The following is a 141,721-nucleotide window of genomic DNA, read 5'->3' as shown; positions in this document are numbered from 1 at the left end:
CTGGTTATTTTACTCTGTAGGAACCAGTTTTACAGCATGTCATCCTGCTTTTGTGCTTCTATGTTGTCCCTTCTTTCCTCATCATTGTGCCCTTACAGTAGCCCTGGTTCCCTAAACATCTCCCAAACCCATGTCTGTCTGGTGGGGGTTGGCCATAGCTCAGCGTTCCCCAGCATCTCCTTTTCCTCATCCTGCCATAAACCCCAGCCTGCGTCTGCTGCCTCTGTGCTGCCCGCAGTAGGAATATGTTCATTGCTCCAAAGTAAGTTTTAGGTTAAAGCTGAGCTGGTGATGATCAATAGAGCTCCACTGCCCTCAAATTATGGGGTCTGAAAGGGTGATCAGAGGAATTAAATCCAGTCTCCTGCTATTTCCTCTACCTCCTTTCAGACTGCCCAAACTTTAGCTGAAAACCAGCTGAGCTGCTGGCTTTCCCTACTCCATATATACTTTCTATATACACACAATATATAGAGATGAGGAGGGTGTGAAGAGAGAATACCTAAACCATGCAACATGGTTAGAAGAAACTTGGCACTACTTGGAGCTTAATAGAAGAGAGTTCAGAGAAAAGCAATGTGGATGGCAGAGGGACCAGCTCACAAGGGAAGGTTTAAAGAGCTCAGTTGGACATGCAACAAGAAACCAATAAGATAAGCAATAAGATAAGATGCTCTGTGTTTATCTGAGAAGCATAGGGATTGAGGTTTAAAAAAAAGCTGATTATGGTAGTCACAACACTCCCTAATAACTTCAGAGTTTCTTTCATCTCCTGTTGTACCTGCTATTACGCATCACTGAGGGCAGGTGACTGGGTTGGAGGAACCATTAATCTCATCCAGTTATGGCAGAACCTGTGTGACAGGAAAAATTTAGACTCATCAGCAAAATAATTTACTTAATAGTAAAGCAGTTTTTAAAAATGTACAGGCAAATTTTGAGGGTTTTTTTAATTAATTTTCTGAAATTTCTAAGTGTTTTGACACTTTTAAGAGTTAATCACAATGTCTGATGCTTGAAGGATTCCAGCTAACTCTACAGCTCAAGCATTCAACAAAAAATGCCCCTTTTTGTCAAAAAAAACCCCCAAACCATTACATTGGAAATCTGAATTCTGAAGATCTTGAGTGGACCTTTTCAGTGAGCTCCAAAATCTTGATCCTGGGAGGCTGCGAAAACTTCCTGCCTTGAAACACCTAAAACCCATGAGGACTAAATGATCGGCTGGATGTAGACACTGAATGCACCCCTCTCTGTCTTCCCAGGAAGGGTTATCATTTTGAGGAGCTGTGAAAATTCTTATCCCCTTAAGGAATTCATGCTGGCCACTGAGTAGCTGTGAAAAAAAACATGGGTAAAAAGTAAACCCAGATGGTAAGATTACAGAAGGCTGGAAATGAAGGGCTAAACAAAAGTCCTTTTCAATAAGTTGTGCCATCCTACTGCAGAATTTAAAACAGGACGATCCTGAAGTTGGGTGGATGCACACATGCACTCTTAATGTTAAAGGAAGTCATTGTTCATGTGTTCTATTTTTGGCCATGCAAATAATATTCATACCAAACCAAAGTCCTGGGCCTGGGAGCCAGAAGCTTTTGTAAACCAAGTCTTGATTCTGCTGCCGAAATGGGTACAATGGAGATGATGACGTTTACTTAACTATCTTCCAGCTGGGCAGGTGGCTTTCATCAGTGAAAGCTGGGAAAATCTGAAAGCTGCTTAATAAATTAGTTCTTTTATAACTAGTGCTACTAGTTTCTGAGGTGGAGTTAGAGCCTTGTTCCTGTAGCTGGCTTAACAGCAATTGAAATAAAACTTCTGTTTGAGCACAAGTTGTCCTTGAGACAGGAGTAGAATCTCTTCTGTTTGTAGTTTAAAGGATTCAAGATTAAAACCCATATTATTGTTCTAAAATATCCTTTCATGCACTAATGACACTTGAAGTTTCTGAGTCAGAAGAATATTTTAATATAATTGACACTTTGTAAGTGATCAGCTTCATTTACTTTCTGCTCTTTTCTCAATTACAAAACCAGCCTTCACAATTTTATACATTTATAGCAATTTTCCATTTTTCACTCTAACCCACTGATAGCGTGACTGCGAACATTATGCAAAGCAAAAGAACAATGACAAAATACTTCCTTAGCTTCAATGACTTCACTGTATAGAAAGATTTCTTTTGACTTTGCAAATAAGAACTGTAGCCTCCATGCAGTCCATTTGAAATAACATGGACCTGCCCAATGGCCGATTTTTAGCAGTCAGCCCAAAAGGCAGGTCACCTTCAAGAAATAAAAGAAATGGGATTATCTTGTTTGCAACTAAGAATCATAGATGGTTTGGGTTGGAAGGTATCTTGAAAAATCAGCTAGTCCAACCCCCCTGCAATGAGCAGGGACATCTTCAACTAGATCAGGTTGCTCAGAGCCCCGTCCAACCTGGCCTTGAATGTTTCCAGGGATGGGGCATCTACCACCTCTCTGGGCAACCTGTTCCAGTGTTTCACCACCCTCATTATAAAAAACTTTCTTCCTTATTTTTAGTCTGAATCTACCCTCTTTTAGTTTAAAACCATTAGTCCTTGTCCTATTGCAACAGGCCCTGCTAAAAAGTCTGTCCCCATCTGGAACAGGCTGCCTAGAGAAGCACTTGAATCACCATCCCTGGAGGTGTATAGATGTGGTGCTTAGGGACATGGTTTAGTGGTGGACTCAGCAGCATTCGGTTTACTGTTGGACTCAATGATCTTAAAGGTCTTTTCCAGCCTAAATCATTCTATGACTTTATGATCTTTCGTATAAGTCTCCTTTACACATTGAAAGGCCGCAATAAGGTCTCCGTGGAGCCTTCTCTTCTCCAGGTGGAACAACCCCAACTATCTCAGCCTTTCTTCAAAGGATAGGTGTTCCAGCCCTCTGATCATTTTCATGGCCCTTCTCTGGACCTGCTCCAACAGGTCCATGTCTGTCTCGTACTGTGGTTCCCTGAGATAAACACAGTACTCCAGGTGGGGTCTCACAAGAGCAGAGTAGAGGGGGAGAATCCCCTCCCTCGACCTGCCCCATAGCCACCCTCCATCCTCCCGGCCGGCGGCGGGACAACTGCTCTGCTTGCACAGGTTGGCATATGGATACAGCAGATTGTCAGATGCCCTTTTGGAAATGGATGACCTGAAGGCCACTTCCCCAGCGGGGATTTTCTCAGACAACTCTGATTCTTCCAGCTTCGGTATAACTGGCGTGGGAAAGGGTGGGGGGGGTCTCAGCCTTCCCTTTGCTGGTCTGCAGCTGTGTTACTGATCCCCACAGCAATGGGCAGGTTTTTCTCCGGTGTAAACCAAAATGCCAACCAAAACTAGATTGTGGGAATCATTCTCTGGCTGCCCCTTTCCTGTTCCGCTGGCTGAGCCAAGCCCCCTTCCAGTTGCACACTACAGATGGCTAATTAGGATCATGGAGAGAGGTAATCTGCTCTGTGGCCCTCTGTGCTGGGAATGGGCTCTTCATTATGCAGATGAGATCCATTGCTGTGTAATTCTGCCTTTACAGCATGCAAATACAGGCAAACAGAGGGAGCCTGCACATTGCAGCCAGAGGACAGCGCAGCACCTGAGGCTACGAAACAGTCCTGCCCTCAAAGATGGAGGATCTGGTTTTGGGCACAGATAAAGCAGAGAAATGGGGCATGCAAAAGAAGGTAGCGAGGCTTGGGAGCAGGAAAGGTGGGCTTCCAGGTTCTTTTCATTACCACTGATCTCTTCTTTGAACCCTCCCCATATACACCTAAAAAATATTGTTAGTGCTATTTAACTTCAAGGCACTGTCATTACCTCTCACCCTCAAAATTTCCTTTTGCTGCTTGACTATGCTAATTACAATGTGGTAATTACCTCTCAGTATATATCCACCCAATTCCTTTGACTCTATGAGTCCTTAACTGACCAAGTCTCTGTGGCTAACAGAAGGATCTGCAGATCTGAGAGCCACGAGGAACTGTGCTAGGTACTCTGTGCCACATACGGGCTATGAAATCTCCCTCTGAAATTTCTGATGCAGGGAGAAGTACTTGTATTTCCTTCTTCCATCACAGAGGCTTGAAAATAAATTATCACATAGGATTTCAGACATATATTGTTCTTTGTGTTCTGTATGCTTGCTGAACAAAGCCTGGTCTTCATCTCAGCGCAGAATCAATTTAAAAGGGCAACACAGATATTTTTTAAAATGTACAATTGTATTTCCGTTTGTATTTCCCTGTAAACCTTTGGGTATTTTGTAGAAATGCTTAAAAAATGTTAACATTTCATTTACATGAAGAAAAATTCTTTTTTCTCTGGATAAAGAAGTCATCTTTCTTGCTAAGAACATTTTTACAGAAAAAAAGAAGCTACTAAAGCAATTATCATCTCATGAAATGATTACTTTGGCAAATGATCTTTCATTTTTTGGGAGCCTATCCTTAAAAACTCTAAATAAAACCTGCACTTGCGATGGCCTTGGCCAGAGCTAGGTGATTAATCCAAACAGGGTCCTCAATCATTTTGCTACTTTCAATTTAATTTTGGCTATGTCTGCACACCACTTGCCTTTGTTTACTTTGCAACATTTTTGCCTGATGCTTGGGAAAATGGATAGTTGTGTCTGTGGCCAAGATCCTCTATTTAATCAAGAAACAAGATCACAGAATTGCAGAAAGGTTGAAGTTGGAAGGGAACTCTGGAGGTCATCTGGTCCAGCCCCCTGCTCAAGCAGGACCGCCTAGAGCCAGCTGCCCAGCTGTGTCTAGACAGCTTTTGAGTATCTCCAAGGATGGAGACTCCACAACCTCCCTGGGCAACCTGTGCCAGTGCTCAGTCATCCTCACAGTAAAAAAGCATTTCCTGATGTTCAGAGGGAACCTCCTGTGTTTCAGTTTGTGCCTGTTGCCTCTGCTCCTGTCATTGGGCACCACCACAAAGAGCCTGGTTCCATCCTCTTTGCACCCTCCCTTCAGGTGTCAACATATACCGATAAGATTCCCTGGAGCTTTCTCTTCTCCAGGCTGAACCTCCCCAGCTCTCCCCGCCTTTCCTCATAGGAGAGATGCTCCAGACAATCTTCATGGTCTTTCACTGGACTCTCTCCAATATGTCCATGTCTCTCTTGTACTGGAGAGCCCAGAACTTGTCAAAGTACTTCAGGTGGGGTCTCACAAGAGCAGAGTAGGATCACCTCCCTCAATCTGATGGTAATACTTTATCTAATGTAGCCCAGGATACCATCGGCCTTCTTTGCTGTGAGGGCACTGCGCTGGCTCATGTTCAACTTGGTGTCCACCAAGGTCCTGTTTTGCCAAGCTGCTTTCCAGCTGGGTGGCCCCCAGCATATACTGGTGCATGGGGTTATTCCTCCCTATGTGCAGAACTTTGCACTTCTCCTTGTTGAACTGCATGAGGTTCCTGCTGGCCCATTTCTCCAGCCTGTCGAGGTCTGGATGGCAGTATGATCCTTTGGCATATCAGCTACTCCTCCCACTTTGGTGTCATCCAGTTTATGACTGCATAAAATCCATCTCAAGTAGAAGTGGGTGCCTTAACAAACTTCATTCGAGTCCAGGAACCACACAATCAACTGTCAGATCGACAGGCTCAGGTCTGACAACAAAAGTTGGGTACTGACTGCCTGACCCGAATCAGTGTGGGCAGCTGGTAGAGGGGGCTGCCCTTCAACATTGTGCTGCTTTCCTGCCCACAAATGCAATACAGGTGATTTCTGACCAACAGGCCGAAATACGTGTGAGTAGTGATGCAATGCACTTGTTTAATGTTTGCTCACAGCGCCTGAGCTAAACACAGATGGTAGGGCTTGCTACTGCCTCTGCACCAGGGCTCTGCAGGCATTTCACTGCCTCAGCTCCTTGCTGAACCCTCACAGGCGATGATCCAAAGTCATCACTGTAATATCCTTAAAGCTAATTATCCAGAACTTCAGGCAGCGGGAATGGTAACCCAGCTACAGAAGTTTTAACAGAGGTTTGTCGTTTTTACAGACATTCGGAAATTTTCCTAAGCACAGATGGCACCTCACCATAATGCACTGAGTCCTCTCTCAGCTGAGCCAGCAAGATGGTCTGTGATGGAGCTATTGACATTTAACCTCCGTACAGCTTCCACACTTCAGGTTTCATTTGTTTGATCAAGTCTTTAAATGTCTTTTTTTTTTTTTTTTTTTACTTCCCAACGCCACAACAGGCACATACACAGCTCGCAGGTGCAGCTTTCCACTGCTTGACTTGCCAGGGTCGGTTTTGCTGGCTGCAGCTGGCTGCCTGATTAAGCAGGCAGGAATTCCCATCTCAGTGCCCACAATGCATCTAACAGCTGTCTTGCTCCCGTGGACTGCTCTGATTTTGATGAAAATGGTTTTAAATAGTTGCTTCCCCCTCACACCCACCCTTCAACTTCATGGCGATATAATCAGGTCATGATAAACCACAGCATGGGTGTGTTTGACTCTACCTTCAAGAATAAATATTTGGCAAGAACAGAAGTCACGGGCACCTTCAGGGTGTTTCAGGCTTGGAAAATCTGGCCATTTAATTCACATGACTCAAATGTGAAATTAACAGCCAAATTTAAGGAGCAACTTTGAAAGTCTTATTGCAGCAGATTGTCTTCTGAAGATGGGAGGCAACAGCAATCCAGAGTGTGATTTAGGTGTGAAAGAGTTGAGTCAAGCAGTTGTAGGGTTGTTTAAGGCTGGATGAAGGAGTCAGTACTGCTGTGGTTAAAACTCCTGGTTTCCAGAGGCATGTGAAAATGCCAGAATTGCAGATTCCACTTCAAAAATATGTCTCTGAGCCCTTGAGCTTGTAAAAGAGAGTCTGAAGACTTACCCTGCGAGTATTCAGTAATGTACTCACATGTGCCTATGGCCCTGAACAGCTTTTAGCAGAGAGAAGACAGCAAGTGCCCTTTAGCAGGGAGGGATCAGATCCTTCGCCACCGCACAGCACCACGCTATCAGGCCAGTGTCCCATGCTGCAACCCTCTTCTGCTCTGCACCCCCTATAGCAGACACAGAGGATCACCCCATCGGTGTGTGTTCAGTTTTTGGGCCCCTCACTACAAAAAGGACATTGAATTACTCGAGCGTGTCCAGAGAAGGGCAACGAAGCTGGTGCAGGGTCTGGAGCACATGTCGTATGAGGAGCGGCTGAGGGAACTGGGGTTGTTTAGTCTGGGGAAGAGGAGGCTGAGGGGAGACCTCATCGCCCTCTACAGCTACCTGAAAGGAGGTTGCAGAGAGCTGGGGATGAGTCTCTTTAACCAAGTAATAAGTTATAGGACAAGAGGGAATGGCCTCAAGTTGTGCCAGGGAAGGTTTAGACTAGATATTAGGAAGCATTTCTTTACAGAACGGGTTGTTAGGCATTGGAATGGGCTGCCCAGGGAGGTGGTGGAGTCCCCATCCCTGGAGGTGTTTAAGAGTAGGGTCGATACAGCGCTGAGAGATATGGTGTAGTTGGAAACTGTCAGTGTTACGTTAACGGTTGGACTAGATGATCTTCAAGGTCCTTTCCAACCTAGATGATTCTGTGATTCTGTGATTCTGTGTCCCACCGGATCTAGCTGCACCGAGCACAGGCGACTGCAGTGGAGAGGAGCAACAGAGGCTGCTGGGCTCCACAGGGGACCAATACAACACATCTCCTATGCCCAAAGGCACCTCATCCTGCTGCTCTGACACTCTGAAGCTGATGATGCCCAAAGAGAGAGGGCAGGCACAGGCAGGGACTATTAAAAAGGTAGATTTTAGCAAATAAAAAAGATGCCAAATTTGGCCAGTCTGAAAGCCACTCAGTGCCACTCTCCTGCTCTTGCCCCCCTCCTCCAGGGTATTATTTAATTTGGGATACCTACCAATTTCACAGCTGCATTTTGAGACCCATGGCAATTTCCCAAGTGGCAGAAATCCCTCAGTGGAAAGACTGGGGGGAAGCATTGTCCGTGTTTCCGACACAGATCCGGATCTCTGTCCCGGGACCAACCACACTGTTGGGAGTTCTTGGCTCAGCTCATCACACATCCCGCCTCCAGTACTCCCTACAAGAGATGGCTTCACCTACACACACTAGCTACAGGCACAGAAAGGGAGGTCAGATCCCAGCCTGTGTCCTTTTGGCAGCACCCTCCTTTATGGCTCACTTGCCAGCAACAGTAATCAGTGTTCCACAACTTCCTTCTCTGCCACTAGCTCTATTGTAGGCAGACAAAAGGCTTTCTCTTGGCATGTGACGTTGGGAGACAGAAGGCACCTCTTTTGCCAGAGTCTATGAAATGGTGGTCTCAGCAGTAGGGAAAAAATAGCTTTTCAGGCTGCTGAGTTTCCTGGCATCAGCAAATGTCAATTTACAGAATGAGACAGCTTCAGAACACTGTGGGCTGATGGCAGCTATTTCTGTGTCAGTTAATCAGGTGCAGGAGTCCCACCTGGTACACAAAACACTTCCACTCCCATGTTTTGTCCAGAGCAAACATTTTACTTCCTAATTTTAAAACTGCTACTTAAGCATGGCTGAGACTTGAGTGCCTTTCCCTCTATATAATTTTGCATAGGAACCCCCACCAAGCCATGGGACGATGGAAATTGTTGGGCTCTGCTGAGCTCATTTGACTCATGGCAATTGTGAGTCTGTCCTTATGTGCACACCTGGCTCCACGGTCACCCCACAGGCAAATAAGTCATAGCTGAGCAGACAAAAGGTCTTGATCCAGGATCTAGATATCTCTCTATATATTTCCTTGGTCACAAGGAGAACTCTGGTACTTTGCAAACTTTAGGCAACACAATGTAATCCGTTGCTTTGCCAACAAAATACAAATTTGTGTATTTTGTACATAGTTTTATACTTCACTGCAAAATGATATGGCAGCTTTGGATAGGAAATGCAGAATATCTTATCCAGATGTACCTGGGAGGAAAATGGAGGTAGGCAGGAAGGTTTCAAGTAAGGTGTGTTTGGCCACATCCCCAGAGTTAATGCTCTGCTCTTTCATGAAGTGCTAGAAAGTGTTAACAAGGTGGAAGGGATGAGGAACGTGGACTTAACTTCTGCGACAGAGCACAACTGAAAGACAAGTAACATTAAGACTAAAGCAGGTCCTTTGGTCATTACTGATGCAGAAGGAACAATTCCTCTCCCAAGTTATTTACCATCATGAAGACTGAATTACATGGTTTGGCTGTTAATGAATTTCTACCCAACTCCCTACAAAACGTGGCTATTAGAAATATTGTCATGGGTTTGTGCTGCCATTTTCACGGAGGAGGTGAGCAGCAGAGTGCTCACATGGTAGCTGGTTGAGCACCATCTTGGGGCTTTCTTTGGCACAACACCTCCAGAACTGGCATGACCACCAGCATACAGCTTGCTGCGAAATGGAGATCTCAGCTCTGAGAACCAGCTACCTCATCTGAAGGTGGAGGAAGATCTCATCAGGAAGATGGCCGAATTAATAACTGATAATTAGTGAATAAAGAGAAAAAACCTGGTGCCTCTTGGTGGTTCTAGCTCTCACTTTGTTTTTCTTGAGACTACCTAGAAATGAAAGTTTTGTGTTACATGAAAGATTGCTTTCATAGTCCCTTTCTCAGAGAGAAGAAAACTGCATTTTTAAGTTCTTTTCAGTTCAATATGGTTATGATCTTTTCTAGGCCCGGGTAAGCTTGGGAGATCTGAAAAGACTAGAAGACAGCAGAAGACCCCTAACTGGAAAAACAGTCTTAAGGAGATATCAATTGCTGGGCTACAAATAAATTCAATGAAACCAACTGACAAATGAGTTGTTGCTCATGTCAACAGAATTACATCCACAGAGACTATAGTTTCAAGGGTCTGGATTTTCTGATGGCCTACGATAATGTAACTCCTGACATCTGTGAACTTCCTCTCCCATCTGTGAGACCAGAGTGTTGTCCCTATGAATTGCACTGGTGGGCAGATGGATTCAAGCCCTCCAATTAGCTAAGAATAAGCCAACTGGTTTGTAGTAAAAATATAGTGCATTAGTGTAAAATCTATTGAGAGTCTTTACCTGCTCATCAGAGCATTTCAACCAGATTAATTTTCATGTAGTTCTTTTTTAAAGCAGATGTACCCAAATAACTTACAAATATATATATATACATAGTTATCCATCCATCTATCTGTCTACCCATTTCTGTGACAGGAAATGCTGAAAATTCACTGCAAAACCAAACAAGAGAGGCTCAATCCAGTGACCTCAACACATGTATTCACAGCCATTTCAAATTCTCTCGGCTGAGACACCCAGTGTGGGCAGATATGACACAGGAGCTCCAGGAGATGCATATCCTTCCAGCCCAGCTGTGAGTCACACAGGGCATCCTAGGGCATCCCAAATGGCCCTAAAAATGTGAACTTTCAGGCATTTATTAATGTGTAACATATTAGAAGTTTGCTTTTTACCTTTTTTACCATTGCATTTAACCAACTGTGATCTAAGTCCTTTTTCTACTGGCATTTGATGTGGCACTGAGCTACAGAAATAACAGCATATTTCAAGAGCTTCCAATGCATGAACTAGCTTCTTTCCCAAGTATTGCATCTTGTTTCATTTTGCTCCTCCAGCTAGTAGAAAGTAGGTCTCACTTTTTCCAGGATGGGTCAAGTTACCAGAAGGTTTCTTCCTGCCATTAAGAGATCTGCTGCCAGTCAAGGCTGAAGATGCTCAGGACTCAGTATGTCATAAACTGTCCTGCTGCTACCCACACCTTTCATGGTATGAGGGTGCCTGGGCAGCACAATCCAAGATGGAAGAGGGCACATTCCTTTCTGTGGGGCTGGAAGGGATTCTGATCACTCCCATGGGGAGACAGGGGCTTTTTGAGGTAGAAACACAACGAACAAGCCCTCTGCTTTCCTTTTATGAGTCGTACCATGGCCCTCTGATGATCTTCCTGCACCTTCATTTTCTGTACTTAAAAGTAAGCTCACAGGCTCTACTTGTATACATGTCAAATAATTCCTTTAAATGATCAGAATGTCCCGGAGTAGTGGGATTTTCTGGTTGTGTTGCCATCCATTGTATAAATCCCCGATTGCAACGGATTTGAAGAACGCCAAAACAAGAATTAGAGAGTTGAGGGCTCAAATTCTATTGAAATCCTCTGAAAACTTCAGTTTATCAGAGTAAAATGAGGTGGCAGAGCCCTCGGATACCGATCGATTTTGGCAAAGTGTAATACACCAAGGTGGGAAGAGATATATTTAGAACAGGTCTAAAGAGCTTAAGTTTTTATTTATAAGAGCTTGAAGTGTAATAGGCTGCGTATTTGTGGCAAACTGCTACAAAGACAACAAGCAAAGGAAAATGCAGGCTTGTTCAAGAATTATTCCCAAACAGCAAAAATCTATGGATTAGGGAATAATCCCCACAAACGAACACGTACGTACGTTTATGTCATACTGACTCTTCCATCCATTATAAAATTACAGGTGCAAGGTGAAACACTTTAATTCTGTCCTTTGTGACCTGCATTCAGATTTTTGAAAAACACGTTCTCAGACTTTTTTCCAGTATTCTGCCTTATTCAGTAACATGTCATGAATGGACAGGGTTATCCACAGGGACCCTGCCTCCTTCCTTCACTGCTAAGATGAAAGGCAAGAGCCTTCCAGGAAGGCCAAGGAGCTGCCTGAGGAAGTTGCAGCCAGTGCCAGATACCTCCGTAGGAGATTATAAGGTGATGTGATTTCTGGCTGCTGCTGATCAGTGTTAGCAGCTAGTGATTAGAGTGTGCCTTCTGCTGGTCAGTGCTCTCCTTGCCCCGCCTGGACCTAGGTTATGGCACTCCCATACTGCTGATGGCACTGCAGACAGACCCCCTTCCTAACCCTGATAGCATAATGACACCTGAAAACACACCCAAAAAGCAAAAAACATGATTTTTGTTAAACTTCAGTTTTCTGATAGACTGCATTGGGAAACAGTCACACATTGTGTTTTGTCGGGAGATCTCACATATCAGCAACCATTAGCAGACTGGGAATGCATCATTGGAAACCCCCTCCAACTCCCAGCCTAAATCTTAGCAGAGCTTGGATGCAGCTTGTGCAACGTGGCCAGAGAGATTTAAAGCTGCCTCACATCAATATATCTTGTGCTTGTAAATTACAAACTCTACTGGTGTCAGGCATGCTTAAAATCAACAGGGAACCTAATCTCCGCTCCAGTTGGGTATTGATTTAACTACATCGACTTAAATTCAAATACGGTAAATCAATAGAGCTCACTAGCATTCACATAAAAATTCAAGTTAAAGGTACTTCTATCAGTGTAGCTTGTCCTACGAAAAATAATTTTAGCAGGATTTTTTTTTTTTCCCCAGGTTTCCCTCTGCATATAGGTGAACAGTCACAAGCAGTCTGGTTAGTTCCTTAAGACATATAAGAGGCAACAGCATCACTGAAAGGAAGAAACCTCCAGGAGAGGCTGGAAAACCAGAAGGCAGTACAGGCTGCTGCGTCCTGCAAAGCTCAGCTGTCCCTGTTTGCATATGCCCATGTGCATAAATGGGCATGTGAATTCTGCCAGTTTTCTGCCAGACTAGAATGAAGTAACTGAAGCCACTTACACCAGCAGTCTGAGGTTAAATTAAACCATCATGGGACCTGGAGAGGACTTGATTCTGTGCCAGCTTGTAGTGGAAATTTCTTACTGGGTCTGAGGCAAAGAATATTAATAAGAAAATCAGAAGAGTGGATGCATACAAATGGTAGCAATGCATAGTAAGAGGCAGGTTGTTTCCTAGCAACACAGGCTTTAGGCTGGTTAGCTTTGGTTAGCATTTTCTGACTAATTGCTGTAATTTTTATCTGTACTGCTGCTCACTTGCCTACCTGTGCTGAAAGAGAGGGAAAAAGCAATAGAGGACGTAGGATAGGACCCATCTGTGCTAGACTACATGTCTGAAGGTGAGATCTCTGCATGTGAGGGACTTGCCAGCACTCCGAAAAGCAATGGGCTGAAAGTGCCTCTTGAGATGCCCATTTCTGCCACATGTGAACTAGCTCAGACCTGGACTGTGTGCTTCAGGCAGCTAAGCCAGGGTACACGTTTCACTTCCACTGTGTTTTGGCACTTCCCTCCTTCCCTATCTCCATTCCATAGTACCGTGTGCTCCAGGAATACCCCACAGCTAATTCTGCTCTCAGTATCATCAGCAAGAGACCCTTGACTTCATTGGTAATAGGGCAGAGCCCTTTTATTTATTTATGGATTTTGTCTGTGGCTTTATTTACACCATGTCCTCAGAGAATAATGTAGGAAACCAGCTTCTGTGTGTGTGTGTGTGTCCATGTGTGCATATGTATAGGTCTTGGCATACTGGGACCTCTGCTTACCTATTGCAAGGTAAATAATTAATGATTGTAAGTCTGAAGTTGTTTGGAAAATGCCTTGCACTTCTAGGGTGCTACAAAAGCAATTCCTAAGAAAAACCCCAACCATCCCTTTAGACAGTATCCGTGACCGATATAGGCTTGATCCGGTGGTTTCCGCACGTACACTTTGGGACCAGCTCCTCAATCAGGCTCACAAGCTCTGCTTTCTTCATACAGACCCTGTTCACTTCTTCCCAGCCAGACAGTACTTCCAGAGCTCAGCCTCTCTCATCCTCCTGGAGAGCTCCATATATTTTAAGTCCAGTTTCCTTTCTGCAAGAGGAAAGAATGTGAGAGATGCTTTAGAGAGCACGTAAGTTTTCACGTTGTCCTTAACTCCTCTGTGCTGCCGGAGAGGAAAAAATCACCCAGTTCATGCAAATGCTGCGGAGTGATTGCTGTAACACAGGGGGTGGCAGAGTCATGGAGAGCAGCTGCTACACCCCAAATGACATGGGCTTGCAGTCCCATGCCCTCCAGTGATCTGCCTGCAGCTCCAAGTGTTTTAAGCCAAAGACCAGGGCTTTGCCAGTCCATGACATTTCTAGAGGTGATGGCACCAGCTTCTCTGTCTCACTTCTTTCCCCATAGTTCGGGATCTCCACAGCCTTCCCCTCCGCAAGAGAAAGCTGTAGAATAAATCTTACTAGACACTAGAGAAATCACACAGAAGAATGAATCACAAGCGGTGCCCAGTCATGAGAAAAGCTTATGCTAACCCTTGCACTTTACTAGGACAAAAGCAGCAGGTCCACAAGACATGAAGCCACTGGAAATGAGGCTTCATTCAGTCCATGGGACTTGCTGTTTCTGTCCTACATTCAGTTTTTATTTGCCATGAAAAACTGTCTGGGTAAGAGGAAAGCAAGCAGGTTTTTGATGTACAAAGAAAGCAAAGCCTGATTAACTGAAGAGGGAAAAGAGATTTCATTTATTTGGGTTATTTAAAACTCTGCAGTCTTTGTTAACAGCTGCTCAACTTGAACAAGCAACCTCTCTCTGAAGGAGTCAGCACCGCTCCTCCTTCACTGCAGAGCTGGGAGAGTGCCCATCCGCATGTGTGAGTCATCCGGACAGGCCTCCAACAAAGACTGCTCTGGCTAGGAGGGAAGCATCAGCCCCAAACTCTCTACTTTTCCTGGACTAAGCTGTAAGTAGACAAGAAGAGGCGGGGAAGGGCATACAGAACTATTTATTTCCCTTTCTGCTTAGGTTTAGAAAAGCTAAAGAACAGAAAGAGGACCCAGAGGGATAAACAAATGCGACTAGACAATGAGATCCCAAAGCCCAGCAATTTACTTTAAAACCTCAACCTACCTTATCTGAGCTCACTAAGATGAATATCTGCTGCCTTAAACTTTTCACAAATTTTTGGCAGGGGCACATGAGCACCCACTGTGCAACTGACTTCAGCAACAATTTTTGTGGGTATGTTACTGGTGGCTCCACAGTAACAGAACTGAAAAACACAGGACAGGGAGTTAATGCCAAGACAAAAGATGCTGCAAAGTGGGGAATGCTTTCACACTCCTAGAAGCTCGTGGAAGCAGAAAGCACCCAAAAGTCAGGGACGTTGACTGCCACAAGACACTTGCTAAGATCATGGGACTCTCTCTTCCTTGGGGTAAAACACATAGCAAAGTGGAGGGCACAGTGGTGCCAGACCTGCTCATAAAGAATGTTGATAATGTGCAAATAATGGATTTTCAAGGTGATACTGAATGATGTTATTACTATCTGCCAATGTTTTCATTTTGTACCTATAATAAATCCTGAAGGTAAGCCTTGGATTGTGTCACTCTGTTACATGAGTAAACATAATGAATGTACAATTAAATGAATTAATGACTAAGGTGATACACCAGTGAAGCACTCCTCTTCATGGTAGAATGCATCCCATTGAAAGCAGTGGGGTTTTCCTACTAGATTTACAGCATCGAGAAGGCAAATAGACCACCTGGGGTTCTAAACCAAGGATGAGAACCTTCCACCTCTACCCATCTAATCTGTCCCACCAGGACCCATGGTGGATAAGCACTCTTCAGCATAGGGGGAGGAGGCTGATCCGCTGAAGCCTCTGAGTATTTTCTGGCCAGGCTGATTCACTGTTTCTCTGCACCCCGGGGAATTCCTGTTGGTTTGGCTCATTTCTTCACTTTTCACTTTTATGATGATTGTAAGTTCTTCAAGCAGATCTTGTCTTTTTGCTCTGTGGTTGAACAGCACTCATAGGAATAACCTCTGGGCATGAGAACAGGCCAGGAAAATCCCCAAATGATAACCTGGGAAAATCCAGAGCTGAAAATCCAGCGTATGCCTTTCTTCAAAGCGTAGGCCCATGGAAGAGATAGGTGCTGCAGATGTGTCTGCCGAAGTTGGTCTAAAACTGCTTCTTGGTGGAGTGGTGCTTGTCCCTTGTGAACTACCAGCAAGCAGTGTGTCTTCCACAGCAGCTCTTCTGTGAAGACCTCAGGGATTCCCCTCCTGCTTCTAAAGAAGTGAGGAGTCCCTGCAGCACAGCTGATTAACATCAGAGCGTGGAAAGATGTTACAACACAAACTGCCTGATTGCACAAAGCTCCTGTGGTAGGATCCATCGATATCATGTGTCCCAACTGCCTGGACACCAGGTCTGCCCTGAACGAGATGTCTTTCAGCCTCCATACACACGTGTAGCTTTCCACAGAAGTGACAGCTATTCTTTTAGAGGCAGCTATCTGGACCCAAGTCATTAAAACCAGAACATCACATGGTAAAAAATACTGGGTGCCTGAAAAACCTCCAAAGCCCTGAAGTTGTCACTGAGGGAGACCAGTGTGCCTGTCTGTTCATCAGCAGCGCAGCCTCCCTCCTCTGCACCCCTGGCCTTTCCCAGTTTCAGTCTGGAAAGGTGGAAGGGGATTTCAGTGTATCTATTCAGTCATCAGCTGATGAGCTGCCAACAACTATGTTAATTTTCCCTTGTTGTAATAGGTCATTTAGGGCCCCAGCCAATGACCAGGGAAGCTGCTGGAAAGAGTCCCACTGATTTCACTGGCTGTCCAACAATATGCAGCCATATATGCTGAAAATTAAACACAGATCCTCCAAATTCGCTTCACACAGGCCACAGGACTGTCCTCTGTTACTCATAATTAACATTATTATTGTCATTACTGGATTTGAATTAATGCCCGTGAGTGCAGATGGACAGAGATTTTTATCAAACACAAATTCTGTCATTTAAGTAGGACTTTCTCAGAACTTAAAACAAAGGAGAATGGTTCCAGATGCTGTTCTTTTCCCTTTGCATCCCCACAGCTGCTGACCAGCTATGGTGTCCACAGCAAAATTTGAATTTCTTTTAAGTGAATTGTAAAATCTGTCCAAAAATTCTCTACATAATGCAACAAGAAAATAAAAACCTTAAGCTGAACAGCAGAAACTGGTAAAGCTGCCAAAGGAATGTTAACAAGTTAGCTAAAGACAGGGATCATTAACACTTAAAAAAAAAAAAAAAGAAAAAAAGACTGCTCTGTAGTTTAAAAAAAGAACTCTAATTTCATCTTTTAGCTTTATAGATAACAGTAGGTTTGTGGGAAAGGAAATATTCTGTCAGCTCTGCATGTATCCCATTAACACTTTTTTAATAAAAGAAGCTCAGAATCTATCACCACTTTGATCTCAGTTCAATAAAGCTAATCTTTGTGTTGGTTTTAACATGGACATTTAATTGTGTTTAATCACCTTCTGCAAAAATCAATTTAGTTGACACGATACTGACCAGGACTGGTCAGCAGAGATAAGGAAGAGCTATGTTCTAGCTACTCCATCCTATTACACTCGGCTCTAAGCAGGCAACTAATTAATGTGGTTATCCTCATAACACCCTTGGGAAAAAGGGAAAATGCTACTCTTGGTTGAGTTTTTTTTCAGATGAACTCAAGAAACAGTAAAATTAAATGACTTCCTCAAGGTCACATAGTAAATCCCTGACAGTGCACAGAATGAACTTCTTGTTTCAAGCTTGCACTCTCATGCCTAAATCCCTAAGACATCACTAACTAACCTGATGCTGATCATGCCCTATTTTGGTAGTCAGCTCTTCTTAAACTGCTGGTTTAAACATCGCTCAGTTTCATATTGAACTTGCCCTGCAGAGTATAAACTTCATGCCAGTGCTCAATGAACACAAGGTTCATTGTCCCAGAGCACAAAAGTGAATTTCAGGCATATTTTACCATGGAGCTTGCTTGGAAAGCTCTGGGATTGCCTCATGGCACTCTTTGTAATTCATGTCATAACTTAGATCTGCATTATTAACCATAATATTTTATATTTACAGAGCATCCTCCAGCCAAGGATCTCAGTACACTTCCTATCTATTATTAAAACCTTTCAACATTCCTGCAAAGTGAATTTGACATCATTTAGGAGATGGAAAAACTGGGACATGGAGAGGAAAAGGACAAAAATTTAAAAATAAATTATTTGAAGGTTTTTCTATTCTTTTTCTTGGGAAGAAAAAAATAATTTGCATGTATGTTTAAAAGTTCTCAGACATGACAAGTAATAAAGTTGTTCAGCCAACCATGACCATCACAGATGTGCCTAGAGGTGATAGTGCCTGACACAGTCTACAGCAATTCTCAAAATAGCAATGACTATATTACATATTTCTTGTTTTATTAGCACAGACTGTATGGGCAATTACCTGTGGCACACGCTTATTCTTACTGTAAAGAAAATCATACAGCTTTGATTTTCATAATAGCCAACAAAGTCTTGTCAAAGGTGACTTGTGCTAATTCTCTGTTCTAGCTATGAAGTGTGTTTGCTGTGTTTAATTAGCCTTCAGTGCCTCCTTACTCCTGTCAAGAATAATCCACAATTGGCTGAATGGCAGCAGAGAAGAACTGTACCAGAGTAACCTGGAAGAGGTTCGTATCTTCAAGACAATGTTGCTTTCAGACAAACTGCCCCAGCTGGAGTCATTGGTCGACTCCCTCAGGGTGAGTCAAAGCTCATCCAGTGAACACTGATCAATGCCCCAGGTACAGGCTGGAGGCTTGCTTGTTTCAGGTTGGAAGAAAACCAGATTTTTCCTACTTTGTGACTCAAGTTTGTGATGTGCAGTGCCATAAAGGATGGTTTATTTTGCAGGCACTCAACGGTTTTTCAAGAAAAAAGAGAGAAAACTAACATTCTTGACGTACTAGCAAAACCAAATAGACATCTAATATGCTTTATGTCATTTAAAATATTAAAAACAAATCTTGCAATATTCTCTAATAAGCACTCTGGTATAAGTAAAAGAAAAAATCTGGCTTCAACTTTACTACAAACCTACTCAGCTGCCAAACAGACTAAATGTGGCAGAGGAGTTGTAGCATTGCAATTTCATGCTGCATTTATGCCACCTACAGGCATTAACACCAGCTTTTCAACAGGTTTGCCTGCCAAGCTTTCTATGTACTTCATCTTTTTTGGACTGCTGTGAGAAGACTTCATAGCAGTCAGCCCTGACTCTCAACCCATAAAAACATTAGGCTCAGCTTATTAAAAATTAACACAAATATTTAATTAATCTGATCCACTAACTGAACTCGCCTCTTCCCTGTCACTTCGATACTGTGACCATGAAGCAATGAAGATACTGAAATTAACTTTATCAAATGCCTTTTGTAATGAGTGGCAAGTGTTATAGTAAACCCAGAAATAGCCTACAGCCTTCATCTAAACCAGCAGCTTTGGGGGTGATATACAGACAGACCTCCCAAGAGCATGTATTCCTGGGCCATGCAATTATTTGGGGGATTTAGGTAATGAATTTGAGGAGCCTTTTCTTATGGAAACAAAAAAAAAATCTCATGGATCACTGAATCACAGAATCACAGAATCATTCAGGTTGTAAAAGACCCTCGGGATCATCGAGTCCAACCATCAGCCCTACTCTACAAAGTTCTCCCCTACACCATATCCCCCAGCATCTCATCCAAACGACCCTTAAACACATCCAGGGATGGTGACTCCACCCCCTCCCTGGGCAGCCTATTCCACTGTCTGACCACTCTTTCTGGGAAAAATTTTTTCCTAATGTCCAGTCTAAACCTCCCCTGGATGCTTTCATGAAGGCAAAGCGATGGGGATGGAAGTTTTCAGTAGGACATCAGCACCTCCAGCAGGACTGCACAGTCTCACGCTGTCTTGGGGAAGAGGCTGTTCTCAAAGCCAGGGGGGAAGTCCCACCTGGAGGACCACTGTCCAGGGCTCCCCACAGCTGAGCTGTCCCACAGCTCTCCTGAGAATCGACTCAGATTCCCAGGCTGGACGTATCACAGGCCAGAGTCTTGCAGCTGCCATCTCTAGCCTCCTTGAAGCTTAATCTCCCGAGAATTAAGTCAGAACATGCACAGGATAATTAAAAGAAGTTCTCTCATCCCTTTTTCCTCACCCCAAGGGACATTTTAGACTATATACTATCTACCAGCCGCAAAACAGTCTGTTGTCCAATAGAGACACTTGCTTCCACTTTAAATAACTCGGCAGATGTTACTGCCTTTTTCCCATAATCTCTGTGATTTTCCTACAGTCAGACAGCTATGGACAGTGCTGGGGGGTCCATTTTTGCATTCAAGCCTCTCAGGCTGCCTGCAAGCTCTTGGTACAGGAGCTTAGGCAAGCTCACCTCGTACTGTGCTAACAGCTGGTCTGACGGTGGCTGGTCTGGTTTTTGGATGGCTGAGAGATGTGCCACAGACTGGGAGAGAAGGGGCAGCTCTGATGCTGTGAAGGTTTGTGCCACTGGTTTGTCAGTTGGGAAATAATACTAAGAGATTTCAGCAGAATACCCGGCTAAATCAGAGGTGAATTTGCTGCAGGGGGAGCATGGTGGGCTTGTTTGTTTGGTGTAGGTAGCTGGAGATGTGCAGGACTCCAGCCAGACTGGGGCTGGATTTCTCTCCTCCTTCTGACTCAGAGGGATAGCTCTCCCGGAGGTGTGAAAGATTAAATTCTCTTGCGTCCTGAAACCAGACTGCTGCTCAGACCAGTGTTCGCCTCCCCAGCTTCACCTTTAATGAACGAGAAGCATATTAAGGCTTTCACTTACTTACATAACTGCCATAGCAAGCAGGGCAGCCTCTTCCACTTGAATTTAGAAGTGGGTTGTTCACCCCATCTCTCAGCTCCCTCAAGCTCAGTGCAACCGCAGAGCTTCCCATTAGCTAAGGACACTACCTGAAAAAATAGGAAGGACACAAAAAAGGGCTTTTCACTCCTCAAACACTACTGGCCACCACAAACCTCTGCCAAGGCATTTCTTGTCTGCTTCCACTCAGGTTTGCTTACACCTGGGAAGAACATTAACTGCTTTAGTTAAGATAAGCAGAACTTCTGTGTGTCCATCCTGATGTGTCCATGGCATAACAACAACTGGAAAATAACCATGGATGTGCTTAGTTGTGTAGGAGATGTTAGCAGTGTGGCCACAAGCACTTTTTGATGCACAGATTACACATACTGGTTTAGGTTCTAATTACCAGCACATTGCCACAAATGGTGCAACTGGTATTAGGATTTGGGGGAAAGCACGGGAAAAATATTCTTGGTTTCTGTACTAGGGGCTTCTGTTCTCCTTTACCCTCCTATCTTCAGTGTCTCTTCACAGACTCCCTCCACCTTTGCTTTTGCCAAAAGCATCACTTCTATCATTGCTTTCTTCTACAACACCTTTCTCCAGTCCCCACAGGTCTCTCCTGTTCAGCTCTGCCCTTCTCTTTTCACTCCTCTGTTTACAAGAGGAGACAGAAAGGAGCTGCAAGTTGGACAAACTTCAAAGGTATTGTTTTCAGTTGGACAAGTTTTGCCTTTATCAACACTGTGATCATCTCCCGAGCACGGACTGCTGACAATCTGAGCTCCAGCCTTTGATCAGACTCCAGCAAGCTTGATTACTGAAAGGAAGATTGTCCCGTGACTTAAGAAGCCCAGGATCACTTTTGGGATGCGAAATCCCTTTGCAACTCCAGGTAGCTCCTTACACCTCTATGTGATCTTGATTCATTCCTTTAACGTTCAACATACCATATATAAAGCAGGATAAGGGCAATCTTTACTTCAGAATGATGCAGAGATGGTACTACAGGGCACTTAAACTCCGCAGGGAAACGAGAGGCAGATGAGCACCCAAATCTACAGAAGCGCTGCCATCTTTGCAGTGAGAGGTCGCACATATGGGGTGATCTGCTCCCCCTTAACTTTGCTGTGCCCATTACAGGGTTATATGAAATCTGAGGAGCCTTCAACATGATGACAGCTCTGGCCAGGATGAAATGAATTCTGTGTGAGTGATGCTAAATTCCCCCAGGATTGATTAGAAATTATTTCCTCCCCCTGGTGATGCCAAGATGGATTTCTCCACTAGAAGTGCAACATAACCAGACAGAGCTTTGCTTCCAGACTTTGGTCATGCCTGCTTAGATTATGCAAAATCAGCACTTCAGCTTGACAGCTTCGCTAATACCTACAGCACTTGGATTAAAAAAAAATGTTTATACCGTCTCCATATGCTTCATTGCCTGCGATTAAACCACGAGAGATGCCGCTGACATAAAACACACGCCCCAGCACACGCACAAAATAGCTGCGTTTGCTTTTCCCCATTTTAATCTCTTTTCTCAACAGTTGGGTCTTCCGGGGTTAAATAAACCGGAGCCGGAGCGGGCCCCGCGCTCCGCCCCACCAACTCCCCTCAGCGGCCGCGTACCGCCTCACTTCCCGCGCCTCGCGCACAGAGCCTGCCCCGTTGCCATGCGTGATGACGTCACCCGCTCGTTTTTTTCACATTGGCTGCTCCGCCGATGACGGCACTTCCAAGTGCGCCTCCCCGCGATTGGTTTGCGAGAGAGGGCGGTGCGGGCTTTGATTGGCGGCCGGGGAGCAGAGGGCAGCGGGATTGGTTGGGAGCTGGGGGCGCGCGGTGTATTGTGGGGCGGCGGGTGTTCGCGCGTGGAGCCGGAGGGGCTCATGGCGGCCATCGGTGTCCACCTGGGTGCTACCTGTGCCTGCGCCGCCGTCTATAAGGTGAGGGGCCGCTCCCCGCGCCGCGCCCGGGCGGGCCGGGCCGGAGGCGCCGTGGCTGCTCGGGGGTCCCTGGCGGGAGGAGGGGGTGGGCCGCGGCCGTCTCTGTCCCCTGACGGGGTCACGCCGCCAGTAGAGCCCTGAGGGGTGCGGGGTGCCCCGAGGACGGCTCATGGGCGGTGCCTCTGTCCGCAGGATGGCCGCGCAGACGTGGTCGCCAACGACGCCGGGGACAGGGTCACTCCTGCGGTGGTGGCTTTTTCAGAAAGCGAGGAGGTGAGGCTTCTCTTCCGAGGTTGGGGTTCGGAGAGGAGGGCAGCTCTGTTGCTTACTTTGCTTTTTTTATTTATTTTTCATTCAGGTTGTTGGTTTGGCTGCAAAGCAAAGTAGAATAAGAAATATTTCAAATACTGTAGTGAAAGTAAAGCAGATCCTTGGGCGAAGGTAAGAGAGCAAGTGTGAAAGGGAAGGTGAGAAGTTTACTTTTCCCCATTACAGCTGGTCAGTGGAACATAGTCTTAGCACTGATAATGAAGGTGTTTTAATCTAGTGTGATACTGGTTAAGCTGGCATTGATAGGAGAATATGTTATATCTTATGAACTTCTTATTCTACACTTCATTCCAGGAGCAGACAGGCATAGTATTTCATATCTGAATTTGTCTGCAAAAATCAAATTTTGAAATTTAGTAGCAAGTTGCATGTATGCTTTTGACACGTACTCAAGTTTCTTAACTAAAATGTGTTCTTGTTACCTAGGTGTTTTCCTGTGGCTGAAATCCACTGTGGTTTTATTTGCATGAAACTTTGTATTGCTTTTATTATGATTGTGAAATACATTGACATAATGTCAGTTGTGATTCCTCAGGTAGTGGAGATGTGGAGATTTGCACTGGCAGTTAACAGCGGTACGAGAGCAAAACTTGTTGGTTTAAGTTTAACATCAGAGATGTGACAAAACTTTTCAGTGATAACCTGGCTGTGTGTTACAGCCCTTTCTTTGAAAGGAGTTGACAAGATGATGTCCATTCTGATGTATTTCTCATCACTTTTTAGATGCATAACTTTACATGGTTAGTAAAGGATTAAGGATAGTCAGCTTACTGCTGTCATGTTATTTCAGCCAATGCAACAAAGGTGCCACTGAAATCTTTTATGAATATTGGGGATACCAGGTTAAAACAATGTGTTCATTTTTTTTTTCCCTTTTCACTAAATAGTAAGTACTTTTTCAATCATTAGTTTGGGGAAAGGAGACTGAAAGATACCAGTAGTCAGAACCCAAAACAGCTGGGTTTTCTTCTCCTGTGTAACTGTATCTGTAGAGTGGAAATGGGAATTTTGGTTGAAGTATAGCTTCGTATGCTGTAGACATTATAAGGAATATCAGCAAGATGAATTTGTGCAATTACCCTTGAGCATATGATTTATTTTGCTATTTTGAATTTGTCTGGACAGCTCTGGTGACCCACAGGCAGAGAAATATATTGCAGAAAGCAAATGTTCAGTGAGTATGATGTAGTTTTCTGTTGTTTCCCAAATAATTTATATCATTTTATACTTTTCTTTTTGGAACTGTTTGTGCCGCCCCATGTTTGTGTTCTGTAGTGATCAGCTCTCATTGTATGAGGTCCAATTGTTGCTATATAGAATGTTTCTCTTTTTGTAAAGTAGAGAACTTACCCGTGTTCTGAGATCTGGCATCATACTATAGACCAGCAGAAAAATTTTATGTATCTCTTGGCCATTCTCAAAAGGGAAGATTCTTAATATATTTGGGTAATAGTGTTGTGGAGCTTCTTAGTGCTGGTAGAAGATGCTCAGGTTACAGCATCTTGTGATTAAAAATGCTTAACCACTTGATTTAATCTTAGTATTTAATTTGGATAATACTGTGCTTGTTACTAGAAACGATTTTGCAAAACAAGAGAAAAATTGTCCTGGAAAATACATCCCTAAAGAAGGAATGAGTTTTTCCTGTTTTTTCTGTTCATATTGTTATGCTTATATAAATAGTTGTTATTTTTTCTTATGGAAGACAAGCAGGCAAGTACTTTTGTTCTAAATGTTGCTTTTGTACTAAAGCAAGCTTTTTAATAGAAAAAGTCTTGAGTTTTTAAGTCCATATTAATGTCACTGTCAGGGCTGTTGTATCATACAAGGTTTTCTTGTCATCTTTGATGAGCATCTTGGAAGCATTTATTTTCTTATAGTAGAGTGCTAACGCAGAAAGTATTTACACAGTCCAGTGCTTTCTACTTCGAGCAGAAACTAAATTAAACATTACTTTATGTTAATACCCAAATTATGTATCTAACAAAGGTATGTTGGTTTTGCTTACAGATAATTGAGAAGAATGGAAAACTTCAGTATGAAATAGATAATAAACTTATTAACCCAGAAGATGTGGCAAAACTAATTTTCAGTAAAATGAAAGGTATATAATTAGTAAAATCATAACATGATTTAGTTTTTTAATCTGTCCTCATACTTTTAAGTTGTGGTATATTGTTTTTTTGCTTTTAATCAACATGTTCTGCCTATGTTTATAAACAGAAACTGCTCAGTCTGCATTGGGTTCAGATGTAAATGACGTTGTTATCACTGTACCATTTGATTTTGGAGAGAATCAGAAAAATGCCCTTGGGTAAGAGGATTAAGATTTTTCTGTTATTTAACGTGCCTAAAGCAGACCGGCTGGCAGATCAGCAATGGGAATTCTCCTGCTGGACTTCAGCTTGCAACTATCAGTCAAGACATTGGGATGTTACTTGAATTGTGAAAATGTGAAAGCAGGAGACTAAATCCTGACTTTAGAAACTTTTCATGGAATTCGCTGTTGTAACCTAAATGAAATTCTGAATCAACTGAAGTGAGAGGGAATTTTTGTATCATCAAGGATAGAATGTCATTTCAGATGCGGATCTTCAGTGTCCCCTTTGAAATGCAAATAGTTTCTTAGCCCTCCTCCATAATTTCCCATCCCTTCATACAATAATACTCACCAAACCAAGTAGCGTTATGTGATGTTATTGAGGACTGTTTTGTCAGAGAGCAGATACGGAATACACACCAGTATTCTACCTGGAAGTTCTGTTTGGAAAATTTCTACTGTAAAAGTTTCTCCATATGAAAACATAAGTAGACTTAAAGGTGTATGTACTTGGCAGCATCTGTTTCTACTTTCTGATATGTAGAAGCCCTTATGTTTGACTGTCATGAAATACTTAAAACACACTTAAAGTTGGTCATGAAAAACTAGTGGGCGGGGTAGTTGCAGTAAGTATAATGAAGCATTCTATTGCTTTGGTATCCAAGTTTCAAAATAACTTCAAAGTGGGGGAAACAACTTGCAGGGCAGTCTTAGGGTTACTGAAGCTTCAAGAAAACATGTAAAGAAACTGTTAGAAGTGAGATGTGGTAACTTGATTTGGAAGTAACATCAATTTTCCTAGCATGATATCCATTGGAATAACATACCAAGAACTTCTGATGCCACACTTGAAGATAAGTTACCAAGCTTGATTGAGGGTCGGGTTTTTCATCTTGTAGTTGAGGGGGTGTCTGCTGTTTTTTGTGGGGTATGTAGACTGATACATCCGTGTTTTCTTTGACGATGAGCGCACAGCAGATCCAGGTACCTGAAGAACACAGTAGCAACTGAACTTCTTCATACCTTTCTTTTCCAGTCACTTTGTTAATACCATGCTGTAACGAAGTTCTGAGTTGGTGACATACGTAGTTCAGATGAAATCTTAATAGCATGCATGACTATAGTGAAATCATTAAAGTAAAATGAAATGCTGTTATGCCTTACCACAGGGAAGCAGCTGCAGCTGCTGGATTTAATGTTATGAGATTAATTCATGAACCATCTGCAGCTCTCCTGGCTTACGGAATTGGCCAAGATTCACCCACTGGGAAAAGGTAAAATCCTGATATTTGACTTCTTAAATTTAAGCTGCTGTACTTAAATCCTGAGAAATCTTAAGATGAGGGAATGCTGTGTTGCCTTAGCAGCCAAGACAAAATTAATGATTTAAGGCTTGTTTTTCTTGTCTTAATAAAGCCAACAACAATTTAGAAGTCTGTAGGGGTTTAAATCCTTTATTTTGGTTTTTATTTGTTTAGAATGGTCTTTAAAGATCTGTCCTCAGATTCTGCCCTGGTCTTTAATGAACTGATTGGCTTGAAGAAAAATGCATCCCTTCTTAAAGAAATTTTGGCATAGCTGTTTTCTAATCGTGGGAGATGGGGTCACTTTACAGATGCCAGAAGAACTAAAGCAGAGTTCCTGTGTTCAGTAGGTGTGTTGGGTTTCCCTTATGAATATTCAGATAATTCACAAGATTTTCAAAATAACAAAGACTGCTGTCAGTGCAAACAGATGGGTTTTTTCTTGTTTGGTATTTTTACCCGTCTCATATAATTCCTGCCTATAATCTCAAATGTAGTGTTTAATTCTCAATTGTAGGAAAAACGTTGGCTACTCTCACTGTATGAAATAAACTAATTTTGTTCTTTATGGGACATTGTCAAGTAGTCAGTAGTACAAACACCCCAAATCAAATTCTCTTGGTAAAACTCATTGAAACCTGCAATACATTATATGGTGGTAATCCTTTTAGACAGTGTGTCAAAGTTAACATAATTTCAGTTTGCTTATTAATGCTATTTTTGATTTTTTTTTTTTTTTTTAACATGGCAGCAATGTGTTGGTTTATAAACTTGGTGGAACATCACTTTCTATCACAGTCATAGAAGTAAACAGTGGAATATATCGTGTGCTTGCTACAAACACAGATGATAGCATTGGTGGAGTTTGCTTCACAGAAGCTCTAGCACAACACTTAGCTTCTGAATTTCAGAGGTAGGTTTGGAATTCCAAGCATGTTGCTGTTAGGACAGGCACTTCGTTGTCATACGCTTGGTCTCAAAAAAACCAAACACATCTAGGTTGTCAGATCGAGCAGCCTGTGTGCAAGTGAAATGGCTCAAAGATATTAAAGGAACAGTCAGTTGTTGAGGGCCAAGGAGGAAGAGTGGGAAATACTTTGTTTTTGCTAGATGCTCCCTGAAGACAGTGTTGAACTATAAGGGTTCAGCTATGAACTGTTCTATGTTTCAAGTAATGTATGTGACTACAGGCCGCTTACATCCTTTCAGTCACAAGCTTTTGGGCTGGCAGGGAATTCACCTGTGTGGGTTTTGTTTGCTTTTCTTGTTAGCATGAAGGACTGTGGAGAGGCTTAGGTCATCAGACTGAAATCATCCTATGATGGACAAAAATGAACAAATGCATTGCCATTAGCTCTAGTGATCTTGAGTTGTGTACTATTGCAGGAGACTTTTTGGGTGAAACATACTGTTTTGTTGATGTGTCTAATGTTCTGTGTTCTATTTCTTCTTAATCTGTGGTTAAAACTGGTTAACTTGCAGACCTCTTCTTTCTGTTCCTTGCAGTCACTTACAGGTTTTGTTCAGAAAGACTTAAATCTATATGATAAACACTAATGCTGGAGTTCAGGGTGCCTCCACACAGTGTTCTTGAGGTGAAACTGAAATAGAAACTTTTATTCTTTGCAAGCTTTCAACAGTGACATTGTAGATAATGCTAAAATGTGTACAGGAAAAAAAAGTTCAATAGCTTTAACCTGTTTTTCCTTTCAGAAAGTTAGCTTTATCACTCAAATACCTGCCTTTCTAAACTGGTATCTCTTCTTTTTTTTTTTAAATGTAGGTCTTGTAAACATGATATTAGAGGAAATCCCAGAGCCATGATGAAGTTAATGAACAGCGCTGATATTGCAAAGCACTCTTTATCAACCCTGGGAAGTGCAAACTGTTTTGTAGATTCATTGTACGATGGATTGGATTTTGATTGTAATGTGTCCAGGTAAACCAAATCTCGAAGCTACTGCTTTGATATAAAAGTGTGCTTGAAATCTTTCTAGGTGGTACTTAGCATGTTTAACAAGCTTTCATTTTTGGTGGCATTAATTTTGGAAATGGAAGTAAGATAGAACACCAGCTTGCTTTGTTTTATATTGATGGTTCTTCTATGATGCGATCTGTAGTGGTTAGGGTAGTAACACTAACAATGTTGCCCTAATGGGTAGAAAATAAAGTGCAAAAAGGAGACCCCATCTTTGGAGTCTGGTTGTTGATGAAAGAGGAATAGATACTGTAATTACTCAAGGTGGTCCCCTCATTTTTGTTTTAGTTGTTGGATTTTCCTTAAAGAAAAGAAGACTTTTGGACTCTTTCATCTAAATGAGCTCCGGAATGATAAGGGCCATGGAAGTCTTCATGTTGCCTCTTTTTGACAGCTGGAATAGGAAGATGATTTTTGTCTTTTTGTTCCTACTGCTGTGTCTTACTCTCTTTTTCTCTCGGAATGATCTCTTAGTGAGATGTTTAGCCACTTTGCTCTTCCAGTCAGCAGCAGCTTTAACAAAATGAAATAGACTTTTCAATTCCAGAACTGTGCATCCACTGCTGCAGCAGTTGGATCTGGTAAAATAAGGCACAAGTGTGAGAAGCAATACTGTAGAGCTTGTTTTGTCTCAGTTTTAGATAAAAATGCTGGCGTTGCAGGATTTGACTTGCTGTATTCATACAGAGTAAAACTTCTTACAAGGCCATGTAGTGAGAGGATGAGTAGTAACGGTTTTAAAGTGAGAGAAGGTAGATTTAATTAGATGTAAAGAAGAAATTCTTTACTGTAAGGGTGGTGAGGCACTGAACAAGTTGCCCAGAGAAGTTGTGGCTGCCCCCTCCCTGGAAGTGTTCAAGGCCAGGCTGGATGGGGCTTTGAGCAAGCTGGTCTAGTGGAAGGTGTCCCTGCTCGTGGCAGGGGGGGTTGGAACTAGATGATCTTTAAGGTCCCCTCCAACCCAAACCATTCTATCATATGATTCTATGAAAACTTCCTCTTCAGGCTTGAAAGAGCCTGAAGCAAGCACAAGCTTGTTTTTCAATTTGCTTAACCTACTCCCTGTGTGCAAATCAGGACACAGCTTGATTTGCCTCTGAAAATTCAAGAGGCACATTTGTGTCTTTGTGTCTCCATTTTAAAGATGGTGAAGCAGTTCCCAGATTTTTGCTTCTTTCTTTCACATATGAATCAAGACAAAACTGTTTTTTTGTCAAGGCAATAATACTGTTTTTTCCTCTAGTACCCTGAAGAAGAATGAATGTGCATTCCATGTAGGTGTTAATGACGGAATCAATAGTACAGGTCTTTTCACAACAACAACAACAAAATCACTCCCTCAGGATCAATAATTGGGAAATTAGATGATTGATTTTTGTTTACAAAAATCCCTTAGTACCAGGTATAGCTATAGAACCAAAGTATATTCTAAAAATGATTGTTCTTCTATTTCAGGTATTTGTCTCTTAAAGATGAGATGACACTACTTGAATTTTTATTTTTTTTCCCTTCTAGGGCCAGGTTTGAACTTATCTGTTCTTCACTTTTTAGTAAATGTGTAGAAGCAATTAAAAAGCTCTTGCAGCAAGTTGGATTTACAGCAGACGATATTAATAAGGTAATAATAGAAATCACTTGTCTGTAGTATGCCTTATAACTCCACAAGAAAAGTATTTATGGGGCCTGTTTCCTTGTAGACTCAGATTATTTCATTATGTGTTTAAGCATTTTTGGCTCAGATTCAACAAAGTATGTAGACTCAAGGTCTTTAGAACCTCCTATCTTTGCTTTGATTTTGGTTACTTGGAAGTTAAGTATAAGGTAGAGTCAGAGTTACTGCTGTGTGTTGAGTAAATGGTGGAGGATTTGTCCCCACTTGATGTGTTTGTGTAACTCCTGGTAGAGCCAAGGAGTACCTTCTTTAAGTGTAGTATATAGACTTTCTTCTGCCTTCACTGAGCTTTGGATGGGGTTTGCTGACACTTCTGAAGAAAGCCCGAGTTTTGACTTCTGTTTTATGAGTTGAACAAATCGCTTAGTGCCTCTGCGCCTCCTTTTTAGCTTAAAAAACTTAGGAACACATTAGGTGCCAAACCATAGAGTGCTTTAATACCAAAGATGGTGAGTAAAGTAGCAAACATTACTAGTTTCATTCAAACGTCTTTTGCTTTGGTATAAGAGTTAACTTCATCTCAACCCCAGTGCACCTGTGTGTGGCAAATAATGCTGCATTTATTGCTGGTGGAATTGGGACATAAATTCTGCAGTGAATTCTAGCTGGCACTTTTAATGATGCTTGATGCTATTTCAGACCTTAATTAATGTTTGCTGTGTCATATCTGAGTGTCACTGGCAGAATAATGAAGTATCCAAGGCCACAGTTCAGAGAATGTTTTCTGGTGGCAGTATTTTTTTAGGTGGCCCAATGTGCTGTTCTCTCAGGCCTTAATGCTCAGGCAGAGGGGGCCACTTTAAATGTAAAAATAAATTAACCTAATTTACAACTCAGAAGTTATGTTTTACATGAAGAAAAGTGGGAATTAACTTTGTTTCCAGATCTGGATGATCTCAGCAAAGTTACTGTAACAAAGGTTTTAAGGATTGACTTTTTTTTTTTCTTGCACAAGATCAGTAAGGGAGGGATGGCTGGTTGTCAGTGACATCCCTCAGGATTTGATACTGGGCTAATACCATTTAATGTCTCTATTAATAACACGGATGATGGGGTAGCCTGTGCTCCCAGCAAGTTTGCAGGCAGTACCAAATGAGGGGAGCAATCAATACCACTGTAGGTCAAGGCTGCTATTCAGTGGGGTTGAAAAAGTTGAGAGAAATGTATATAATAGAATAGACTATTTCAGTTGGAAGGCATCTACAGTGATCATCTAGTCCAATGGAAAAGAACATCATGAAGGTCAACAAAGGCAAATGTAGAGTCTGGGATGGAATAATCCCGTGTGGCAGGACAGGCTAGTGGTTGTTAGAAAGCAGCTTTGCAGGAGAAGATGTGAGGGTTCTAATAGATGGTAAGCTTCATAGCAGTCAGCAGCCTGCCTGAGCAGCCATGGGTGTAGGAAGGCATGTTTCCCTCTTTGGTACTGGGACAGAGTGTCCAGGTACAATCTCAGCCTTTTTGGGCTTCACAGGAGTCGAAGGTACTGACCTACTGGAGCCAGTCCACTTGGGGGCCTACTGAGGTGGTTTGGGCCAAGAGAGCTGGGTTTGCCCACCTGTAAGAAGAGGCTCAGGGGAGACTAGTGCTGCCTAATCGAGACAAAACCTGACTTACTCCTTCCTTAGGTGCATGATGGAAAGGTGGGTGGCAAGCAGCACAAGTTGCAACATAGGGAAATTTTAGATGCCAGGAAGAGAATTGGTAGTGTGAGGGTAATCAAACACTGAAACAAGGGCCGGAGTCTGTGGAATCTATATCCATAGAGATCAGAACCTGAGCAGCCTGTTGTAACTGGATCTGTTCTGGGCAGGAGGTCATGACCTCTGGAGGTCCTTTCCAACCTAATGTTATTTCATGATTATTTCCTTAATTTTAAAATGTTGCTTTATCTAGCTGATGCTTACTATATGAAACACTTTTTCAAGGCACCGTTTCCAACTTGCAAGATAGAAAGATAGAATCAGTTTTTCTTTTAACAACCAAAGATGATGAAATATCCCAGAGCAGTTTGCATTTCTGTATTGCAGGTTGTGACCTGTCTGTCTTATCTATTGGAAGAAAGATTTGAAATCATTAAGGCATGTTTTCCAGGTAGTCCTGTGTGGCGGGTCTGCTCGAATCCCGAAGCTACAGCAGCTGATCAAAGACATTTTCCCAACTGTGGAATTACTGAATTCAATTCCTCCAGATGAAGTTATTCCCATTGGTGCAGCCATAGAGGCAGGAATTCTGCTAGGGAAAGAGAATCCTTTGTTAGAAGAAGAAGCACTTATTGAATGTTCTGCCAAAGATATTCTTCTTAAGGTAAGGCTAAGATTATTTAACTTAGAAAATTTTACTGCTGCAGTGGATATATAGCACTACTTATGCATGATTGATGTTGGAGAAACAGTATTATTATTATTAGTTCTACAGATTGGCTATAGCTCAGCAATAAGTGGTAACAGGTTTATTGACAAAAAAAATGACAGTAAAAACTGATTTTAAGGGGAGATTATGTCTTTGCTATGTTGTAATAGCTGGACTTCATTTATTTATAGGAATGTCAATTTTGTTTTTTTTTTTAACTTGCTGTGATGGTAAATGTGGCAGAGAAAACGAATCTTGGATTTCTTTTCTCATGGAGCACTATTGTAACACTTCCAGCTCAGTAAAGTACTTAAGAGAAAGGCATGAACTTTTTTTTTCTTTTTAAAGGGAGTAGACGAGTCAGGGGCTGACAAATTCACAGTGCTATTTCCATCAGGGACACCATTACCAGCTCGAAGGCAGCACACCCTGCATGCTCCTGGAAACACTTCTTCTGTATGCCTTGAACTATACGAGTCATTGGGGAAAAGTCCCATGAATGAAGAAGGTAAATTTGTACAGGTGAGTGTATACACATTCATATGCACTTTTAATATCAACTACTTGGAAATAAAAAAAAAACAAACTGAAAAGTTGGAAAAAGAAGAAAAAAAACAACCTGAAACCAATCTCACCCCTACCAAAACTTCTTGTTTCAAAATTAGAATGACATGCATCTCTTTGGAAGCAGTCTTTAAGTGCTCTCTATAAATGTGTTATGAAGTATTGAAGCACTTTTTAAAGAAGTGGAAGTTGCCCTTTTGAATTTCTAAATGGCTGTCTGGGTTTGTTTGGCACTGTGGTAAGATCACCTGGGATAAAAGGTCATTCCAGTAGCGCACATCTTCAACATTTTAGAAATAAAACTGCTGAAGGTAATGATGTAGCTAGTGTTTGTGCTGTTGATTACTTTTTGATCTTCCTAGATTGGACAGGATCTCGGTATTAAATACCACACTTGATTTTTCACAGTGGTAAGATGTGATTAAATCCTCACCTGATATAAAGATATTACTTGGGAGTCAACCTATTGAGAGAACACAACTTGTTTGAAACAGTGATGATGTGCTTACCTTGGCTTCAGTGCACTTAAAGCATCAGGGAGGGGGCAGGTGTGGCTGAAATGGGTGGAATACTTGAGAAAATAGTTATTCCACCTTGGTCCTGCCCAAAGATCTATAAGGGGATAGGGAAAGGACAATTCCTAAGAATTACAGAACTGATCCTAAGTAAAGGAACATGATCAGCTCTTACTGCAGTCTGTGAGAGTTGTAGGTACTCCAGCTGTCTTAGTGATAGACCCTGAAACAAAACCACTGAAACAGTGCAACTGGCTAGAAGCACACAGATTTGCACTACAGATGAATGAAGTCCACTGAGGCACGCTTCGATGCTGAATTGTTAGTATGAGATGCTAAACAGAATGAATTGCACACCTTAGCTATTTTGTCACTTCCATTAAACTGCTGTGCAAGGATTTAGAGAACTTTATAATTTAATATTTTTTTGTTTTAAATAGATTGTACTCCAGGATCTAGATAAAAAGGAGGATGGCCTGCATGATATACTAACTGTTCTCACTATGAAAAGGTACCCAAAATATTTATTGTTCTGTTTAACTTGCAATGTCACACTTCTGACAAGCAGTCTTTTCTCCTGTTACAGGATATTTACTTTTGTCTTGAGAAATTTCAGCATTTCATTGCTTGCAGGGGTAAATTCTGTAGGAATGTGGTTTTTATGCAGTACCTTCTGTGCTTTCACTGTGTGATTCCTAAAGTAATAAAAATTAACACAGTTGTACAGATGATTTCTAGCAACTTTTGAACTGTTGATCTGTTTAACCATGCTTGAGAGCAGTCAGGATCTCAGATTTTCTGTGGAGGGGGATCAGGTAGTTCTGTTGAATGCCTACACTTACAAAAAACTGAAGTAGAATCTTTAGTTGCCAAGGAATCCATGAAGAACTTCTCATATGCAGCATTTGTGATGAAAACCTGTGTGTCTGTCCTTTCAGAGTAAGCATGAGAAACAATGCCACAGGAAATCAGGCTTCGTAAATCTATTTTTTACAGAATTACCTGTTTATTGTGGGAACATGAAATTCCTTATGGCAAGGTGGGGAATTATACCGAAGAAATTAACTTTTTTAGGCCCTAATAGGAGTGCTTGGGCTCATTTGGAATAGTCTAAATAGTTTATAAAGATATCGGAAGGAGCAATTCTAAGTAGTCAAAGCAAATTTGTCTTCTGAAGACTGTCCTGAAGATCATACTGCGTTTATAAATAATAGGAAAGTTGTCTAGATGTTGCTGAAAAACTACTACCCACGTTCAAAATACTTCATTTTCTTATATTAACTGTCAGGTGTATTAATGCTCTATGAATAGACTTCTCCTAAAATACCTTGCTAGTCGTACAGAGATTTGCACTTATCATTGATAAAAACATTTTAGGGATTATATATGCAACCGTGTAGTGCAGAAAACCTGCATTATTTTTTAAAGGGGTTTTTAGTAATTTTTAGGTGAATAAGGGAAAGTGCACTAGAACACATTTCTATCTAAATATTAAGTGTGACTGTTGTATGTCTAGATGAAGTAGGATTCAATGTTGTCTCTAATTTTTGGATTTTGAAAATTAAGGTTTTCCTCATTGAAGGAGATCTTCGATATTTAAAGACTACTACTTTTGAAAAATCAAGTTCTCATGCTTTGAGAAGATGTGCTTATCTGTTGGTTGCTGTTGCTCAGGGTTCTCAAAATGCATATTTTGAATATTACTGCATATTTTGTTCACAAACCTGTATTAAATTTAGTTACAATATTTAAATATGTTCCTGAATCTATTCCAGCATATGTAGAGAAGATACATGCTTTAATGGAGGGCAATAAGTGCATATCTAAATACTCAAACTAAACATAATTTTGTAAATCAGCTTAATCTATGTTGAAGCATATTCTTCCCTGGATATTTTGATGCTAATCTTTCTTCCTTTTGTCTGCATGGAGACTATTGTTTATCCTCTCTGGAACATGCAGTAATATATGAAGCGTTGTGCTGAGATAGTCCTAAACATCCCTTTCTTTTTTATCTAGGGATGGGTCCTTGCATGTTACCTGCACAGATCAAGATACTGGAAAGTGTGAAATCGTCACTGTTGAAGTGGCATCATAGTCCCTTTTGAAAGGCAACATTTTTCTAAGTTGATTTTTGTCTCTTGTTGGCTTTTCTGCCCAAGTGGTGACTCTCTGAGATGTCTTTAATGATTCTTAGAGGACTGTAATAAACAGAAGTAAAATGTTAATTTGCCACCAAGTCTGTCTGGAGTGGGAAGCATGATGCAAAATGTTAATCGAGACATGCGGACAGCAGAGCATTGAATTACAGCACCTGATTTAAAAAATGCAAAGGGCAAATGCTTGTGCCTGTGGTTCAGCAACAAGCATGTTGCATAGTCTAAAGATTTCTTCCTTGGACTAACCAGGTTGTGTACCCATTCAGCTGGTCTGTCAGTGGCTTCACCAGCATAGCATTGAACCAGTGAGAGCTAGACTGGTGAAAATACACTCTGTAATGACTGTACCAGGTTTTACTGAAATCCTGTGTGGTCTTGATGTTGTCTGAAACTGTGGAGGTGATGCCCATTTACGCTGGCCTCTTGAGCGGGATTTTTTTTTTCTGGAATTACTGTAAGGTGGTTTTGTGGTGTTACGTGAAAAATGTGTCTGTAAGGGTTTTGTGTGCTTATTTATGTGTTATTAATAAAATACTTTTTTTATGCAGATCCTGGCATTTTCCATTCTGTGTGGCACTCTTCTAATCTATATGTCATCATAAATTTGTTTGGATATAAGCTGGGAGCTTTTTTCATTTTGGGTAGGGAAGAAATAAGGAGGAGACAGAGCAGGCAGGTGTAGTTAGGGGATTTGAGGGTCTCAGCCTAATGTGCAATTAAGGGGCAACAGTTCAACCCTGAGAGCCATATGTTATCTTGTAAAATGAATAACATAATACTGTTATTGTAACAAAATAATGAATGTGTAACAGTAGAGCCTCAAAATCAGAGACAAACTAGAGCGAGGGATGCCCATCTGAAGAGAGCTGTGTTCAGTTCCCTGTCTTACTGCAGGCTTCCTACATTGTCTTGTGTTTGCAGAACATATATTTCAATATTCTTTCTGCCTCACGAAAGCAAGAGATACTGCATATTATAGATAGAAATCTTACTGCATTCCAAACAGGTATCTGTGTCATGTGGCTTACCAGCCTAGGTGTGGGGTTTGAACTTTTACGAGGCTTCCTTGGGTGGAGGAAGTGCTGGGAAAGTTCTGTCTCCCTTATCCCTGTGTCTTTGATCTCTGGAAAATAAGTAAGTTTCTCTATGAAAACTTTTAAAAGGGCTTTTTTGGGAGGGAAAACCCAAAGTCTGGCTCTCTTGGGCAGCCCTTACCAAAACAGTGAGGAGTCACTGAAGCACTAACCAGTGGCCAGGCCCGTTCGGGGGGTGGTTTGCTGTGTGCAATGGTGCCAGCTGGGGGAGGGTTGTGGGGCTTGGGGCTGGCTTGAAGGCTGCATGAATAGGAAACACCTCTTCTGAGAAGTGTGCTGTGAAGAGTGTAACTTTTTTTTAACAGCGTCTCAAACCTTTCCTGGTGGTTCATTCTTTCAGCTCTGGAGCTGGCAGGCTGCGCTGCCCGGGGCCGGGTGGATGCCCCAGGCAGTAGGGCCGTGCTAGAAATGAACAACTTGAGATGAAAATTATGAAATTTCTGAAAATTCTTGAAATTCCTGTGAAATATTTTTCACAGGAAGAGTGGTCAGAGAGTGGAATAGGCTGCCCAGGGAGGGGGTGGAGTCACCATCCCTGGATGTGTTTAAGGGTCGTTTGGATGAGATGTTGGGGGATATGGTGTAGGGGAGAACTTTGCAGAGTCGGGCTGAGGGTTGGACTCGGTGATCCCGAGGGTCTTTTCGAGCCTGAGTGACTCTCTGAAGTCGCTGTACCTTTCGCCGGGCCGCGTTCTGAGCCTTCTCTCCGCTGGTACTTCCCGCGCTCCCTTCTCCCGGGCGCTCCCTCACGGCGGGGCTGCGGCCTCCAAGCGCCTGAGCCGGCCCCGCCGCCCGTTACCGCCGAAGCCCTCCGCGTGCGCGCGGGGGGCGGGGCGCGCGCCGGCGCCGCGCTCTGCCCGCCGCCCCCTTCCGGAGGCGGGGCGGAGCCGCGCGGGCCTGGACCCGCGGCTGGCGGCGGCGCCGAGCGCGGCCCCGCCAAGATGGAGGGCTGGCGAGGAGGTGAGGTGGTGGCGGAGGCGACTCGGGCTGGGGAACGGGGCGGCCCGGAGCGCCTCGCCCGGGCTTCCCCCCCTCCCTTCTCCTTGCGCTGGGTACACCGAGAGGGAGGGCGCGGGGAGGCCTCCCGGTCGCTCTCGGCGGTGGGAAGCCGCTGCCCGTCCCCGCTCGCCCAACTCCGCTCGGACCGTTGCCGCCGCCCGCCCCCACCAGCCTCCCCCGCCCCTCTCCGCTCTCAGCCACCTGGCCGCAGTGGGGCGAGGCGGGGAGGGCTGGGGGCCTGCCCGCTGCCCCGGGGGGTCTCTGCTGCCTGGGAGAGGCCGGGGAGGGGGCGGGAGGCGCCTGAGGGTGGAGGGGTTGCAGGGGGAGGCGCTGGGGGCCCCGGCGCGGCCTCGGGAAAGGCGACCGCCGCCCTCTGCCCGCCTTCCTTGACTCCTGGCGGTGTGCCCCGGAGGTGAACTCCTCCGGGGGCGGCCCTTTCTCGGCCGGGGTGGTTGCGGGGGGGGCCCTGCGCGCCGCCGGCGGGAGCTGAGGCGGGAGAGCCCCGCGGTGGCCCGGCCGGCGCCGAGGGGAGGGAAGCGCGGTCCCCGGCGCCTGCTCTGAACTTCAGCCTGCCCCAGCGGTGTTTGCGCGGCCCTGGCAGGGAGCTGGCACTCCTGCCGTGCCGCGCTGCCGAGTGTCGCGTCCCTTTAAAGCCGCCTAGCTGACAAGGCACCCGCGATCCTTCTGGAAGAGCGCTGTGGATCTTTCTTTCCTCGTCCGGTCACCATGGTTGCATCGCGAGTGCTCGATTCCACTTGACTAACTACAGATATTTGGTGGTCTTACTAAAGAAGGGAGGTTTCCTTGTCGCCGAGGTTCAGTTACGGGGTGCTGTAATTGTAGCAAAATTATTCGGTTCTTAGTGCTGCTTTCACCTGTGGAAGTCTCTTACCCTCCCAAATATTCGCTGTTGTTTATAAATGTACGTCCTGTACAGAATAAAGGCGCAGGCAGGGCATCATTGATGTGTGTCATGTTACCTGTTAGAGAAGGGTTGAAATCGACTCTGTGAGACACTGTAGTTGTACAAGAGACTCGTGGACTGCTATCACAAATGATAATGTGGGGACTCTGGGATAAGGCGTAATGATTTCAATTTAGCTGAGACATTAAATAGGATTCTTTACCAATTTTCTTATTGTAGCTTGGTATGTGCCATGTCTAGCTTCACTTGAGACCCTCCAAGAATTATGTAGGAAGGAAAATCTCAGATGTAAATCCATTGGAATCACCAACAGGAGTCTAAAGAGTTATGAGGTGGAATATTTGTGTGACTACAAGGTAGAAGAGGTAAGAGAAACACAGACCAATTTGATCACTCTTTCAGCTGAAATTTGGAAGCGAGCCAAAGGTAGTTTTGCTCATAATATAAAGTAGTAGGCTGTGAGGACAAAGCTCTTGCTGACTTCGAATGAAATACCTTTTAAACTTTGAACTATAAACAGAAAGCGGTGTAACTACTGCTTTCGGAATGTTGGAGGAAGGTCTTTTTCTGAAATTTCAGAGATGTTAGAATATGAAATGTTTCGCCTTTGCGTATCTGGAGGTTAAAGCACAATGCTGATGCGTTTAGGTTGTAGCTTGGTATGTATTACGATGCTTGTCCTTTATTTGCAGGTAACAGTCTATATTTTTCTCCTGACTGTTGTAGTCTGTCTGATGAAGAGTTAGGGCCATGTGCTGCCACTGGATTCCTACGGCTTGATCGTGCCAGTGAAATTCAGTCTCAGGATTTGGCCTTGTTACAGTTATTTGGCCTTTTTAAAATAAGTACTAAATTTATGCTTCTTGATTACAAATACAGTATTATGTGTTTTGAATGGATTACTCTTTTGGGAGGATGCTTGATATGACAAATAGTGGGTGTTTAGAGATTATTTTTTTGTAAGTTTAGAAATTTTTATTTGTTTTTCTGTATCTGATACGACTACGTTCTGCTTGTGCATACGAGTCATGCAACTAGTTAGTATAACTTATTTAACTGCCTTAACAGTAAACTAGTCTCCTCCAGGTATACTGCTAGCGATCAGAGTTTATCCCAGCTGTTTATTTCTTTGTCCCTAGAGATGATATGTAAAGTATCCAAAGTTGTGCTATAAGTTAATTTTCAAACAGAAAACTTGATTTTTCTCTTTCTCCCCAGTTCTAATTGTTATGGGGACATCAAGACCTTCTGCACTGTATGCCGTTTCTTAACTCCAGAGCTCTTGTGTTTGTCTGTGTGATGCTGGGTTTCAGCAGAATGAAATGTGGCTAAATCTGTATCTGTTTCTGTATTTCAAGGGCACAGAATACTATCTTGTGAAATGGAAAGGATGGCCAGAATCTTCAAATACTTGGGAACCTCAGAAAAATCTGAAATGCCCATTGCTTCTTCAAAACTTTCTTAGTGACAAGAATGAATACTTGTCTCGGGTGAGAGAAGGCAAAGCACTGAAAGTGAGAAACCATGTTAAAGCTTTGAAACCTGCAGTTGCAGATTACATTGTAAAGAAGGCTAAGCAAAGAATAGCTCTGCGGAGATGGAAAGAAGAACTCAACAGGAAAAAGAATCATAAAGCAATGATTCTGGTAGAAAACACTGTGGATCTTGAAGGCCCTCCTTTAGACTTCTACTACATTAATGAATATAAACCTGCTCCGGGGATAAATGTAATAAATGGAATAACGACTGGCTGTGAATGCGCTGACTGCCCCGCTGAGAAGTGCTGTCCAAAGGAGGCTGGATTTATTTTGGCTTACAATAAACGAAAGAAGTTGAAAATCCAGCCTGGCTTGCCTATCTATGAATGCAATTCGTTTTGTAGGTGTGGGCCTGACTGCCCTAATAGGATAGTACAGAAAGGTACACCGTATTCTCTTTGCATCTTCAGAACTAACAATGGCCGTGGTTGGGGAGTAAAAACCCTCCAGAAAATTAAAACCAACAGTTTTGTGATGGAATATGTTGGAGAGGTACGTATTTATGTCATATAGATGATTATTTACGATAACGGAAATGTTGGAGAAAATCTTGATGAGCTTTCTCTCGGTTGTAACTATTCTTGACTTCTACGATATAATAGACTGTTTTTGAGTGGAGAAATACAGTAAACAGACGTTCAAGATGACAGAAATATTGTCCAGAACGTTCCTCCATTCCATAGCAGTTGTAAGAGGTTGAATGTAAAGAGAATACTTATCCCATACGTCGCTAAAGAATTATTTTAGATACATGCCCTGATAGTGTTTGTAAAGGCAAGTCCTTCTTTCATGGCAGTCATATTCTTCGTTCTTCCCTGATCATCTTTATTACTGTAGTGTTTGCTGTTCCCCAGGCACAGTTATTGCCAAACTGACCAGTCAGTCTGTCAGTCCCTTTTCTGTTTTGTCTGGACTTTTAAGGTAGTATTTCCAAACGTATTTATTACTTTTGATTAACAGCAAGAGTAAGACTTGTAGTATGGACATTATCTGTTTACTCAATCTCATACTATTTCAAACAGAACTTTCATGTTATAGAATACAGATCTTGCATTACTCCTGAGGTTTTGTATTGCCCTGTGTTTATTTGGTTCAACCTCTGCTCTGCTTCAGGGCTCTTTATATCAGTAGCTCCTGGCAGCCTCTCTGATCCAGTCGATTGTATTTCAGACACAAACCTGCCTTGCTGCTAAGTTTACACAAAGTAATTCCTTCTGTCCCTTCATACAAATGTTTATGGTCCTAACTGTATTTCCTCCATGCTTCCTGCCCGAAATCTTTGAACTTCTCACCTTCATATCGCTCTTGTGAACATACAGGAGGTCAGTCATTCAAAAAATGTCTGCCAAAGGGTTAATGCAGAAAGATAATTATGTAATTTTGTTGCTTAAAGGAAAGAGTGTGTATTTGCCCTTTCACCTGCATCTGCTTATTCGCTACTGCTGAATAAGTTCTCAAACGTGATCTGTCAGAAGGATTTCAGTTTTTTTTTCTTGTCCAATTCCACCACATTTTGTATCTGTTGCTGCCAAATTGTGATTTGTTTGCTGAGTTGCGCAACAGAGTACATTTAACAGACTGCAGATGGAGTTATTTAAGCTGTTGCTTCTGTCAAAAGTGACTGTAGTTTTCTTCCTTTGGGGAGTTTCTGGATTTCTACCTTGTGCTATACTAATTGCATAGATTCAGCTTTGTGAAGTGATTTATCTTTCTTAAGTTGTCATGAATAGAATCTTTCATTGCAGTGAAAAATAGCAGGAAGAGATGCTTCTAGGGAGGGAGAAGATGAATACTGGACTGTAAATGTGACTGGGTTGTAAAGACTGGTACCTGTTTATCTTTGTGCAAAGGGAGGAACTTGAAACTTTACGTGAGGTAAACAAGGCTTTCTGGGTCTAATGAAAAAAATGTTGTATAGAAACTTCAAGTAGAAAGAGTTGATTGTCATCATCAAAACTCTTAATAGAACATGCTGATTTATTTATTTTTTCTGAGACAGGGTTGTGCTGTGCATCAGCTGTAGACAAATTACATCCAGGGAAGCCTTGGTCACTAATTAGTTTAGCTGTATGTATGTATTCTTTATTCATTAGAGATGGAATGCTATTTCAACATCAAAAAGTGAACGTAGTATTTTTTATTAAGTAAAGTTTTTTCTGACTTGATTGTGATTTTTGTTTTAATTTAGTAGTAGTTAATAATATGATGCAGGTTTCTTTTTTTTTTTTTTTTCCCTTTTTTTAGGTGATTACAAGTGAGGAAGCAGAGAGACGAGGCCAGCTCTATGACAACCAGGGAAATACATACTTGTTTGATTTGGACTATGACTCAGATGAATTTACAGTAGATGCAGCTCGATATGGAAATGTGTCCCACTTTGTGAATCACAGTGTAAGACCTTGTTTTATATACTAAGAAGTCGGAGACTTATCCTAATTGTGCCAGAAATATCTTCTCCTATTGTAAACATTTTCTTACCATATTCGCAGTTTTTCTGAAGTAGTTTGTTTCATGACAGCACAGTCCAGTCAGTTAGATGACATCATAAATGGAATGGAATACTTTGCCTTACTTGGAGTAAGACTATCTACAAAACTCTAGGAATGAGATGCTGCCTGAAGTGGGCATCTGGTAGGACTGGGGTTGTCACTGAACCTGCCCGTTCTAAAGAAGCAAAACAGGGTTGGTTTGGGGGTGGTTTTTTCCAAGTAACTAAAAGACCTAACATGTGTGAAGTACTTAATAAAACTAGTGAAGAGTCAAAGATGATAGGAGTCGATGCATTATTTTGTAGCAGGATGGGGTGTTACGCTGAATTTCATCCTTCAAACATTGGTAGAGGAAGAAATGAAAATTCCTGTGCTTTCTTTGATATTTCTCCCCTGTGGATACCTTTTTCCCTCGTAAATCTAAACTTGCCAGAGAACTTGAAGTAAATTTTAAACAGGAAATTTTTGTAGTGTTTTATTTCATGTTCAACAGAAGTACCTAAAGCAAGAAGACTGGACTGCATTTGTAAAGATTCCTGAACTAAAAATTACTAGTTCTTACTGATGTAATGTTTGTGAGGTATGCAGTCAGTGTTCTACAAATACAGTAAATTCATGTCTTCAGATTTGTCAGCTTGATGACCTTTGTGTTTCATGCGGGCTTGCCAGGGAGAAGGACGAAGATGAGTTTTAGATACAGCCAATTGCTCTTCACTTTTGGAAATGGGAGTGAGGTATTCTCACTCTTCAGTGTAAAGTTAAATGTGTAACTTCACTTCTGATTCTTTAACAGTAAAATATATCCCACATTAGAGAGCAAAAAGCATACAGAGTTTAACAAACTGTCTCAGTGACTACTGACTTCTGACAATCCAGAAAAAATGATACAGTGGTTTCTAGTTCCTGCTTAGTATGCTTGACCCTCCTCCTGCCACCCAGCCCAGAGCAGGTAATTCAGAAGCCAAGCAGATTAGCAACTGAAAGTAGAAATTTATGTGTAGTATGAAAATAGTATTTCTGACCTGGAAGCAGTGCTTAAACCGAAATACAGAATAGTGAGTGTGTGTGGCTTGAAATGCCAAGTTGTTTTTTCTTTTCCTTCAACTTTAATTCTTTTTGTGGGTTTTGTAGGTAAATACTCACCTCTGAATGTAGCTTTAATTGCTTTGTTAAAGTTACCTTTTTTGTTGTCATCTTTTGAAGGTAGCATTTATTTTTTTCTAATAGGCTGTTGTGTATTAGTGTAGTCTACATACTGTGTAAAGATTGCCTTCTTGACAGGACTCGATTCTAAGCTTGTTCTAAAGGAGAATGTTCTTTAACGCTGTTTCAAGAATGTAATTTGTTATCTTCTGAAATCAATTTCAGACTTTTGTCACTGAGAGAAGAACCAGTTCTTCCTTTTCGGTGACCTTGGTTTACTTAAACACTTCAATGAAACTTACTGTGCAGTTTTCTTAACAGAAACTCTTCATTTTTGCCTTACAGTGTGATCCAAATCTTCAAGTCTTCAATGTGTTTATTGATAACCTCGACTTGCGTCTTCCTCGAATAGCACTGTTTTCTACACGAACCATCAAGGCTGGAGAAGAGCTAACCTTTGACTATCAGATGAAAGGTCTGCAGATTTTAACACTGCTCTTGCAGGAGGTTTGGGGCACTGGCAGATTCTGTTGCAGCCTGATGTTAGGATTTCAGGTCAGGTGCTGCATCTCCCTAACACAGCTCTCTGGGTTCTAGAACGGATGTCGCTCTGTCTGAGCGCACCCAGGAGCTTTTGTGTGCACCTCTAGTGCGTTACCTTCTTCAGAGCTCCAAGGTCACAGCAAGGGCTTGTGGTTGGAACATGTGGCAAGGCAAATTATATTGAAGATTTGTCACAAGAATGCTCAAAAGAATGGTCAGGATACCATTAATAATAGCTTTCCTTTATTCAAAGGCATTTACGTGCTGTTGCAGTAAACTACTAAGTAATCTGCCTAGTGATAAAGACATTTGTAACACCTAAGTGGCCTAAGGCACCATGGGTTTGTCTTTGGATTTTGGTGTCTGTAGGCCTCAGTTGTGGATGTAGGTCCTATGGTACAGATGTTTAGGATGGAAGAAGGATGGTCCAGAGTTTTTTACAGGGAGAACTGTCTTTCTCTGTAACAACCTCTCCAGGAACATGGTGGAGTCCCCATCACTGGAGGTTTTCAAGATGCGATTGGACAGCGTGCTAGGTAGTCTCACCTAGGCTCCGTTTCCCGCAAAAGGTTGGACCAGACGATCCTTTGAGGTCCCTTCCAGCCTGGGCTGATCAGTGATTCTTTGATAATTTGACCTTTGGTTCAGTGTTCAAGGCCAGGTTGGACGGGGCTTTGAGCAGCCTGGTCTAGTGAAAGCCGTCCCTGCCCGCTGCAGGGGGTTGGACAGGATGGTCTTTAAAGGTCCCTTCCAACCCAAACCATTCTATGACTTCATTTTTTTCCAATATAATACAAAATTCTTGAGGTTTGCTGGCAGGGGTGTTGCGTGTGCCAAGCTTTGTGCAAACCATTTACCCACAACAACAATACATTGCTTGCCCTATTTTGTTTTCAGAGAAGCATCTCTACATGCCAGAGCTGTACCTCATTCATGTAGAAGCTCTCTTTAAGTACTGACAATTGATCTTGCTTGAATCCTTAGAACTTTTTTTGTGGTGTCTGTGACACTGACGTTCAAGACAGGGTGCACGCTCAGCTGATCAGTGTGGATACAGACCTGGGGGTACAAGGCTCGAGTCTGTTGAGCTTTGGATTCTGATATGTATGCGAGGTGTTGGAGAAGTAGTTGTAACGTGGGTGTCAGAATTTGAGTATAGCTTCACACACAATTCTTTTAAGAACTGGGGTGGTAGAGGGCTTTTTGAAGTTCTCTGAATGCCTAGCATGGTTTCAGTCTGTCTTCTCAAACTTCCTGTTTGTTTTTATCTGTGTCACAGGTTCAATAGATCTGACTTCAGACTCTGCTGATGGTCTTAGCCCATCCAGAAAGAGGATCAGAACTGTCTGTAAATGTGGAGCTGTGTGTTGCAGAGGCTATCTCAACTGAGTTCGGGTATCCAAAGTCACAAGTACTTTGTTCTCTTTTAAATGTGTTTTAAGAAGACTCTTCTTTCACACATATATTCAAGTATTCTGAAATCTAATGTAAATAAGTACAGTGAAAACAAAGCATTACATTTGTAATTGAAATGGCATTGGCCAAAGAGATGTAGTGTTTCAGACAAATACAGAACTGATAACAGGGATTAAAAGTTGTTTTTTCTAGAACTCTTATTTAGGAAGCAGTAAAATGTATGCTAAGAAAACTCTTTAAAATGTACGTTGATTTGAATATTTGAGTGTGAGCTTACAGCCATAGGCCTTTTAGGAGCTGGTTTCAGTAGGATGAAGTGATGTTATGTATTTTTTTATACCTTGAAAAGTCTGGAGGCATTTGATCCGAGTCCTAAATCATAGCTGACAGTTCTTTTGCTTCTTTGATGTATAAAGAAAAGCTTCAAGAGATCAGCAATAACATTGCTGTGAAGGAGTGAAGGATTAAGGACAGCCGTCAGACTGTGTCTAAATGAAGGTTCACTGGAACACAAATTGTAAAATGTCCAATGAACTCCACGCAAGTAAAGTAATTGGTTTTAGCAGATTCCAGATGTAAGGTCAAGGTCTCAAACGTTTTTAGCCGATGTTATGTTATTTAGAAGTTTTACACATAGAAGTTTTTTCAGTTATGTTCTGATTTGTAGTTAGGATGCTGTAGGAGGCCTGCAGAGAATTTGTGACTGTCGGTAGTACCGTGCGCTGTTTGTTTTCATTGCAGAAGTTTGGCGGTCATTGCTGAAACTAATCACTGGCTACAGTTTGGAAACAAAAGAATAGGGAGAGCAGCCCATTGTCTAACAAAGCCAATGTATTACGGAGATAGGCTCACTTATCTTGTAGGTGCAAAAATACCCTGGGAATTGATTTGTATTCACAACTGTTCTTGATTAAGTTTTTTACATACTGTGACTTTTTTTATCTAGTGACAGACTTTTAAGATACTAGGACTTTTTTCTTGTTGCAAAAATGTTAACTTCAGTGAAGTTAGACTAGGGGGGAGTTTACCCATTTGCTGTAGACATTTGTAAGATGTTCTTGAATGTAAAGGCTGAGAAATGTACTGTTCTTCAGCTACTTGTCTTTTTTTTTTTTTTTTTGTCCTGATCATCTTAAAGTTGTCTCAAGCTATTCATAACGTATGCTAAGTTTTACTTGGCTTCAGAAACACTGAAGAGCAGTTGAGGTAGGTTATAAGTGGAGTTAAAGCCAAGGTCCATGCTCCAGGGATAATCTAAGTGCTTTATTCTCATGGATTAAAAGCTTGTGAAACTTGCATATTGCTTACAAATCATGTAAATGTTGATAGGGTCAGGCAGAATAAAATGCTCCATAAATGGATGCTTCATAAATGGATGCTAGCTATGTATCATAGGTCAGCTAGTTACCTTTATAAGGTGCACAGCTGTTGGCTCAGGTGAATGAAGTAGAGTTCCCGGCATGTAACAGTTTACTTAATTTGTTAGAAAATGCCTTAAATTTCACGTTAATTACTAGCACTCCAAAAAGAGTGTTTCAAAGGATAGTACAGGTTGGTTGTTCATTAAGAAGCACAGTTGCATTTGCACTGAAGATCCGGCTCTTTGGCAGAAAGTGAAATTTTATATGCTACTAGCCAAAATCAGTTTCACAGGTGGGGTGAGGAGTGTGGGCCACTGAAAGCGCTGGTAAGTTTTGTAATCTACAATACAAAGATACACCTTGAAATAGATACTTTATATTATTTAATGAAAAAGTTTGCTTAGATTTAAAAGTATTTGACGTTACTAGGCTCACCTATACCCACGCACTTGGATAAATGCTGAATCTAGTCGACTTTTACCATGCCCCATCTCTTAATTTTTTTTTTTTTAATATAAATTTGAAGTGGAATATGGAGCTTTAATGTTAACAAACTCCAAATGCTCTTACACCACTTGGAGTCATTAGTGCTTTCTCTTGCATGTAGCCCGGTTCAGCGATGCATTCCACGCGGATGGAATCTGCAGCCTCCGGCTCCTTAATCCGCGGCAGTCTGCGGCCTTCCTGTGGGTACAGGATGGCGAGGGTGGCTGTGGCAAGAAGCGGATTCCTGAACAAATCGGTTTCTCTGGCCTCTCCTGTGCAAGAAGGCACAGGGCTGGTTCGACACTCTTTTTGTTTATCTGTGTTCATGCACAGTTTCATTTAAATATCGCAAGTAAATGCATTTTCAAAGATAAAAGTCTTAGTTGTACTTGAGTTCAGTGTCTGCCTTTTCCCCAAGGCGCAGTGTATGTTACCACCAGCACTGGAATAACACTGCTGTTCTTTAAGGATATGTGCGTTACCTCGCGGGCGATAAATAAAGGACCGTTAATTTATGTTCTGGGAGGTAACAGTATTTTGTGTTTATTTGAAGTAAACCCATGTATCCAGTTACCAATTTAGAGCCTTGAACAGTATTTTGTATTTACATATTCACAGCACATTTGGATTGCAGTCATTAAATTAGCTTAATGGGACACCGTGTCACTTTTAAAACTTTTTTTGCTCTTTTTATGAGTTTGGGGGGAAAATTGCCAAATGGAAAAAGGAGACAGAGCTTATTTTCAATTCCTTAAGGAGCCTAAACCAGCCTAGCTTCTGCCTTTGTTTCGCTTTGCGGTCTGTTAGCATCATCACGGCCACCACTTCAGTTGTGTACATGCACTTCTTGGAGACTGGTAACCTGTGATCTATCCTCTAGCTGTTCTTTTTTATTGGGTTTAATTTTGGGGGGTTTTTTTTGGTAGCAAAACTAAAGCTGCAAGCTCACCTGTAAGAAAAGCTATTGTCTATTTATTTAATCTCAAAGTTAAGTCAGTCTTTTGGTTATTTCTAATGTATGTTTTAGGACTGTGTACATTAGAATATGCAGTTTGTAAGCTCAGGAACATTTTCTTTTCATAATGTGTGATCTCTAGTATTGCTATCTTCCTATAGTTTTTGATAAAATAAATTAAATTTAGTTTTTCTCTTGTTGTTGTCATTCTTAACAAAAAAGAAATCTTAGCCTGTTAAAATTAGCTGGAGCTGGAGCAGTAGAATTTGCTTTAAGCCTGCCACCTCTTAATTCCTGACCTGTACCCAAATTTTCTAGCAGCATAAGGACTGTAGTCGAGTAAGCATGAGGAAGTCATGTGCTTCCTCTTCAGTTTATGGCTGGTAAGAACTCGTATAAATTTACGCTGTCAACTTGTCTAAAGCAGACTGGGTTCCTGTATATTTAAGCACCCTGTAAACACAACCCTGAACTTACATGTATAATGCAGTTAAGGAAACAGGCCAGCAGAAGAAATTCTGCTCTGTATGACTTTATTCACAGAGGTAATTACAACAGCAGTTTCTCTCACTCGAGCTTGTTAAAAAAAAAGTTGATAGACCACATTTGGAAATTATGTTAACAAATCCCAGGAACAGAGTGGGCAAGGTGACAGTGGAGAAATACATTGACTTGAATATCCTCAAAACCATACATAGACGGTAACAATTTTTTTTCTTCTGCCCCCTCCCTGTTCCCAACAGCAGAATGCTGGCTGTATGTATCGCTAAAGACAGCAGAAAGACTGGAGACATACTCAGAGGGGAGAGCTGTCATACTAAACATCTGTTTAAGTCTTTGGGGCTTAAGACCACATGGAGCAGAAACCTCATGGATTTTTAGATGACTTCTGCTGTTTAGGCATTTTTGTAGGCACTGCAGTTTAGCAAAAACCTGACTTGCATTTCCATTTTAGAAGCTAAGAATTTTGGCAAAGAGTTATGTTGGCACAGATGCATGGAGAATCAATTGTCTTTATTTAAAAAAGAAATCTAAACATGTCTGAATTCAGTGACATCAGCAGAATGTTGCAGAAGAGGTGAAATTTGGTAATATAAGAGCCTTGAGTAACAACAACCTGTCTGGGACAACAGGTTTACTTCTGTTGCTGCGAGTTCACCTCCAGAGCAGGCTAGGGCTGGTGGCTTTGGAACCACCTGCCACAGGATTTTATTTTTAAGTTGTTCTTTATGTTTAAGTTCATTCTGAAAAACAATTCAGAACAAACCAAAACACGGAGGAACTTGATGACAAGTTGTTTGCAATGAGTTAGATTAAACCAGACAGGGGTGTACAGCATCTCATTCAGGAGTTAAAATCAGATGACAACACTTGCTCAGAGTAAAGTGTAAAGAGAGGCTGCTTAAAAAGAACAATTTGATTTAAAAAAAACCCCAAACCAATTCTCAGTAATTATCTGAGAATTTTTTAAAAACAACTGCAGTGAAAACTCAGGATTAAAGTCAAAGTGCAACTATTGCATTGTTTGCATGGTCATTCCTGAAAGATGTGTTCCTCCCTGCAGTTAAAAATGTGGTGTATTATATTAAAACCTGAGATCACATATATATCAAACTCTTAGAGCTCATGATAAAGAGAAACACTAAATTTCATTTAGTGTTCCACCCTTAGTTTTGCCTGGTCCCTTTTTTGTCTACTTACAGTCCCAGAGAACTGAACCTTGGGAGATAGAAGGCTTTTACAGTCCCTCCTAGAAATCCTTCCTTTTCAGCATTTCACGGAAGGAACAATGACGTTAGACGGGCTGCAAATTCCTAGTTCTGACAGTAAGATATTTCTGAAAAAGATGCATGAATTAGCACAGCTGCAGCACTAAAGAGAAAAGTAATTCAGAGTTTAATAAACCAATTCCAGTATTTGTTATCATGATGTAATCAGCTATACCCGCCTTCAGGAGAGTTTTTTCTCATTGAGAATGTTTTCACCTGCTGCTAGCTTCTTATATAAACAGTGCAGTTTATCAGGCTGAGGCCCTTCAGCACCAGGAGTCAAGGGAATTTCAAAGTCTGAGGAGCTCTGGGAGTCCCTCCTCAGTTCTAGATCAGGAGTCCTGGAGTTGTCACTTATTTCCACCAGCACGTCCTGATCGTGAGCAGTGCCAGCTTCTGCATCTTTCTCAGAGTCTTTGCTTTTCAGGTCACAGGCAACATCGTGGGCACAAGATCTATTTTGACCCAGTGGCTTCCTCCTGCTGGTGTCAGGCTGACTGTCTTTGGCAGTCTCCTGCAGTACAGGAACAACTGTTCTGCTCCCGCCTTTGCTGAAGCAGCTGAAGTCGAAGGCGCTTCTCTCCTGGGAGGTAATGAGTACTGTGTCCATTTGGCTGTCCCAGCCCTGGCTTCCCTGCTCGGATATGTGTGTTGACTGAGAAGAATTTTGGGAGGAGATGTGTGTGGAGTCACTTACTCCATCCGAATCACTGAAGAGTGACTGGGACCCACCAGCATCTGCTGAAGATGGGAAGTTGTCCTCATTTTCTGAGCTTTCTTCTAGGTTGTTACACTTAAAAAATGCATCCCAGCGGGGGACATCGGCACTAGACTCCTGTTGGTCACTAGTTACTCCATTGAAATTTGATGTGGAAGTGGCAGCTGGCTCACAGGAAAGAATTGGAACTGTATTTTTTTCAGATTCTTCATCATCATCATCTTCATCATCATCATCATCATTTGATTCCTCACAGTCCATGAAGTCTACCGTGAGGGAGGTGTAAGTTGTGATTGCTTTGGAACTTTCTGTGACATTCATTACATTAATGTTTCCTTCAGCATTTTCAGATTGTCCTGTGCTGGAGGGTCTGCTCTTCTCTCTCTGCTGTTTTGGAATCTTGGGCCTTGCAGAAGTTAATTCTGAATCAAAGAGGTCATCTTCATCTGTCAAGAAAAAAACCCAACACTAAGAAAAGTTCACATCCCTGCTAAAATTCCGCTGAGAGCAAAGTTTTAATAAAAATTCATTTAGTATAAAGAGAGGAAAAAGTTATTTAACCCAGATGGAGACCTTAGCAGGACATTACTGACAGCATTCGCCTTGCCTTGTCTAGCACAGTGCTTCCAAGGAAAGCTGCTAGCTGCCATCCTCCATGTAAGCTACAGCAGATATAGATACATTTATTCAGGCCTCTGACATGTTTTTTCAGGACTACATCACCCTTGCATACTTGGCACTTCAGAAATAGCCAAAGAGAATGCAGCAGGCCCAGAGTTGTCTTCTGGTTCCCAAGCGGCTATCCAGAGGCTACCTACGGCATCCATTTACCATCGTTTAAAAAAGCCAGCAGTGTGAGATAATGATGAGGAGCAGTTCCACCAATACATCACTGCCCTCCACAACACAGGAGGTGATACAAGTAAAGTTAGAAAAAGCTTTACTAGGGATGGTCTAGGACAGTGGGATGGAAATCTTCCAAAAACTTAAAAGGGCTGTTGAGCATTAAGTATATTTTAAGATTGCAAACAAGTGGGCTTTTACACAATTAGTGCTCCCTCACCTTCCTAAAACCTAATTTAATTTATATTTCTCCTTTGAAACTGTTACTTTGAACACCTCTGCTTAGTCTCAGACTTTCATTTAAGGTACAGTAGCACCAGCAGAACCTTTACCTGTATCAGATAAGTCTCTCTTGTGGACTCTTTTCAGTGTTCCTAAAGGCTTGTACCTGGGTTCCATGTTTCTCCTGTATGACCTGCATAATGGCTTTAATCTGAGGTGAATGAGAAAAGAGATTAATATTTAGAACTCAGCAGATACTTTTGCTCCTTGAAAGTAAGTCTTTTAACGTGACCTAAGTATACTGCTTCATGCCCTTCACAGGCACTGCAGTAAAAGTATTGAAGGGAAAAGTTCTTAATTCCTTGGTGAGCTTAGGCAGTTTAAAGGTAAAAATCTGTCATTTCTATATATTAACCTTAAAAAATGTACACCATTTGAAAACTATCTTTTAGTCCCTTGCTTACAGAAGAGGACAGGGTTCAAAATCTCACTGCAGTTTTATTGATAATTGTAAAGTATCTCCTTTCTTACTAAGGAGGAAGAGGAACAAAGAAACAAGTTCTCACTTTGTTCACTGAGTGACACCACTGCTCTGCTCCATAAAAGCACTTTCCAAGCTGCTACACAAGAGAACAGGCCTCTGTGATGCTGCACAGAGAGGAGGAGTTCAAGTCCCCAGAGAAACCCTCTTTAAAAGAAACTTCCGAGAAGTAGCAATGACAAACAGAAATAGGTCACAGAATAAAGCGAGATGAATGCAGATTCAGATTCCACCCAAATAGTGTTTAAGAGCAGAAAAGCCTCTATACATAGATAGAAGTAGTGTGTGGAAGGCAAACTCTCAGACTTAGCACAACATACAGGTGTTCTTCAGAAAGCTGAAGTTCGCAGGACTGAATATAGAAAAAAATCTGAATTATCAGACTAGTAAAGCAAAAGGTAGTGGCCTGCTTGAGAGGGTGGGATTCAGGTTGTCCTTACAGAGATTATATCACCTCCATTCAGCAGCCACTTCTCACTTACATTTCCATAACTTTGTCTTCTGTCCTACCGACTGGCAGTACATTGGGATACACATTCACAGGACAGATATAGCTCAGGAAATCCTTAATCTAAATTGAAGAGAAGAAGCAGTTTAACAAGTTACATCAACAATTAATATTTTCACTTAATGGTGGCACTGATCAAAGCACACCTACCCCAAGTACTACCAGTTGTCTCATGTAAAGAGACCAATATGACCCGTGAGCCAAACTGTATCAAAGTGGATAGCTCGAAGAAAAAACAGGTCTGAAAGGATGCTGAGAACTCGGTCTCACCTAACCACCTCACAGCAATTCCCAACTGCTACACTGACCATCACTATCTCAAGGAAAAGGCTAGACAGACCTGTTCCTAGGGGCTGTGATCCAGTGCTTCACTGTCCTTACCATTGTAGTTTTCAGACCTGCATTTTTCTTACTGGACTTCAAGTCCCTAATTGTGCAGAAGGAATACATATTCCCTTCCTCAAAGACTTTTCCTAAAGCCTCCCTTCAGTCCACTATAAAAGCCCGTTACGACAAAACACGTCACTTTTTCCAAGCCTTACTCTGTTGTCTTCTAAATGCTCTCCAGACAGTAAATTTCTTGAAGAATTGTGTCCAGTTTGGGGCACTCCACTCCTGCTGAGCACTGAAAACACCTGCAAATTTGCAGATTACACTATCTACACAGACCAGTATGACCCATCTGGTTCTGCATGTGGAGGTATGAGACTGTTACAATACACTACCCCCATGTTCTGCCAGAAAAGCTGCCACATTGTATGTACTACACTAGTATCTCCAAATGAAATTCTGCACGGCAGAGCAAATTCAAACTTATCCAGGATCTTAAAAACAGGACTGTCTTCCTAGGGCTCTGAATAATCTCCATGTTATTTGTGCAAGGCTTTGTAACAGGTTAATTGTTAGCACTGATCCACTCAGTTCAGTTTCTTAGGAGAGAGGAGTATTTTAAGAACCGGATCCAGTCATATTAAATGAAAGTGTGTAATTCTGGCGAGGATGCTGCCATGACCAATTTCCTTTCAGTCATTAACACAGAAAGACCGTGGCACCAGTGATGTGAGAAAATCCGGTTTAAATGTGTGGGCAGGGAAAAGGTGGCAAACCCACCCAAAACTGAGTCACAGCAGATAAACAATGTATTGAAAACTAACATTCCAAGCTTTAAGCATTGCATAGTTACACAATAACCTAAAACAGAAAGGCAGTCAAAACAATTGTAGCAGTGACCTATACTTTGAGAGGGAAAAAAAAAAAAGGCTTGTAATCCTGCTCTAACCTTAAAATGCTCTTCTGCAGCTATATTAAAACAAACTTTTCTGCTTCAGCATCCAGAACTTCCTGTCCTCTTATGTCTTATTACTGAAAACATTTTTTTTATTGTGACAAGTCAATGTCATCCACTCCAAAATAATTAAAACTCCTTTAATTTTTTTAATCAATGTATATTCAGTACTACAAGTATACAAACCTCGCTGTATGAAGAGTGGAAAGAGAAACAAGCTCTGTATGTACTCTCCCCAGTCCTAAAAAAAAGAGGAGGCACAAAAATTAGGTAACTGCTCTTCATCCTCAGTCAACAGGCAAGTATAACCTACTTCTAGAAAGTCCATTTTGAGATTCAGTTATATGAGCGTCAGGCAAGATACGCACCTGAAACAACAGGTTTCTGCATGGCCTAAATGCTCACCTCATTATTACATTGGTTTTCTTGATCCTTTCTCCAAACCACATAGTGGAGGGTTTGATGCTGATGATGTGCAAGGGAGTTCCATTTTGGCAAGTCATCCCACAGGGCAGTCTGTTCCCTCGGAAGTACTCATCATCCTGTCAAATGCAATATAAAATTAATTGTAATCCTGACCTTTTTTCCCCCCCAGAAATTGAGCATCATAGTATCTAGCCAGACTAAGTTTTCATCTCTTCCACCTCCTTTGAAACACTGTTTGTTGTTGCATCTTGCTTCCATAGTGCAGCTGAGAAAGCAAATCAATCAGAGAGACCAATGCCCCACACACCACTTCCAGTTCTACCTGCACTCCTCCAAGCTGGAGCCTTCAGCTTGACAAACATCCTGGAAAAGCAAGGCCAAATGCTACAGCACAGTGCCTGGCTGCAGGAGGCATCATCTGAGCTGCTTTTGATGTACCTAAATGGGTAACACCTGACTGATCTGATCTGCTGGTCTTACTTCATTTAAAAATACAATCTTTAAGTTTCAAATACAATCAAACTATTTCTAGCATCAGCTAATATATTTTTTCCTTTTTTAAAAAAAGCCTTCAACCCACTAACTAAAGTTCTCACTCTCTACATTAAGCCACCATTTGGCCCAAGTCTTCATTAGCACAACGGGACCAAAACATCAGCACCTATAACCAGTCTTTCACAGCAAAGTTAGCAAAGGCTTTGCAAAATGATACACACCCGAGGATGTCTGCAGGCATGAATCTGAGTGTGTCGATCTGTAGTAACATGGTAGAGGATTTCTGGCATGTTTCTGAACATATCAAGTTTGTTCACGTGCACCTGGAGAAAGGCAGTTTACTCTTAATTAGCCAATGTGTTTGCCAGACTGCAGCTGGAGCCACTATACAGATGTGGTTCTGCTCTCAACAACTGCTGGTAGGCATTTAAACAATCACTACCCACTAGTAATGTCCAAGAGGGGAAGTGTTAGCCAAAAGTAACTTGGACATCTAGAACAAGCAGAACATACCTCCTGTGCTGAGGAGGGATGAATATTCATCAAAGAAAGTCAGAATTTATCTGCTAACTATTAATGTCATATAAATGAGAAAGCTTTTATCATTCGCAAGATAAAAGGGAGAGAGAGGTAAACACTGAGCTTGAAAACTGGCGATTAACTTCTCCCTGGAGAGCCCAGATGTTCCGGGCTGAAATCAACTAGTTAACTCATTTTGAGCACAACTATACCCTTTTAGGAGAAGTTAATGAAAGCAGGCACATCTTTCACACACAGCAGTCCTCTGAACAGCCATTTCCAGCTTGGTGACTGGCCACAATAGTTACTGAGGATCTGTTCTAAAGCAACAATTATAGAAACCTTACCTTGATTCCAAGTTCTTCACTGAGGTTTATGAATAAATATTCATATCCATAAGCAGCTTTGCAATTCAGCCACACAACATGATAGCGAGTCAGTGAGGTCCAGCTTCGCACTAACTCTAAGATCCCATTTAAACATTCCTCCTGAAAAGTTTAGAAAATGTTGTGAATCATCTCTGAAGATACTTCCAAAGTGTTGTGATTTGGTAATGCAAAATGGCATTGCCTTGCAAGACTTACCTAGTAAAGGAGTAGTTAATTAATTAGCAGCTTTAAGGACCTTTTCTCTCACAGCTTATTTAGACTTACCCGGCTTGGTATATGATAAAATTTGGGATCACAGAAAGTGGTGTCCAAATACACACTCTGGATGTCTTTTACTCTGAAGGAGGGAAATGTGATACAAGTGAGCAGTGCATCACAGTACTAAGATAGACCACTTCCTCTGTCTTCAAAAGGAGGCAATTCTTCCTTTTAATTACAAAGAGCAAGTCAAAGGGGGCTTGTAACTGCAGTATTGCCTGACTGCAGTATTGCCTGACTGCAAATATATTTAATTCAGAATAAAAAATGGGGGGGGGGGGGGGGGGGGGAAGAGAAAAAAAAAAAAAAAAAAAGAGTACATTATTTCTGAATCGTCCAAGCCTGTGTGATCTTTTATTCTTTCTAAATTCCATAAATAGCTGAAGTCTCACCTGGTCCCTGAATGCAAAAGCTCCATTCTGGCTGCTTCTCCTTTTGCAAGCCTGAAATCCCCTGTATATAGCACAGTGCCATTTTCACCTTCAAACAAAAACCTAAAAACAGAAACACTTTGGTCAAACTCAACAATGTAAAGCATTAAATGCCAGATGTTGATTTGTTACCTTGCTTAGGGCAGTCTACGTGACTAATGTATGATGTAATAGAAATACTGGGCTCAATTTGGTCCTAGAGTAATTTTAGATAAACCCAGTAACTCAGACTGTGCCTAGGCTGGTCAGAGTTGAAGACAAAAGATTCTGTGAGGGTGTCCCAGCTGTCTGTTGCAGCCAAAGGAATCTATCAGGGATATGTACCAGGAAGCTGGGCACTTTCTTTTTAATGTCACATGTAAGAAATAAAGGATTTCTTTTTAATCACAGTTTTGTATGTCATTTTTAAGTACAGCTGAAATCAAGAAAGTTGATATGCATAGGCATGGGGAAAAGTAATCTGCCCCACCAGGGTAAAAACTTCTCTCTGGAGAGATCCCAGATAGTACAGTGGTTTTCCAACCTTGACCAAAGCTGGTGGGCCCTGCCACAACAGTATTATCTCCAAATAAGGATTTTAAATTCACTAGTTTTTTCTAGTTAGAAAAAACCCAGTACTTAGTGAGAACTCTACAGGACAAATTTCTCAGCAGAGGCATTTAGAGTATTGAAAGGACGTACATGACTGATCCTGGACAGTGACCAGCTGGTAGAAGTGTCACCTCTATATCTTCTTTCTGGAAGAGATGAGTTAGCATGATTTTCACACACTAATAGGTACTACCAGTACTTTCATTGACACAGTGAAAGCAACACATGACTCCCCACAGCCTCTTGCAGCATTTGGCATTGCTTGTGAATGAAGAGAGTCTCTTCACATTCCAACAAGCCCTGAAGAGCAACAACCATCCTGTCATGCCTGAAGAGATGACTGAATATTGTATGGTGCTCATAAAGGCAAGTCAGTCAGAAGACAGTCCTACTTCCTTGGTTCCTGGTGAACAAGCACAGAATCATAGAATAGTTTGGGTTGGAAGGGACCTTTAAAGGTCAGCTAGTCCCAACCCCCCTGCCATGGGCAGGGACACCTTCCACTAGCCCAGGTTGCTCAAAGCCCCGTCCAACCTGGCCTTGAACACTTCCAGGGAGGGGGCAGCTACCACCCCTCTGGGCAACCTGTCCCATTGTCTCACCACTTCCATCACAAAATTTTCTTCCTTATTTTTAGCCGGAATCTGCCCTCTTTTAGTTTAAAACCATTATCCCTTGTCCTGTCTCTACATGCCCTGGTAAAATGTTTTTCCACCATCTTTCCTGTAGCCCCCTTTAAGTACTGGAAGCCTGCTATAAGGTCTCCCCAGAGCCTTCTCTTCTCCAGGCTGAACAACCCCAACTCTCTCAGCCTGTCCTCACAGGGGAGCTGCTCCAGCCCCCTGGTCATCTTCGTGGCCTCCTCTGGCCCCGCTCCAACAGGTCCATGGCTCTCCTGTGCTGGAGACCCCAGAGCTGGACACAGCACTGCAGGGGGGGGGTGTCTCATGAGAGCAGAGTAGAGGGGCAGAGTCACCTCCCTCGACCTGCTGGCCACGCCTCTCTTGATGCAGCCCAGGACACAGTGGGCTTTCTGGGCTGCGAGCGCACATTGCTGGCTCATGTCCAGCTTTTCATCCACCGGCATCATGGAAATATCTTGGGAAACACTTTGCCTGGAGATGCTCTACCAGACCTTTAAGTCCTGTGCTTAAAGCTTGTTAAAATAGTCCAGGAAATACAAAGTGAAAAAAAATCACAAGAGCAATAGGTAAGTTGGAGATCTCTAATACCCTCGAAAGACATTACCAAAAAAATGCTGTGATAATAAAAACAGAACAGGGAAGAAGAATTCATGTGGCTGCACATCATGGAGAGAAGGGTAACAGACATTTTAAAAAGCTTGTCCACCTGGGGTGTTACAGGTAAGATCTGTTTCCCATACTCATTTAAACAGTAATACTGCCCATTACAAATATATGAATTTTTTTTTTTTTGTAACTTACCTCACCAGATGTTTCATCTACTAAAGAAATCTGAGTTGGAGTTTCAACTTCCAATGCAACCTGCAACAAAATGAATAAATGCATTACAGGATTTACTGAACGTTCTGTTTCAATGCTTATGGCTAAGTATTCATTACATAGACATCTTTAGCACCCCCTGAGGCTAGTACTAAGCCTGTAAAATTAAGTTCATTTTCCCCCAGTAAGCCATGAATTTCCATTTCTAGTGGAAAAAAAAGTTTTCTAAAAGTTATCTAAAAATGAAATGGAGATACTACAATCAAGGTGTGCATGCCTAAAAAAGTCAGAACACGTTGGCCTTCTAGCAGCAGCTCTGGTTTCTCTGGCTGGATCATATGCCTTATTTTTGGATGACTGCAAAGCCCAAAAGATCCCAATCCCAGAGCACCACAATGGATCTTGCTGGGACAGCTCTCTGTGCTGCAGCACTTCTCCTCACTGTTCCCTATTACCAGAAGCAGAACCCACAAATCACATGCAGCACGTACCTCTGTGTTTGTGTAGAGGTGATTAATCTATAGACTGCAATTAATCCAGTTTTGTCATATGCTCTACTAAGAGTCCTGCAACATACATGCTCTGTGGTCACCTGCACGATTAGCACTGCTATGCAGGCTCCTCTCCCATCCTCCTGTTTTTTTTTTCCTTTGTTTCAGACAATATTTGTATATAATTCTCCTGCCCAAAAAAGCCAAAAAGTGAAAGGAAAGTCTCCTGTCATTACCCTCCTTAGGTATAACCTCCAGCCTCTCAGCTGAGCAGTCTCTTCAGCACCTTGGGTTTCACTGCACTAGATGGATACACAAGACACCACGTTGCAAATTTCTGGGCAGCTCCATTCAGCTGGTCCTCACACAAAGATGGTAACATTTGGCTTTGTCACAAACTGTTCATGAACAAGAAACTGTTTGTAAAGAGGATGTCTCAAACAACTCCAGTGGGACGCCCTGGGTGGGGAGCTGAGCGAGCCCTGTGGAGGTGGGGCAGAGGGCTGTTTCTCTCCCCCTCTCTCCTGTTGTTGCCCAGAGACAGAACTTGCCTAACTGCCCTGGTACAAGCCAGAGAAAATGAGAACCTTCTGGAACAACCTACTGCGCATGCATAGGAAAGGCTATATAAAGGCAATACCCCACGTGTGTCTTTGGCGACCCACCACCTACCGGACCATGCCAGCGGGATCCAAGGGTGGTGATTTCCCCTTTTCCTATACCCTCCTTCTCTCTTTTCTCTTTCCCCTTTCTGCTCTCTCTCTCTCTTACATATATTCATGTGTATAAGTTTTGTAGGAGTTGAATTGAGATCGGGTTAATCATTGATGGGTTATTAGGAGAACAGTCTTATCACCAAAGTGCCTTTATTCATTCTCCAGACGGTTATCAGTTGATTGTTGCCAAATTGTCTCCATTCACTTACTGAAGTGGTCAGTTAATAAAGTCACCAGCACGATTGTTCCTCTGAGTCACTGTGGTAACTCAGCCCACCCTGCAGCCCTGGTTCTTCCATTGGCATGTAGGTTCTTGGGGAATTCAAAAGATTCACCCCCATCATAACCCACTGCATGGGACAAGACAAGCTTCTCCACCAGAAACCACACCTCCAATCAAACACAGAGCTTGTTCCAAAACACAGATGTGTGTGTCAAAAGGTATTTTATACTAAGAATTCACGCCACCAGCAAGAGCTGATTTTTTTAAATATCAACAGTAATTTTACCATCTACAATTTCCGAAGCTGGATAAACTCAAGAGGATGATCTAAATTCTGCGTGCTCAATATTTCCCAGTAATTCTCAAATTTCCTACTGCAGTGAAACAAGCGTCAAGTTTTAGATCTAAACTGCCTGAATTCTTCACTGACAGCCACCATTTAGCTTCATCAGCATAAATGATAGCATCTCCAGCAGAGTTCTCCCCTCATTTTTGATAGTTTAAATGTTAAAGCCAGCAGCAGATCCAAAGAGCCTCTTATGCCATACATACAACTAAAGGTCAGACTGGAAATCATAATCATATAAAGCCATTTATCTTCTCCTTCAGCTTCACAATTAAACTAGGATCTTGGACAGAGAGTCCCCTACTTCTCTTTTTTCTCTTACCCAGACTTACCTCCTAGGTCCCACTCTATGAGTTTCTTTGGATATGGAGTTAAGACCCACACTTAAAACCTATTTTAGGAAACTCTGAGCCATAACTCCCCCAGGAAAACAAGTTTCAGCTTGCCTGAAGTCCTTCCTAACTTTCCACTTGACTAGAAAACTCTCCTGTCCTTGCTTGGGGATACAGCAAAATCCTTACACTATGTGATGACCACTAATCCCTTTAAGTTTGGCTCCAAACAGTGGAAATCAAGTAAAGTAATTAAGTTCTTCAGTGATTTTGCATCACTAAAACATTTTCAGGTTAGAGGTAGTCCGTTTTCCAAAAAGCAAAAGGAAAATAATGTAACTAAGTGATTGTATATTTTCCAAGCAATACGAGACTTTAAATGAAGCAAGAGAGAAATTAAGGACAGGAGCAAAGAGACACGAGCAAGATAAGAAAATGAAGGAATGATACAAATGATCAATGGACAGATGGAGGACATTTAAATCTGAAGTGGAGGGAAACAGATAAATTTTGTGGAGGGAAAAATAAGATTAAACAATAAACAACAATAAACCAATCCCACATAGCAAGCAGCAAGGAAAGTGATACAGAGAAATGATTACTTGTTTTAAGACTTATTTACTTATAGAAAACTGCTTAGCAACTTATTTCCTTACTTATAGCAAGTTATAGTATTATAGTATTTTTTTAATATTGCTAAGAATCCTGTTTGCCCAGACTGTTCTGTGGAATTTTACCAAGGACTACTGTGTTCATCAAAACAAAGCAGTTTACTGTGAAAATCTACCAAGAACTGCAGTGTTCAGCAAAATAATCATGTTTTTGTCCTTGAAGTACTCTAACTAGTTGGGCCTCGGTAATGAGTAAAGATAGCCATATACAGATTGTAGAAGTTTTATTGGTTCTCTTAAATAAGATGAGTAAACCAGCTGAAAAATATTTTTTGTTGTTCAAGAAATTGGCTAAGAGAATCTGCGCATGCTCCGAAAGAAAAACAAGGTGAGAAAGACTACGAGCCTTCCTCCGGAAGATGCCCCCCAGGAGGCAATGCGCAGGTGCAAAGATGACATAAACTGTTGACATCAGCCTTTCGAACTAACCCAGCCTTACTCATGCATATGTATGTTTGTGTTATGTAATCCAGTGAATTTGTATATCCACACCCTATAAATTTTTGGTAAAATGTGTGGTGGGTGTGCAAGCTTTGTGGAGAAATCCCCTTGCACCCCGGCGCCAGAGTAAAACATACCTGCTTTATAACTCTACTCGAGTTGTAGAGTCTGTTTTCCGCAAATCAAAAGGCACACTGATGTAAGTATTGAAGCCCTGACACACTGCATCAACACCAACATTTAGACATTTCTGAGGAGGGGAAGCTTCCTCTTTCCTAGAATCACTGCTTGGAAAGTGCTGATTTAAAAAGAAACAAAAACTTACAATGTGATTCTCCCAAAACTTGTATTTCCGGCTAGTCAACAGCAATTCCTTAGTTACTGGCGAGCAGTATAATTTAACTTTCAAGCTGTGAGGAGACAAAAAACACAGATGAGTGTTTTTTAAAGTAGGGGCAGGGAACAACCTACCTACGTATCAGCACCTGGCATCTAGTACATCAAAACATGCGCTCAGACCCCTCGCTCATCTGGAGACCTTCAGAGCAGGAGCTGTTTTGCCCCAACCTGAAGTGGGATGAAGGTGAGTTACTCCACCTAGCAGACTTTTCTTTAAAACGGCAAACCCAAAGACTTACCTATGTGTGCCCATGCCTGTGTGGTTTTGTGCAGACATAAATAAAGCATTTGGTACATGGTCACATGTACACGTATCTTTAGTTGTTTCTATACCCACCAAGGTCTGTTTCAGACGTGCAAGCTTTCCCTGGAACAGGCATTTGGGACAGTTAACATTCAGCAGAACACAGAATACTTCCTATAAAGCTTTAGCTTGTGCACAAAGAGACCTGACGAGCAAAGAGAGATTCTCTGCTTGTATTTGAGGAGATGCAACATCTACTCTAATAAATTCCACACTGCCTAGGAACTGGCCTACAACCTCTCAGGGGCCATTCCCACATTTGACCATCCTCATGGTGAAAAAGAAAAGGTATCCCTTGCCCTTTCATTATGCCCCTCCAAGAAGTCTGGCTCCATCTTCTCTACCCCCACCTGCAAACAGGGATACACCCTTGTCTCCTACTCTTAAGGCTGAATACATCCAGCGCTCAGCCTCTCCTCACACATCACGTGCTCCAGCCTCAGACCAGCTTGGTGGTCCTGCTCCAAAACAGCAATGTCGGGTTTTGTCCAGGGGAGTCCAGGACTGGACTCAGTGCTCCAGACAAAGTCTCACAAGTGCTGACCAGAGGGGAATAACTGTCTCCCTCAAACTGCTGGCTACCTGCTTGCTCATACACCTCGGAGCACAGCTGGCCTCCTTCACAGCACAGGCACAGCACTGTCTGCACACACCAACACACTCCCAGGGAATAATAGCAGTGAGGATCTTCATGAAGTTCAACAAGGCCAAGTGCACCTGAGTCAGGGCAATCATCGCTATCAACACACGCTGGGGGACGAGTGGATTGAGAGCAGCCCTGAAGAGACTTGGGGGTACTGGTGGAGGAAAAGCTGGACATCAGCCAGCAATGTGTGCCAGCAGCCCTGAAAGCCGTGTCCTGGGCTGCATCAAGAGAAGTGTGGCCAGCAGGTTGAGGAAGGGGATTCTGCCCCTCTACTCCACTCTGGTAAGACCCCACCTGCAGTGCTGTGTCCAGTTCTGGGGTCCCCAGTACAGGAAAGACATGGACCTGCCGGAGCAGGTGCAGAGGAGGCCACAAAAAGTGATTAGAAGGCTGGAACACCTCTCCTATGAAGAAAGGCTGAGAGATCTGGGGTTGCTCAGCCTGGAGAAGGCTCTGAGGAGACCTTACTGCAACCTTTCAATATATAAGGGGGCTTATAGGGAAGATGGAGAGAGACTTTTTACCAGGGCCTGTAGTGATAGGGCAAGGGGCAATGGTTTTAAACTGAGAGTAGGTTTAGTTTGGACATAGGGAAGAAATTCTTTACTGTGAGGGTGGTGAGAGACAGGAGCAGGTTGCCCTGAGGGGTTGCAGCTGTCTCCTCCCTGGCAGTGTTCAAGGCGAGGTTGAAGGGTGCTTTGAGCAACCTGGGCTAGTGGAAGGTGTCCCTGCCCACGGCAGGGGGGCTGGACTAGGTGATCTTCGAAGGTCCCTCCCAACCCACACCATTCTCATTCTGTGACTATGCCCCGTAACAGGTTCCTTACCCTACGTTGTTCACGTTTTGCTCTGAACCAGCCGCCTCCTCCTCAGGGCTCCTGGCCCTGCGTGTTCTGGCGCAGGCCGGGCCGGAGCGGCTAGGGCCGCACCGGAGCAGCCCTCAGCAGGGCAGGGCAGCCCAGCCCGCCCCCTCTCCCCCTCAGGCAGCCCCGCCAGCCCGTACCTGCCCTCCAGCCTCCTCTTCAGGGCGGGCGCCCGCAGCCCCTTCATGTGATCTGGGGAGACAAGGCGCGGCCGTCACTCAGGGGGGGGGACGGGACGGGACGAACGGACGGACGGACAGAGGCGGTTGCCATGGGGACGGGCGGGGCGGGGCTCACCCTTGTGGCAGTGCGAGAGGAAGTAGGCGCGCGCGCGCAGGTTGTCGCGGTCGAAGCGGTCAATGGAGACGGCCGGGTACTCGCGCACGCGACCCCCGAACCGGCTCATGGCGGCGAACGACGCGCCGCTTCCGCCACGCTCCCCGCCGCGGCCCCGCCTCCCCGGCCCTCAGCCAATCGCGAGGCGGAACCGCCTCCTGCCAGCCTATCAGATGCGCGGCGGGAGAGGCGGGAACGGCTCCTTAAGGAGGCACCGGCGGCTGGTGCCTAGCAACAGCGCTCGGCGGCGGCCGCTGGCGCGTGAGGGGAGACCGCCGCCATCGCGCTGTGGCGGCTCCGCGCCGCCCGACCTGGGAACAGTCCCCATTTTACGGCCCTCGTACCGAGGTGGGTCGTCTTAAGGGCTGGGCGGCCGGGCTGCGGCGATGGCGGTGGGAACAGGGTGGGGTGACGGTCACAGCGGTGACTCAGGCCAGGGCCTAGACATCTGCCCGCACGCCTTGGCAAATACAAGAAGCTCTCAGGTAAAGTCTGTGGAAGTCACTGGAAATCTCTTACTGACTCTTCTAGGACCCCAAACAGGTCCCGTGTATGCTGACTCGTGTTAAGTGATCTAGGAAGTGTGGCCATCTCCAGCCACTCTGGTCCAGCCGCTCTCCTGCCCGGAGACCTTGGGGTTTCTGCCTGGGCTGAGGGATGCAGCTGCTGCTTTTCCATTTGCAGGCTCAACCAGTAACAAGTTGAGTGTGTGTTACAGACATGGCTGGTCACACAAGCTGCCACAGATGAGGCGTTGCCCTCAACGGCACCTATATACAGGACTCGCATAAAACATAAACACAGATAAGTGCCTTTCCTCCTTTTGGCTGGCAGCGATAACAGTTCACTAGTGCAGGCATACACATACCACTCTGTAGGTTCACAAGCACAGCCTCTCTGTCTGCCCAGCACCCTGGCACAGATTCCAGGCCCCTTTGCCTGGTTCATAGATACCCTACTTGCCTGCTAGTCCAGCTTGATGCTCACTAGCAAACATGTACTCACACACTCATCCCTCATGCACTCCACATTCACAAGTTCCCTTGGGTGTACCAGCACGCCCCCACCCCTCGCATGCTTGATATCCTGGCATGGACCAGAGGTCCCCCTATTCACCAGCTAGTCCAGCTTAAAGTTTGCTAGTGAGTATGGATATGCACCCCACAAATACCTGGACTGGGAAGATACAGACACCCCTCCTCCCCAGCAGCCAGCACCAGGCACACAGGCTGTCACCCACAGTCCTGCTCCAAGCGCTGGCACAGAGCCCCTCACTCATGCCAGCCCTCCCCCAGTAGCTGATTTTTCAGGACACGTACCATTCCTGCTCCAGTGGCTGGAAGTTAAAGACGTCCACTCGCTCCAGCAGCTGACATCAAAGGCCAGGGGCACCCAAACCCCTGGTCTGAATCCAGGAGCTGGCACCAGTTTTCACGCACACACACGGGTCTCACCAGTAGCTGGCACTTAGTCCTTGCAGCACACACACACACGGGACAGAGAGCAAGATTACACAGAGAGATAGTTAAGAAAATATTTAATAAGAAGATATAAGAAGATAGGATAGACTGTGATGATCAGGCGCAGGGCTCAGCCGGGCAGTGTACTGACTGGCCGTGTTTTGCACACAAGCAGCCTCTTTTATACTCCTTTCTGTCTATTCCCAACTTTGTTCCTCCCTGCTCCCCTTCCCCTGCACATCCCTCATGGGTTTGCACAGCTCTATTCCTGCACCCCTCCGAGTCTGGGGTCCCCCTGGTTTACAGTCTTACCAGTGGCGCAGTCCTGGTTAATCTTTCTGGAAGTGGCGCCTATAGTTTCTTGACAGCACGTCAATTAGTGTGAGTGGTGAGGTTTGTTTCTTGTCATGGTCTCTATGTTTGTTTTGTCAGGTCTGTGTCTCTGTATATTTTCTTTCTGGTTTCCCCTTTTTCCGTTCGTTTCCCAACTGACAAGGTCCCCGATCAGATAACCTTGCTGGAACAAACATTCTCACACTCCCACATGCCCCCATCAATTAGTGTGACTGACCAAGTTTGGTTTTCATCACCTCATAATTTACTGGTCAGATTTGTGTCCCCATATGTTCTTGTTTTATGACTTCCTCCCTTTCTTGTTATCGCTTGTTGCATTGAAAAAGGTCCTTGACCACATGCCCTTAAAGGAGCAGATGTCTCCTCCCACATACCCTCACAACTTATATAGGCATATAACTACCATATGCAAGCCCAGGCTAGTGAGGATTCCATAGAAATTGTGCTATGGTTGACATTAAAAAAATGTTTTCCTAAAGCCAAAACAGAGGTATATGAAATCTTACTATTTCCCCTAAGAGTAGGCAAACATTGTTGTCTTAGAAAAGTCCACTTCACTGTTTAACAATTCACTTTAAATGAAAAATGTTCGTATTATGGTGAATCTTTTCTTGCCATTCTCTTGCATTCTTTCATTTGTCTATATCTGTGGGCTGTCTTTTGTCTCTTCCCTGAATTGTCGGCTGTCTGGAGTACAGCTCGTCTCGTGCTCTTGTACAATGAAACCAGATCTATGCCTGGAACTCAGAGGCACTACAATAGACAAAGAGTACTATTTTTAAAGGGCTTAAATAGCAGACTAAAAATATCAGGATGGTGCCTTTATTATCTGAAGTAACCAACTGACACTTTTATATGACTTTTATGTATATTTTTTGAACAGGAATGCTTGTGGACTAGCCATCTGAATTAATGGTGACTCAGGAAGTGTCACGGATATCTAGATGTCTTGAAGAAACACGTACATTAGATGAATTCAGTACATCAATAAAGAAATACTTAACACTAGTAACACATAAGTTATCATAAGGCACTTAAATTCATTATAGTTTAGCATTTATTAAGATCTAATGTTATTTCTAATTATATTGACTGTCTAAAGTCCCAGATTGACAACAGTTCTCATCAAACATTGATGAGCATATACAGGGCATGAAAAATTCTGTAATGGCTACAAAAGAGCCCTTTGCAGCAAGGGAGGAAAAAAATGATGTTGAGATAGATATCTCAATGACTACACTAAATATTTAAAATAAGGATATATGTTTATCATGTTAATTTGTATTGGGCACCTCATAATTTGTGTGGGAAAAATACTTTTTTTTTTTTTTTAATAAATGATTGCCTTCAATTACAAAATGCTGCAGAGCCTGGTAAAAGAATGTTTGGGGTGCTGAACTGCAAGAAATAGTTTAGTGTTGCCAGAAATGAGCCCTTGTGCATATTTTTATTGATCTTAAAGTCTATGCAGTAAGAGATAAAAGGCCCTTTCTTTGTGTGCTAGTGGTTCTCATACAGTTAGATGACAGAGGTGCAGACTTCTGCTATTTCCACATTATGAAAAAAATAATTCTTGATATAATTTTCCCAAAGATTTGTATGCTGTGATTTTTTTCCCCTCCTTTTATGCCTAACTAAGGGCATCTGTGCATTTGATAAGATATCAGCATTCAACTTTTCAAGCTCTCATTTGATATTGGAACTCAGTAAGTAAAGAAATTTTACTCTGTGTGCAGGATTTGGAGGCAGCATACTACCCACAGGGAGTGAGACTGTGTTCATCCTCTCACTACAAAATCCAGAAGCATTTTCTTCTTTGAAGATACCTTCTTAATTATGAAACTGAAGCTTGGTGACATTACAAAACTAGGAAAGGACTAATTTCTCATCATATCTGCTAGACATGATAGTGTTCTGTGTGTTTTGCTTGCAGAAGCAACATAAATTTCTGTTTTAGTAGCAGAATAAGACACTCAAGAAAGCAAATACAGTGAAATTCAGATATAAGGTAGAAGTCAAATGACTCTTTTTTTTTAAAATATAGTTCAAATCCATCCCTAGTGAGTTTCCACTGATTTCACAATATTTTTTATCGCTTATTTTATTTAAATTTTTTTTTTTTTTTTACAGTTTGAGTTTCATCTTGTCCCAGTTCTGCTGTGGTCAGGTTTAGCAGTTGATTAACCTATTTACTGTTTCTCAGCAGATTGAACAAATGGGGTTTGTGTGAGGAGGAAGTCAGTGGCAGACAATGCAGATTTTGATTGGGCAAAGGTAGAATAGGATGAATTTGGGTAGGTTGTGTGCCTTGTCTCCTTACCCAGTTTATTTCTTAAGACTTCTTTGCCATCTCCACTGTGCCTATGTGACTGGCAGTGCTCTTCTCCTTTCCCCTCCTCTCCCACTCTGAGTGTCTGCTGTTCTTCAGTAACAGCCCAGCTCTTCATTTGTTGATTCCCAGTTTGGTGTCCCTTCAGTAGGAAGAAAGAAAAACCTGAAAAACTGCCTGCCCCAGAGGGATAGCCACTGTGAAGATGTGAAATTTAAAAAAAATACTGTTTGGGGTTTTTTTTAAATGCATCAATATGCACAAAGAAATTTTAGGTAGGTTGAGTCAAGATGTAGAGGTGTATATAGGAGTATAGGTGAGTTGGGTTTGTCTGAGATCAAGTAGCGCATTTAATTTGATTCCAACTGCTTATAAAGTTTTTCTTTTTCAACCTCGGACTTTGAGTGGAAGATAATATTGTACTGTCTGTAATTCCTCTATTTTTAGTTTTTGTTCTACCCATTTCTATATGTCCCTAACAAAATCGCTTGCTTCTGTCTTCTCTGTTTAATTTTTTAAAATCTAATTTCAGGAAAAAGTGTGAAGCTTCTGGAGCCATGGCTGAAGCTGACATCAACCCGAAATCTATGTATCATGCCAAAAAATGGTCAGATGATGTAGAGAACTTATACAGATTTCAGCAAGCTGGATACAGAGATGAGATCGAATATAAACAAGTAAAACAAGTTGACATGGTAAGATTTGGAACTCTGCAAGAGTTATTACTTCAATCTTCTGTCTTATGTTAAACAATTAAATAAAAATTGAAGTGCTGCTTATTTCCTTTCTTTTAGTCTAGTTTCTGATACAGCTGTTTTCTCCCAGATCTGACTTAAATTCTTGAGCTGTTATTAACTTTGTAAAATAACTTATTTCACGGAAGTGAAACAGAAACACTACCCAGCCTGTGGTTTTGTTCCTCCTCTTTTATATATTTAGAAGCATTATACATTTCTTTGCATAGATGTAGCTGCTACATAAAAGAATAAATCAGGTTTGAGGAAAGGAATATATCAGAGTGAGTTCTCTGTGGAGTTTCCCCATTGCTCTGGCAACAGACCTGATGTGAAACTTGTGCCTTGTCCAGGGAGTCAGTCCTGTGTCATTGCTACCGACTTCAGTTTTACAGTCAAACTGCGTGGCGGCATAATCAGACTTTGTGCACACTCAGAACTTGGCTTCTACTGAAGATGTCCACAACAGAAATATTTGATGCCAGCTGTGGGGAGTTGTGACCCAGGCTTTTATCAACTGAGAACATCGCAGACTTGGTCCTCTGCTCACTACAGTTGGTGGCACATCAAATGAGCTAATGAATAATGGCCAAATAATCAGTGGCTACTTGAGATTCAAAATATCAGCCAAGAGGTTAATACAGCAAACAACATATTGTCTTTATTAGAGAACTGTAATTCATCTTCCAAAGCAGCATATATAGCATGAAAAATCCACTTTTAAAAGATCTTAACCTGCTGTGCACATAAGAAAGAGCAGAATGTTCCTAAGAAAGTCACACCTCAACCAGTTAACTCAAACCAAAACAAAACGTTGATGTGCATAGTAAGATGCAGTTTATTATTTTGTCATGTGCTTGGATACTGCTACAAAGGCTGTGGTGTAAATTCCTTTAACTGTGCAAAAGGAAATCCTGTAATTAGTGTGGTAGGATCAGTCTGTTTAAGATTTATGGCAGGACATAACCATAGACAATTAAACCCTGTTTAGTTTAGTTTAGTTAAAGTAACACCACTTAGTGTAAAATGAGCGTGCATTCTGTTCAAACTTGCCAGGATCTGGCAGTGATTCTCTTTTGACGTACACATTTTGAAATGTCTTGTTTACTCCATATTATGTTTCCATAACGCAGATGCAATTATAGCATAGGTAGAATGAATATTAAGGCTGTTATGTTTAGACAGAGATTGCAAATAACTCAGCTGTATACCTTAAATAGTAAGTTAAGTGACGAAACTACCACTTCTGGGACTCTCCAATTAGAGAATGCTCTAGTTTGACGTCCTATTGTCAACCCTGCCTGGAGGAGAAATAAGATCCTTATTACCTGATTTTTAAGGTTCAGTTTGATCAGAAGTAGTCATAGGTGTTCAGGCTGCAGATAGCTACTAAAACCATAAAGCTGTTGTACGTTCAAGTGCTTGAGCTTTTAGTTTAAAGCTTCACACTGTGGAACAGTGAAGAGCACCAGGGTGGTGCTGGTTTCCTGCAGGACTGACCCTGCTGTCTTTGAGACTATGATGCATATAGCTCACTTTATTTTTATGAAATTGCTAATGAAAATCACATTTTTCATGGTCAGAAGGATCCTGAAGAAACCTTTAAGTGTGTTTCGGTCTTAGAGAAGTGGAATCTTTCAGCCTCTCCGATTACTGAATAACTGAGTAGCATCAATGTTTTATTCCTAAATGAGGTATTTTAAAAGCTTTGACTAGTCCACTTTTTAAATTATTCTATCAGATATTCTTAGATCCTTATTTCTAGACTTTTCTGATCACATAATTCTTTATACTAGACCAGAAAACTGGTTTCTGACATCTTGTTCTTAATATTTTTTTTTAAAGTTAAGCAAATTAATAGCAAAGCAGTGTTTAGATGCAAACAAGGTTTTCCCATGGAAGTATGCCCTGTATTCTTTGCAATATAATGCACAAACATAATTTAATGTGAGCATGTTCAGGTGAATGTATATCCTTTTTATTCTGTTCATAGGTAGAGTGTTGGCCAGAAACTGGATTTGTTAAGAAACTTCAGAGAAGGGACAATACGTTCTATTATTATGATAAGCAAAGAGAATGCGAAGACAAAGAAGTCCATAAAGTGAAAGTTTATGTGTATTAGTTTTGTTATTGTTCTATTTTGTTTGTACTTTTTCATAAATCTTTTTGTTAGAATCTGTAAATAAATGAGATTGTGTAATCTGATTTACCTTAAGTCCTTAAGTATCGATGTCATTCTTGGATGGAAGGGGGAATACAGGAGATGTAGAGAAGCCTGGAACTGTAGACATAGGAATTTCATTTTTTTCCTGCTATAACCAAAAGTCTTATTATCCCTCATTTTCCTAGTTACAAATCTTTTGGCATAAAGATAAAAAGCTAGTAAATGAGCATCATATATTTGGTTTAACTGTGTGTAAAGTCCATTATAAGTCCAGGCATCAGTCTTTATTCAGAACAATATAATCTTGTTGACAGTGGCTAATTTCAGCCACAGTCTCTTGGTATAGCTAAGGGTTATGAGACTACAAAGGGCCAAAGTAAGGCCAAAATACTAACTAAAGTTCCACCGGAGAATAGCAAGAATAACCAGCAAAGGACTTAGTGAAGGACACTGAACAATCAAGTAGCAAGGACCAGTGCTGAGCTGCAGATTTAAAAACTGGTTATTGTGGTAGAAACAGTCAGAGCAAAAATGTCTTTCTGAGCAATAGGTAAGGTAACCCCAAAGTATTTTTGTCAGATGCAAGTATTAATTACTTGAGGAGGAAGTATTAATTGACTGGGTAGCATATGCCTTTTTATGGAGGGGGAAAAAGAAGGCAGTGGATATACATATGGTAGGATGAAACTGCAGGGAGAACATGAAATCCATACAGTAATACTTAAGGTTAAGTAACTTACACAGATGATACGTGGGATTTCTGGGCAGAATTCATCTCGTCTAACTTCAAATGTCACATTGTCAACATCTACACCTGATCTTGTCATGTGGACACCCTTTGTTCTGAATAGAGAGGAGTTGGCTCTTCTGGGCACAATTCATTTCTTCTAAATGTAATATTTAATATTTGCTATGAACGTGTTGCTGTGACATCAGCTCTGCAGAAGCTGTCTGTATGTGTCCTGCTCTGAGACACCCGGTAAACGTGAGGTACCATGCTTACCTTCACTCATTAGGGCATTTAAGTAAAATACTTTAAGATGCCAACACTCCAGATACGTGACCGGTAAAACAGATTATTTTTATGTAAACCCATACGTGTGCTCATGGTAGTTACAGAAAAATGTTATTAATCTCTCCTGTCTCTGGACTGTAAACCAAGGGGTAGCTAAACTAAGTTTTAGGCACGGATTAGCAGTGTACATTTGACCATCTGTCTTATGGATTTTCTTCCTTCATTTGAACCTAAGATGGTGGCCAACTCAAGATGTGAAACAGAGGACTCACAGCTGCAAGTCAAAAGAAGTAGTACGGGTGCAATATTCAAAAGATCTCTTTGAGAATAGGTGACGATGATCTAGTCACCTTATTTAGACTGCTTGGAAATTTTTCGCTTAAATTTGTATGAGCTCTGTTAGGGAAATGACTGAAAGGTACTCAGAAGCAACTGTGAAGCTTTTTTATTCCAGGAAGGTTTTAATGGCATATAAATAGTTACTGCAGTGACAGAAATAAAGCATTACTACAGTAAATTTCACTTCAGATTTTCATTATGATTTCTTTTTTTATTTGGTTTGCTCTGGATGTACTTTTTAAGAGATGACTTTTTGCATACTTTGCAATCAAATAGCAGGAACAGAACAATTATCACAATAACCCATCTATTTTGTCACTTTAAGATAGTCACTTTATTAACGTCATAGATTCCTAAAAATGTCCAGTGGACATGAAAAAAGCCTTTAAAAAATTCACAGGAATAGATGTGTTGTATAGCCAACACAAATTTATTGACAGAAATTACTGCTGTCAGCACACACAGAATAAGTGAGAATGTTTGGTACAGCCATTTTCTCAGTCTATAAAAAAGACATAGTTAGGCATTCAAGAACAGGAATTAAAACTGCGGGTAACTTTTTAGAGTTTAACTTTTTTTAAAGAAAGACTTTTAAAAATAAAAAAAAAATGTAAAAGATTATTCTGGGCTTCCGTTATTTTATCTGACTACACCTCAATATTCTTGCAATATTGCTGTATGTTTTCTCTCTTGTATTATGTCTTAAAACCATGAGCGTGCATTTCATACGGCCCAGGGAGACTTCTTTAATTTCAAACAAGTAGCATGGGAATTCATGTTCCACTTCTGAAATGCTGATTTTGTGTGAGTTGGCAGATTCTTCTCACTATGAGAGAGTGAATTACCTAGATTTTATTACTCGCATTTTTCAGCATTATCAGTGTGCTAAAAGGTTGAATCTCACTGTAATATTAATGGGATGAAAAGGAAAGAGAAGCCTTGTTAATAGTGCTGGAGACCAGTTTACAGACATAGCCTTTGTCAGCCCTAATGCTGTATTTGGGAGTTTGCTCACTTCATTAGAAAAACAGCAGGTTTTGTATTGGCAGTGACAGTTTCAGTTATAATTGTCCTTTGACATCCAAAGCCTTGGATGCTAGCCTTAAGGTTACTTAAAACCACTCTCTTTTTTTAAAGACCATAGCTGTGTAATGGCGTTAGCTGAAGGGGTTCCTGTCTTTAAAAAGAAAGAGGTACAGGGGTTCTTGCCTGAGTACAAGTTTGTGCTCACAAGATAACATTAATCTAGTATAAGGATGTTTGCTTGAGTTAATTCTTAGAATCATAGAGTGGTTTGTGTTGGAAGGGACCTTAAAGATCATCTAGTTCCAACCCCCCTGCCATGGGCAGGGACTCCTTCCACTAGACCGGGTTGCTCAAAGCCCCGTCCAACCTGGCCTTGAACCCTTCCAGGGAGGGGGCAGCCACAGCTTCTCTGGGAAACCTGTGCCACTGTCTCACCACCCTCACAGTAAAGAATTTCTTCCTTATATCTAATCTAAATCTGCCCTCTTTCAGTTTAAAACCATTACCCCTCGTCCTATCCCTACACTCCCTGATAAAGAGTCCCTCCCCCCCTTTCCTGTAGCCCCCTTTAAGTACTGGAAGGCCACTATAAGGTCTCCCTGAAGCCTTCTCTTCTCCAGGCTGAACAACCCCAACTCTCTCAGCCTGTCCTCACAGGGGAGGTGTTCCAGCCCCCTGATCATCTTTGTGGCCTCCTCTGGCCCCGCTCCAACAGGTCCATGGCTCTCCTGTGCTGGAGACCCCATAGTGGGACACAGCACTGCAGGGGGGATCTCATGAGAGCAGAGTAGAGGGGGAGGGTCCCCTCCCTCGACCTGCTGGCCACACTGCTCTGATGCAGCCCAGGACACAGTTGGCTTTCTGGGCTGTGAGCGCACATTGCTGGCTCATGTCCAGCTTTTCATCCACCAGTACCCCCAAGTCCTTCTCCGCAGGGCTGCTCTCAACCCCTTCATGCCCCAGCCTGTGTTGATACTGGGGATTGCCCTGACCCAGGTGCAGGATCTTGCACCTGGCCTTGTTGAACCTCATGAGGCTCCCAGAGACCCACTCCTCCAGCCTGTCAAAATTCTTCCCGAAGTGGATTTGGTATTCAGCTGTGTTTGTTGAGCATGAAGCTGATACTTGAGTAGTAACAAGTTTTCCTCTGCTACTGTTATGCTGAAAGCATCTCTTTCAATCAAAAAAGCTGTCAAAAGAATTTAATGTGTTGGTATTTTCTCTAATTTGATAAATCTGTAACTGAAATGTCTTGTCTGTAACCTCATTTTTAAGCATGTTGAGAACTGTCACTAAGTTGTGAAAAAGTATCGGAAATAAGCAATGTGGGGAAGCTGTGCTTCATTTTAAGGGTGACACAACAGTTCATATCAATATAAATAACATTTCTTAACACCATTACAAAAACTTTTTTTACTGAACTTTAGTAACTTTAAAGACATAGAGATAAAATCACATTTCTCCATTTTATTGCCTAGAGATGAAAATACGTGTTATTTTGCTGATTTGAGTCTTAATAAAAAGTAATTCTGTGAAAATACTTTCCAAGGCACTTTTCTTATCTGTTGGTATTCCTCTTGTCAAGGAATATTGTAATACTTTCAGTGAGAATTTGCAGCAGCTCAGCAAGCGAATGATGCCAAGGCTCCCTGTTAGCAAGTGCTTACCAGCTGCCCAAGTCTGATGTACTAATTCACTTCATGGCTTTGTACAAGACAAGAATATATGCTTTCTGTGTCTGTTGAAGCTCATAAAAGGAGGTAAACCAAACTTTTCAGGCTCTGTTTTTGACAGCTACAAGGAAATGACAAGTTACACTGGGGAAATAAAGGCCGCATTTGTGTGTTCTAAGATGGGTTTCTGTGTTTTCAACCTTCACTTGAATTCATTATGGAACAGTATTGTCTGAAAGTGATACTATGGTTGTTTGGTTACTTTGCCGTCACAGCAGCTCAAAGTACCACACAGGAAGATGGTATAAGTGTTTTAGTTTTCACTTTGGTACCCGAGTGGACAGTTGTCTTTCCAGCTCTGAAGGCAGTTAAACCTCAACCTTTTGTTTTTCAACTGTGGTTCCCTTGTTTCAAGGTGTTGAAAATGATTGACTGGCTTCAAACTCATTAAAGACAACTTTCTAACTCAGCAACTAATGATTCTGCTGTTTCTCACATTGTCTGATGTAAGTGAAGTCTGTCTGAAAGAAGCTTGATTGGGGTTACTTTATGGTCTTTGCAGGCTCTCTCCTGTTGCCCCAGTTCCACTGGATTTGTATTTATTTGATGGAGCTGCTTTCTTAGTAGCCTGCCTGTGCTGAACACCTCTTGTCAAGTTTTCTTTCTTGCTGCAGTTGAGACTTTGCATTTACTTCAAGTCTGAAGCATTTGGGAGGGTGACTGGTGACTGGTGAATGTCTATTGTCAGGAGAGTTCCAGGCTGTCACCGAAAAAAACCCTACAATGTAACTTTGAACAAACGTCACCATTTCTATGGGTACTCTGTTCAGCCAGTGTATTTACAGGTCTCAGTGCTGGGATAAAGTATCTTTGCCAGTTGGTGCTTTTGTGGCTTTTTTTTTCCTCAATACTCCTCCATATTCTTTGCCTTCACAGGCACCTGGCACTCATGGATCCCTTGAAAATCCTGTCCAATGTCCATGCCTGTACTCCAGCTCCCTTACCCAGCCCTGGCTCAAACCTGGAGTCTTTTCTTCTACTCACCAGCTAGTGCAGCTTGACATTTGCTAGCAAATTACATGCACGTGGGACTAAATTCACTAAGGAAATATAAACACAGCCAGGTTGCAGCGGGTGCTGGCATGCACTTAGACCCCTCAGATAAGCACGCACATCCCTGACCCTCTGGTCTTGACATCAGACCTGTGGTCCCTGTCACCATGGCCCCTTCTGCAGGGGCTGGCACACAGGATAGACAGTGAGATGACACAGAAAAGATAATTAAGAATGGGATTTAACAAGAAGACAGGCCAGACTCCAGGAATCAAGGGCAGGGCCCAGTCAGGTGAACGTCCTGCCTGCCACGTGTCTGACCCCTCCAACCTCCCTCCTTGCCATCTTCCCATACTTGTTCCACCCTGATCCTTCCCATGGCTTCAGTCCTTCCACTAAACATCCCATAGTAAGCTTCATGCAGTCCTCCAAGCTCCCTCAAATATCCCTTAATATTCACATTATGTTTCCTCCTTCTTATCAGTTACAAAATCGAGGCTGACCCTCTTCAAGGCTGGAGTAGTTCTTTTAATAGCCCACGAGTCAGTGCCTGACAAGCTCTGGCCTCCATTATTATCTCTCTCATCACCTGCTCATTAATGTTTGTGTGTCTGTGTGTTTAATTTAGCGTTTTCCTTGTTATTTGTTATTTCTATGATATGGAATAGTCCTTAACCAAATAAGTTACTGAACCAGATGCTCTCATATTTCACATATCTTCATGCCAACCTCCCCGCGGCAGGTGGTTCGGCTGCAGTGTGAAGAATGATGCTGGGTAGAGGCACCTACACAGCAGGACCTCTGTGGTGCTACTGCTGCACATGCCCAGGCAGGTGGCAGCTCTAAGGACATGGAGACAAAGGGAAGGGAATGCCTAAAAATAGGAGGAGGAGGAGTATGGGGGTGGGAGGGAAAAAGAGCACAAGTTCAGGGAAGGATGAGTGTGTGTAAGGATGCATCAGCATTTTGCCAGCGATCTTGTACCCACAGAAACCTCCTCCCTTGCTGGCAGTAGCTCAGCTCTTGCTGGCTGGGGAAGCAGGACGCGGTCCCAGCTCCTCGCTGCAGATGTTCGTCCTGCCTTGGCAGGAGCATCCGAACCTCTCAGCCAAGGGGAAGGTGTCCTGCTTGGGTGGACAAGCTGCTAGCAGCTGCTTGGCTTTGCAGGGGTGATGGAGCAAAAAGCAGGCGGACTGGATGTGTGGCAGGTTCTTCAGTTTTGCGCGGGGTGTCTAGAGGATGTCAGCTGTGCTGCGCTGCCCTGGGGGACATGCTTGTGCCAAATACATGATGTTTTTGAGGAACAGCCAATGCTGGGATGTGAGCGGGGAAGAGCCAGCAGGTGGGCTGTGGGTGCTAGGATGCTGTGCGTGGAGAGATGGGCTGAAGCCAGGCACGCTCAACACAGGGACACATCGGGTAGTGTTTCTCTCAGAGGAAAAAGCGTGGTGGCCCTGCGGATCCGCCTCTTCCCATGGCTGTGGTCTGCTGGAGCTACTGACAGAAGAGCACTTGCTCTGTAGCCCTGTTCTGCAGCTGTGGTGGGTAGAGCCTGCCAACTCCTGCCCTAACCTCCCTGACGGATCCATCCTCCTCTTGTTCAGAAGGAACTTGAGTCGCAGCCCAGAGGGACCCTGCTTTTCTCCACTGACTCTTCAAAAAGGAGGTCTGTGTACCAAGGGATCACTGTTTTGAGGAGACGCTCATTAAAAACACAAATTGTCTCTTTGATAGCCTATCACAACTTTGGTCTCAACAAGTGAGAAAGATCACTATACTTGCAACTACAGAGATGGACATTTATTTAAAAAGTCATTGGATTAATATTTTGTCAGACCAGAGCAATATTTAAACAGAGAAGAAAGATTTATATATCTGAAGGATGAGTTCAGTAGAGGTGTTTAGAAGAGATATTCATTGGTAGTATGTATATTGCAAGCAGATTATTGAGAATGCAAGGCAAAAAAACCAGAAGAAATATAAAAGTTTAAGTATGCTACAGACGGTAAGAAGACATTAAAATGTCATTGGGAGTATTAGTTTAGGAATAGCTTGTCTGTTATTTACAATGTTACCATTTGTATCTGTCAGGGAAAAACCCACAACAAATATTCATAATTCCTGCTTTACTATATCAGAGCAAAGTAGTAAGACCCATCTACACCAGATGAAATAATTTACCATCTGTAACCGAGGACGATGTGAAGCATCACCTGCTAAATAGAAACAATTTTAGTTCAGAAGCCTGGGGTCATGTAGACTCCCAGTCTTAAGACCAGTAGCTCAGGACTCTCTAATTCACTAATTTTAGATTTTAACAAACTCTGGAAACTGGAGAAGTGCCAGAGGACTGATGGAGGGTCAACATGATCCAATACTGAAAAGGGAATCATACTAGACTGGATAAACAGACTCTTAATTAGGGATAAGTTAGTGAAGTGGTTATGTTGGAACTCTCAATAAAGAAGAAGGAGTTGGAAAGTATTTTCGTCTGTGCTCAGCTGATCAGATGCACCTTGGCTGATTTGAAGTATCAGTGACGAGCCACAGGAAAGATCAAGAAATAGGCTCTTCGGAGCTTTTGTTTCTGGAACATTTTGTTTTACTGCCTGAGGACTAACACAGTTTCTAATCCCTGTCATCAATCTCAGCCCAGAGTTACTTCAATAAAAGCAGTGACTGGTGCTGTGTGAGACCCTGAGACGAGATGTTCACACCTCTCACATGGGATGGAGCCCTCCGCCCCTAGACTCCATGAAAACCATAAACTTTTAATAAGATAACAGGTCCCCTGTGCAACTATGATTTAAATTACTTGCTTTTCAATTCAATGGCTGTAGCTTCTGCAGGTTTTGAATTGCACAGCCCATGGAGATGAAAAAGCCTGTGGTTGCTGGCAGTGCCAGCTAGAAACATTTCAGCACAGGAGGAAGCAGTCTGGATTTCAGGCAGGTGTTTTAGTCACCCCATGGCTAACCACTGTTTAATGGAGCGTGTGCCTTGGGGACACCCAGTTTTGGGAGAGAAACCTTCTTCTGGATGCACTTGGCCGCCCGGTAGCCTTGAGGCGATTGGGAAGATGCAGGAGTCATGCGGACCCTCGCTGCTGGTGGGATGACCTCTCCTGACACGGTGAAGCGTGCTTGCTGAGGGCGAGGAAGGTCTTTCATCTCACCTCTTTGCAGAAAGCATCACAAAACCCTGTTTTTCAAGGGTCTGGCAGTGCCAAGGGAACCATATGCACAAGGAGGAGGAGATTTTTCTTTTCATCCCGTTGTGGAAAGCTTAAATGACAAGATAGAAAACCTGCAAAATTGAGAGGTGGTACTGTTGCTCTATGTCCTTCTGTGATTAAAAGTAGCATTTTTTTCCTCTTGAAAATACAGTAACAATCCAGATTTCTCTGTGATGTTACTGCCACCCTCCCTGGGCTGACAAGTGATGTTGGCTAATTTGCAAACGCAGCAGATGAGAGGGCTGGTTTCATCCTTCAGCTGGTGCACAGGCTCCAAACAGGGAAACAACTGGTGTCAGTTTAAGTGTCTTTCCTCTTCTTTGAAGATGTTTTGAAGCAGGCCCGCAGGTGCTGCCCCACTTAAAGTCTGCCACCAACCTGAAAGAAGAGCTGGATGTTGGTAGGTTGCTTATACATGTATCAGAGGGAAATTTTCATGATATATGCATACATATATTTATTTTAATTACACATTTCTCTTTTTGAATTTTTTTCTCAAAAATAAAACATCTTGAAGATATTTTTTCTCTAAATCTTCTATGAAATGGTGTGACTTTCAGTTAAGATTCTGGGGCATGAAGGAGCAGATGGGAAAGCTTCTGTGATACACTAAATAAGATAACATAAAAGAGGGAGAACCCACAATCCTCATGGAACTCAAACTGCTTGAAAACCCAAAGGAGAATGAAGATTATAATGAATGATTTGGACAACACATCCCCAACTCTGAATGTTTCAGCTTCTTCTTTGGTTCAATCTCTCATCTTATCTCCAAGAGCTAAACATAAATGTGGAAAAAGTAAAATGAAATAGTTTTGCAGTACCATTTAAAGCCTGCTGCCTGTATTTCCCAGCTTGGAGAGATGCCATGGGCTGAGACTCATGCTGAATCTGTGAGCTCATGCCTCCCTCTGCTGACTACCTCCCCCAAACCTCTCCTTGATTGCAAATGATAAAAGGCCATGATTTTTTTTCCCCCTCCTGTTTGGCTAATGTTCTTCCCCGTGTCCCAAGCAACGACCGTAATGTCCAGGGAGCTGGTGGATATGGGCTGCTCACAGCATCCCCAGTCCCGTGGTGACAGTGCTGGGCACTCCAGCAGTGCTGTGTTCCCCTGCGTGGCATCTGCCCCTTGGGTCCCACTGCCACTGGAGTTCTCCATTAATGCTAAAATAATTTGTGAATCCTTGTTTAAGGGAAATCTTCAAAAGCTGTAAGGCAGAGACTCAAAGAAAGTTGCTATAAGCTGAGAGAATCAAGCAAGTACCTTTGGAGCATGCTAGAAATATTTTTCAGTTTGAATATGTCTGTAACACCACTTGGTATCAGTTTAAAAATCTTGGTCCTTACAGGCAGCTACTAAGTAAAACTGACCGTGGGAACTGCAAAACATAAAGGTTTTGGTTCCTCTTCTCTTTTGACATGCAATCTTCAGAAACTCCATGTCCTTGCAGCAGATCATGTTCCCCAGGCACATGCAAGGCAAGAAATGTACAACCTTGGCATTGCAGGATTAATTGGAAAAAATCATGCCCCTTGTTCTGGGGTGGAGGAGCAATGCTGGAAGGCCTCAAGCTGGTTTTCCTCTCGATGATCTGGGTGGCCCTTTGTATAGAGGGAGACAAACACAACTCTTGTGGGATGACAGAGAGGGATCTCAGTGTCATAAATGTTTTGTCCATTTTTACCTCTTCCAGAGCATTTTCTTGGGTTGGGGGCTGACAGAGATGAGTCTAAAGTCCATTGTAGCGAAGCAAGTGTGTTCATCAGGTTCCCTTTGGACTTAAAAACACAGGTGAAAACAGCTCCTGGGTCCTTCAGGAATTTTGGGTTGTAGAAGCTTTGTTAGAAAGAGCCAGATAAAACCGTACTCTATCAAGATGAAGCATGCCAAATAGAATAGCCAAAGGGCCATAGCACTGGGAGCTGGAGGCTGATTTAATGATGCAAAAACCAATTACCAGACTGTAATCACTAACGGCTGGGTCGGGAAGCTGAAATCGCTACAGGGAAGCAGACAGGAGAGCAGTGCCTGCTGTTGCTGGAGCTGCGACTAAGATAAATTGCAGCAGAAAGCCCGTGCTAACAAAGAGTTACGGAATAAATTGATGCATTAGAAAACCCAGCACATTAGATCTCTTGAAAGGACACGCAGAGCACCAGAGAGACGGGTCGGTGAAGAGCTAGACAGCATTGCCTGTACAGAGGAGTTACTGACCTCCACCTTGGGACTCAAACAGCCAGCTGGTGAGTTATGAAGGCAGCAGCATCAATGACAATGATATATAATTAGCCTTAGGATATATTAAAATTTTCATATATGTGCTGAATTAAATCTTCGCCAGGAGTACAGGAAAAATCACATGATGGCCTTTAGAATAAATAAAATATTAGACAGGAGAGAGCATATATTTTTTTACGAGTCTACAGTCTGATGTTCTGAAGAGACTCTCTGCAATTTATGGGCCAAATCTATTTATTGGAAGCAGTGCCAGTTCTATTTTTGAGCTAAAGCTCAGCATGTAAACCTTGGAACTGCTCTAACACTTGGACACAGCCAGCTGTGATAAATGTAAAGTGCACTAAACAAGAACAAGGGAAGGCAAATTGTGTCCAACCTGAGCAGAACAAACCTTTGCAATGTTAAACCATCTGAGATTTCCTTTTATATTATTTTCTCCATTAAAAAGCAGGTTGTTTTTTATTTCAGACCGGAAAAGCGTACATACTTTTCACTGAAGATTGGTATACTTACTTTAAATTGTAGAAAGAAGTGAGTCAGTGTTACAGGGCATTGAAATTGTGGCAGTCATGGGTGCACTTGTTTTAAACTTGATATTAGCAGCTCGTCTTTATTCTCAGACAATACAGCTTGATTCAGTTTTTGCAAAAAAACACAGTTAGTGTGAGAGAGAGAACAAATCACCAAGGAAATGGGGCAAATCATTTTATCATTTGTTCAATTCCACCGCATAGTAAAGAGGGAACAGAGGATCCCCTAAGCCTTGAAACACAGCAGAAAACAGCTCTGTTGTGTGATCTGTCTTGTGAGTGAGCATCAGCAGATACAGAGTGTGGACAACCTGCACACCCATGTTGCATCACTGTTCAACCAAGTAAGATACAGGATATCCATGAAGAAGATTTATAGCCTTTTCACTGAGGATAAGACATGTATTTTGAGTACTAACATAAATGTTAAGGTAGGGAGGTCCTTAACCACATGTGCCAGACTAGAGACATGGTCCCATTTTCCAAGGGAGATTTCAGAAGTTTGATGAGCTCTGAAATAGGAGCTCAGTGGATCCTGCATTCTGAGTCACGTGTTATCAGCCTCTTGATGGCAGCAGAGTTTGCTCCTGGAGCTCTGGCTGCAGGAGAGGAACCACACCAAATGTGTCCCATTCCATGGATGGAGTAGGATCTGCTGCCAAATTAATTCTTTTCCTGAGTTTGTGCTTCTATAAAGAGAACTTCAGGTTGAAAAGGATGTCTAGTTTTCAATGCCAATCCCCTTTCCCCACTTTATACTATTTTTCACAAGTCGGTGAAATGCCATCTTTAAAACAATGTGATTTTCTGCTCCCCACAACTCTGCCTGAAAGGTTGTCCTAGAGCTGCTCTCCTTTGATTGACTGAAATCCCCCAGTCTGAACACAATACTACAGGTGCATCCTTCATAGCCATTTGCTCTTGTACCAACATAACCCATTAGCTTAAACATTTTATCTCACTCGCTAGCATTTACTGCTCCCCATGCTGTGTATAAAAACTGCAGTATCCCTTCTTGACCTCCCTTTTGCAGGCCTAACCAAGATAAGATTTTCAGTCTTCCCCTGGCAGACAGGCCCTAGCGCCGATCATCCCACCATTGATGCGGTGATGACCCCACCCTCCCAATGCCTGTTTCAGAACAAAACAGTCTCTCCTGAGTTTGAGTGGCCAAAACGATGAACTGACTCCAGATGGGATCTCACTGGTATCTTTTACCATAGCAGAAATTACTCCTTTTTCCTGTAGAATTTCCTCACCCGGGAATTACATCAGCCTCCACTGCTACTACACCACATTGCTTCACGGATATCATATGACCAACACCAAAAGCTTTCTCCTCCTTTTCCTTCTCTGACGGAGGAAATCCCAGTTTAGGGCAGAAATTCTTGTTTGCCCCTAAGCGACCCATGAGTCTTGATACATCCACACCCCTCTCGCTGCTGCTATTCCTGTAGAGCCTCCAATAAATGATCTCTGAGAAACTTTCCAATCTTAGCTTGTTTATTCCCTTCCCTGAGGACTACTGCTACAAAGAGTTATTAATTCCCAGCCCCCGAAGGAATTCAGCTGCATCGTGCACCGACAGAAAGAATGACACCCGTGGACAGGACCACGTGCCCAAGCAGTGGTCTTGCTGCTGGGGAGCATCATCTCTTGGATGAAGCAGACCAGCTCCTGTGGGTCATTTCTCACCTAATGATCCAAGCGTGTCTCCTGTTGAGAAATAGGACCAAGCTCCACGACAGACCATGTGATGAAGAAGTGTTGCCATCCACGGGAAGGGGCACAATTTATCAAATCATTGGTATCGTGAAAACAAACTCTTGGCTGAGGCAGCTGCTAAACCCAGTAGGTTATCTGTTGGGTCTGTTACGTTAATGGCTCAATCAGATCCTGAAGTGCTAAGGCTTGGACAATAGGCCCAAGCCAGAGTTGACCTATAGATGAATCCTGTATATTTTATAACTGATAACCATTGTGCTAGTAGGTATTGTACTAGGTTATAACAACCCACTTATGCTGATGTAAAAAGTGCTAAAGTGTTGAAGCCTGAACAACAGGCCCCGAGCCAAAGCTGCTAACTTAGTATGTAGTCATTAGCAAAATATGTATGCTCGTTAATGAAAGATGTAGCTTAGATATCATATACTCATTACTGATGATGAATGTAATGAAAACATGTCTATCCTGAATGTGTCTTTCTTCTTCTTTGTGTAGGGGCAAGTTAACAAGGCCATGAAGCCAGCTGTCCGGCCTTGGGACCACACGTGTGGCCTTGTTCTAAAAAGAACATAAATAAATCAGATAAGCAGGGAAACTCCCTTAGCTTCTCCCTTGAGCCCTGGCCAGGCTCTGGGGGAATCTAATGTGAGAGTGAAACCGGATGTTCCGCTGAAAACAAAGGTGCCAGTTATTCTGGCTTGCTGAGTTTTGGGTACATAAGGCTGGACCCGCTCACAGAGACTTTGGAAGCCTCACCTACGGGTGGACGCACCGCGTAGGATTTCCCACTTGCTGGGACAGGCTCTCCAAATCCTCGCTGTAACCGGGGCTCCCCAGCGACTGCGGGTCTGGATGATGGTAACATATACAAGTGGTGATGGATCTTTCTTAATCGCTATTCTCTCTCTCAGGTAGTAATGATTTGATGCATTACCCTGTATTTTCCTATTTGTTTAAGTGCACTATTCTGTCTTTTCTTGCTGTATGTTTTCTGTATTATTCTGTTATATTATTTAGTTATCCCCAGTAAAATACACCTGCCCTTTTCACCCTGGTGTCTGATTGGTGTCTTAATTGGTATCCCTAATCAGCAAAACAGATCCTCACTCATCAAATTACCCTTGCTGCCTACTAACTGAACGTGTCACCCAGAGAAGCATTTTGATGCACAAGCAAGTGGGCCAGGCAGGAGATGGTTAAGTGGAGAAGACATGTAGCATTTAAAAAAATGAGATACTACAGCAAACCATGGGCTGAGTAAGTCACCTGTTCTGATCTCAGCATGGACACCTGAGCACTTTGGCCCCTTCAAGGTGTGTTTGGCTTGTCCCAGGGCCACAGGACAGCCCACAGGAGCCATGGCTGTCCCGCACCACCACCAAGGCCCAGCTGTGATTTCAGTGCTGTCATGGCAGCAGCTCACTGCGGCTGTGACCCACCTCTAAAGGCTACAGAATGCTACATCCTGGAGGTTAAACTAATGGCTATTATCTAGTGACATTCGATAACAGAAAATAATTTTCTAGATATCTAGAAAGGATGAAGTCTGGTCTTCTTACTCCTGACCAGTCGAAGAGATACCTTTCATACCAAGCGTCAAGTGTTGGAGGTGCCGATGATGAGTACGGAAGGAAACAATAGAAAGGGAGTTTTTGTCAGTTTATGTCCTAAAGAGGTTGAGACAAGCACAACCTACCCTCCTTGGCCAGAAATGTGGAAGGAGTCTTGAAATGAGTTACGCAAGTGAAACCCCTGCTGAAAGAACAGATAAATGGTTTTATTTGTCTTATGAAACCCAGCTACTGTAGACTGTATTTTTGAGTGACATTGGTTGACATCTTCATTTCATCTATGAACTATTTGTTGACACTATTTATGTCCAAGTAACAGTTTGTATTTTTCATCAAGTTTTGTCTGTGTTTTGCATTTGTTCTAAATTATTGGTAATTAGTCAACAGATGTTGGAAGAAGGTTATGCCCATTTGTCCCACAGAGCCATAACTCCAAGCATAAACATGATACACAATGCAGGGGACTCCCACAGTTGCTCCCCTCCAGCAACCCAGTGTTTCCTGGGCCCCAACCAGATCCTACGCAACCCTCAGGATTTAATCTGGTCAGAGCCAGAGACTGCTGAGGAATAAAATATGTAAGTGCTGAAAAATGAGTGTAAAACCAACTGTAAGTTTTCTACAGGCCAAGAGCACTTGTGTGTCAGGAAGTCGCATCCATCACCTCATGGGAATTTTTTTCCCCCAAGTGGCTCAAGATGACATGAAGAGTCTCTCCACTGAGTCCTGGAGACCCTTCTCCACCAAACAGCGAGTGTGGGAACAAATGCTGGAGGGTTACAGGAGCTCTTTATGCCTTTCCACCCAGTACTTAAGCTCAGGATGAAGTCAAGCTCATTGAAAACTTGATAATTTTCTGGCCTTGCTTGTATTTAATACCTTTCATCTTTGAAGCTGCGGTGCTTACGGTCTTCAAGCGTGTTGACCACAGGAGGCTGAGTGGAGATTAAGTGCACCCGGAGCCCTGTGTACACAGCACATGCCCTGAGGTCAAACAGCCCCAGCATCGCTTTTCACCTAAAACAACCAAAATGTTTTGCGAAAAAAGTGTCTGGACAGACTCTTGTTCAAGAGTTGGGGAGCTCCTACGAGCCACAAACAGTGGCCGAAAGGGGATCTTGGATGACTGGGGGTCACAGGAATTGACCCCCAACCAATAACTGTACAGACAATTAATATTTGCTGCTGTTTTTCTTCTTTCTGGTCTTTTTACCTACAAATCTGGCCTCTAAATCTTTTTTATCCAGCAAGAAGGAAATGCCCATGTTGTTTCTACTGAACTCCACTGATATTTAGTGGAATTTGCCTTTCGGGGCAAGAAGCCTCCTGGGAAGTTGTGGAGAGGTGTGGAACAGGGTTGGGAAGAAACAACAGAGCCAGTTTGAACGAGCAAATAAAATCTGTCCGAGGAGACATGATATTTAGCGCATCTTAATTGGTTTAATATTCATCCTAAAATGCACTTGGAGAAATGTCGTAGCCATGATGTTCTGGGGCTATGCAAGAAGAAAGATATTTTGTGAGAGCAAATGAGGTAGTTGGAAAAAATAAAATTAATTAAAAATTAATAAAATTTAACATGAATTCAAATAAATTTAATAAAAATGAATTAAATAAAAATAAAGACAAAAAAATTACACCCCCCCCCCCGACTTTCTCACATGCCAACCTGTTTTCAGCCCTGAAAAAGCAGCAGCAAGCTTTAGGCAAAGCAGAGGCAGTGCATGGGATTTCACTTGGTGAATCCGAGTGAAAACTTCGGCTAATGGATAGAGCAAAAATATTTCAGTGCCACCAATCCCAGTTCCGGGAATAAACACTCCCTTTTATCTAATTTATGTAGATAATACGTGTAGGTGGCCAGGAATACTGTGTAAGTTAATTTTTCAGTTCTGCCAGCATCAGATCTTAAAAATAAAAGTGAAAAAAAAAGCCAAAATAAATAAAAAATTAAAAAATAAAGTAAAATAAATAAATAAAATAAACAAAATAAATTAAAGTAAAATAAATAAAATTAAGAAATTAAATAAAGGAAAATAAATAAAATAAATTAATAAAGATAAATAAAATACATTAATAAATTAAAGTAAAATAAATAAAATTAATAAAGTAAATAAAATAAATTAATAAATTAAAGTAAAATAAATAAAGCAAAATAAAATAACAGTTTTAAAAGCTTAATTTCTCCAAATCACAATATCATCATCAATAATTTGATTTGCTTAAATAACGCGACTTTGTTGAATAATAATTAAATGTAATAAATAACAGACCGGTGACCTTAACTCTACCCCAGGGCCTGGGCTGGTAACTCCGCCGCTGCAGAGGTTCCGCGGAGCCGCACCGCGCCCGCGTAAATCTCGACATAACCATACGCAGGTGCGCTCAGAGATACGCGTATAGCCCCCCGCCCCCCCCCCCCCCCCGTGCTCGCGTCCTCCCCCGCGGGTGTAACGCCCCCAGCGGGCCCCGCAGCAGCCCCCCCCCCCGATCCCCACGGCGGGGGCGTGGCCGGGCGCGGGGGGCGTGGCGGCGCGCGGCGGGGCGCGGAGGGACGCGGAGCGGCGCGGAGCGGGGGCGCAGCATGAGGGCGCCCCCCCCGCCGGCCGCCCCAGCGCCCCCCCGCCATGGAGGGGTTCGCCGCCCGCAGCTACGGCACCGGCGGGCCGGACAACCGGCCGCTCTTCGGGGAGACCTCGGCCAGGGTAAGGGCGGTGGCGGCGGGGGGCGGCTCCCCTTCGCCGGGGGAGGGGGGGGAGCACTGCCCGCGACCCAACGGGGACCCCCAAAACACCCCCCGACCCCCAATAAACGCCAGCAAAGAAAATGTGGCAGCACCACCCCTCCCAGCAATGCTAATGCCCCCCAGTAATGAAGAACCTCCCCCCCCCCCCCCCCCCCCCCCCCCCCCCCCGGGGTAACGGCACCGCAGGAGCCGAGCGAGCCAGCCCGCGAGGAACCTGCCCCAATCCTGCAAACAAATTCTAAAAAAATCACCGTAAAATAAGGAAGAATATCCTCGGCTCCCTCCGAACCAGCATGAAAAAATCAGTAAAACGACAATAAAGCTGCACCCCAATGGAAAAATGGAAAAGGAGCCCCCCAAATTCCAACAGGAAGAAACCTTTCAAATTGGCAGAATTATTAAAAAAACCCTGAAATAAACCAAAACCAAACCCCTCCCGATCAGTTCACTAAAACAAAACAAATTAACCAAAACCACCCCAAACAAACAAACCCACCAAATTTAAAAAAAAAAACCACATCCCCAGAACGATCACCCCAAGTGAGAACTGCTCCCCCAATAAAAAAAACTCCCCAAACACCCCTCCCCCCCCCCCCAAAGAAACCAACTTCCAGATAACCACCCCCACACACACCACTGACCCCCCCTTTCCCCAAGCGCCCAGCGGGGAGCAGGGGCTCGGGGTGCAGAGCGCCCCAGGATCGGGGGAACCCCCTGTTCGGGGCTGGGGTGCAGCCGGGGGGGGTCACGCTGGCCAGGGTGGCCCAGAGCGGGGTCCAGGGCTGCAGCATCCCGAGTTGCATCTCACCCAATTTTGGGGGTCTTTTCTGGGGATGGGGGGGCTGCTTTTGGTGCCCTCCTGGTAATTAATTTTTTTTCCCTCTGCCGGGTGCGTGCGGCAGCGCCGACTCATCAGGTGTCAAATCCCCCATCAGCTGGGCAGCTTCTGGCACTGCTGCGGGTCGGTGCCTGCTTCGGGGGGCTGCGCTGGGGAGGGGGCTCCCTGGGGTGCTGCCCTGCCTCGAGATCCCTCAGGAATGTGATACCCGGCGCTGTGCACCCGTTTCCAACGGGGTGACGGTGGCTCAGGGTTTGTCCCCTGTTACGAGAGGTTACCTGTCCGTGTGGGTTTGGAAGGGTGCGGGCTGAAACTGCATCAAGTTATTCACAAAAGTGTATAAAATGCATCATCCTTCCCCCCAAATAATTGGAAATGCTGCTAAAATGATAATGTTTAATAAAAATAAAGTGATGCCAGCCAAATTTTGGAGGGGGAAGAGAATGATGTGGGGTAGGAGGAGGACAGGCAGCGCCTCTGAGAGGATGAATTGAGGGGGGACGGGTCCCCCCTGCCAGCGGGTGCCAGCCCTGATGGGGAGCGCGGGCGGCAAGGGGACCTTCACCGCAGTGCCCTGCGCGGGGTCGCAGTGGCTGATCCTCAGCCGGGGATTTTGGGAAACCTCCAGGGATGGGGACTTCTGGGGACTGCAGGACAGTGATCCCGGCAGGCAAACCCCAAACTTCTAGCCCAGGCCAAGCCTTTGATCCCTGACCTCCCGTCTCTTTCTGGTTGTGGCTCCACTCACAGGGAGCGGTAAATAATAAACATGGGGTGCTCATTCCAGTTCCTGGGCTTGAACGGGGATCCCGTGTCCTGCATGTCACCTCCTGCCCATCTCCTGTGGCTGTTTTTGGAACCTGTCATAATGTCACCTCCTGCCCATCTCCTGTGGCTGTTTTTGGAACCTGTCATACGGGACCAGCGGTGGCCAACGGTCCCTCTCTGCCATACCTGTGTCTGATGGGCAAGGGACCGCTGTGCTGGCCTGGGGTGGTTTCCTCCCTGATTCACCGGGGTTGCTTAGAGACAGACACTGGTGAGGTCCGGAGCTGGAAATGTTCTGTCTCAGAAATGGCAAAGCTAAACTGCTTTAAAATGGGAGCAGGTCTGCTGGGAGAAGCGTGTCTGCCCGTTCCCTGGCTCTGCTTTTGGGTCTCTGCAAGCGGTGGCTGGTGCTGGCAAACTGGGACCCTCTGGGCTGGGCATGAGGCTGTGGGGAGGGGCAGGGGCAATGCTCGTGCCCCAGGAAGCCCTGCACCCAAATCAGGGGTCTTGCACCCTTGCCGGCTGTGGGAGATGGATGTAGAGATGGGGCTGCCCTCTTCTTGCTGCCGCCTTCTTGCTCTCCTGGTCTCTAGGCTGGTGGCCTTGGGTCTGAAACCACCCTGTGGGGACGAGAGAGCTGGGCAGCAGCATCGGCCTCCTTCCCCTGCCATGGTCCAGCTGCTCCTGCCAAGCTCGCCCTCCCGTGCTGGCTGCTGAACGGAGACTGGGGGCAAGCTGGTACCAAAGAAGTCTCTGGTGGGAAGAGGGAGTGTAGCAACACGATGCTGCTGAATGCCAGGCACTGTGGATTCAGCTGTGGTTACCAGGGATGCAGCTCTGGCAGCAAGTGGGTATGAGATAATGCAAAGCAAAGGCACAAGCGGTAAGGTGGCAGAGGGGAGACGGAGCGTCACAGATGCAGGACTTCTTGGGAAAGAATCACAGAATTATCTAGGTTGGAAAACACCTTGAAGATCATCTAGTCCAACCATTAACCTAACAAAGTTAGAAAGAAGTTGAAAGTAGAAGCTCCTTGGGTTCCTCCGTGACAGGAGCATTTAAATATAAGCGGGTGGGTGTAACTGCTGTGGGTTGGAAGCAGAAGGCGATAGAAGGAGACTGAGCAGCTCAGGATGGGAATGAGGAGCCTTTGAGGGCACAACAGCATGTCCCCAAGTCTTGCAGCAGGAGGGTGGTCAGCACAGCTCTTCTTGTGTACAGTATATATTGTCTGCTATTCCATGCAGTTTCATCTGGCACTACATTAAGGTATCCCCTATGGCTGCAGTGGGCTGCTGACCATCTGGACTTGCTGATGAAAGGCATAAAAATGGCTTTTCTGTCATGCCTGCAGAGATGCCACCAGGTATCTGCCCTCCAAGGCACCAGCCCCTTCCCTTGCCCTGGCCAAGCCTCTGCTGGGAGCTTGTTCCCCATGGGCTCAGCCCGCAAGCCGCTAACTGGGAGGATGCAAGGTGCTGAGCTGGAATGGGGCAGAGAGCAAAGCTTGTCACACTGTCAGAGCCTGTGCTGTGGGCACAGTGGTGCGGACACACCCTCAGTCCTGCCTCAGTTTCTCTGTTGCTCAAAGTAACCCTGACCCACATCCCCAAGGATACTGGACTGTGCCCTCCTGCTTTGCGAGGGCTTGATGCTTCCTGACCTCGTCTCCCTTGCCCAGAGGCAGCTGGAGGGAGACCTCTGCACCACAGCAGCTCCCTGGGACAAGCCTGGTGCCTCCAACCCCTGCAACACCCTCCTTGGAGTAGGAGGAGAGGGCAGAAACCCTCCTGTTTTGAAATGCAGCTTGCGCAACACTGAGACACCGAATTCATTGCTTGTCTGGTGAACAGCTCGCTACGTCTCGGCTGCTGGCTGGCTGAATGGGGATCCCCATCAGCACATCGCGTGCTGCCGGGCTGTATCAGAAGTTAGTGTCCGTGTGTGAGCACCCTGCGCTGGTGCAGGTGATCTCCAGTAGCCTGCATGCTCACAGTTCTGGTGTGTGCGCTGCTTTTTTTTTTCTGTCTTTTCACTCTAGCGGCTATCATAATACATAGTGATGCTGGAGAAGAATCCTCCCTGAATCAGCTGTGCTGGTTGCAAGAGCTGGCTGTGCCAGCTTGGTAATATGGTTTGTAGGACACATGGCTCGTCACAGCCCGTTTCTGCGTGCCTGGTATCCACAAGTGTCTGCCCGGGCTGGGCTGCGCACTTGGACGTGGCGCGGAGGTGAAAGGCTCCGTCATCCCCAATCCCTTTAGCCGTCTCGGCCTCTGCTTGTGTATTTTTAACCTTTTTGCTGTGCTAAGCTGCCTGGGGCTGAAGTGTCAGCGGGCACCGGGGAATACAGCCTCTCGCCACTTTGCCAAGCCTGGGATTTCAGGATCAGTGGCTCTAATCCCTGGATCCTGAAATACCTTCTTCTGCCGGCAGCGCAACTGGAAAATTTTAGCGACCACAGGTTTAACCGTGGGGAAGGGGATGCCCTGACCCACAGGGACTGGCTGCCACGTGGCAAAGCCTTCTGCTGCCGACATCTGTACTCAATTTGGCTATCGCTGTGATGTCCATCACTCGGCGGCGTGAGATGAGAGGTCCCCATGCTGGGGGGACGCTCTCTCCTGCACCCCGTAAAACAGGCAGAGAGAAATGCTCCGTGGTTACCACTGAGTCCAATCCCCTTGTTTTCTCCTGGTAGACCTGTCTCTGATCTGGCAAAATGGGTGAATTCTCCCTGTCTTAAAATTGCAACCCTCCAAGTCTCTAGTTAATCAGGAGAAACCTAATCGTGGCTGAGTTTCTGGGTGGTGTATCCTGTCCGTAGGTATGTGACTGTGCCCATCCCTGCCGGGCTGTCAGCGAAGAGCAGACTGTGACTGTGCTCTCACCGGGTTAGCTGTATGGGATGGCTCTGCAGCCAGCTCCTCAGCTTTCCCTCCCCTTCCTCTGCTGTTCAAAACCCATCTCCCCATGGCACAAAGGGAGAAGGGATCCAGCTGCTCACCTCCCGCCACCCCTTTCGTCCCTGGGGAGCTGAGCCTGAATGCAAACTCCAGTCCCCCTTTATAAAATCGCCTTGGTGGGCTCAGCTGGGTCTGCAGGGCAAGAGCAAAACTGCTGTCCTTTCCTGATGTCGTTGGAGTTGCTTTTGGGTGTAAGGATCCCTCCACATAACTGTCTAGATTAAAGTTAGCTTTGAGTTCTTTAATTAATTTGTTTAGCTAGGCGGAGGAGCCCAGCTGAGCTGTCGTGATGTGCTCTCGTGGAGGTAGCACGCTTGCCTTTCGCCCTGTTGCTTGTTATTTGCCTGGAGTTACTTCTCTTAGCTCGTTGTTTGGGGTTGGCAGTGGGTACCTTGTAGGTGGCTCCCAGAGGCTGCTGTTGTATCGCTGCCACCGCATGTGGAAATGCCGGTGAGGAGCAGGGGCTTGTGCCTGGCTGGCGAGGACCTTGCGTGGGGGGTGTTGGTGCCGATTTCTTATGGAGGTGGGTCATTCCCCACTGCTGCAGCCACCGCCGTGCCCCCACGGCCGGGGGCCTCTGAGCTGTAGGAGCAGAAGTGGTCTGGTTTTACGTAGAGGAGCTGGGGACTAAGAAGAGGTTTTAAAGAGTCTGTTTGCTGTGGGCCTTTCCCTTGGGCATGGCATCTGCCTGTTACTGAACCGCAAGCTTGGGCGCCCGAGTTCCGCCGAGCCTTAGGGCAGGGTTGCTGCTCTCCTGCCAGAGCATGCTTTGCTCTCTGCCACCTCCTCTTTGCTCTCTGCTTCCTCCTCCTGCCCTGCTCCTGCCATGTGTTACTTCTTCATGACATGGGGCTTCTCCCTCTACAAGTTGTCTTCCAAAATGTAACGCTGGGAGGGAAGAAGGGTGCGAGACCAGGTGAAGGGAAACCTGGGCTGCCCTGCCTGCTGGCTGGGATGTCTTGAGCAAGAGGCTTTCACTGCTCAAACTCCTTCCTCAGTTTCATTTAACTGTACCTATTTAATGACTCAGTGTAATTAATTGAAGTCCTGGGTTTTTTCTCTCTGCGCATCTTTTCTGCTATAGCTGTTCTTCTAGCATTTTATTTGGGCAGCCAGCTGTCTGGGGTGTTACACCTGACTGCATGCAGCCCAGTCCGACCTTGGTGATAGATGCTTATACTCAGAGTAGCACCATGAGGAAAGGGAGGAGGCAGGTATCCCGGCAGGGATGGGAATATTCTTTTGCATCAGGTCATTTCTTACTCCAGTGAGTGCATCAGTACGGGGTCCTGCCCTGGGAGCTCCTCAGAGCCTGCAGTCACGCAGCCCCATGTCACTGCCAGTCCCTGCCCTGATGCCACCTGGGCTGGGATTGCGATGCCAACACCGAGGGATACCTCTTCCCTGGTGCAGAAAGGTTGTCTCCTCCCAGCCAAGTGTTTTATATGGATGGGGAGCAGCAGAAAGAAGTGTGTGTGGGGGGATAGCTGTCCATCCAAGCAGGGCCACCCTGAGGCATGTTCAGGTCTGCTGATGTTAGGGGGGAACATTTGGGGTGCAGGGAACACTTCACCTCCTTGTCAGTTGCCCACAAATTCCCACCTAAGACACTATCATTCTCAGGCACTGAGACTAAAGTAAGCTTTTTCTGACAATCTCTGTCTGTGCACTCTCGCTTTTTAAAAATTTTTAAAAAGGATTTGCACAACTGTAATCGATTCAGGCGTAGCGAAGAAGCCAATTGCAAATGAGCAAACCTGCTGCACAAGGACTTGGCCAGTGCCACCTCCCTGAGATCCATGGAGTCAGAGGAAGGGAAACCTTCTTGCGTGGCAGAGCTGACCAGGGAGCCTTGATGGTGCTGCTGGGTGTGCTGGGGATAACTGGCTGATGTGGTGCTCTCAGCATTGTTGGTTACTGGTCTGTTTTATGTGTTTTTTTGGCAAGGCGTGCGTGTAACTGTCCTCTCTTTTCTTCAGGACAGAGTCATCAATCTAGTTGTTGGCGGCTTAACATCCTTGCTGCTTGTAGTAAGTATCCCCCATCCCATCCTGTGTTTCGTGCCTCCCTTAGGTGACAGGGTGAAAACCAGCGTTCCTCCTCAAAACAGGCGGTGAAACTTCACTGTCTGAACAGGCTGTAGTTTGGGGCTCTGGTAGTCGCTTTGGGGCGCCTCTGTCTTTTGAAACTCTTTGACAACAGGTGAAGGAGAGTATCTTTCTTCAAGCCATGTTTTTAAGATCTGGCTGTGCAATAAAAAGCCCCAGGTCCATGGGCAAATTGTCCGTCCTGGCTGCACGTGAGCCTGGGTGAGATGACAAAGTGCTTATGACCCAGGAAAACGTGTTTGCTTCTCTATTTCTTTCTATTTATGATTTATTTCCCTCTATTTATGGCTTATAGGAGTTTTTCTGAAGTTTGTCACTTTGTCTCAAGCGGTGCTTTCCCCAAGCTTTAAAGACAAACCCAACGCCATCACAACTGGAGAGCATCAGTTCTGCAGTCCGTGGCGGCAGCACCATTTGAGAGCTGAGGTGCAGGGAGGCGGTAGGAGAGCCAAGGTGCCAGCTGGTGGAAAGCTTGGCTGAAGAGATGCTCCTACACGGGCAGCGTGCACCCCCGTGCCTGCTGGCTTTATGGGTACTTGGAGGATGGTTTCCAGCAACAAGCCAGAGTAGCAAAGCTTTCAGCAATTTTTTTTTTTTTCACCCCTCTAAGTCTGTGGTTGCATCCAAGCGATTTTCCTCCAGAATTGCACATTTCCCTCCAGCTCTCCACAGGGTGGGAGTTAAAGAGCAGGGAGGGGCGTGCAGCGCTGGATGCGAGTGCTGTGCTATGCCAGCCGTCGGGGCCAGCCTCTTCTTGTTGCAGCTCTGACGGCAGGCGAGAACAAAGTCTTCATCTTTGTTTTCCTCCATACAGGTCACTCTAATCAGTGCTTTTGTCTTCCCGCAACTACCTCCAAAACCTGTGAATATATTTTTTGCTTTCTGCATCTCCTTGTGTTGCATTTCTGCTGGCATACTTGTAAGTACCGCCACGTTTGCTGTGCAAGCTTTTATGAGTGAGGACAAAATCTGAATAAAATCTGCTTTATGTGGTGCCGCCTTCTTTTTCACACTCCCCTAGAAAAGCTTTCCCGCCTCCATAGAACAAGTTGACAATAAAGAGTGGTAACCAGCTTTGTATTAACTGCAGAGTAAGCATGTGAACTAAGCCAACTTTTGCAGGTCAGCTGTGATGCAAGACTTGCCACCTCTGACAACACCACCTGTAGCTGCCAGTGGAGAAAGTAGGAAACGGGGGAGCAGAGCAGTGAGAAGGGAATGCAGAGATGGATTGTGCTGCAGAAGACTTGGGGTGGAGCAAAACACTTGATGTGGTGGGGCCAGCCAGGCCCTTGCGGAAGTCAGTGACCTTTCCGGCACAGGGGATGAGTTGCAGTGGCAGGAAGCAACGGTGGGTGGCATTTCATCGGGGGAGGAGCTGAGGTTCCTCTACTCAACAGTTGAGCATCCCAGGAGTTGGTCCCAAGCGTTGGCAAAGGGAACTGGCAGGTCAGAGTTTGTAGAATCATGGAATGGTTTGGGTTGGAAAGGACCTTCAAAGACCATCTAGTCCAGCCCCTCTGCATGGCTCCTTCCTCTGCTGTAGCTTTTCATACTTGGAGCATTCTCCTTCCTCCAGCTGGGACCTGGAACAGTCGCTGCCCCTCACTGCGGGGTAACTGGGACAGCACTCTGCAGTGCCTGGTCAGTCCCAGTTGCCAGTTCTATGGCTGGTAGCCATGACTCTGCCCAAGACAGGATGTGTAGTGCAAAACTTGATGTTTGTCCTCATCAACCAGGGTGTAGCCAGTTTGGAGTGTTAAACCCCACCCACTCTCTTCAACAAAGCTGACAAAACAACCCCTGTCTTCACAGCTAACCTGGCACTCTGGTTTCACAAACAGCCTTGTTTTGGGGAGAAACACCTTGCCAAATTCTTGTTTGTGTGTTCCACCAGCATGCTGAGAAAACAGGTGTTATTTCTTAATTGTTAAGAAAACTTGTTGGACACTACACCTCATAGTCTCTAGTCAGATGAAGCTGGGTTGTTTTACAGGAAAAAAAAAAGGTCTAGAAGGTGCTAGTTCAGTTACCATAGAGTTTCCTCAGAAGTGCCTGGCATTTTAAAGTAATGCAAACTCGTCCTCTCTTCTAGATCTACTGGTATCGACAAGGAGACCTGGAACCTAAATTTAGGAACCTAATTTACTATATATTATTTTCTATCGTCATGTTATGTATATGTGCCAACCTGTACTTCCATGAAGTGGGCAAATGATGGACATGGGGAACACCCAGCAATGATGCTACCGTGTCAGACTGCTTTCAGCTCAGCTCTCAGCTCTACCCAAGATGTTTAAGTGAGGACAATCAGCCTGAGAGGAAAGAAGTGGGTTGTGCAAGGATAAATCAGTACATGATTTTCATGTAAATGTATATGTAATGTCCCTCTTGTTGGGGAGAATTATTGCCATAAGATGTGACATTCTGCTTTTTTTTGAAGAGCTACTGTTGCACTTTATGAACATTCCAGTTGTACTGATGTTTCAGAATGGCACAAGCTTTTTCATTTTGGAAAAAACTGCATTTTTTTATTACTGTACAAAGAAACTGCAGCATTGCAAGGATCTGTAGCAGTATAAATAAATGGCATCTTACAGTTACGTACGACAAATACTCTTTATTTCATTTAAACTGAATATACAATTATTTCTGTTCCCTAGGCAACCATTTGAAACTACACCTTATTTTTCACATTAACAAAACCACAGACTGAAAAAGACCAACTCTTGATTATGAAGAGCTAATTACAGAAATAAATAAAATAATTTATACATGAGTCTTTAGTTTCTATAGCTTTTTCTCTCAATTCCTAGCTAACAGGCTGGTGCTCAGCCTAGTGTCTGTTTCAAACCCTTGAATGTAGGAATTAATTGGCTTCCTTGGCCTCGGGACCCTATGCCCAAATTCTCACAGAGCTTCTTCAAGACTTTGCCACCTCCACACCACCCCCCATATACTGACTTGCTGCATAAATCACCTGTGGAGAGCTGGCTGGTAGTGTCATGTAAACAGCGAGAGAGACAAATGTTCCAGCCTACTCACAACAGTCTTCAAAGAAGGTACAAACCTGTGGAGGGAGGCTGGTGGGTCCCTGTAGCTTCCCTTTCTCGTAGCCCTTCCCTTTTTATTCAGCTTGCTGTAGTGATGAAGGAAATGGAAAAAAAGGAGAAAAAAATAAAAAGATTTTCCACAAGTGATCTTTCTGAGCTCTGTCCGTTGCCAGCAACGGACTCCTCAGAACAAGCAGACCAGGCAAGTCCCATAAGCATCTGAGTCTTCTTCCTATACCGCAGACGTACTGACAAGCCAGATGAGATGGGAATACAGACCACTTCTTCATGATGCTGCCCATGCTCCCTGAAGTCTTTGATGGAATACATTTCTTCCTGAAATGTAACAGTCCAATACTCCATGTATTACAAGAGTCAGTAAGTGCAGAAATCCTCACCCATTCTTCATGAAACGTGTGCAAACTAATCCTTGCTGCGGCACTAAAATGCTACAGTCCACAATCCTTGACTTCTGTCCAGTTTTCCAGATGTGCAGTTCAGCACACCAGTATCAAGTCAGATCGGAACTGACCCCGTGGATCCTTAGCAGTGAGCACTGCAACAGAGGTTCTTTAAAACACTGAAACACCCTGGCTGAGACGTAGCACGTCAGGCTTCGGTTGGCTGCTCTGTAACCCTTTACAAATGAGGTAAATAGCCTGAGCAGAGAAAGTGCACTGTAGTCATTTCAAACTGGAAGCTTCTGCTTAAAGATACGGACTGACTGCTTTCTTTGGAAATGTGGCACAGGGTTGTAACTAATTTCACAATGCAAACATGGCCAATAGAAAATGGAGACAATTGCTGCTTCTCAGTGACAGCTCACTAAATCTTCAACATCCTTTGAATCTTCTGAGTCAGGACTGCCCAATGATGAGCCAATAATGTGTGACCCATCTCCGTGATGCTGCAGGATAGGATCTGTCAAGAGACACAGTACACTAGAACTGTTGTTTACTGTGCCATTATAACAAGATACCAAATACACACTTAGGAAACAGAAAATGCAGTCTGGAATTTTAACCAATTTTAAGCGATGTTGTTCGAACTAGGCAGTTCTCAATTTCTAGTTTCAAGGTAAGCTATGACTAATATGGATGCAACTGGTGTGACTCACAGTGGGATTCATCGGGTATTACTATATCAGACCTAGTACTGATCCTCTGATGGCTCTGCAAGGAGATCCTTCCTTGGGAAAGGAGCATTTGTTAGGTGCAGCAGTGGGAGAATATATCTGTGCTGCTTCCAAGTCTGAGATGACTCTTGGCACTGGGAAACGCGGCACAAGCTAGCAAGCCCTTCCAGGTAAGTGCTGTGCAAACACACCCCCAAACAGCCCAGCCCCTCACCATGAGAGGCATCAAGTGCATTTCTGATGTCTCTGGTCTTCTCTCAAATAAGAAATTTCATTCAAGCACCAGGCATGAAGAAATGCACACTAAATAAAGAGTTACTTATTAGCCTGTGTGTACTAATTCAAAGCTCAAGGGTGATGGAAACACCTCAGCAAGTGATGAAGCAGCTGCTGTTCTAACGCTCTTCCCACAAGGTTAAGTGGGACTTTTCCACTTCTACTGATACCAGCTGGGTAACCAACTTCCTTAAAGTTTCACAGCAATGACATGGAAAATTATTTATGAGAAAGCAAGGATCTATAAGGCGTTGTTTACCAACACTCAGAAGTGCCATACTGCTTCAATGAATCCTAGCTCCAGCATCAACCCTATGACGGGACTGTCGTACCTGTCAGAGTTGTCAGGGGCAATACTGATTCGCTGTCTATATCATCTGTTGTCTGGATAAAACCATGGGAAGAAGGAACAATAAGCACAGTCTCATCATCTATTGCAGGCTGATCAACTTGTTCTTCTATTGTTGGAGAACCCAGGTCCTGCACAACACAGAAGAACAGGACATGAGAGTGTACTCTTGGTAGCATAAACAGAGAAACCTGCTTTACTCAGCCATCCTCCATAGTAAGCAGTAGACTCCCTGGATGAATTTTATCTCATTAAATCGAAATGTCAGCATCTGAGCTAGTTTACTTCAGCGTTTATAGGGCATTTTTCATCCTAGTGTAGGTGTCTAAAAAAAGGATGAGAAGAATTCTGTCCTGTGAGCAGTATGAAGGCAGGGGGAAAGGAGAGACTGCAAGGTGGTGATAAAATGTTCTCTTTTAAGGCAAATGTTTTGTCTATAAATAGCAATAATTAAGCTTTTCCACTGCTTGCTGCCTAGATGTTTTGAGATACTGAAGCAATGCCTTTATAGTACGTACCAGCTCCACAAACACAATAGCTTTACCTGAACTTAAGTTTCACAATTTCTACTTCTGTATCAAGTTTTAATTACTGAACACAGAGCTCAAAAGACCCATTTTAGCTGCATTGCCTTGCCTGCCCTGTCACTTGCTGACTCTAGGCTGGCTGCAAACTGTTTTAGCTGAACCTCTTTACATCAAAAAATTGGCAATGTACAAGTTGTCTCTCTTGCTCTCTTCCAGTCCTGTAATAGCTGCTGCCTCTTCCCTGGCTCTTGGTAGTACTGGAATGGCAGTAATACATCTGGCTTACTCAGTGTCACAGCACACTCCAGCGGACTCCTGGTTCTGCGAGCGCAGTGAAAAGACGTCCTAGATAGTACTGCCAGAGTAAGCAGAGATATTTGGATTCCAGTTTTTATGTGTAACATGCGTAAGGTTTGTTCAAGCTTCAGGAATCACTGATGCAGAACGCTAACAAATGTTGCTGGCAGAATGGAAGGTACCTGGATTTATCACTGTTTTCAAAGGGAGCAGTAAGTGTTTGGGAGAAGTTACAGCTCCCTCTGTTCCAGAAAATCCTGAAGTCCCTCCACCTATTTTTTTAAAGAAAACTTGTTTCTGTACATAGTTTCACAATGTTTTTCCAAAGGCAACTGCCTGAAAGCCCCTTCCCTGGTGCTGCTGAAGAGGATTTGAGTACCTGTGCCGCAGCTCAGTGAGTCAGACTTGGTCCAAACGTGTACCCATTCATGCAAGGCACAGTATGCCTGGCCTGCAAAAGCAACTTTCTGCAGAGAGCACAGCTGAACCAGCCCACGGTAAGCAGGATGCTGCAAGGATTGAAACTGGGAAGAGGAGGCGTGAAAAACTAAAGAAGCCATTGTGGCAAATGGGCACTTTTCCCAGCTAGAAATAATAAAACCCTGCAGCATGACTGCCTGCTTCCCACCACCCACACCCACAGTGACAATACAATACTGGCAAGTGCGTAAAAATAACACTGGCTTAAAGAAAGCAAAATCTAGGCATGTCTTTCTAGAGTAACTTTTTACTTAGAATCCCTCACAGACAGTTCACTATTTCCTAGAATTTAAATACACATGTCAAACTTGAATCTGACTAGAAGTGTAAGGCAAATTAGAATTACAAACTCAAGTTGTTTTTCTGTATAGAAAAAAATGTTTAGTACCTCTTTATATCCTGCTAGCCATAAGTGATTTCTACAGAGTTTAATTAGGAACTAGGTTTATAGCAAAAGTTTACTAACTCTGCCTCAAGACGCTGAAATTTTAAACAGAGTAAAAAGCTGATGGGCTGCCTCAGCTGTTGAGAATCTTATCACAACCATGTCAACCATGAGACAAGAAAGAAGAAAATGGAAGAATAATTCCCAGTTTCGGATGTATTCAGGATTCAAATGCTTCTGTAGTAGCAGACTGTTGAGATGTACAAGGATCCTCTTTGTGAGAGCATAATGGATATGCAGTGTCTCTTACAAACTTTTTCAAAGACAAAGCCTAACAAAGTCAAAGCATATCAACAACGGATTTTCAAGACTGATAAAGCAGAACTACAGCAACTGTAGAGCACAATGGTTTAGAGAACAGGATGGGGTATCTGAATCTAACTCATCTCTTCACAGTCTAACCTAATCAGGCTTCTAAGGAAAGAGGTACTTTCTACCCACTAAACAGAATTATCTTGGTTTTAGCATCTCTATTTTCCTTGACTTAGTCATTATAGTTCCAGCAACTGGAAGATGGAAGAATTTAGTACAAACAATCCAAATGCCTGAAATCATTTGCATAAATTAACTTCTGCATCTCTGGTGTTGTTGCTGAATAAAACTGAGGCCAGAAAGAGAAACAGGTTAAATGCTTCCAATTCCAATTTAACAGGTACTTAACAGAAGTCCTCAAAAATGGAAACTGTGGTGCACCTCAAAACATGTTACTAAATTCATAGAGCAAAAACTAAATACTGTACCTCACCTCCGTTGCTCAGCAGTCTATTTACCCATACAGTATGTGTGTTGCACAATTAACAGCCTAGTTTAAAGCAACTGCATCAAATAGTAATCAGATGAAGGCAACTGTTTGTTCGGTGCCACTAATATTCCCACTTTCCACAGTCTTCATACAAATGTACCCTGGAGTAGTGGAACAACTCCACAGCTAGTGAGGTATTCAATGCTCCAGATGAGGTCAAATATAAGCCTTAGTACCAAATTAAATGCTACCACTTTCACTCCCATAACATATTCATGAAGCTCAAGGATAGAGGATCTGAACAAAATACTCGTAGAACTACGATATACGTGAAATTACTGATATATTTCATATGAATAGCTTAATATAAAGGTCAAAGATGCAGTGAAATCATTCTCCATACAGAAATGGGGAAAATATCAAGTATCATGCACTCCCTTTACCTCAGTAACGTAAGTGCTGGGTAAATCAGAGTGAGAATCCTCTTCCTGTTTCAGGCTGGCATCTGAAATCTCCTCCTCGGTTCTTACCATAACTCCATCCATCAGTTCACTACTATTCCTGCTGCTGAATTTGGAGGCATCATCTTCATTGTAGGCTGACTGTTCTTCATCACTCAGCTTGGACTGATGGATATCATCTGGGAAGGTATTTGCTTCTAGGGTATCGGGAGGATCTGTCAGGTCAGCTGACTGAATATCTGAATCAACAGTAAGTTCTGCCTGAGTGACAGAGGAGGAGATATCTTCAGCAGCAACAGTGCGGATTATGACACTTGGCGTGTGGCACTGCACCGTGACATTGTCACTTGTATTTAACAAGTGCTCTGGCTGTAAGCAGTATTTGCAAGAAGAGACACAAACAAAACCAAAAAAAGTGTCAGAAACTTTCCTCCAAGTATCTTCAAATCTTTCAGCAAATAAAAGCAAAAGGATTCAAGAACCCATTACTAAGTGTAATTCAGAGTTTTACACATAGAGTGTGTCAGCCCCGATCATCTGTTGACCCTTCCTGGCCTTAAATGAGGAATTCGTGGACTGAATTTGGTGTCAGCTGTTCTTTAAGTCACAAATAAAGTAAATACATAACATGAAAGAGGCAGCTATTCAGGTGAGAATCACTGCGGATTCAAAACATCAGTTTTTTTCCCCTGAATTTTGCATTACTTTTGTTATTCAATCTCCAGTTTGCTTCCCCTTCTCTCACTCTAATAAAAAGTAACACTGCCACTACTACAGAAGTTTTGAGAACACCACTATTCATTTGTGAGCATTTTGTTTTGCTGGGGGGCACGCCACTAGATGGAGACATCATGTTCAGCTACAGTAAGAACTAAATTGCTTACTAAGCTAAGCTTTGAAGCAACTTGAAGTTGCTTCTTAAAAGCAATACAAAGAAAGAAATTCTCACTCTTTAAGCAAAGTAACACTGTTTAACATGCACATATAGGTTTAACATGCACATATAGGGGCCTGCATTATTATGTTCCCACTGCCCCAACTCCAGTCTTTTCACTGCTCGAAATACATACCGATAAGGCATGAACTATGATCTGCTCTGGGGAGGCTGGAGCAGCAGCAGCCGTTAGGGTCATGGTAGGACTAGTCGTCAGTGTTAAAGGAAGGCCTTGGCTTGAGCTTGTCTGTAGTAAGTATGTACCTGGTGTTCCAGTTGGCTGGAGATGGAAAGACTACAGAAGACAACACAAGTTTAATACCCAAACACACTGCCTTCCTGGGCCACACTCAGAGCATGCTTATTTACATGAACTAGCCTAACTGTAACTCCCCTGGAAAACAAACAAATCCAATCAATCCCTACTGCACTGATTGCTGTACTGCACTCAAGAAGTATAAAGAATCTATAGCCTTAGGCTGCCAAGACACATATTAAGGCTAAGAGTCAAGCGCGACTGTATTATACTGTACAACAGCAGGTAAGAAAGGAACAAATTCAACTTACTCTTAACATTGAGATGAAAGAGAAACTGTGCTACAAATTACAGTACAATGGAACTGAGAGAATCTTTACTTGCTGGGAGCTTCCTCTGGTTCTGTTATGTCAGATTTCAACAATGAAAAAAAACCACAAAGGAAAACTTCACAGCACTAAGGCATTAAAACAGATTTAAGCGTTTAACTATATTCCACATTTTACTCCACAGCCCTAATGAATTGCACTTTTAGAAATACATTTTTCTTTGAACTTTTAAGTTTTAGATCTCTTAACTTCCTCTTTCCGCTTGAGAACTGTTTTTTTGGGAAATGCACAGTTCCATAGTCTAAGAAGTAGCTGTGCTTAAAAGAAAGAACGCAAGTAACAAATATCAGTTCTCTGTTACTTACTGGAAGAATTTCAAAGGTCTGTAGTGTTCCACTGTTTAGTGTTATTGTCTCAGAGTCAACAGTAGCAGCAGGGGAATCGGCTGAGGCTGCAAAAGAAAGAAAAAAAATTAAAAGAAAGTATGTAAACCAAAACGTTTTAACTCTGAAGAGAGCGTAACATACTATAATTACTACATAGCAGGGTACTGTTAATGCCAGTAATAAGAAAAAGAAAACTGGCTGCAATCCTAATGACAAGGTTCTCTAATTGCTACCCAAGATACAATACTATTTAAAGAGGGCATTCTACAATCCAACAGAGCAAAAGAAAGAAAGTATGGTTTTAGTGCACAGGGATAAAAGCAGACAAATAAAGTTATCTGACGTGATCTAATTACTTTTTGTAATGAGATTGGTAAGAGGTTCTGGTGTAACAATATGCTTTGGATCATGTATTACTTGTTTTATACTGGTGTCAGGTTTAATATTGCTGTTTCCCACAGACATTTTTTATTTTTCATTTTTAACCTTTTCTACCCTCCCCAGTATGTCTACCACTGATGAAACACCAGATGCTCCCCAAGATATTTGCCTACCCTGTGTGTTATGACTGCAGTGTATAAAAGCTGTTAAGTATTCTTACTACAAGTGTGTAATTATTTATCAAATATCTCCATTCATTCTAAAAGCGACGAAGAGAAGCACTAAAAACAGTTCACATATCAGAGATTTCAAGATCATCTGACCCAAACAGCTCGTATCCAAAGCTTTGTAAGATATCAAAAAACCTATTCAGAACCGTAATTATGATTTTTCCTTACTCTTAAAAAACAAGTTCCAGGAAGATGGAGGCAAATTAATACTTTGCCTGGGATTATGCAGTAATACCATAAATACTGAAAGGGCAAAAGACCTACATGACAACTGCAGTGCTCCAAGCCCTGGAAACTTGGCCATCTCAGACTCTGTGGCTTCAAAGTCAAGTAATTTTGGTCTCTTAAGAAGATACAAGCTCTGATTTTGAAGCTTTTATTGTTGTAGTGGCATGTTCAAAGTTTCCTGCTGCAGATTTCCTAGCACCTAGTAGCAGACAGCTGTAAAATGTGGCCTGTCTGTTACCTAGCCAGTCATGTTCATGAAGTCTACAGGAATTACCCCTTTGAAACCTTGAGCCTTCTATCAAATGCAGCTGAAAGCGGCTAATAGGTTCAGCTCTCACAGGATTGGGAAAGACACAATACAAAACTCACTCTGATTACACAAACAGAAATTCTCCAGGGAAGCAGACTAAACTGGGGAAAAAGGCTTGTTAGGCAGACAGGGGCAAATGACATCACAAAATAACCATGACAAGATTCAATTCAGGAAGGACTAAAGGTTACAGAATACCAGCACATCTTGCCTGCTCATCAAAACCCAATAGCTTTGACCAAGCTTGGTTGAAAGTCTGAAACCACTGACGTATTACGACAGATAAAAAGTTCTTGGCTTGGTGTTGCGTGTCATTCTAATTAAAAAATAAACCAGATAAAATGAAGATGGCACTTAGTAAATAGATTAAGATAGGCTCACCTAATGAAATTATAAACAGAAAACTGTTTACCAAATGCCTATCTAGTCATAGTCTGAAGAATCATTCTTAGCTTGAGTAATCAGCAAGACTAAAGCACTCAATTTCCCTAGTAAAATTAACAAATGACATTTTCCTAATAAAATTCACAAACATTGCAAAATAGCGGACAATGGAGACAACGGGCTGCATGTGGGGTGACTGGATTGGAGTGACTGGAGTTCCTTAATAAGATTAGTTACAAAAACAAGCAATAAGCACTACAACCAAAGTAGACCTGGTAATAAATGTTTGATAATGAGCAAAGCTCATCCTTAAGAGAGCATGGGAGGCACCAACTTAAAAAAAACAAACAGTGGTTAGAAAAGATCATCAGCTGAATATCAGTGTGACTCGGCAGCTAACACTTTCCAGAGTGTTTGTGCCTAGAAATAACTGCATAATAAAAGAGCAGGGCTAGAAAAAACACATAACCCTTCCTTCAGTATTCTTCATCAGAACCTAGGGACAGCAGCGTATGTATTTTACAAAAGGAGATCTTGTATATGATGGTCATTGTTCTGGACAAGAGCTATCAGAAGAAACTTAAGGAATGAACATATATACTGCATCTTCATTAAGAGGCTTGTGTAATGAAGCCTTTCAAAGAACACGTTATATGGCAAGCTCACGTGTGCATGCACACAGACAGACACTGGCAACCCCTATGTCCAGGCACTCCAATTGCAGTGTCTTGGTACTACTGTCACAAGAACACCTACATTTGCCCAACGAAGTTAGAAACGGGCAAATGGAATCCAGAAATCCTTAATCTGAAGTTACAGCAAGATTGAAGCAGAGTCAATAAAATTCTTTAAGACATGCTCACTCCTCCTTCACCATCTTAACATAAGAAAGCTTTAGATTTCATCAGAGGACAGCAAGTCGTTCGTTTCAGCTACTTACAGACATGTGTAATCTGGACTGGAATCTGCAAAGCTGCCACAGGGCTTGGTGCGTTGCCTGCGTTCTCCTCTAATCGAGCCACTCGAATTTGCACGTGCTGAACCCCCGAACTGGAATTAGTGTTTGGTAATCCACTTCCAGATTTGTTCTCCGAAAGCTGGTGCCCTGGACTGTTTTTTTGGTTCTCATGGAGTTGTTTAAGGCCCTTTATCAGCACTGAGAGAAAGAATACTTGTGCTAAAGCATGCTGAAGAAGCACATTTGAAATGCTGCATGTGAGATTTATCCAAGATCAAAAAAGTAACCAAAATCCTTCTGAATTCGGAACCTAAACAATTTATAGAGATACATCAACCAGAAATTTAGCACATACATAAAGCACATTTATAGTCAACTACTGGAGTGAATTTGATTTTCTCAAGGAACCCAGACATTTTAGGATGCTTGGAAAGAAAAAAAGAAAAGCTCATAAAATTTTGGACCTCTCTAAACATGGTGTATCCCCAAGCTACAATCAAGTACCAGTATCACTAGTTGTGTAATGCTGCTATCAGAAATAAACCCTTCAATCTTACAAAACACGGATGCTGATTTGTTCAAGAGGTTGACAGAAGTGTCACTGGAAGAAGGGAGCAAGAGAGAATTAATCTCAGAGTAGCTATACTACGGTTCTTTGTCTGTGCATGAAGTGGCCCATTGCTCCAATAAAACCGCCCACCTTTCTTCCCTATGATTGCTTTGGTCCCAATGAGGGAGCGGTTGATATATACAAGGTTAGAAAAGCAGAGGCCTCTGCTTTTGTAGCATTCAATACAGCAAAGTGCTTAAACATCTCCCACTCCTGAGAGCATGACATTTTGTCTGGGGAAAGAGAGTGGAGCCTGTTGATTCAGTGGCGTATTTATATTATGAAGTATTTGATGCAACAACTGCCTATTAATGTATGGTAAGCATAATAGGGCTGCCCTCTCATTTTCAGCCTCCAGGCATGACTAATATATAACCACACTGACGACCACAGCAAAAGCGTCCATTAAATTACACCTTTCATTACAACATGACTAATCTCTCTGATTTTTTTTTTTTCCTCTCCCCAAGTCAGAGAAAAGGACTGAACGTCATAGAGACTGAAACACCCTTTGTCTCAGGCACTAGTTGCTCCAACCAAGAATGAGAAAACGCTATGAGACACATTCGGGGAGCTTTATACCCCCGATTTCTCCCTTTCTCCTCACTGTGCAACTAGTAGTAGATCTACCTTCTGCCTACAGCTAAGGTTCAGCACCTCACACAGATTTTAACATTTTCAGGGTAACAGATCTAACCTGAGGTGATACTGTCAGGCTGCAGATACATATCCTCTTCCACCTGAAGAGGTCACTGCCCTCCATACCAAAGATCATCATCATCTGAGATCTGCCAGCTGAGCTGCTTATATACATGCTCTCCTTTAGCCAAAGGGAGGGGAGTTGGCAAAATCTGCTGTTTACTTGTATACATCAGATTGGCTTGTTTCGACTGAAACGCTTAAGGATTGCTTGTACAAGCAATTCAGCCAGCAGATCCAAGGGGCCAGTAACTTCCAGCAAAGGAACAATGTGCTCTTTGGCCAGCAATGCTGTGAGCAGACAACAAAATGCAGCCTTATTCCTTTGACATTTGTGACAGGAGCTTTCAGAAGAGAAGTGTGCAAGCAGTACATTACCAGGGAATGAAACATCTTTGTGGTTTGCAATCTGTCTTTTAATGGTCCACCATTTACTTCGAAGCCACTGTGGTGAGCGGACACTACTCCATCCTTCAGCTAGTAAATCCCAATTGATGTCATTTTCATCAGAAACTTCAAGTTCCGCTATCCTGGCAGGATACAGAAAATATTTACCTGTTAGAAACTACCCTCGACTGGAAGGGGTGTTGCACATCTCCGGTCTTGTCACACGTAACAGCGGCAAAATGGCATGCTAGTGAATAGTCCACCAGAGCTCATGAATCGACACAGGCTTCCAAGGCGCCACGCTGCCAGAGGTCAAGCAGAATCATAAACAACAGAAGATGGACTAGACCTCTTAGATGATCCAGTCCATCTCCTTGCCATGCAGGATTATTCTCCTTATTTACATATATATTAGGACTTTGATCAGATTATTGTGAAGCATTCCAAATGATGGTACTTGCATCTTTTCTCTTTGGAAAACCATTCCCCAAACACATCTCCAAGGCAGGAAATACTTCCTGAGATTCACTCTGAACTTTCACTTAATTAATTTCATGTTATGATATTTACTTCCGTTTTCTCCTAAATAACACTCATCCGTCCTTAACACAGATTTTTGCCTCCTCTCAGATGCTTCTTAGCCAAAGTAGATGAAGTTAACTACAGTATTAAACAGTTCCTCATAAATAAATCTCATCAAGCTCTCCAGGTAAGGGACAGTCTTCACATAATTTTGGCAGATGTTATGCACACACTGGATTCTATCAGAATCTGTTTGAATACTACAAATATCTCTGAATTGCCTCCAGCTCATCTGTACATGGAGCATATGAAAGAGAGGTGAACAGTGAGAGGGGAAAAGATTTTTGTGGAAGTTAAGAAAAGTTCTCTTCACAAACCAAGCAATAGCATTGAACACTCTTGCTAGATTAAAAAAAAAAAAGGGAAAAAGAAAAAAGCTACGAAAACCAACTCTGCAGGATGAGTCAACGATATCTGGATAGACCAAAACAGATACCATTTGTACAGAAATATTAAGAATTATAACCAGCACATTCTGAAATGTGGAATCAGGTTCCTCATTTTGAGTTAATGTCAAACAGCTTCAGTAAATTAGTGAATATTGCTTTGTAAATAATGCTTAGATTCCCTGGATGTCTTGGCTTTTTATTCCCACCCAAAACTATCAACCCATAAAAATCCACTGGCTAAAAAGCCTGAGTTAAAGGCGTTCAAAATGGGAGGAGGACTGGAGAGAGCAAAAGATTTCCAAAGTTACTACCGGGTTGCCAGTTCAAATATAGTCAAAGATGCTAATATCCAATCAGTGTTTGGTGGCCTACATGAAATTAATTTGCAGTCTCAGTTTAGTTCTTTGTAGACAAGATGTCCACATCACAGAAACCACCACCACACTTGACCCTTGTTGGTCATCTCAGCAGAGAGGCCAAGGACTGAACGGGCAGGGAGACTGAACTACCCTCCAGTTAAGGGTTAAAGCGCATTGGTGGGGCAACGTGTTGGAAGCTTGCACGGTCGCTGCCTGTGCTGTACCTTTTCTGTGGAATAAAGAAGACTTCAGTCTCCAGGGTTTTCAATCTGACACCTTTCACGAACACTAACATTCACTAAAAAAACAAAAAACAAAAAATATGTTCAATAATAAATCTCTGGGAACTGTAAACACAGCAGTGATTTTTGGAGGGTTCTAGAGTTTTTAGTGTATAAGAAACCAGCAAAATGGACCCCAATGGAATCCTGCTAGCGTCATGTATTACAAACCTTTAACAGTAACTAAAATAACAAACCTCAAGATCAGATTTATTTCATCTTCCTTGGTCCACTCAGTGCCCCCACTTTGTTTCCAGTTGAGATAGTTGAGCCATTTAGAGCGGCACTGCTTTTCAGAGCGCGTCCCGACCCGTTCTGCCACGGCAGCCCACGATACACCTTGTGTGACAATGTCACCTGGTTCTGTGCTAGTTAGCTCATGCACTACTTCTGCTAGTCTTTTTTCTTCTTTCTCTGTCCATTTTCCTGAAAGAGAGAAAAGCCCTCCAACTTAACTAACAGCAGATGCCCTCTGTTGTGATCCATAACATGTCAATAGACGTTTTTCCTCACTGCCTAACACCTTAGCCCAGATGCACATATTGATGTGTGATGAAGATGTAACTGTTCTTACTAACAAATTATATTATAGCCATTAACAAATGCGTAATTCAATTGTATTGCTGCCAAGTGTCTTCTTTCTCTTGCAGATGAAGCCACACAGAACTTACCGAACTACTAAAGACTAAAGCAAACTGCTCCAAGCTACCTGAATTGTACTAGTTGAAGTAAATTAACCATGCAACGATTCAGTATACAGTAATTACATGAGGTCTGACTAAATTTTCTTTTCATTTGAATATACATGCTACAAAATAAACAATACTTTAGTCCTAAAGTGCACCTGTCTCTTAATTGACACCAAATATACACTGTTATGTTTATAAACATTAAACACAAGGGAAAATACTTTTTAATCCACCTCAGTAAAATATGCTCCAGTGGCATAAATGTATGATGGATAATGGACAGCAAAAATAAACTGAGTGTTCTGATCTTTAAGAAATGAAACTGGAGAAACCTATACCAAATACGTTGGAAAAATGTCCCCAGATTTCACACCGTAAGTTCCTCAGTTCAGAGTTACACATCTCTGAAAACACCACTGACAAAGGTAAAGGTGACAGTTTTAACTAGAATATCCATTACTGACATGAGCATTTACCTCACCTGTGTTGCAGGTATCCTTCATCAATCTACATCGATCTTTTACGGAGGAAGCACTTCTCCCCAGTGCAGCTCCTATCGTAGCCCAGTCGTTACCATGCTTTATTCTCAGCCTAAATAGAAACATGCTCATTAGCACTGTATCCAATTATGAGATTACCAAAATATCAAATACGCTCTAATAAAAACAGGATAAACATGCAGTTTACAGGCTTAAAGACAGAATGGTGAGTCACTTTGATACTACATTATTAATATTTTCTATCATCACTGTTAATTTTCCTATGTGTTTTCTAGAAGCCTTTCGGGCCAGCTAAGCCACAGGATACTCAACATATGCTTAATATCTAAGTGTCTTGCAGGAACGTTGCAAGACTTAATTACTGTGTTAAATACAATATGAACATTTAGATAAACAGCCACCATCCATTCTACACAAGTTCCTCAAAGATTTTCAGGTGGTATAGAGATCACTTGAGAAAGCTGAATAATGTCTGATGAAATCTCAGGCATCCTACAATTTAAATGAAGCAAAACACTGCATCATCATAATTTTAACTATTATCTTCCTCCCACACATGACAACAGGTTGCTTAACATGTTGAGCCATAACTACTGTTAACAAATCTGGAACCACAGGCACCTTGTGAATGACACAAACCAGCTAAATTGATCCACACATATCCATCAACGCAATGAAATACACTCCCTTCCTTCCTTCAGTCCGACCTGGTTTCTTCAAACTGCTCAACTCTGGAAAGCTGCAAGAGGAGATAAAGTCTGCAGCCCCTCCTCCTTGATCTATCAGGTTCATAGTCAAAATCAAAGAGTCTTACTGACAATTTCTGTATTCTCTCTCATACTTCACAGGGGAGATCCTACCCTTGACCGGCCACTTTCTTTAGAAGTAACTTTTGCTCCAGTTTCCTAAAGAAAGGGAACTTCTGTTTTTCACAAACATAACTGCAAATGTTGACTGTGCTTGTAAAAAACTGAAACATTACTAGTTGCAACAGAAGGTTTGCTTTAGAACTGTTGCACATTGCCTTGTCATGGTTTAATCCCAGCCGGCAACGAAGCACCATGCAGCCACTCACTCACTCCCCCGACCCAGTGGGATGCGGGAGTGAATTGGAAAAAAAAATGCAGAACTCATGAGTCAAGATAAAGACAGTTTAATAGGACAGAAAAGGAAGGAAAAAAAAAAAAAAAGATGATAATAACAATCTGACAATAATAATAATAAACATAAGAGAATAGGAATATACAAAATAAGTGATGCACAATGCAATTGCTCACCACTCACTGACTGATGTCCAGTCTGTCCCGAGCAGTGATCTGCCCCTCCCGGCCAACTCTCCCCAGTTTATATCCTGAGCATGACATTCTATGGTATGGAATATCCCTTTGGCTAGTTCAGATCAGTTGTCCTGGCCATGCTCCCTCCCAGCTTCTTGGTACCTCTTCACTAGCAGAGCATGGGAAATGACTAGTCCTTGATTCAGGATAAACTCTACTTAGCAACAACTAAAACATCAGTCTGCTATCAACATTATGCTCATCCTAAATCGAAACCACAGCACTGGCCAGCTACTGGGGAGAAAATTAAGTCGATTCCAGCCAAAATCAGGACATGCTTATGTCCTGAATACACATTAGAAAATATAAAGAAATAATCCAAATATAGTTTAATTTCTCTTCAGATTAATACAGTGACCATTATTTTCTGGTAAGAGTTGGAGCAGTCAAATTTACTTGCAACTTTTCAGTGATTTCATGTAATAAAACCTGTAAAAACTACTCAAGCTACTAAATATAAACAAGGTAGCATGACCTTGTTAATAAAAAAGACTTACTCTTTAAGCTTTTCAATTTCCTCAGGAGTATACCTAAGCAACAGGTAAATAAAAAGACATTATTTTAAACAGAAAGCATATAGCGTAAATATTTTCATTTTACTAACCACACTTTACATGTTTAGTTACAACAAGAGATTAAGGAATTTTAGCTGTAATAAACAATCTGGCTGAATGCTTCGAAAGAATGTGAAGAACAAATGCCATTTTCCACATTAGTGCATCTCTAAGGTTATCTGGTTTAAAATTCCTCTCATTTGCCAGCAAATTTCCTCATTCTCGGTGGTCTTACTAGTAAGAACAGAATTAGAATTTTGTGTATTAGTCGCTCAAACAAACACGTATTTTTTCCTTCCTCAGTTCACAATCACCATAAGGTTGACTTTCCATTAAAAAAAATTAGTGTTGAGATAGTATTTTTAATTTTCAACTACCTTTACAACCTAAAAGCTAACACCCTTTTTAGCACTTCTGGATGGTGCCCTCCCCACTGCTTTACATATGGGCAAACTAAGGGCACAGGATGATATCAATTAGCTCAAGGTCACAGTTCTAGAAAGAAACTACAACTCAGCAGATCCGTACTTGTGTCAAAGTCTTCTAATCGTATCTGAATCCCCTCTGCACCTTTTTTTTTAAAAAAAAAAAAGTTGTGGATACCATCAACTTAACACAATTATTGTCAAGACTGATCTACCAGAATTCAGCAGAGGTGACGTGATTAGGAAGAGCTAGGTCTGTTTGGCTAAAATCTTCTGTCTCACATATAACATGTCAAACATTAAATACATGACCCTACTCATACCAATAAAACCATGCAGCATTAGAGGTTTTCATACTTTCCAACATGGTTTCTGTCATCATACATGCGAAGAACTCTTCTATAGACAGCAAAGAGAGGCCGATTCAGACCCCAAGCTATTGTCCTGTAGAAATCTTTTCTTTCATCTTTTGACATTTCAAATATAATTTCAGTGGCATCTTTTATTCCACGGGCCTAGAAGAAAGCATTTAAAAAAACCAAAACAACAAACCACAAACAAACCACCTTAGATAAAGTCTCCTAGAAATCAAGAAGCAGAACACTTAAGAACTGAAGCCTTGCATACTAATATGCAACTATGTATGTCAAATACCACAGTCCAAGAGTTAAACTGAATTATTGTTGGTTTTTTCTTTAACACCAGAGTCCAGGTAGACATGGAAGCTCTAACTTTCATCCAGGTTTTAAAAAAAAAATCTGTACAATATATAACCATCATTTAGAACATCATGAAAAATACACTGTGGTGGAATTAGCCTGGGGTCATACCAGGGAAGGTTGTCAAACAGTGCCATAATAATTTATTAAATAATTTTAGATAATCCTTATCTGAAAGTAATTTTTTTCAATTAAACTATTCTTCTTCTGATGGAAACTTGATACAAAAACACTGGTGTACAAGAGAGCTTCTCTAGATTTAAAAACCAGTATTACCTATGAATGATTTTGTGTCAGAAATTCTAATACATGTGTGAACAAGCACACTTTCTACAACTAATACTGAGGATTTTTATACCAATGAAGACTAAATTCAGGGCTTCTTTTGATCCACAAATGAAGGATGGTGAATCTGTAATATCCAGGCTATATATTCTCAGCTCTAAGGGCTCAGCTCTAATATTCTCAGCTGTAAACCTACAACAAATATGACTTCTGGGCAATTATCACTGTCAGCATGTTAACTGCATGCATATTTTTACACTGAACTCTTGACACCAATATACTAAGGGAAAGAAAGCAGATACAGGTATCCTGTTAGCATAGCAAACAAATACAGATATGGCATCACAGAAGTCTGGAAGTCGTATTTAATGCTTTGTAAGGAAAATTATCCCTACTCATAGTGCAATTTTTTTCCTTTGTCTTCACCAAAGGTTTCATGAGCGATGTATATTCAGAGGAAGAGACTAAGTCACTTGAGCATCCCGATGTGAAATTTTAAAATGGGTTACATTCAGTACACAAGTTATAAGCAATGTTATATTCAGTAGTCTTAAATCCTGTGTATGGATACAATTTTCTTATGTATTTCAAATGGGTAATGACTATTTCTACCACGAACCGATCAGAATCACATATTGCATATTCTGGGAAGTACTAAAGAAAGTTGGTTTCTAGCAGAAACTGCATCACCACACCAACTAGCAGATAACACATACCTTTAAATAACGCTCAATGTTACTCATCAAAATGTCAATTTCTTCCTTCGACCACATCCCTTGCTTCCACTTATGGCCTGAAAATAGAAATGCCAAACTAATTACTGAAGTGAAAGTCAGCAAAACAACAAGAACAGTAATATCAGAAAACACGACCCTCATTACTGCAATTAACAAAGAGGTAATTTTAGCTACTTAAACTAACTAGAATTAAACAGATGTTATTTCAGAACTGATAAACAATCCTCAGTAACTGTCAACTAATGTTTAAATAATGTGACTCAGACCCCTCTTCAAAAACATCAATTTTTTTAAAAGAGAACATGAATTCCTCTATGTGCTGTCAAGTCACATTTTCAGGCTTTCTCTTCAGCCACAAGTAGAAAATTTCTGTCTTTAAACTGACAGCTGAAATTTCCATGCACTCAAATGATTCCAGAAGCTGGGACTTAAAACGTGACTCATAATATTACTTGAGGAATTGGCAACAATGTGAAGTTCTCTTATATGCCTTATCACTTCCCAACATGTGAGTAGTGCTACCTACTTTGAGTGCTTTTCGTAGAGGTAAATGCTCTACCTAGTCTATTTTGACAAGCTGGTCACTAGTTCTCTTTTTTTTGCATTGGGAAAAATGCTCAGTGGTCACAGTCAAGATAAAAACTCATGGCACGTGTTTTATTTCCCAAATAAAAGTGTCAAACCATTAGAAACAAACATCTCTGTCTATGCTGTTAGTAACTACAATGCCAGTTAAGCTTTAAATGCAAAACCAACTTTATACAGAGAGAAAACTTCAAATCTGAGGTCTATCAATAAAACACTGAAGCATATATAGATGTCTTTTTTTCCCCTCATGCTCATACCATACTTAATATTGCTTATCACTTATAATTAAGATTATGCTGGTGACCCAGTTTATATACTGGTGTGTGCTGGCCACCTGCCCATTTCTGCTCAGAAGAATCAGGGTACTTCCTTCTCAGCCTGCTAATTACCAGAGCTGAGAGGCAGAACACACCAAAGAGACTGTTTACTCAAATCCAATTAGAGTGAAAAGTACAGGCATTATTACTAACTCCATTGGAACTGATGAGAGAAAACTCTTCCCTTGTGCCTGATGGCTTCAATCTCTTCTTCTAAAGCTACAGAGACAGAACAATAATCTACTACTGTAGTTGGGATTCCCACCTCTATCCAAGTATCTGAACTGACTTAAAGGGACAGGTACTCTTTATATGGAATAATCTTTAATACCCAACTATTTTAGGAAAGGAAGCATATTTTACATTTCACATTTTCGCATAATCAGTACCAAGATTATTACAACCTGCCCATGGGTCTTCAAAGAAAGCATTATCAGTGGGAGACTGCTATAAAATGATGAGCTCAGGCAATGCACATCAAACACAGAGCTACTGTAAAAGAAGACACATGCTGGGGTTCCTCCACAGCTGATCTCTGACACAGAACACGGAGACCCCAAGAAAAGTTCAGCTGGTATGGATTCTCAAATATTCTTCTCAGCATATTTTATTGAAAGTGTCTTCCTCAAATTATTAATCTTTAATTACAATCACCAGATTTAGTGCCCTCGTTCATTCACAACTGTAAATGCCACTTGTGATATATGGTCAGTTGATATGCCTGTGAGACAGCTACGTATTTAACAAGACACGAATCAAACATGAGGCCACCAAGACACATGAAAACAGTCATTCATTTCTCTGGCAAATCACCAGTACATACTCTCCCAGTCAGAGCTGAGAATGTGCTGCTCCCAACCAAAGTCCTTTACCACTGGCTACAGAAAAGATCATAACCTCTGTTCTTCCTCTGACCCTAGAGCACAGCAAATGTAGCAACAGGATTTCTCACTACTTCTACTCAGCTACCTCAGTGCTGTGATGCAAAGAGATCTCTTTGCTATCCGATGTCTGCCCCAGTCCTTGGACTGAAATCTGAATAGCTCTGAAGCCCTATAAATCCACTAAGACAGACAGAGAAAATGGGGAGAATAATTTATTGGCTGCTAAAAATTAGTGCACACTTGGGATCAGTGAGTGAAATAGTTGTTGACAGAGTTGCTCAGCTACCTTTCTCTGAATTTTCCATATCCAACACGCAGGTTCTGCATGCCTCATCCACATTTTTTCACTGACTCTGCAGTACACTCAGCTCCCTGGAGTAGAACTCACTGGGTAAGAGATCATTTGCTTCTGTGAGAGAAAACCATTACTTTTGCTCCTGAAGTTTTCTAATCAAAAAGGGAGTTGCTTTGGACTCACTGAAAAACAATTTTCTTTCCCCTAGAAAGAGGTAAAGTCAGGGTAAGAAAAATAGTAGAGAGACTGAGGAAACTGGAGAGACAACATGTCTTCATTTGACACTAAGCTGCTTCTCTAGGTTTAGAAAGGCACTTTCCCTGGGGAAAAAAAAAAACAAACAAAAAGCTCTATAAAGTTCAGCAACCACTACATGATTGCCCAGATACATTTTGAAAGCGAAGAATGCCCATGGGGTGGCAGTTTTAGAAGTAGAGTGATTATTTCAGTAGATCCTGGTCTGCATGATCCCTCTACTTCTGAAGCAACTCCACTCCAGAAACTGTTTGATATGAATCAGAACACAGTAGCCAGACTAGTAAAACCTACTCGGAGGAAGATGGACTAACCTGAGCACAGATTAATTTTTTTCCTGGTATACCCCCCTCTGACTGCAGCTTCCCATCTCTTAGCCAGGTAGAACTGCAAACGGAGCAAACACAACTGTCTGCCCCACCTGTGCCGACACACATTCTCTACAGCAGTTCTCTACCACGGCCACTAGAATCACTGCCACCACTGCAAGCATGGCCCCTCTTCCTCTCCAAGTGCTTCTGGAATTCCAACTTTCTTCTTGCATTCAAAGAGGGATGGTGAAGTCTTAATGCATTAGATGTCTTAGCATTTTTAGAATCAGTCTTCTCAAATACCTTCGTTAAAACAGAGATTACTTTATGCAACCTGCAAAATGTTGAGACATTTGGAATAGCGTATCTTTTTACAGCGTGGGAGAATTGCATTTGAAATATCCTACCTTTATTTGTTAGAGAATCCTTATCCTCTTTGGTTGTGAACCAGGCTTGACTAACAGCTGACACTTCTTCATTGCCCATTGGGGAGATTTCATCCAGCTGTTCATTCTGAAGAATCTTGAAAAGACCAATACGAAACCACCCAGTCAGATCTTCAGTTCTTTCTATCACCTTGCATTTAACATGGAGGTATAACTTGAAGGAAAATGAAACCAGCACACCTCGTTACCTTGCTGACTGCTCAGAAAGTGCAACTTTTTAGATATGGCATTAAAAGTACGGTATTTTTAAAAACACTTGAGTAAGATTTAGCATCTTAACATATAGATGTTGTGAGAATTAATTAGATAACATTCTTCATCCTGTTTAACGTACAGTGAACGGGAAGAGTCTCACTGGCTTTGGTGGAAAGAGGACTATGTCCAGCGTCTCCAATCTAGAACTTTTAAACGTGGTAGACTACAATGGGAACTGTACTGTTAGGACCAGTGACAAGACAAAGCAAATTTAGGTCTGTTACAAAGCTTAATTTATAATCAAAGAATGACAGAAATAACAGATAAACTTGTCTTCTATGCAGATCACCACAGAGCAAGTAATTATCAGTGAAGGGTTAAATCTATTACTGTTTATTGTATTGCTCTTTGGGCAGTAAGTTACACTATAAATAACCTCTTCAATACATAAAATGATTCAACTGCACTTTTATAGAACAACATTTTACAAACAAGATCCATGGTCAAATACATTAAATACTAAAAGTAATCTTATTAATAAGCCCTTTCTGCTATTTGTTTCCCTTTTCATTTCAATTTAAATAAAATTGTACATCAAATAGATCAGTTTTGAAGTTTTACTGTACCTGAATCTGAGTAACAGTTCCTTCATTAATCTCATCTTCAGCTACCTCAGTGGTAGCAGTCATGGTCACCTCAAAGCTCTGATCATTTTCTGAAACTTCAGAATGGGTAAGTTAGTTGTATACCTTACTCCTGTAACATTTTTAATGCATGCTCCAGGTTTTAGAAATCGTTTTTAGAAAATTGTAAAGAGGCCTTATTCAGTATTTATTTCTTGACGCAGTAAAAATCACCAAAATGATTATCAACTGTTCCTCTTCAAAAAATTTAAATATGGGTTTTGAAACCTTCAGATTTACACTTGACTACAACTAAGACCTAATGTGAAACATATAAATAAAAGGTGTTTGATCTGGTGCAAACATTTGGTATTGTATTAATGCTTCCTTTCCAGCCCTATCTTCAGTATCTTCCAGTTACAAAAGGACAACGTTCAAATCTTTAGGCTCCATTCTTTTTCCCATTTTCCTTCAACTTCCACATGATAATGCCTTTACTTCTAAGGAGTTTCTACTAAGTTCCACCAAATAAACACCCACTCTAGGTATTGTAAATTGGTATTTTAACTTGCTAGATCTTGCTTTGCCTCCCTTTGGGAGATTATAATAGAATCATAGAATACCAGGTTGGAAGGGACCTCAATGATCATCTGATCCAACCTTTCTTGGCAAAAGCACGGCCTAGACAAGATGGCCCAGCACCCTGTCCAGCTGAATCTTCAAAGTGTCCAATGTTGAGGAATCCACCACTTCCCTGGGGCGATTATTCCAGTGGCTGATTGTTCTCATCATGAAATATTTTCCTTTTGTATCCAATCAGAACATCCCCAGGAGCACCTTGTACCCATTATGCCTTGTCTCTTCCATCTGACTCATTGTAAAAAGGGAGTTTTCACCTTCTTTGTAGCCACCCTTTAAATAATGTCTTCCCTAAGCCTTCTCTTCCCAAAGCTGAACAAACCCAATTCTCCCAGCCTTTCCTCACACGACAGGCTTCCCAGCCCTCTGATCATCTTTGTGGCCCTTCTCTGGACCCTCTCCAGCCTGTCCACATCTTTTTTGTATAGCTGGGACCAAAACTGAACACAGTATTCCAGGTGTGGCCTGACAAGGGCTGAGCAGGGTGGGATAATGACTTCTTTACCTCTGCTGGTGATGCCCTTTTTGAGGATTATATTGAACTATCTAATATTCAATCAACTTCCTTAAGACTAATTCAGTACTTAGCCTACCTTTTGTACAACAATCTCTACCTAAAAAAGACCATAAATCTCAATATTACAAAATTCAAATACAGAAATACTAACTATACTGTTTGATCATTTAAAAAAAAAAACCTACTCGCTCTTTGCTTGAGGACAGCGTCTAGTTTTGTTGTTCATTCACTTATCCTTCAACTTGTTCAATGCACCTGTGCCTGCAGGTCTCTATCTGTAAAGCAGTTTTATTTTGCCAGTACTGTATAGATAACAATTGCTGCAAACCCATCCAAGGCTCTGAGAGGTAAAGATGATACCTAAGTATATTAATCAAATTTGAAAATAAAACATGCAAAATATTCTCATGTGATCCAAAGAGTCCACTTTTAACCTCTACCAACAGAAACATTTGCTATAAGAGTACATAAACTTAAAAGAACTTACTTGGAACTGCAACAACAGAAATGCATGGAGTGGAATCATCAAGGCTTTGATCATCCTCTGATAAGCAAAGCCTCTTGTGTGGAGGTTCAGTGCTGTCTTCAGAGTCTACTTCATCAGCTTCTAACAACAAAAACATATGCAGGTTACTCTCTGTTCACAAAGTGGACCAAAACAAAAGGTAGAAGCAAATGTGATAGGTTGGTTCAGAGCTTTACTACTGCCCAGGAACTTGGTCTGAGTTACAGGCAACAACAGTTCACATGCTTCCTTCAACATACATTTTCTCTGAGTTTTTGTTTGCAAATTCCATCCACAGTCCATCACACACAAACCAGTCCCTTAAGTCTACAGAAATTTGGGTACATGTTTGGTTCTAAGAGCCCATTTCCACTGAAATAAACCAGAACAGCTATATCCTTGTTAGGGCACATACATACATAATTTTGTGATTTCCACCTAATTTGACACTTTATCCTTCTTTAAACTGACAACAAATTGCAGAACAGTAAGCTGAATCCAAGTAGCTCACAGAATTTGGGGGCAGGGAAGTACAATGGTTGGATCAATGAAAAAAAGAAGAAAAAAGAAGAAAAAATACTATGCAATACAATTCTATACCATTTTGAGGGCAATGAAGTATAAGGTTCCCTTCAGTGTCCTGAGTCAAAGTCACAGAGTTCACGGTTTCTACTGTCACTGTTTCAGACTCTTCTTCAACTGTGCTCATACTCAAACCTGAAAGAACAATACAGAGATTACTTTTCTGCAGTCAGACTGCTGCATTGACCATAATGCTGCTTCCTTTACCTCAACCAACCAGCATAAATTCCCACAGAGAATAACAAATGCCTGTCTGTTCTTTCACATGAAAAGTTCCGTGGTTTAAGACATTCACCTGTCTTTACTTTTCCTGCATACTTACACGTTACACAAGGTAACATCAAATAGCTTCAAAGCTACTTTTCCAGTTAAAAATAGTACCTAAACTCCCTATTCAGGAGCATTTGCAATCTACTACTATTTTAAACACAAACCTAGGCTATTACTTTTTCATCATTTCTAAATTCTCCACATCTGATACTTTTTGTCTCAATAATATTTGTTCCACTGCTCATTTAATAATTTTACTATTATATAACCTAAAGCTAGTCAGGGCTGAGAAATATTTTTGTAGTGTCATACTATTCATGGTTGCACTATTTATAGATTGCTAAGTTTTATTTTCCTTCCATACATGTAACTAAATGTGAAGCTAGTATTTTTTCTTTAGCATTGAAACAATATGAGCAACAGAAAAACTGGGTTCAACCAATCACCAATATAAAAAAACTAAACCGGGATAAGTACTATACATGGAAGTCAGTGAACCTGGGCAATACAGAGTGCTTCTGATAACCTTTTTTCCACTACAAAAGTACTATGAAGAAACCCAAAGCTTATATGAATTTCAATGTAAACTAGCACTATTACTAATTTTGAAATAAAACAAAACTCCACAAAAAAGTTCTAATCCACCAAATACAAAGAAATATAACCTTTTCTGCTGTAGAAGCTAAATGAAATTACATCTAAAATATCCAGAAGTTTTGCAATGATTTCATGAGTTTTGAGAACCTGCGTTTGGTGCCTGTCTTTGGCAGAGATCTGTAAAAAGAACTCATCATCTATCTCTCCTTGGAGTACTCAGTCCTTTTAGTGTATCTTCTCATATATCAACAACAGAAAAAAAAATACTCGTAATTTTTATTTTGAAACCAAAATACTGTTATCAACAATTCTAATTTACGTTGTTAAAAGATCATTGACTATAGCTTTAAAAAAAAAAAAAATCACAATGATATTACAAAGCTTCCATGTACCAGGCAGGGATACCCATATACCCATACGTAACTGGAATTTACAACCTGGATTTTAAATCCCCTGTATAATGTTAATAAAATTTTAAATCAGAAAACATGTTCTTTGGTATTGAAGATTCTCAAGAGCAGTGTTTTCTTGGAAGGATAAAAATACTGCCAGTCTTTCAATAAAATTACTTATCACCTCTCAAGCTTGATGAAGATTTGGCACATCTTTAAGCACATGTAGTGACTGATTCCTACTATGAAGTGATATTACCCATCTGAACGTGTCAAAAAATTCAGATACTGCTGACATTTTAAATCAGAGGGTTCTCAAATTTACTTTCATATCTACCATCAGCAACAGCTCCTTGCCACATGCAAGTGTGGGAGGCAATAACTTGGTTGGGATTCATCTGCTTCTGAGTTTTACAGCCTCTGCCCTATCCTTTACTAGGAGTGATGTTTGCTGCACGGCTATAGTACCAATTTTAAAGAACCAAAAGAGGCATCCTTAACTCTAAAGCACGAAGAAAGAATTCCAAAGTGTTACAGCTAAATTAGCAGACTGTAACTTCTTCAACTCAGTTTTGAGTTATTCATTTGACTTTTCGGGAGTGAACAAATTGGATTAACTCTGGAGGGCCAAAAGAAACAGATTTTCTTTTTCATGTTCATATGTACTTTCTGAGTAACTTTTACTACATGGAATGCTGTAGCAAAAATTCCAAAAGTTACCTGAAACACCGCGGAGTATTCTTTAATTATACCTGAACAGACAGTGATAACATTTATTTTTCTACAACCAGTTGAAAATACCTATTTTTCTTCTCACCACTATAAAGGCTTGAAAGACATGAGATTTATTTTTATAAAACACATTATGTCAATCCCGTACTTCACCTAAAGCTGACCTAGAAGCAGTGGAAACTACAGCACCATCCACAGCATAAGACCATTCCTTCTTTTTATTGAAAGAATACTGAAAATGGAATACAGTGACAGCAAAGCTGGGCCATTCTTTCATCAGTTACTCAGGATTTGCTGAGAATCAAGAACTACATTTATAGGATTAGGCTCCCAAATCAAAAACACAGAGTAATTAGGTTTGTCTGTTTGCATTTTCTCCCTCAGTGGTTTGCCATGTTAGAGGAGAAAAGGATAGAGCATGGAAGGGGTCCATGCATCCAAACCTGGCATTTCCATCAAAGCTGGGGAAGAAGATACACCCCGATTAATAGCTGCTACCCTGTCACTTCCATACAGAGCTGTAACAGGACTCTAACTAGGCAACAGCTGGGGGCACCGCATCTAACAGCGGCACCGATTCTTCCAATCAAGTTAGATGTCTGTACGTGTCTGCTTGAGCTCCCAGGTGCTCCTTACAAAGCACCAAGAACTGTGCCCAGCACACTGTTCAAGGAAGTGCCGTTTCCTAAGAAGCGCTCCTGGACTGAGTGGGGTTATGTAACTTCTTGCCAATCTCCCTGGAATGGTTTATCCCAACAGTAAGTGCAAGCTCTCCAGAAAAAAAAAAAGTTCTGTGTCAAATACTTGAGATTTAGAATATCTCAGGTTTTCTGAGTAAAGGTAATAATCCTAACCAAGCCTTGATAAAAACTTAGGAAGAGCCAAATCCTTGATTTGACTGGAAAAATTCTCACCAACTTTAACGGATATGGCCTTGGACCTCAACTGAAAACTGACTGCAAAGAACATGAGTAGTCATGTCGAAGTCAATGCGTATTTTGGACATTATTTTTTATTCATTAGACTACACAAACACAAGAAAACTGAAGGAAACAAACAAACTTGCTCTTTCAAGATACATTTATACCAGGACGGGAGTGCTAACCCATGAAGGCATGAATTAGTGACAGAAAGGCGAGAAAAAAAGATCTCGAGTAACTGCAGTGGTTCTTCTGTGTGAATAGGAAACAATCTCCAGATCTTATAAAAATCACTGCTTTACACCTAAATAGTGACAGAACTCCCACGTATGCTGAAGATACATCAAATACGACATATGACGGAACCACGTGGAGTTTATGGCGAGCTCAGTGGAGAAAGCCCAGTGCTGCTGCAGGAGACAACGCCCTCTGATGCGGGTTTCTCTGATACTGGCTGCAGGGACACTCTACTCGCCCGATGTCCTTGATTTATCACGGGATGACAGCCGAAGCCATGCTAAACAATGCCGAACCACCGCAGAGGTCTTTAGGATGTGCCACGCGTATTCTGTTTAACACAGATACCTGCACATCCACTACATGTCTGCTCTTGAAAAAGTTAAATACAAAGTTAATTACAGCTAATGTTTCTTAATTAGGGAGAATCATGACATGAGCACTCTCATCACCTCCAGAATATCACCTTCTTTTCATAACTTCACTAAGTATGCTTTAGAAAATGCATTACTTTCTACTGGAAACAAAGAGCTTGCTTTAATTTTAAATGCATGACCCAAGACTTTTCTTTAATCCTCGATTCAAACACATTCTTTATAGAGATACCCATCTACCACTAATATTTTGTGTTCTGAAGGAGGGTGTTAGCTTGTGGGGGAAGGGAACACTGCTGGATGCACAGACACTAACAGTGTGGATGCATATTATGAAATGAAGATAGCATAATCTTAAATTTCTAAGATAGCAGCTTAGAAATCTGTACATTTTAATAAGCACTTTTTGGCTTGTTAGATTTTTGGGTGTGTTTACCAAATCCAACATTTTTAAGAGTTTTAAACAGGTTTCAACATGCAGCTAAACAGATAGGAAAATACTTTTGCCTACAAGAATCGTTTAATATAAAATTCCAATATAAATTTTCCACTAAAGCCACGTAATACAACAGTTCTTATTTACTTGGGAAACATGCATCAGATTTAGGCAGCAAAAACCCACAAAGCTGATTTTATAACAAGTTACAAAGAAACTGAACATTTTTATACAAAATTCCTGTAATTCTAAATAACCATCAGGCAGATGGGCTCAATTATTCTGTGGCATGTAAAAATTAAGCACTTCTAAGAAATAGCATTTTTACCGTTGCAGACAGAATTCTGTCATTACGCTTAGTTACTAACTGAATGTTATGGCTAGTATTCTGTGGACTGTTGTAAATATTTTAAAATTTCTACATGAACTTGTATTAAAGGCCATGTTTTCTGCACTGGGCAAAAAGTAAAAGTATATTTCACTAAATCCTGTAAGAGGCAGAAATTGAAGGGAGCAAAAATTAAGGGAGGCTTCCGACTATTGAGGCATTTAACTGGAACAATCACATGGGATGCACTGGGATTTCAAGACATTCATTCAAGAGTAACACAAAGGAAACCAAGTAATTACAGGACTTCATAAACCTCCTATTTAAGGAAGCCTGAATATTTAGTGTATTCCATACCAAGTCAGTATTTCCAATACATAATCAGGAGTTTTTGCTATTCAACTAGTGCCAATTCTCTTACGCTATTATTCAACAAAAAACCTTTCCTCCACACCAGTGTTCTGCTCTAATTTAAAATTCCACCACACAGAATTGTCTTTAACAGCTGCAACAGACGTAAGAGGGGATCAAACCCGACAGATATCAAACAGAAGTATCCAAAAACCTGAGCTCAAGGCATGCAAAGATTTATTAAACTATATCAGCATGAGATTACAGTGCTTTAGGAACAGTTACATTCTACTCGTCAGTGGTATTTAGAGAAGTGGGCCATCACAGAAATGAAATATATGGGGAGACACAATGGGACAAACTGTTCTCATTTGCATCGATCCAAATCTGGCAGAACTCCATGAGTTCTAGCCTATCCATTGATATTTTAATAAAAAGCACTGAGCATGCTTTAAATGTCACGGCATGCAGGGGGAGCAAAAAAAAAAAAAAAAAAAAAGCTAAGTCCTAGCTCTTTCAAAAGAAAAAAACGGAGAAAGTTGTACATTTGCTTTCTCAGTAATAGAAAATGGCTCTTGGGCACAAGGTTATGACTATGGATAAAAATCTTGGTAAGACTGATATGCACAAAAATAAATATTCTTTCTCTTTCATGCAAATCCAGTTTCATTCTGAGCATTCCAATAACAACTTCACTTTTAAAATAACAGGCAGAAATTTAGCATGCAATAAAATATGAAAAGTTGATTGTTATCCTAATTGTACAAGGTATAAGATTGATAAACAAAGACACAGCTCTGTTGCTTTCTGACTGACAGACAAGCACAGTATTAATGCTCATAAACAACGGACTATTAGAAAATGTAAAATACAGTACAGACACATGGGGGTCTTTTGTCTCTTATACATCCACCTTTTATAATTTTGAGTGGTTGATCCAAAAATCAGTAATTTTTAGGCATTCTATTTCAGGTGTTTTAATTAACGTTCAATCTTTGGGCTAAGTCATAAAACATCATCGAGAAAGTTTCAGTAAGTGTCTGGAAAACAAGCATGAAATTGTTGCCATTATTATATTCATGTGGATTGACAGAAATGAGGATTTCAACGAGATGTGTCCATCTCATCGCAAAGCCTACAACTCTTGGTTTTGCAATGGGATTTTAACTATGCTGTCAAGAAGCCAACTTACATCTATGGCTGGAGCAGTGCTGGCAAACAAAAAGCATTTTCTAGATTACTTCAACACATAACTTACAATGGCCAGGTGGGGCTGAGCAATGGTAACTCTTTGTGAATAAATACAAATACTGTGCCAGCTAAAGAGGTAGATAGTAGAAGTGTAATATGCTTCGCTGTGGCTAAGTGCACGACGACCATCAATAGAAACCTCAGAAAGAAAAAAAAAAAAGGGGAAAAAAAGGCTTGTCCTGGCAAAACGTAACTCTAGTGCAGAAAAGCTGATACCGCTTTTAGATGAAACCCCTGATCTTGGCAAAGTTACACATTTCAGACTCCACTTAAAAATAAAGCCCCAAGCAACCTCAAATCACTACTCTCGCTGGAAAAAAAAAATAAAAAGATTATGAAACAAAACAGATAAAAGCCACAAGCTTAGGATACCCCAACCGCAGACCCAGCGAGGGGAAATCAGGAGATTTAAACGCGTTCGTGCAGGTGGTCTTTTATTACAAACATCAAGGTAAGGCGACGGGAGTTTAAAACAGAAATAGCAAACAAAAAAACCAACCCAACCCGCACACCACCCTCCCCTTCCCGTGCCCTCCCAAGGGAGTCGAGGTTTGGTAAATGACAAGTTTCCCCCTATTTTGCCGGGCCCCCCCATTCCCCCCCCGCCCCCATTTCTTTCTGCGCAGCGCTCCCGACGCCCGGCAGCACCCGCCACGGCGGGGAACAACGGCCCATGGGACAAAGCCGGCGGGAGGCAGCGGCCCTGCCCCAGCCCCCGGCACTGCCCCCGGGGCGGGCGCAGCGCCCCGCAGGCGGCGGCTCCGTGCCTCAGGGCCCGCCTCAGACCCCCGCTGCCCCCCGGCCGCCAGCGCCGCCATTTGGTCCCGGGCGGCCGCCGCCACCGCCATTTTCCCGTCCTCTCGGCGGGCGGCGGCGCCGGCCGAGACCGCTGCCAGCTCCGCTGCCAGCCCCACTCAGCCCGGCCCGGCCCAGCCCAGTCCGGCCGCGGCCGAGGCGTGGGGCCGGCCATGGCCGCCTCCCGCTCCCCTCGGTCCGCCGCGCTCCGCCGCTGCCGCGGCCCGGCCGCTCCCGGCCCTGTCAGCCCGCAGGCCCCCGCGCACTTACTTCCTGTTTTGGGTCCGGGCACTTGAGAAACCAGGATGGAGACTCCCAAGTACCAGGATGGAGGCGCCGAGCGGCAGCGAGCGGCGAGTGGGGGAGGCGGAGGCAGCGGCGGGGCGAGGCGCAGGCAGCCCGCGAGCCCGCCGGAAGGTCCCGCCGCCCGCCCGCCGCCGCTTCCGCCCCGCCGCCGCGCCACAAAGCGCACGGCGCGGGCTCCGCGGCGGCGGCGGCGCCACAAAGCGCGCGGCGCCTTCCCCTGCCGCGCTGCGGGGAGGCGGGAAGGGCCCCCCGCGCCCGGCCCTCAGGAAAGCCGTGCTCTCCATCCACGCTCCCCTCGTGGCTCGCTCTTCGTTTCCCTCCCGCCTGATGGCCCGGGGGAAAATATGGCGTGTTATCAAAAATGAGCCTTAAAAATGAGAGTAGACCAGCGCTTACCTAGCGGTGTGCGGCTTGCGGTGCTCGCCGCCTCATGGAGCGGGTGTCTGCAGGCACACTGACCCTTGGCCAAAAAATGGCACCCGCTGAGCCTCCTCACAGGCAGACTGGGTGGATCAAGGCAAGAGGGTGAGTGGAATCCCCTGCCCGTGTTTCTGTGTGTCAAATCCTCATGACGCTTCTACCACAAAGCCCCTTTTTGGCTCCTTCCCTTACGTGGTGGGCCTCCAGCTGCGGCCTCCCCCAGACCTTGGGAGCTTTAAAGTGTGCCCTCATTCCCTGTCAACAGCTTTTCCACAAACCTTCCTCACAGGCTGTAGGCACCCTGAATCTCAGGAGTGACTTGCGGAATCTGCCAGGCAAGATTCAGTCGCCCTAAACTCTGGTGCCTTTTAACACCTTAAAACCCCAAAAGCATCGAAGATGCCTGTGGGGGACGGGTCAGCATGACCCGGGAGCTCTGTGCGCTTCTGAAGCAGCAACTGGAGGGAGGCAAGGCAGGATGGATGCTGCATCTAGTCTAGGATGTCTCAGGTGGGACTAGATGACTATGGTTAGGCAACCACATCTTACCCATAAGGTTTTGGGTTGCTCTGTTTGCCCTGAGCATGCTACAGCTTCGACATACCGAAGTGAACAGGGTCCTTCCTACATGGCTCTTCCCGGGGAGCATGGCAAAGCTCGGTTTTATTGTCTCTTACTCAAGATTAAAACATAGTCATGAAGAAAACCTGGGAATTTGCACCTGTAAAACAAAGGCGTGTAGCTGGAATGTGGAAACAGAGGGCTAAGACTCAGAATTGTAATGAGACAAGGCGAGGTAGAGAGGAGACATTGCACATAAAATTAGGGTGGTGAAGGAATGGAGATTAAATGCACGGCTAGGGATAAGGAGAAGGTAACTCTGATAAGAGCTAAAAGCAGGATTTATAGCATCTGTTTTGTTCAAAGCACACTTAAATTAATGCTGGTGTCTGTCTACTTGGTCTTTCTGGTCCTCAAACCTCAGGGATCTCAAATTCCATGTCCAGTAGTTGACTTCCAGGGAAAAGTTTAAGTGCCCGTTGCTCTTGGGCATTCCTTGGCCAAAGTAGAGGTACAGTTTGCTTTTCTAGGGTTGCATGCAGCTGTTGGACTCACCAGCCCATGATCTCTTGAAGCTCCCTGATTTTTCTCCCCCCCAGTTTTTGCAGCAAATGAAGCACAGACCCTATGTTTGCCTTCTTCAAAGTACACCTCTGCTTTGTTGTTTGTTTGTTTGGTTGGTTGGTTTGGTTTTGTTTTCAAGGCGGCTATGGGCTTGCTTTAAAAATAACAGGATATCACTTAGCTAAGCTGTACCAAAATGCATCATTAGGAGGCTGAGTCCAGACTGTACAGAAAGCAATAATTTTGACATTTCATATATGTCTTCACCATGTGAAAATTTCTAGAAAGACTTCATGTAGTAAGCAGCAAACACAAAGAGGACTCCTTTCATATCACACTTATTTTCCCCATATGTTATCCTCTCAGTTATGAGCATTTTTCGTGCTGGGTATAAAGTCTTTCTCCTTATTCTCTTTTTATCTCATTTATCTGGATGTACCTTGTAGAAAACAGTATTTTAACTGCAAAATCTGTACCTTCTTTTACATAGTGGTCATGGTTTAACCCCAGCCAGCAACTAAGCATCACGCACTGACTCGCTCTTCCCCCCTGTAGTGGGTTGGGGAGGAGAATTGGAAAAAAAAATAAAACTTGTGGGTTGAGATAAGAGCGGTTTAATAACTAAACTATAATTATTATTATTATAATAATAATGGAAAGGAATATAAAAAAAAAGAAGTAAAACCCATGTGCAGTTGCTCACCACCCACTGACTGATGCCTGAGCAGCGATCCGCCCCTCCCAGCCAACTGCCCCCAGTTTATACACTGACATGATGTCTCATGGTATGGAACATCCCTTTGGCTAGTTCAGATCAGCTGTGCTGGCCATGCTCTCTCCCAGCTTCTTGTGCACCTCCTCTCTGGAAGAGACTGGGAAAAATCTTTAACTTAGGATAAGCGCTACATAGCAACAACTAAGACATCAGTGTTACCAACATTATTCTCACACTAAACCCAAAACACAGCACCGTACCAGCTACTAGGGAGAAAATTAACTCTATCCCAGCTGAAACCAGGACAATAGTGGCATTGTTCTGGGATGTGTCATAGCGAGATATGAAGATGATAAGCTGCTGCTGCCAGATCACACTGCAGCACTTTGTGGACTGGGGCACCAGGAACTGTGTGCTACTGTCCTGGGCTTTAGTCACAGATCTGCAAGGCTTTGCACACTTTTTGGATTATGACCTCTGTGCCCCATTCTCTGTCTGTGAAATGGAAATAATATCACTTTCCTCACAGATACATGGTATAACCACACTCGGGAACATTTGTTATATCAAGTTCAAGGTATATGTAGAAAAAGTGATGACTGGAGTTCTCTGATGTTTCATGAACAGGATGAAATCTTACTCTGTAACAGACTCTTGTTCTGTGGAGCGAATAAGATTCATGCGTCCTGAGCTGTCTCGTGTTAAGGGAATAATTACATGCATATATACCTACTTAGGTAGATGAAAGAATCAAACACAGAGCTTGCTGTGGACCTAACAATCCCTTTTTTAAAGTCGCAGTTAGTTTTTTACCCAGCCATACAGTTTTCTTCCAGAGGACCTATGTTCCTGGTGGCCACCAGGTGTCTCTACTGGACCCACCAGTTGCATCTCGGAGGCGGAATTTTTCTCCCTTTGCTGCGATGAAGTTAAAGCTAAATTAGCATTGCTCTGTAGGTATAGTATGCTCACTCCTCCATCAGGCATTAGGGGAAAAGTGAGACTGTGGCACTGCTTGATAAGAAGACGTGAGATGGAGGATCATCAACATGCTGATGACTCACCATGGTGCTCAATAAATCCTGAAGGCAAAGCATAAATTCTTAATAATCCTAAATCTGATTACATGGACAGGACAGTGACAGGAAGTATAGAAGACTGAAAGCTTGGTGTAGATCGTTTTTCTTAATAGGAAAAAAAGTTTTAATCTGCAAAATTCAAGAGAAGAAAAGCAAAAAATAGAAGTTAGGAAGACCTTGAATTACATGTATTAAATACTGGGAGGTGGGCAGGGTAGATGATGTACAAGATGACAAGCAGTGTGGCTGGCCTCAGTGTGGATGATGTACAAGATGACAAGCAGTGTGGCTGGCCTTAGTAGCTGCTTTTGATCTGACCTGTGAGAGTGTGTATGGTGTCAATATGAAGCGGGTGACAGAGAGGAGTAGTAATCCATAGAGGAAGCCCTGGAGCAGATTTTGATGTAGCTGGAAGAGAGAATCATAGATCTTGGTTATATTATCAGATAGATGGGCTGGGGTATGAACACATTGCTTACTGCCTTCTGCTTCTCGGCTTAGGGAGACGCATCCCAGGAGGTGAGTAGCTAAGGGCCTGGGGGCGGTAAAGGCTGGTGGAGCAGTTGCAGGGGTGGGCAGGTAGCACGGATGAACTGTCACAGGGATCTCCCTGATGTCAAGTCAGAGCAATCAACAGAGGTGCAGGAGATATTTTGCACAACTCTTATTTCTGTCTTTCTCTGTCATGTTAACTGTCTGGGATCAGCAGACCTAAAACCTACCTCAATTGCTTTAAACATTGAAGTCCTGCAGATCGCAGCAGGCAGTCCAAACTGCTAATGCTTCAATCGACCTAACCTCTTAGGACACCCCAGGCCGGGAAGTTCTTTAGGCTCCTTACTTTAGTTTCCCAGGGATACATGAAGTATTTTTGTTCTGAGATAAACAGCCACCTCCTATTGTCAGCTCCACTGAGATGTGCTTTCAGACAAACATTTGGGGTGAAGCTGCTCCTTTCCTTTGGTGTAGAGAGCACCCACATCCCAATAGATAAGCCCTCTCCTGCAGCAGATGGGTACAGAACATTCCCTGGAACTTCAGAGGACCTAACTGTTGTGGGAAAAAGTGTCTTGAATTTGGAGGAGTTTTTACTTAATTTATTACCAGTTAGCACCAACTTCTGATCACTTATTCGGATATCAAAAAAGAACATAAACAATCAAAAAAACACTTCAGTAAACACATTTTCTCCCCCTTCTGCAAGCTGAACTTCCCTTAGGTGCCCAGTGGGTTTACACTTAGGCCATCCCAGTGCATTTGGTAAGGTGACAATGCAGCAGGCTCTTATCGGATGTGTAACAGTTTCTTTCTGCTCCTCTTTGCTTTGATTTTCCTCTGCTTGAGCCTGGGTTGCTGACATGCTGCAGTCCCTCAAGGGTGTCCCCGCCCCAGCATGGCATGCCCATAACCACAGCCCATCAGGAGCGTACCTCTTTGTCATGGAGCATCTCCTTCCAAGAGCACATCTCCTGCCACACGTCTCCTCAGCTGTCTCTCCCTTCACCTGTCTCTTTACCTGTTATCTCCTGCTTTTGCAGCTGCCTCGCTTTCTTAAATCTGCCTGAGCACTCCACTGACCAGCTGGTGTTTTGGCACACAGTGGCTCATTTACAGTGCTTTCAGAGCTGGCTGGAGCAGCTGTGAGTGGCCCAGTGCAGGCCATGGCCTCCTCCCATGCAGGGCACCTGCAGACCCTGGCTGCCCAAACCCTGCCCATCATGCCTCCAGCTTCTGAGGCAAGGTGGCTTTGCACTTCCTACGCTGCACAAAGGATGGAGATCTCAAGAGTTTTGACTTCTGGAAGTTCATGTTATGCATGAAATGATTAAATGCAGAAGGATCTACTAATTTCAGTGGACTGGATCTCGCCAGGGAGGTCTTTCGTTGTATGTCTCTGCACTAACATCAGAAGGAGCTTTGGTGCTCAGAGGGGAATGGTCCTTCTGCTCTGCCTTGGTACATAAGATGTGCCTTGCTTAGTGCAGTCTGGTGCACTGGTCCCAGTTCAGACCCTGGACTGGTTAACTATTCTTTTCTGTGGTTTCATGGAAGGATGCTGTCACAAATTGTGCCTTTTTCCCCAGTTTATTGCAATCCACAGCTCCGGAGGTTCTCCTCCTTTGGCTACATGTATTGATCTCTTGTGCCCACTTAGTGTGAGACTCTCCCTCTGTCACTTTGGGGTGGTAGAGCTGAACTACTAATTTGACCCACCAAGTGTCTGCTGCTGTAACTCCATCCATTCCCGGTCGCACTGACAGGCATCGGGGTGCTGAGCAAGGGTTCAGGATTCACATTCCAAAACCGCATCTTCATGTCAGTCATAAAAGTTTGCCCCAAGCAAAAGGCAAGTCCACAGAGAAGAGCTGGCTTGCAGATTATCCCCTGACTAAGCCTTTGCACATGGGATTTTCCATCCTTCCCTGAGGAACTCTATCTTGCTGTCACAGACACAGAGGTGTTACTCTCTAGGACAGGGAATTTTTGAGTGGAGGTAGTTGGCATAAGCTGGAGGACGCAAATCCAGAGGGAAAGACACCTCTCCTCACTGCACTATCCTGCAAACAGTCTGATTCCTGTTTATTTATGAGATTATTCATATTTACATAGATTTCTATCTGTATAAATGTGTATCTAATTACATATGGGTATAGCAAATATATTCATGACTTATTTATAGGAAAAAATATTTTTATCTATAAACAATCTAGTATTTATATAACACTTGTTCATTTATATGCTCACAGTTTGGTAGGTGCTGGCTATGGAGGATTGCTCAGGCTCTGAAGAGCTGCCATGAAAGAGAAGAGATGCCAGAGAAAGAGTAACAGAGCATGGTGTGAGCTTGTGTGGCTTCTCCACTGCAGAGTGAATCTCCTGTAAGAAAAAATATTACCTTGGGGCCTGACCTAGGAAGAATCCTATACAGTGGTTACTCATTTTGAGACTCTGTCTTTGGTGACAATCTCATCTATCTCCCCACTTGCACCTGAGTGAGGCTGTAATGGATTGATGCACCTTGAAAGCCTCTGGTGATATGTTTTGAATGTCTGCTGTGCCACTTACCCTCTGCCAGAGTCCTGGAAAATATTAGAGAATGTTCATGTATTCAGGAGCCTCGCTACACAGTCTGTGGAGCTGGGAAGGAGGACATTTTCCTTTTTTTTTTTTTTTCCCTGAAACCTCTACTGAGACCCCTAAATTACAATCACAGTCAGCCTAGGCTGCACAGGCAAGCACACTTATCACCTGGGTTGCCATCTAGAGGTGCCCAGCTCTCCCCACAGACTGTGGCCATAGCAGTAGTGATCCCACTGAACCTAACCCAAGGCTAGCAATGTTTGTGTTGATATAGCTAAATGTGAAGAAAAAGGAACAGAGTCCCAGAGACAGTGAGAAGAGGGCAAGCTGCCATCAAGGTCTACATGGGTCTGAGCTGCCAGCGGCATCGGGATGATGCATTCTCCTTACTGTTGAGTATAGCAGGAAGGGAGCTGTGCAATTCACAGTACCCGTAAAGGATTTGGTGGCTGGAGGGGATATCCAGGAGAACAGGAAGGAGGAACCGGTTTCTGTAAGATGGGTGTATGGACAGCAGAAGAGGAGAAGGAATGAGGCTTCACAGAATCATTGGCGGAATAGAAGGGAGAGAAAAGGACAGAGCAGATGGGAGGAGCAGATGGATCCCAGCTGGGAAGCGACTTACTGTGTGCCACTGAAACCGAAGGCTCTGATGGCAGGGGGAGGCATGAGGAGAGGGTGGCAAAATCTAGTTCTTGCTCTAAGAGGAACAGACAAAAGTGGACAGGTGCTTTCTGCGTGGCATCATACCCAGATCATGTGCAGGGGCTATGGGTGGGCAGGGGAGCAGCAGCTGTGCAGACGAGGGAGGGACAACGTGAGGGACAAGAGCTGGTTGCTTGGCCTGTGTCACCCATAAAATTCCAGTAATTGAAGCTGTATGGTCATGGTCTTGAACTCTCTGAGGAGCTGTGGGAGGAGAGTGATGTATTCCCCACTGGAAAAATGCGTCCTGTTTTGGAGCTGCAGGTTGATTTAGCTTTCATGTAGGTTCAGCCGTTTGGCAGTGTCTGCCAAATGCTGGTTACCATGAAAGCAATGACAAAGCTCCCCTGCATTTGAAGGGCACAAAGTGTTTTCTTCAGGCACAACGTACCATTTATCATGTAGTTCTACTCTCTGCTGGCAGATGGTGCTGCGATATATACAGGAGCTGGGAAGCAGCTTCTTCGACTCAGAGGGGATGTGAGCAAGAAACATCTACTTTGTATTTTCATTCTGGTTTGTTCCTAAATTTGTTTTACTATGAAATGAAGTTCTACTCCTTTTTGTTGTTCTGCTTCCAACTTCGACTATGTAAGCAGGTTGGCCAGTTTTATTTTTGTCTCTGTGGATTAGCACAGAGCTGGCAGGCAGAACTCAACTCCAAACCCAGATCGCTCTGTTGGAAGAAAAGCTATTCATGGCATTATTCCCCTCAATGTAGGATTTTATTCTGTTTATGAAACCTACCTTTTGGGCCCATGATGGTCTTACAGTCTTCCCTTAATAGTAGTCTAGAGTTGCTGTCAGTAGATAAATCAGAGACACAGCCTAAACCCTCTGAGGGTCACTTCTGCCCCAGTTTTTAATGGTTTTTTTAATCTCACTTGCTGTGGCCCATTGCTGACTGTTTTTCTTGCAACGTACAGTGTGATTAAAGGTTTCTCTCAGTGGTTTCTTTCTAGGAAACAAAAAAACCCCACCCAACCCTGAACCCTTTTCTATTGAAAAAAAAAGAATATTTGGAGGAATTAGTGAAGGGTGGGAGCAGTCTATTTAAACTCTAAATTTAAAGGTCTAAAAAGCTGCTGAAAAATCAGTGACAGACCTCATCTGCTTTCTAGAACTGCTGTCCAAGAGGTGCTTAAACCCTTCACGTGTCTCCTTGCTTTGCTTGAGATGTCCCTGAAGCCCTACACCCATATTCTTGTAGAGTGGCTGAAAATGCCAGAAGCACCAACAAAAACAAAGACCCTATTCTGGCAGCCAGCACACTTGGAGCCAAACAAGGATTTCTGTCATTAGCCTCAGATCTCTCCAGTGAGGGTGTAATGTAAAAGTCCTACACACTCCAGGGAGCTGGGTGTGAGACCTACGTTTTTTCCTGCCCAGCTGAGCATCAGGCTTCCTACCCTGGGCTCATCATCTGGCTCTGTTTAAGAAGAGAGGGAGCAGCTGCCTGCCTCCCCCGCCTCCCCCTTCACCATCCCTGCCAGAATGCAACATGACTGAAATGATCTGGGTTAAGGAAGATGTCTAAAAGAGGTGTTTTTTGTTGTTTTCCTGCTTTGCCCTGGATCTTTTCAGTGACCCAGTTTTCAGCACAAACCCACAAAGCTGTTACAAAGCCACAGGAGGAGGCTGCAGGACATGTGAGCAGAAGTGGTTGCAGGGGGAGTACCTTAGAAACCTCTTTAGATGGCTTCACCACTGAGAAGAACATGCCCATAGACCCATGCCCCACATGGAGGAGGAGCCTTGACAGAAGCCTGGCAGCTCCTGGGGAAGGGATTGTGTCAGAAGCTCTCGTGCAAAAAAAAGTGCGGACTGGTGGTCCTCTCACGTTCTTCCCTTTTAATAAGAAAACAGGCCATTAGGGACCTGTTCTGTGGTGATGGGTCCTCTTAGAATGTAGGTGTCTAACATTTCCTGTGGAAGCCTCACAGTCAAGAAGAGACAGAGGCTAACTTAGGCAGACAAGATCATCCTCCAGAAATCTCCAGAAGCACTTTTTTCTCTGCTGCAACATCTCGAGAAACGTCTGCATTTACATCAGAAGGACCAGGGAGAAGCCTCTGACATTTAAGCACATCTGGGCCTCAGGTAGTAGTTTTTAAACTCAACACTTCATAAATGACATTAATAACTTAGTCCAGTCCTGCATGACCAAGTTCTTCAGATACATTTATCTTGCTGATTGCAATTCCAGCTGAAGTCACAAAGGATGGAAGAGTCTCAGTGTAAGGTTGTATCCAGTACCAGTGCCCAGTTTTGGGGTGATTTGAAGTGCCCGCGTCAGGGAGGTTGAGTACGAGTGCAAGAAGTTTGTCTCTTGGAAAATTCACTGCAGGGTAGGACTTGAAACCTGAGCCACGATTGATCTATTGTTTCCTATCACATTCCTGAAGAATAATCTTAAGAAGCAATTAAAGCAGTAAATCAAATTTGGCAATTTACAGGGCAGTGGCCAGGATAACACTATCCATTTCCAAAAGTGACGGAGTGATATGTTTCTGGACCTTAAGCAGGCCTGTATTTCCATGTGATTTAGCAGAAATAGGTTTCATATTCTAATCTGATTTCCTAGGCTAGAGAAAAAGTGACTAAATGAGCTGATAATACTACCTGGCAGCTGTCAAACGACTTTTTGCCATCTAGAGAGAAAACAGAAGAACATATGTTCTGAACTGCTACTTAAGTTAGAGGATGAAAGAAATAGAAGGGGTTTAAGTTGGAAATGAGATCATGCATTATGCCCTTTGGACAGCATGTAATCTGGCTAATGGCATCAAGGAGCTATATAAATAACTTCATTAAAATGAACTTGTTTCAAATGAGCTAAATAAATCAGACTCATTTGTCAAAGAGCTGGGATGAAATAATCAGGTTAATTTAAAGCTGCTCGCTGAGGGGACAATTCCTGCATTTGTTCCACCAGTGAAACTGCCATCAGTAGCTTCAGTCACCAGTGGGAGCCCCGAGCCCAACATGAAAATGCAGACTGGGCTTCCACAGCTGCATTTTCAGGAGCCCCTCTCTTGTGTCCATAGCACAGCCTCCAGAATCCCACAGCTGAAGGTCTGTGTTCCAGGGCATTTAAAGGATTGTTCAAGAACCATGAGCTCTAAATCCTTTGCTGGTGGTTGTAAGCTGTTCAGCCCCTTAGTCTGCACTCCACTGTCTGCTCTCTGCCTCTGAATGAAAGGTGAAATGAATTTTCTGGAAAACTAGTTGCTTTTGGTACCTATCCTGCCTTGGTGGGAGGACTGTATGATGCAACAGGCCTTTTCCCCATGCTTAATTCAACATTTTGTGCCTAATTTTTCCCTTTCATCATTAAGCCCTTTGCTTTAGCAGTTTCTTCAGAAGTCAGAAGGATACATCCAGTTCTTCAGGCTATAGATGGACTTGCTCCTCCATGGTCCCAACAACCCTTACCTTTCTTGGGATGAATAATTACCTTCTGTAAACCCACTCCACTGCAGCGGAGTCAGTCTAGCTGTGCAGATGTAGACCAACTGAGGATGTGACTGTAGAGGTGAATGAGTAGGAAGATTGTCCTGTCCGGATGCAGAATATCTGTCTGTCTTTTCTGGTTTACTGCAAACCTCAGATTTTAGATTGTGTTCTGATGTAACAAGAACAGCCCATATGCCATCATCATGCATTGTACATCCCACCTTTACCATGTGACCAGTTTTGCTCTTTGTTGCATCTTGGATACTTTTATGTAGTGGAGGGAAAGGATGAGGACATGGATCTCACAGAAAATGAGTTTAGAATCAGCATTTACAGACAGACACATTTCAAAGAAGGAGTGAGAAATTGATTCTTTGTGTTTATGTCTTCCAAGATCAGAGTTGGGGGTACAGCACGTTGTGCTCTTGCGCAACGAATCTGCCCTCAAGTGTCTGTAGCTGACAGCTATTTATTTATCAAATGAGAAACTGGACTGTGAATTCAACTTGCAGCAATAAAAAGCCTCTCAGCTCTTTAATACATCTTGGTCCTGCCTTTTGGTTGCACTCCAGCAATGGTCCCCCAGCTCAGGAAAAGGGTTGTGCAAATGACTTCAGGCTGCAAGAGAAATTCCTGGAGCGCTGATTTATCCAGTTTGGTTGCTGATAGCAATCTCTGGGCTGCTCTAGCCCTGTGAGTTGAAAACAACTTTAGACATCTGTTGACCGAAGACATGGTGGATACTCCAACGTCACCTCTCCTGTCCCAGTCATCTAGGTGACATACTGCCCGAAGACTGTCCTAATCGCAGCTTATCCTCCAGTCCCCAGCCTGGTCGGTATCTGCAGGTGGGTACATAGCTGTGCTTCCCTGTGGAGCACTCTGGCCCTATAGGGTTTGGCTCGTAGTTTTTCAAGTTCAGTGCTGTATGTTTTTAGCAATTTGGGAACTCGTCATTAGAGTGAAAGGCGTGCAGTCACCACCCACCCCTCAGTGGCTCAACTCAAGATGCTAAAATGCCTTCCCAGAGCCTGGGGTACAGGGAAGCTAAGAGCTGCAGGACTCAGCTCGCAACCACCTCAAAAAGGGGTTGAACTAATAAATCCTGGACTTTATTATCAGGATTTTTCCACTGGCTGAGATTCCCTCTGCCCCTCCAAGTCCAAGTTACTGGACAGCTTTCTCCTCTTAGCCATTAACAAATGTATCTGCTCACCTGGGGCCGACACAGCTGCAGCGTTCATGCAAGTCACATTGATATCAAATGGCAACCATATGTGTGGGGCCAGAGGTTATACTGCTGTGGTATATCTGATGCGATGCAGAATGATGTGCTAATCCGTTAGTAAATGTCAGCATGCTGTCTGCAGTGGAAGTGGAATCACATCCAAGAAGAAAACTTTGATTCGGGTATGAAAATTATTTGTGTTTGTGATGGTTTTGGGTGGGGTAGAGTTAATTTTCTTCATAATAGCTAGTATGAGGCTATGTTTTGGATTTCTGCTGGAAACAGTGTTGGTAAC

The 141,721-nt window shown here is 42.9% G+C and overlaps 6 protein-coding genes across 17 annotated transcripts; 4 read left to right on the top strand and 2 right to left on the bottom strand.

The window, feature by feature from the left end:
- Positions 1–22,425: 22,425 nt before the first annotated feature.
- On the top strand, positions 22,426–36,253 carry HSPA14 (heat shock protein family A (Hsp70) member 14). 4 transcript variants are annotated; one of them, XR_012623669.1, is made up of 14 exons: positions 22,426–22,512; positions 22,705–22,785; positions 22,871–22,953; positions 23,968–24,016; positions 24,853–24,946; positions 25,066–25,156; positions 26,332–26,436; positions 27,218–27,379; positions 28,250–28,405; positions 29,960–30,062; positions 32,211–32,423; positions 32,866–32,990; positions 33,988–34,058; positions 35,567–36,253. XR_012623669.1 is itself a non-coding variant. In XM_074827951.1 (14 exons), the coding sequence occupies exons 1-14, from the start codon at positions 22,456–22,458 to the stop codon at positions 35,643–35,645; spliced, it is 1,518 nt and encodes a 505-aa protein (XP_074684052.1). In that variant the 5' UTR covers positions 22,426–22,455; the 3' UTR covers positions 35,646–36,253. The 4 variants fall into 4 exon arrangements, 3 of the variants coding, with proteins under 3 accessions (XP_074684052.1, XP_074684053.1, XP_074684054.1); XM_074827951.1 differs by having other exon boundaries at positions 32,817–32,990; XM_074827952.1 differs by lacking the exon at positions 22,705–22,785 and having other exon boundaries at positions 32,817–32,990.
- A 1,433-nt stretch (positions 36,254–37,686) lies between these two features.
- Positions 37,687–50,991, top strand: SUV39H2 (SUV39H2 histone lysine methyltransferase). Of its 5 annotated transcripts, none has more exons than XM_074827950.1 (7): positions 37,687–37,760; positions 38,944–39,089; positions 40,083–40,754; positions 42,507–42,653; positions 44,240–44,369; positions 45,717–45,832; positions 50,852–50,991. In XM_074827950.1, exons 1-6 carry the CDS (start codon positions 37,742–37,744, stop codon positions 45,824–45,826), a joined length of 1,224 nt encoding a protein of 407 aa, XP_074684051.1. In that variant the 5' UTR covers positions 37,687–37,741; the 3' UTR covers positions 45,827–45,832; positions 50,852–50,991. The 5 variants fall into 5 exon arrangements, with proteins under 5 accessions (XP_074684051.1, XP_074684050.1, XP_074684047.1 ...); XM_074827949.1 differs by having other exon boundaries at positions 45,717–45,848; positions 50,852–50,970; XM_074827946.1 differs by lacking the exon at positions 50,852–50,991 and adding an exon at positions 47,822–48,848.
- Positions 49,172–64,983, bottom strand: DCLRE1C (DNA cross-link repair 1C). The gene is made up of 14 exons (XM_074827944.1): positions 64,843–64,983; positions 64,686–64,737; positions 62,659–62,743; positions 59,096–59,155; positions 57,741–57,796; positions 57,021–57,122; positions 56,635–56,707; positions 56,329–56,469; positions 55,684–55,785; positions 54,947–55,083; positions 54,728–54,782; positions 53,231–53,319; positions 52,318–52,418; positions 49,172–51,588 (listed from the first exon to the last, which is right to left on the bottom strand). The coding sequence occupies exons 1-14, from the start codon at positions 64,949–64,951 to the stop codon at positions 50,606–50,608; spliced, it is 2,145 nt and encodes a 714-aa protein (XP_074684045.1). The 5' UTR covers positions 64,952–64,983; the 3' UTR covers positions 49,172–50,605.
- Positions 64,984–65,164: 181 nt separating this feature from the next.
- Positions 65,165–75,851, top strand: MEIG1 (meiosis/spermiogenesis associated 1). Of its 3 annotated transcripts, none has more exons than XM_074825500.1 (3): positions 65,165–65,229; positions 69,557–69,719; positions 71,752–75,851. In XM_074825500.1, the coding sequence occupies exons 2-3, from the start codon at positions 69,582–69,584 to the stop codon at positions 71,878–71,880; spliced, it is 267 nt and encodes an 88-aa protein (XP_074681601.1). In that variant the 5' UTR covers positions 65,165–65,229; positions 69,557–69,581; the 3' UTR covers positions 71,881–75,851. The 3 variants fall into 3 exon arrangements, with proteins under 3 accessions (XP_074681601.1, XP_074681602.1, XP_074681600.1); XM_074825501.1 differs by lacking the exon at positions 65,165–65,229 and adding an exon at positions 65,311–65,366; XM_074825499.1 differs by lacking the exon at positions 65,165–65,229 and adding an exon at positions 67,608–67,714.
- Positions 75,852–88,875: 13,024 nt separating this feature from the next.
- On the top strand, positions 88,876–98,360 carry TMEM243 (transmembrane protein 243). The gene is made up of 4 exons (XM_074827943.1): positions 88,876–89,036; positions 95,629–95,679; positions 96,572–96,676; positions 97,853–98,360. The coding sequence occupies exons 1-4, from the start codon at positions 88,959–88,961 to the stop codon at positions 97,973–97,975; spliced, it is 357 nt and encodes a 118-aa protein (XP_074684044.1). The 5' UTR covers positions 88,876–88,958; the 3' UTR covers positions 97,976–98,360.
- DMTF1 (cyclin D binding myb like transcription factor 1) lies at positions 98,358–129,728 on the bottom strand. Of its 3 annotated transcripts, XM_074827940.1 has the most exons (17): positions 129,582–129,728; positions 122,647–122,763; positions 122,029–122,148; positions 120,389–120,483; positions 119,529–119,643; positions 116,451–116,527; positions 115,088–115,245; positions 114,249–114,281; positions 112,396–112,505; positions 111,423–111,651; positions 109,606–109,757; positions 107,901–108,116; positions 105,407–105,492; positions 104,593–104,751; positions 103,505–103,891; positions 100,554–100,701; positions 98,358–99,731 (listed from the first exon to the last, which is right to left on the bottom strand). In XM_074827940.1, the coding sequence occupies exons 2-17, from the start codon at positions 122,753–122,755 to the stop codon at positions 99,622–99,624; spliced, it is 2,304 nt and encodes a 767-aa protein (XP_074684041.1). In that variant the 5' UTR covers positions 122,756–122,763; positions 129,582–129,728; the 3' UTR covers positions 98,358–99,621. The 3 variants fall into 3 exon arrangements, with proteins under 3 accessions (XP_074684041.1, XP_074684043.1, XP_074684042.1); XM_074827941.1 differs by lacking the exons at positions 98,358–99,731; positions 100,554–100,701 and adding an exon at positions 100,713–101,918; XM_074827942.1 differs by lacking the exons at positions 119,529–119,643; positions 120,389–120,483; positions 122,029–122,148; positions 122,647–122,763; positions 129,582–129,728 and adding an exon at positions 118,547–118,654.
- Positions 129,729–141,721: the final 11,993 nt, after the last annotated feature.

Source organism: Strix aluco, chromosome 5, assembly GCF_031877795.1.
Source record: "Strix aluco isolate bStrAlu1 chromosome 5, bStrAlu1.hap1, whole genome shotgun sequence".
NCBI classification, from domain to species: Eukaryota; Metazoa; Chordata; class Aves; order Strigiformes; family Strigidae; genus Strix; species Strix aluco.
This window is presented reverse-complemented; position numbering and strand designations above follow the sequence as displayed.

Bases quoted from the DNA above. Each gene is read 5' to 3' on its own strand.
- HSPA14 (XM_074827951.1), top strand. From the start codon at position 22,456: ATGGCGGCCATCGGTGTCCACCTGGGTGCTACCTGTGCCTGCGCCGCC. The intron at 30,063-32,210 runs GTAATAATAGAA...CATGTTTTCCAG, and splicing joins CAGCAGACGATATTAATAAG to GTAGTCCTGTGTGGCGGGTC. The intron at 32,424-32,816 runs GTAAGGCTAAGA...TTCTTTTTAAAG, and splicing joins CCAAAGATATTCTTCTTAAG to GGAGTAGACGAGTCAGGGGC.
- SUV39H2 (XM_074827950.1), top strand. The intron at 39,090-40,082 runs GTAAGAGAAACA...CTGTATTTCAAG, and splicing joins GTGACTACAAGGTAGAAGAG to GGCACAGAATACTATCTTGT. The intron at 40,755-42,506 runs GTACGTATTTAT...CCCTTTTTTTAG, and splicing joins TGATGGAATATGTTGGAGAG to GTGATTACAAGTGAGGAAGC.
- DCLRE1C (XM_074827944.1), bottom strand. From the start codon at position 64,951: ATGAGCCGGTTCGGGGGTCGCGTGCGCGAGTACCCGGCCGTCTCCATT. The intron at 62,744-64,685 runs GTACGGGCTGGC...GTCTCCTCACAG, and splicing joins AAGAGGAGGCTGGAGGGCAG to CTTGAAAGTTAAATTATACT. The intron at 57,123-57,740 runs GTACGTCCTTTC...TTCTGTTTTTAG, and splicing joins CACTGTCCAGGATCAGTCAT to GTTTTTGTTTGAAGGTGAAA.
- MEIG1 (XM_074825499.1), top strand. From the start codon at position 67,608: ATGGTGACTCAGGAAGTGTCACGGATATCTAGATGTCTTGAAGAAACA. The intron at 67,715-69,556 runs GTTATCATAAGG...ATCTAATTTCAG, and splicing joins TTAACACTAGTAACACATAA to GAAAAAGTGTGAAGCTTCTG. The intron at 69,720-71,751 runs GTAAGATTTGGA...TTCTGTTCATAG, and splicing joins AAGTAAAACAAGTTGACATG to GTAGAGTGTTGGCCAGAAAC.
- TMEM243 (XM_074827943.1), top strand. From the start codon at position 88,959: ATGGAGGGGTTCGCCGCCCGCAGCTACGGCACCGGCGGGCCGGACAAC. The intron at 89,037-95,628 runs GTAAGGGCGGTG...TCTTTTCTTCAG, and splicing joins TCGGGGAGACCTCGGCCAGG to GACAGAGTCATCAATCTAGT. The intron at 96,677-97,852 runs GTAAGTACCGCC...CCTCTCTTCTAG, and splicing joins GCATTTCTGCTGGCATACTT to ATCTACTGGTATCGACAAGG.
- DMTF1 (XM_074827940.1), bottom strand. From the start codon at position 122,755: ATGAGCACAGTTGAAGAAGAGTCTGAAACAGTGACAGTAGAAACCGTG. The intron at 119,644-120,388 runs GTACAGTAAAAC...GGTCTTTTCAAG, and splicing joins GAACTGTTACTCAGATTCAG to ATTCTTCAGAATGAACAGCT. The intron at 100,702-103,504 runs GTAAAGGGAGTG...TGTGTTGTGCAG, and splicing joins CCAGCACTTACGTTACTGAG to GACCTGGGTTCTCCAACAAT.